At 41.0% G+C, this 144,179-nt stretch overlaps 1 protein-coding gene across 1 annotated transcript; it reads right to left on the bottom strand.

The window, feature by feature from the left end:
* Positions 1–16,692: 16,692 nt before the first annotated feature.
* LOC136882946 (enhancer of split mbeta protein) lies at positions 16,693–19,093 on the bottom strand. Its single transcript, XM_067155161.2, has 2 exons — positions 18,862–19,093; positions 16,693–18,064 (listed from the first exon to the last, which is right to left on the bottom strand). The coding sequence occupies exons 1-2, from the start codon at positions 18,937–18,939 to the stop codon at positions 17,474–17,476; spliced, it is 669 nt and encodes a 222-aa protein (XP_067011262.1). The 5' UTR covers positions 18,940–19,093; the 3' UTR covers positions 16,693–17,473.
* Positions 19,094–144,179: the final 125,086 nt, after the last annotated feature.

The raw sequence follows: 144,179 nt of genomic DNA, 5'->3' as shown, positions 1-144,179 counted from the left end.
GATAGAGGAAGAGACTAAGGCCAAAGAAGTAATAAAATTTACGTATGATAACAATGACATTTACAATAAGATACAAAAGTTGAAAACTAGAAAAGCGGCTGGAATTGATCAGATTTCTGGGGATATACTAAAGACAATGGGTTGGGATATAGTACCATATCTGAAGTACTTATTTGATTATTGTTTGGCCGAAGGAGCTATACCAGATGAATGGCGAGTTGCTATAGTAGCCCCTGTGTATAAAGGAAAGGGTGATAGACATAAAGCTGAAAATTACAGGCCAGTAAGTTTGACATGCATTGTATGTAAGCTTTGGGAGGGCATTCTTTCTGATTATATTAGACATGTTTGTGAAATTAATAACTGGTTCGATAGAAGGCAATTCGGTTTTAGGAAAGGTTATTCCACTGAAGCTCAACTTGTAGGATTCCAGCAAGATATAGCAGATATCTTGGATTCTGGAGGTCAAATGGACTGTATCGCGACTGACATGTCTAAAGCATTTGATAGGGTGGATCATGGGAGACTACTGGCAAAAATGAGTGCAATTGGACTAGACAAAAGAGTGACTGAATGGGTTGCTATATTTCTAAAAAATAGATCTCAGAGAGTTAGAGTAGGTGAAGCTTTGTCTGACCCTGTAATAGTTGAGAGGGGAGTTCCTCAGGGCAGTGTTATCGGACCTTTATGTTTTCTTATATATATAAATGATATGAGTAAAGAAGTGGAATCGGAGGTAAGACTTTTTGCAGATGATGTTATTCTCTATAGAGTGATAAATAAGTTACAAGATTGTGAGCAACTGCAACGTGACCTCGAAAATATTGTGAGATGGACAGCGGGCAATGGTATGTTGATAAACGGGGCTAAAAGTCGGGTTGTGAGTTTCACAAATAGGAAAAGTCCTCTCAGTTTTAATTACTGCGTTGATGGGGTGAAAGTTCCTTTTGGGGATCATTGTAAGTATCTAGGTGTTAATATAAGGAAAGATCTTCACTGGGGTAATCACATAAATGGGATTGTAAATAAAGGGTACCGATCTCTGCACATGGTTATGAGGGTGTTTAAGGGTTGTAGTAAGGATGTAAAGGAGAGTGCATATAAGTCTCTGGTAAGACCCCAACTAGAGTATGGTTCCAGTGTATGGGACCCTCACCAGGATTACCTGATTCAAGAACTGGAAAAAAATCCAAAGAAAAGCAGCTCGATTTGTTCTGGGTGATTTCCGACAAAAGAGTAGCGTTACAAAAATGTTGCAATGTTTGGGTTGGGAAGAATTGAGAGAAAGAAGAAGAGCTGCTCGACTAAGTGGTATGTTCCGAGCTGTCAGCGGAGAGATGGCGTGGAATGACATTAGTAGACGAATAGGTTTGAATGGCGTCTATAAAAGTAGGAAAGATCACAATATGAAGATAAAGTTGGAATTCAAGAGGACAAACTGAGGCAAATATTCATTTATAGGAAGGGGATTTAGGGATTGGAATAACTTACCAAGGGAGATGTTCAATAAATTTCCAATTTCTTTGAAATCATTTCGGAAAAGGCTAGGAAAGCAACAGATAGGGAATCTGCCACCTGGGCGACTGCCCTAAATGCAGATCAGTATTGATTGATTGATTGATTGATTGAATCAGTTTATAGAGGGAGAGAAGACTCAACGCACAACTATACCTACAGTTATGGATATGTAAAGTAACCAGCAGCAGCAGCAACGTTCAAAGTTCACAGGGGAGAAAGTACCCCGGGTTAGAGTTACAGAACTTAGTAAATCTAAAGCAGAAGACTATTATGGTTTCTGCAGCTCCCTTATTGCTACAATCCAAAACTAAGTATTCTAGGAAGGGTCTCGGTTCTTTTTTTTGCTAGGGGCTTTACGTCGCACCGACACAGATAGATTTTATGGCAACGATGGGATAGGAAAGGGCTAGGAATTGGAAGGAAGCGGCCGTGGCCTTAATTAAGGTACAGCCCTAGCATTTGCCTGGTGTGAAAATGGGAAACCACGGAAAACCATTTTCAGGGCTGCCGATAGTGGGATTCGAACCTACTATCTCCCGGATGCAAGCTCACAGCCGCGCGCCTCTACGCGCACGACCAACTCGCCCGGTGGTCTCGGTCTGAAGATTACAATCATAGTTCCAGTTTATAAGAAAGGTGTTGAAATAAGAGCTACGGACCGGAAGTACTTGTTCCAATCCTATCACAAATAATAGAATATATCTTATCCGCGGGATGCGTAGTAAAGCCAAATACAGGACAGCTCTAGCGCAACAGCATTGAGCGGAGTGCGAACAGCGACGGTGGTGACATCTAGTGTGTTGGTGTAAACTGCACACTTGTCTATGCTACAGTTGAGAGGAATGCACTACACTAATTGGAAATATTTTTGTTAAAATATTTTAATAATCATAATAAGTATGAATGAAATTATGTTAGCCGTGCCTTTCCCTATGTCTTAAAAATTATAAAACAGAATTTTTTTGAAGATCCACCCAGCCTGTGGGAGGAATATTTAACAACTACTCTCTCAACTTCCTTCTAGCCTCTTCTGAATTACCTAGCGCAGCTTTTTGTGTGGACTTTGCCTAGTTTTCCGGCCGGATGCCTTTCCTAACAGCAATCATATGTGGAGGGATAAATACCGTACTCACTATTGCGTGTTTCTGCGCTTGTTTTTCGTATGATATGTTGTATATACAGGAAGATGCGTATGAATACGAGCACAAACCCGTAGCCCCCGATCTACATGAATTAACAGACGCGATTAAAACCTCCGACTCAGCCGGGAATCGTACCAGGGCCCTGACCATTCCGTGGTGGTGATTAGGTGATTATTGTTTTAAGAGGAAGTTCAGCTGGCCAACCATCCTCTATTAACACTAATCAGAAGGAAAGTGGAAGAGGTCCAACACTCCGCAGAATGAAAAGGGGGGATGGGGGCAGATAACTTAACAACACCCATGATTTATTTTGTAAATAAGCAAAAGGAGTTTTCGTCCAGTATTTTGACTTCTTCTTTTTCGGTACGACCGATCTCTCCGAACTCTACAGGGAACTCACCTCATGCTGCTATGTCGCTTTTGCTGTACGTTGAATTTTCTGTTTTCAAATCAATCAATCACTACTGATCTGCATTTAGGGCAGTCTCCCAGGTGGCAGATTCCCTATCTGTTGTTTTCCTAGACATTACTTAAATGATTTCAAAGAAATTGGAAATTTATTGAACATCTCCCTTGGTAAGATATTCCAGTCCCTAACTCCTCTTCCTATAAACGAACATTTGCCCCAATTTGTCCTCTTGAATTCCAAATTTATCTTCATATTGTGATCTTTCCTACTTTTAAAGACCCCACTCAAACGTATTCGTCTACTGATGTCCTCCTACGCCATCTCTCCACTGACAGCTCGGAACATACCACTTAATCGAGCAGCTCGTCTCCTTTCTCTCAATTCTTCCCAGCCCAAACTTTGTAACACTATTCTTTTGTCGGAACTCACCCAGAACAAATCGAGCTGCTTTTCATTGGATTGTTTCCAGTTCTTGAATCAAATAATCCTGGTGAGGGTCTCATACACTGGAACCATACTCTAGTTGGGGTCTTACCAGAGACTTATATGCCCTCTCCTTTACATCCTTACTACAACCCCTAAATACCCTTATAACCATGTGCAGAGATATGTACCCTTTATTAACAATCATATTTATGTGATTGCCCCAATGAAGGTCTTTTCTTATATTAACACCTAGATAGTTACAATGATCCCCAAAAAGAAACTTTCACCCCATCAACGAAGTAATTAAAACTGACAGGACTTTTCCTATTTGTGAAACTCACAGCCTGACTTTTAACCCCATTTATCATCATACCATTGCCCACCGTCCATCTCACAACACTATCGAGGTCACCCTGCAGCAGCTCACAATCTTGTCACATATTTATTACTCTGTACAAAATAACATCACCTGCAAACAGCCTTATCTCTGATTTCACTTCTTTACACATATCATTGATATATATAAGAAAACATAAAGGTCCAATAATACTGCCTTGAGGAATTCCCCTCTTAATTATTATAGGGTCAGATAAAGCTTCGCCTACTCGAATTCTCTGAGTTCTATTTTCTAGAAATATAGCCACCCATTCAGTCACTCTTTCTTCTAGTCCAATAGCATTCATTTTTGCAAGTAGTCTTCCATGATCTACCCTATCAAATGCCTTAGACAGGTCAATCGCGATACAGTCCATTTGGCCTCCTGAATCCAGTATATCTGCTATATCTTGCCGAAATCCTACAAGTTGAGCTTCAGTGGAATAACCTTTCCTAAACCCAAACTGCCTTCTGTCAAACCAGTTATTAATTTCGCAAACATGTCGAATACAATCAGAAAGAATGCTTTCCCAAAGCTTACATGCAATCCATGTCAAACTGACTGGCCTGTAATTTTCACCTTTATGTCTGAAGACAGAAATAAATAGTATATATAACACATATTGGGGTTACGTGATTGAACTACGATGTTCCTGACAAGGAAGAAGTGTTCAGAAATTCCTTAGGTCTCTTTCGCAAATTGAATCAGTCATATAAGAAAGGGCACATATCCACAAACGCAACTACTCAGTTGACCTCCCAAGGCTGAGAGGACTCCGTTCCAGCCCTCGCGCCACTTTTCATATGTCATGGCAGAGTCAGGAATCGAACGGGAGCCTCGCGCGTGGCAGCTAATCACACTAACCACTACACCACAGAGGCGGGCCTTCAGTTTTGTTGCTTATTCCTGTTTATTCCTGTTTAACCATGCCAATATGATTCCTGAAACCTACCCCTGTTTTGATCAACTACGTTTTCTAATTCTTTATCTGCAGTTATGACCGGCACCGCGGTATAGGTGTAGCGTGCCTGACTTTCATCCGAGGGCCCCGTGTTCGATTCCCGATCAGGTCAGAGATTTTTACGTGGACCTGAAGGCTGGTTCGAGGTCTACGTGATTACAATTGAAGAGCTATTTGGCGGTGAGATAGCGACCCTAGTCTAGAAAGCCAAGAATGAGGGGCTTGAGGATTCGTCGCGCTGACTACGCGTCACCTCATAATATGCAGCCTGAGCAGCAGTCGCTTGGGCTTTAGAACCGTGGTTTTTATCTGCTGTTATGAGAGTAATATCATCTGCATAGAGTACAGCTTTGCCTGAAAATGTCCAAGGAAAATCATTAGTATATACAATAGAAAGGAATGGTCCGACTACTGATCCTTGGACTGTTTCTGTTGTTACTTGGAGTAATTCCGAGTGTTGAATGTGTACAGTTATCGTTTGGCTTTTATTTGTGAGGAAATATGTAATTAACGATTGTTAAAGGCCCTTACCACAGTGCTTAAATTTAGAAAATAGAATTTCATGTGATTCTGTATCAAACGGGGGGGGGGGGGGGGGTGCGGGGGTTCGATTCCCACCTAAGCCATGCTAGAAGTGGTCCACTTCTCCTTCAGGCAAATGCCGGGATGGTACATAAATTAAGGCGATGGCCGCTTCTTTCCCTCGTCCTTCCAAACTTCCCATCCCCGACAAGGTCCCTGTTCAGCATAGCAGGTGAGGCCACCTGAGCAAAGTACTGGTCCTTTTCCCAATTGTATACCCCGACCCATATTTCTCACGCTCCAGGACACAGTCCTTGAGGCAAATGAGGTGGTATCCGTGGCTGAGCTCGAGAAGGTAAGCAATACAACTAGCGATGACAGCAAAAGTCAGTGAAAAAGGTAGGATTCCATTTAGACTGAGAAGTGAACTGGAAAGTTCGTACACAACAACAACTATGGAAGAGTGTGTCCCGAGTTATAATTCTATTGCAAAAATTGAAGAAGTGTGTTTGAAAACCTCACACAATATCTGCTTACTATGCTCACAAGTGCAGTATAGAACAATAATGTGGGAGAATTCCACGGTGGCTCAGGGTGTTTTCATATAGCAAAAGAAAGCTAGTCCGCCTCTGTGGTGTAGTGGTTAGTGTGATTAGCTGCCACCCCCGGAGGTCCGCGTTCGATTTCCGTCTTTGCCACGAAATTTGAAAAGTGGTACGAGGGCTGAAACGGGGTCCACTCAGCCTCGGGAGGTCAACTGAATACAGGTGCGTTCGATTCCCACCTCCGCCATCGTCGAAGTGGTTTTCAGTGGTTTCCCACTTCTCCTCCAGGCACGGCCGCTTCCTTCCCTCTTCCCTGCCAGTCCTTTCCAACCTTCACATCCCTCTACAAACAAGGCTCCTGTTCAGCATAGCAGGTGAGGCTTCCTGGGCCAGGTGCTGGTCATCCTCCCCAGTTGTATCCCCCGACCCAAAGTCTCGCGCCCCAGGACACTGCCCTTGAGTTCAATCAATCACTACTGATCTGTATTTAGGGCAGTCGCCCAGGTGGCAGATTCTCTATCTGTTGCTTTCCTAGCCTTTTCATAAATCATCGCAAAGAAATTGGAAAATTATTGAACATTTCCCTTGGTAAGTTATTCCAATCCCTAACTCCCCTTCCTATAAACGAATATTTGCCACAATTTGTCCTCTTGAATTAAAACTTTATCTTCACATTGTGATCTTTCCTACTTTTAAAGATACCACTCATACCTATTCGTCTACTGATGTCCTCCCACGCCATCTCTCCACTGACAGCTCGGAACATACCACTTAATCGAGCAGCTCGTCTCCTTTTTCCCAAGTCTTCCCAGCCCAAACTTTGCAACATTTTTGTAACGCTATTCTTTTGTCGGAAATCACCCAGAACAAATCGAGCTGCTTTTCTTTGGATTTTTTCCAGTTCTTGAATCAAGTAATCATGGTGAGGGTCCCATACATTGGAACCATACTCTAGTTGGGTTCTTACCAGATATTTATATGCCCTCTCCTTTGCATCCTTACTACAACCCCTAAATACTCTCATAACCATGTGCAGAGATCTGTACCCTTTATTTACAATCCCATTTATGTGATTAATACAATGCAGGTCTTTTCTTATATTAACACCTAGGTACTTACAATGATCCCCAAAAGGAACTTTCACCCCATCAACGCAGTAATTATAACTGAGAGGACTTTTCCTATTTGTAAAACTCACAACCTGACTTTTAAGGCCGTTTATCATCATACCATTGTCCACCGTCCAATCTTGTAAGTTATTTATTACTCTGTACAGAATAACATCATCTGGAAACAGCCTTATCTCTGATTCCACTTCTTAACACATATCATTGATATATATAAGAAAACATAAAGGTCATTTTTGCTAGTAGTCTTCCATGATCTACCCTATCAAATGCCTTAGACAGGTCAATCGAGATACAGTCCAGTTGGCCTCCTGAAACCAGGATATCTGCTATATCTTGCTGAAATCCTACAAGCTGAGCTTCGGTGGATTAACCTTTCCTAAACCCAAACTGCCTTCTGTCAAAGCAGTTATTAATTTCGCAAACATGTCTAATATAATCAGAAAGAATGCTTTCCCAAAACTTACATGCAATGCATGTCAAACTGACTGGCCTGTAATTTTCAGCTTTATGTCTATCATCCTTTCCTTTATACACAGGCGCTACTATAGCAACTCTCCATTCATTTGGTATAGCTCCTTCAATCAAACAATAATCAAATAAGTATTTCAGATATGGTACTATATCCCAACCCATTATCTTTAGTATATCCCCAGAAATACCAATTCCAACTGCTTTTCTACTTTTCAATTTTTGTATCTTACTGTAAATGTCATTGTTATCATAGGCAAATTTTAATACTTCTTTAGTATTACTCACCTCCCCTATCTGGACATTATCCTTGTAACCAACATTCTTTACATACTGCTGACTGAATACCTCTGCCTTTTGAAGATCCTCACATACACACTCCCCTTGTTCACTCATGATTCCTGGAGTGTCTTTGTTTGAACCCGTTTCTGCCTTAAAATACCTATCCATACCCTTCCATTTTTCACTAAAATTTGTATGACTGCCAATTATGCTTGCCGTCATGTTATCCTTAGCTGACTTCTTTGCTAGATTCTATTTCCTAGTAAGTTCCTTCAATTCTCCTTACTTTCATAACCATTTCTAACTCTATTTCGTTCCAATATGCACCTCCTTCTTAGTCTCTTTACTTCTCTGTTATAATATAGTGGATCTTTACCATTCCTTACCACCTTTAAAGATACAAACCTATTTTCACATTCCTCAACAATTGCTTTAAACCAATCTCAGAGTCTGTTTACATTTTTATTTACCATTTTCCAGCGATCACAGTTACTTTTTAAAAACTCCCTCATGCCTGTTTTATCAGCCATATGGTACTGCCTAATAGTCCTAATTTTAATACTTCGCTTTCTTTCACATTTGTTTTTAACTACGTCAAAAACAGCTCCGTGATCACTAATACCATCTATTACTTCGGTTTCTCTATAGAGTTCATCTGGTTTTATCAGCACCACATCAAATATATATTCTTCCCTCTAGTTGGTTACATCACTTTCTGAATCAGTTGCCCTTCTCATATTAAATTATTTGCCATTTGTTGTTCATGTTCCTGTCGTTCGCATTACCTTCCCAATTGCCATTTGGTAAATTGAGATCACCTGTTACTATGACATTCCTTTCCATATCATTCCCAACATAGCTGATTATCTTATCAAATAATTCTGAATCGCGCGCGGCTATGAGCTTGCATCCGGGAGATAGTAGGTTCGAATCCCATTATCGGCAGCCCTGAAGATGGTTTTCCGTGGTTTCCCATTTTCACACCAGGCAAATCCTGGGGCTGTACCTTAATTAACGCCACGGCCGCTTCTTTCCAACTCCTAGGCCTTTCCTATCCCATCGTCGCCATAAGACCTATCTGTGTCTGGGCGACGTAAAGCCCCCAACAAAAATAAATTCTGAATCAGCTTCAGCGCTGCCCTTTCTCGGTCTGTACACTCCGAAGGCATCAAGTTGCCTATTATCTTACACCCAGAATTTCATGTTTTTCATCCAACTTTTTCGTAGCTTACAAATTCTTCTTTCACCAGAATAAATACTCTCCCTCCTACCATTCCTATCCTATCTCTACGATACACACTCCAGTTCCGTGAGAATATTTCTTCATCCATTATATCATTTCTCAGTCATGATTCATCTCCTATTATATATCTATTAAATTACTTAATTCGATTCCTTTGTTTACAATGCTTCTACAGTTGAGCACCCTACTTTATTTCCAGTTCCCTGTTCGCTCCCTAGGCCATTAAGGAAGGAGGTACTCAAGAAGAATGATACAGACACTCCTAATGATTGTTCTTCTTCTTCCTCTTCGTTCTTAACCCGTTTACTCACCGGGGTTGGTTTTTTTCCCCGGACTCAGCGAGGGATCCCACTTCTACCGTCTCAAGGGGACTGTGCTGGAGCGTACGACTTTAGGTTGGGGAAGACAACAGGGGATGAGGACCAGTACCTCGCTCTCACCTGCTATACTGAACAGGGGCCCTGTTGTTGGGGAGGGGAGAAGATTGGAAGGGATAGACAAGGAAGAGGGAAGGAAGCAGCCGTGACCCTAAGTTAGGTATCATCCCGGCATTTGCCAGGAAGAGAAGTGGGAAATCAGGGAAAACCATTTCGAGGAAGGTTGAGGTGGGAATCGAACCCTGACCTCCGGGGGTGGCAGCTATCACACTAACCACTAGACCACAGACGCGGATGTTTCATGTTGTTTTAACCCTGTTTGTATGTTACTGTTAAGTAGTTTAAAGAATACGTGTGTTAATTGTTTTGCCGGGCTGAGTCAGACGGTTGAGGCACTGGCCTTCGGACAGGATCGATCCTGGCTCAGTCCGGTGGTATTTGAAGGAGCTCAAATACATCAGCCTCGTGCCGGTAGATTTACTGGCACGGAAAAGAACTCCTGTCGGACGAAATTCCGGTACCTCGGAGTCTCTAGAAACCGTACGAAGTAGGCGTTTTAATGTGGATTTTATGTAGACAGTTCATTTTTATGCGAATGTTCGTATTGGCGTTATTATGTGTTGTAGATTTATACTCTCCTCAGGAATTTTGAGATTGTATTAGTCGCTGAAGAAGAGAATACATTAATTCCCGAAACATGCACGAAGTTAGGACGTTGTAAATAAGTGAATCTATACGATTGTATATTAATCCTTAGTCCTAGTTCACAAGTTCCATGATCAGTAGCTTTAATGAAATATAGTTTCCTGATTCTCCTTATATACCACGTAACCAGATTGGGTTTACGTCCCACTAAGAACATTATTATTATTATTATTATTATTATTATTATTATTATTATTATTATTATTATTATTATTATTATTATTATTGCTGGTGTTGTTATGCCTCTCATCGCTGGGTTCTGTGGTTCAAATCCCAGTCACTCTATGTGAGATTTGTTCAGAACAAAGCGGAGGCAGGACAGGTTTTTCTCGGAGTTCTCCGCTTTTTTCTGACACCTTTCATTGCAGCAACACACTCCAACATCATTTCATTTCATCTGTCAGTCATTAATAATTGCCCCAGAGGAGTGCGACAGGATTCGGCATCCAGCACAGTTCCTATTTTCGTCCCTAGATGGGGGCTTCATTCCTTCCATCCCTGACCCCGTCGAATGACTGGAAACAGCCTTTAGATTTTCATTTTCATTATTATTATTATTATTATTATTACTGTACTGTTAAAATGTCCTGAATGCGTAGGGCGGGCCTCCTACACAAGGACGCCAGGAAATGTGTCGCGGCGCAGGAAGAAGGGACCAGCCCACCGCCACCGACATGAGGCTGAGGGCCTTCAAATACCACTAGACTGAGCCAGGGTCCAGCCCATCCCCCAACTTGAGCGCAGAAGGCCTGAGCTACTCATCCCGACGGTATAGATAAATTATGCCCATAAATCTTCGGGGTCTTTCGGACTACTGGGATTTTTTAAATCACTGTATTAGTACTACTTTCCACTTCCGGAAGTGCACATGGCCCTGAGGTTCACTCAGCCTACACCAAAAATGAGTACCAGGTCAATTCCTGGGGGCAAAGGCGACCGGGTGTAGAGCTAACCACTCTACCCCATCAAGTGCCGAGGTTAGGGATAGTGGAAGCCTTTACCTTCCACCCCTCCAAGGGCCTTCATGGCCTGTACGGTGATGACTTTTGACTACTGCTAAAATGTTTTCATTCCTCCCATGAAGGGGGGGGGGGTGATCCTCTTAGACGGTGGCGCTAGTGACGGGATACACAATAACAGCTTAGTCGATTATATTTCCCAGTCGATTATTTTTCGATTATTCATTCGAATGTTTGAGGCAATCGAATAGTGAATATTTTTCCATTCGATTATTTTTTCGATGAATCATTGGGAACTGCATTCGAATGAATGAGGCACTTGAACAGTGAATGTTTTCGAAATAATCTAATGAAAAATGATGTTATTTTTAACAGAGTTAATTCACTCATTTACTTTCAACATTCGGAGATACGTTCGGAAAAAGGCGTATTTCTATTTTTTCATAAAAGTTCATCTACTCGCTTATTTTAATCGATTATCCATCCGACACACTTCACCCGAAAACTGATTCGTGATGCATCCGAATATTCTATCCGATACAACTGAATGATATTTTAAACCCATTCCATTATGTAAATAATCGGATGGACGTCATTCCATTCGATTATCCCATCACTAGGTGACACCGTCTCTCAGGTCGAGAGATTTGTTATGGTGAAGGAGATGTTCAGAGAAGGTGAGGGGGGTTGGCGGCCGTCGCCTATACTAGGAACTGTTCCGGCATTCGCCTTAGTACAGGAGGATGGAAAACCACGGAAAACTATTCTCAGGACAGCCGGCAGGTGGGGCCAGCCGTGAGCTCCACCCCTGTCCCGTCTCCCGAATGCAGAGGCATAGAGCCACGGTAGAGCCGTGGGCACCCTTCCTCTGCTCGGTTCGCCGGTCAGAATGTAGAGCTGTTGGACCACCGGCCAGTCGTGCCCGCTTATGGGTCGAGACGCTCTCTGCATCTACCGACGTCACTGCATTAAAAGTGCAATGAATTCACATACATATTTAAGTATGAACTTTTTTCTTCTCGTGTTTCTATGGGATTGGCTCTGGAAAACGGTTCACTACCCCATAGTCTTCTTAACATGAAGCAACAGCGACAACTTTCCTCAAAAGCTACATTGAAATGAATAATTAACTGCCTCTCATTTGGCAATAGGCTATCCGTCGTTCGACTGCAGATGCCATCTAGTGACAACGTAGCGAAATACTCAAGCCAAGGTCCGTCTAGGGAGGTCAAGTCACGAATGCTACTTATGGAGCCGCCATATTGGGTCTTTAAGCGAGCGTAACCAAAGGCAAGTGTATTCGAATTTAGAGTATTTCGGTACCGTACATTGAAATAAAAACAAAATACCAACCAATTTTGATAAAGAATTTAATTGGGCATCTCCTGGCCATGTATATATAATTGTATAACACGTAAATGATATGAATACATTCACAGCTGTTTGAATAGGAAGATAATTAACAGAGCCTGAAATTTTCTTTTTTGAGAAACAAGAATCAACAGAAAAGCTCATGTTCTTCTCTTTTACTTCCTTATTAATATGATCTGTCAAATACGCAATCTTATTGACAGAAACATAGAAATCTGTGCAGCACCTGTGTCATATTATGATTACCGGTACATGAAATACTGAACTTGAAGTACTGTATTTAAAGTACTAAACGACGGTTGTAATAAATTACCTTCAGCGTTTTCTTTATTAAGAAAGTAATTTCCGATACTGCGTTTCTAAAAGGTTACCCCAGTATGTTGACAAACTATGAATGCCTCTTGAGTTGAGTGCATTAAATTATGTACGGTAACTGTTTGTATCCATTCGTGTGGTATTTCTGTCGGTTCTAAGGCAAAAATATTCTGCACGTAAACAGCAAGAGTGATGTTCTTAGCTACTCTTAACTAGTTTATTGATAACCCATGCAGCTATATAGTACAAAGTGGTGGTGGTGATTATTGTTTTAAGAGGAAGTACAACTGGACAACCATCCTCTATAAACACTAATCAGAAGAAAACAAATGGAAGGGGACCACAACTTCGAAAAATGAAGGTATCGGCAAAAGAAAGATGAAGGTCACAAAGTGCGTGGAAATGAAAAACTTCCTAGGCCTCGAATGCGCTAATGCCGTCGAGGTCGGAAAAGAACAACTGTTGACCAGGGGAGGTCAGATGGGCTAGAATAGTGAAAGCAATGTAAAGACTCAGCTAAGAGCCTCGTAGTCACAACCCAAAATGTATTTCCCCCCGTGGGCAATAGAACAACAACCACGGTATCCCCTGCCTGTCATAAGAGGCGACTGAAAGGGGCGTCAGGCTCTCCTAACCAGTGAGCGTGAGTTGGCGACCATGGGGCTCTTAGCTGAGTCCTAATATTCATGCATATAATAATAATAATAATAATAATAATAATAATAATAATAATAATAATAATAATAATAGTTAAGAAAATTAAAGCCATTGGTAGACACGATTTCATACGAAATAGAAATTCAGTCACTATTAAGTTGAGTTAACCTAGGTTAGACTATTTTAAGGATTACATTAGGATATTATGTTAGGCTACGGTACATTAAATTACATTAGTTGCTTAGTGCGAGTGAAGCGAGTGTAGTGATCTTTAAGTATTTGTCGAGCCAAATAATGTACTCAAGAGCATTTAAGATGAATGAAATTTAGCTGTAAATAATAACTACACTAGACTACAGTATAAGACTGTTGTTATCAATACAATTGTTGTAATGATCGCCAGCTGGACTTGAATTGTTGATTTGAAGTGATAGGCCTATTGTTTGTTGTGATTATAATTGGTAACTGAACAGGAACAAGCATTTCAAATATCTGTGAAACATTTCTACGTTGCATGTAGGGTTAGAATGATAGTCTGTAGTTTAGACTACATGAAAAGGAATGGAATGAAATGGCGTTTGGCTTTTAGTGCCAGAAGCGTCTGAGGACAAGTTCGGCTCGCCAGGTGCAGGTCTTTTGATCTGACTCCCGTAGGCGACCTTCGCGTCGTGATGAGGATGAAGACGACAAATACACCCAGCTCCCGAGCCAGCGAAATTGACCAATTATGGTTAAAATTCCTGAACCTGCCGAGAATCGAACCTGGGACCCCTGTGACCAAAGGCCAGCACACTAACCATTTAGCCATGAAGCCGGACACATGAAAAGGAAATTTTCATAAACATCAATACTAGTATTACACATTTCCTGTTACTTGTCTTGCTTGTTTTGAAAGACAATTCTCTTTTTTTGGGAAGCTTCCTATTATTTGTCAAAGACTTAGGTGGATTAGGGACTTTGAAAATTGTTGGGATGGAATTCCACTCGAGTAGTTTCCGTCCATCTGCCCTCTTTAATTCAAATTGCTATTCTTCAAAATGATGCTAGAAGAAAATACACCGGACGAGTTGGCCATGCGGTTAGAGGCGCGCGGCTGTGAGCTTGCATCCGGGAGATAGTGGGTTCGAACCCCACTGCCGGCAGCCCTGAAGATGGTTTTCCGTGGTTTCCCATTTTCACACCAGGCAAATGCTGGGGCTGTACTTTAATTAAGGCCACGGCCGCTACCTTCCAACTCCTAGGCCTTTTCTCTCCCATCGTCGCCATAAGACCTATCTGTGTCGGTGCGACGTAAAGCCACTAGCAAAAAAAAACCAACATAATAAGACCTATAAATATAAAACATCTTCATATAAACATACTGTTATTCAGGAATAATACGAATGTATTTCACTAACCTCGCACAAGAAGCAATTATCTGTAGGTTGCCATTTGTCACGCCTACAGTTTTGTACCCACTGAGCTCTCCTTTGCGTATCTCTCGGGAAGCGAAACACACTAATTCCGTCAGTTATCTTATTTTGACAATTTGGTGCGGCGCAGTATCCCGTTTTCCTTCAAAATACAAGTAATAACTCACATCATTACATCGGGCGCGCCAACGTAACAACGATATTTGAGACCCAATATGGCCGCCACCGCAAAGGATTGTGGTAGCGTGACCAGACCTCCCTAGACAGACCTTGACTCAAGCTAAGACGCACGGCGGCATCTAGCGACCGAGTTTTACAAGTGTTAAGGTGGAGAATGTTAGCATACTGCTGCCTCCAGTGGCAGATTTATGTACTACGAATTTCCATAAACGGGAGTACTATCTTCTTGATTTAGACTGTAAAGCTAGATAAACTACACGGGGATTTAATAAACGTTACACGAGGATCGTGTTCTTCTCCACAGATAACCCACGGGTGTTATAATCACGCCGAAAAATTAGAATTCGACTTCATCTTCGCCGTGTTAATGAAATGGTTTTCTTGTTCGTCACTAGATGGCTCGCACAATGCGATAGTAACTACAACAGAAGGCTATAGAGAACACATTCGTCATCTTTCAACCTTCGATCGTATTCACGCGATTTAAATGGTGTGAAGGTATTTTACTGCTCCTGCAAAATTGATTGTGGGTTATTAACTGTAAAATAAAGGTCAGAAATAGTTTTTTTTTTTAAATATTAACTTATATGCATGGTCGGAACTGATTAATACCGCTCGCATTGTTTATTAACATGAATGATTTCGCTTGCTTTCAGTTATGAATGAACTTGCGTCATGACGTGACCCCTATACTATGTACACTTGTACAGTAATTTGGCACCTGTCGTACCATTACTGGAGTAAAAGGGATTGCGTGTTTAAAACAGAAGTTTAAAGAGCTCTTCCATATACTGTAATTTTCCCGGGGGGGGGGGGGAATACATGTTCCTTTATTTTTAAAGGAAATTCCAAATACCAATATTTACGTCTGTAACATCTTCAGTTTTTGGGATATAAGTATCTCATAAAAAAATAAAACTCTTTTTTCACTTCTTGTCATCCCCCATTAGGTGCCTTTTCCGAAAACAAAAAAAAATACATGTTCCTTTATTTTTAAAGGTGATTCCAAATACCAATATTTACGTCTGTAACATCTTCAGTTTTTGAGATATAAGTATCTCATAAAAAAATAAAACTCTTTTTTCACTTCTTGTCATCCCCCATTAGATGCCTTTTCCGAAAACAAACAAAAAAAATACATGTTCCAGTATTTTTAAAGATCTTTCCAAATACCAAGTTTCACGTCTGTAACATGTTAAGTTTTTGACATAAACTGTAGGTATACAATGGGTACCTAATTGTCCGTTTTTTAAAACCTTTCTACTCTCGGCTTCTGTCCATCCAAATAAGCTATACGTTTCCCTTCTGTCATTTGCCATGGAAGCGCTTGTCAATTCCGATTTTGTTCTTATTTAAGTCATGTTCCTTTTTTTAATTTCTCTCATGAATGTTCGTTACATTTCTTTTTGCTTTACTCAATTTTTATTATGAAGTTCCTAATTTGCAATTCTTTAGAGCATTAGGCATTTCTCATACTTACCAGCGGTTTTATTTTTTTATACTTACCTGTTCCTCTTCCTTACTTACCTTCCAGCAAATTAATTCCTCTTCGAGTTGTAGGAGATGGTCTTCAGTTTTAATATTTTCGCAAAGATTTTTCAGCATTTAAGTGAAGTCAGAATCGCATTAAGATTTTTTGGATCATGCATGAGGTGGAAAAGGGAACCAACTACTCTCTCAATAAAAGTTCGAGATAATTTTTGAAATTAAATTATTATTTTCATTATTTGCTTGTATCACAGTTTAGTTTGTAATACAACTCTTTTCATAAAAAGTGCAAATTCATTGCCACTCATTTCTCATTATAATATATTATTAGAATATTCATATAGATTATCACAGGTACATTATTATCACAGACAGCGTTACTTGAAGCTGTACTCAAGAAAAATTGTCATTCAAACGGACATCCAAGTCCTCCTTAAAGCTCATATTCTATTAGTACCATACATTTCTAGCAGACCTATTTCTTCCTACTTGAGATCAAACATCTTATTACAAAGACATGTCCGTTAACGATATGCTCTTGACATAATTGAGCAATAGAACATTATTAGCACACAGATTACCATTATACAAAAGTATAAATCGTTCTTTTCTATACGTAAACAGTCATAACTTGATAAATCGTATAGTAATAGTTCCTTTTACAAAGTTTCAGTATAGATTCCGTTGAAAATAATTTATACAAAAAATATAGATACAAGTTATTGCTTTTGTTGTGTTTGAGAATTATTAGAAAGTCTCTCTTATTATTCTGGAGTTGAGAATATTACTTCATCGCGTTTTACATAGAAAAATGTTGTAGTCTTATTACCAGTTAATTAGAAAATACGTTTCTCAGTCTCTCTTTACACAAGTTCTACAAATTAATCCCTGTCACAAGAGTCCATCACGTACAACTAAAATGTTGCACCAATCCAAACAGAAAGACAGCAGTGAGATATACAAAACTTACAGTGGCACTTTGATGAATTACCACGGCCTCCACACGGGCTCGGCAGTTTTCGTTGCTACAGATACTTCAGCCACCTTAAGAAGTCCACCTCCACATTCTGTTGCAGCAGGAGATGCAGACTTTGTGGACGATGCAGGTGTAAGAGGCATGACATAGTAGGAAACAGATCCAGGGGTAGCGCTGCCGTCGCTGCTGTGAACAGGTGATCCAGGGGGCGTGGCAAGAGGAGACGTCGTCACCCCGACTTGAATTGACAGCGGCATCGTCTTGTCCATGTCATTGAGCCGGTGACCGAGATGGGTCATCAGCTTCGTGCCCAGTTGAACATCCACTCCAGGGGTGGCAGCAAGACAGCGTGACACCTCCGTGGCACAGTGGGTGAAGCCAGCTCGGAAGCGGTCGGCGTCCGTCACAGGGTTGGCAGACAGACGTTGTTGGCGTCTCAGTTTGTGGAGATGACGTACGGTCAGCTCGAGGATGTCAGCCTTCTCGAGTTTGCTCACGTTTTCTCCCTCGGCCTGAAGGGCGGACACCATCAGCTCCTTCAGCTCGTCCAGACAGCGGTTAATACGGGCCCGTCGCTTGCGCTCCAGCATGGGCTTCATCACCTGCAACAACAAGAGGAACAACACTGTTAGATCACTGTGCAAATATCGTGGTACACAATCGCTGAAAATATTATTATTATTATTATTATTATTATTATTATTATTATTATTATTATTATTATTGGAAACAACCCGATGATCAGGATAACCTTGGTAACTAACACGAGAGAACTACGACAACTGTCATTTTCGCAAACGTACACAGAAAGATCATTTACGTTTGAAACTGTGCATCTCTGCGTGCAATGACAGTTATCAAAATGTGAATGTACGCCGTTTATATTCATAACAAATAAATGATTAATTGATTTGTTAAAAATTACGAAAAAGCCGAGGTGATAGCAAAACAAAATTCATGATCAAGGGCATCATGCAATAATTTAGAGAAATTAACAGTTGGAAACTATTCAGCCGATGTGACGAATACCCTGATACGTTAAACTTTGTTACTATTACTATATTTAAAAAGTAGTGGAACCTCAAATGCATTGCATTGTCATGCGTTGTCAGTGTAAAATAGAAATCATATATTAAAGATGAAGTATGCACTGTACACATAATCTGTAACAATATTTACACTTGCAGTTAGCTGCAGTTCTGAAGCAAGTCGAAATGTATGCAAAAATTAGTAGGAACACACGACTTTAATGGAATGCATTTGAGTTTAACCCTGATGACACTAAAGTCCAGTTGGTGGCAGTAATTTATTCGAATATCGGCTAAGTGTCGATTTACTATTAAAAATAAAATTAAAAAAAGTCATCGTTCTGAAACATTTTAATAGTAATGGTATTTACCTTTCTGTATTGATAAGTCCTGGAGATAGGTTGAAGTTGCTCCATCTCTACAGACGTCATCATGGTATCATGAAGCATGATCACAACAATCAAAACACTTGACACAGCACACAGTGAAACACTCTTACACACGCCGATCCGCTCTGTTCGCTTGCTCGTGGTAAAGTGTGAGCTTTGGTGGGGGGCGCTGGCTTCTTAAATACGGCGGCCAGGTGTGCTGGCTGGCAGGCTGCGAGGCAAGAGCGTGGGAAACTGTGGCTGTCCTGCGTTCCCACACAGCGCACCACCTGTGTGCTGGGCGAGGAGAAGGGGGGGAGGGCGCATACAGTGAGCAGCTGCCGAGCGCTCGCCACGCGCCCGCCCGCCCGCCTGCTTGCTGCCACCACGCAATTGATTATACTGGGACCTTCCGTCTCCACTGGACACCACCACTAATTAGTGTCAACTGCCTCTGCACAACAAATATTATTAGTTCTCCTTTTGGTCCTCCAAGTGCTGAATTTGTCTTTAACAGATTTATAACAGTAACTATTTCCGCTGAAGGGTCATTAATATCCATATAAAGTAATGTATGTCGTGTCCAATAAATCAGTCACCCTAAAGAGAATACTTCAAGGGCATATGACAAATTTGTGGAGTAAATTTTAATTGGCATGTACTGTATTACGAAAATAATGAGACATTCAAGTTTACAGTTCAATATTTTGACCACAAAAATTTGCTTTAACACTCTGTAACTTTCTTGAAGATAGTATCGTATCGGGAATAGATCTAGGAACTCTGGGCTCAGAAATCGAGAACCGCACCTAACCAACTACGTCGTACTTAAATAAATACTGTAAATGTAAAATTATAAGACAGTCGTAGATTATACTTAGTCTATGTACTGGCCTACACAGTAGCGGCGCTTAGTGCGGGGGCAGGAAAAATACAGAGAACAAACAGTACGGGGGGGGGGGGTATATACATCAAAACTACAAAAAATCCACAAAATTGTAAGTTTTTTAATGCTCTCTGAGCGAATTTCGACAGAGAGGTAAAGACTGACAGTTTACCAACTTAAGTGCGGTAATCGTAGTTTCTTGAGATTTTGATTCAATACCATACAACACAACTTTGGCCAAAGGAACAATATTACACATTTACTACAATTAGAAAAGAAATACGGCGTGATCATCCACTAAAAACTAACAGACACTAAAGAGACCGCCAGACTGACGAACGCCGCGGCAAGGTGGTGAATCATACCTCAGTGTCTATGACCTTAGCAATAAAATATAGCCATGGTACCGTTCCTCACAGCACAGGCAAAGTCTCCACTATTTGCTGTGCCACTATATAAATCGGTTAGCCGAGACGAAGGACATTTTGTGCGTATTTCCGCTAATAATTTTGGTAATTATTAAAAAAGAAAAGAATTATCTGATAAGATAACGGGGCTTGAACAAATTGCTTTTTTAAATAATTCCTAGTCTCAGCCGGCTAAAATGGTAAAATTGTAATATTTTCTCCAAAAAGTTGATGATGATGATGCTTGTTGTTTAAAGGGGCCTTACATCTAAGGTCATCTGCCCTCTCCAAAGAGTGGTGGGGGGCGAAGTCGCCGCTTCCCCCGCAATCGCCGCTACTAGGCCTACACCCAAGAATGTTTCGCAACAAGGCAAAAGTCACTTAAGCAATGTATTGGTGCAAATGAGCGTTGCCTTTATTAACGAATGAGTTTCACAATAACAGTAGGCCCTACTGGATAATAATAAGAAGAATAGCTGACCTCCCTATGGGAAGAAACCAAATATTCCTTAGAGTATTAAGGCCTACTTAAGAATGTTAATACTAATGTTATTAGCTTTACGTCCCACTAACTACTTGTGGAGACGCCGAGGTGTCGGGATTTAGTCCTACATGAGTTCTTTTACGTGCCAGTAAATCTACCGACTCGCGGCTGACGTATTTCAGCACCTCCAAATACCACATGACTGAGCCAGGATCGATCCTGCCAACTTGAGCTCGGAAAAGCCAGCGCCTTAACCGTTTGAGCCACTGAGCACGCCAGTAATTAATGTATTAGTATAGTAATTATACACTGCATGCGATATAAATGTTACCAAGAACCTTATATGGTGTCAAACCTGCTCTACACCAGCATATGAAAGCTGAAATTACGATTGATAAATAATTATTACATACCTTACGAATGACTTAACAACTGCTGTTCTGCTAATTAGAGAAGGATCGTTAATGATATAGATCGAAATCAGAGTAACAAGAAAGTTCTGCAACAAAGTGCAACAGGTTTCTGACACGAGTGAGTTTATGCTATCTAAAAATTATAGAGCTTGGCGTGGATTTATAGGCTTACGATCAAAAATGTATGTGTTTCAGACAGCCTGTGGAGAACTGCTCAGGACCCCATGGTGAGGTAACAGCTGCTGCGTGTGTACACTTCTCAACATTTTATGGATGAAAGAATATCTAACATGGCAATTATCACGTTCAATTCCTTCGGTGCTCAATTAGCCTACGTCAAACTCCTTAGGAACAACATTCCGACAACTAGGCTTCTCTGAAAACCATAAAAGTAATATTTTTATGGATTTTGATTTTTGCTGCCTTGTGTATTTCTGTATTTTAAGTGCTTCTTTGGTTATCCGTCAAACGTATGTATTTTGTTTTAAGAAACAGGGGTACTATTGTTCCAGCTTTCTAGATAAAGGCTTTCAAATAATAGAAACACCAGTATGTATGTTGTACGTTCAGTCCGTCAGTGATTCCGCTGGTGGGATCCTCAACAGCTCTGCCATCAGCTGTCATAGATAGCCTAGGCATCACTGAAGAGGCGTACTAGGGAAATGAGGAGTGAGGTAGTTTCCCGTTGTTTTCCTCACAGAAACACCAGTGAACAACCTAAATTCTGACTGCTTTTGAAAGTTGCTATTACCATGACAGCTATTCCTCTCATTCAACTTACCAAGGGCTATTCTGAGTGATATTGTCACGAGTTTCACCACAAAGTGGCCATGGTTCGAATTCCAGTTAATGCAAGTGAAGTAAGTAATAAGCCATGGCCTTCTAGAGTGTGCAAAACAAAGAGAATGACAAAAAATGGCGTAAAAATAAAAGACGTGCTAAGCTTCACAGACCGAATATCGTCCAGTTATCGCCAACTCGTGCGACTCCCCGTGCGTCATCCCTTTAATCTTTTCTTTTGACGGACAGGGGCAAAACTTAACATCCAAAGATATGATCTCGGATCAGAAAATTGGTAAACTGATAGGTTCCACTACTTAGGAAGAATAAAATCACCGATATTCTTCTACTATAGCAATAAGGGTATATTCTGAAGGTCCTCGTAAATAATTTTAATTCAGTTTATACTTATATCAGAGAATGTTCGTCGAAAGAAGCGTTTGATTAAATTCTTACTTACTAATATTATCTTGCATCCGTCAGATTTCGTCAAATGTTGGTAACTTATACTCATGTCGGCGTTCACGGCAGGTGTCAGCTGAAAAATGATGGACTTGTTTCGAAGTATTAGGCCACATGTCTTCCGCCACATTTTCAACTTTGTACCGTTATGTTTAGTAATTTAAACGATAAAGGGAGGCACATTTTACTTGTTTTTTTACAATTTGCTTTACGTCGCACCGACACAGATAGGTCTAATGGCGACGACGGGCTAGGAGTGGGAAGGAAGTGGCCGTGGCCTTAATTAGGGTACAGCCCCAGCATTTGCCTAGAATGAAAGGGTTTGAACCTATTATCTCCCGAATGCTGGACACTGGCCGCAGTTAACCGACGATTACAATAATAATAATAATAATAATAATAATAATAATAATAATAATAATAATAATAATAATAATAATAATAATTTCTGTGGAAAAAGCAAATTTATGACAAATATGAAAAATGCTGCAGAATTTCTAGTAACAGATATTTGTCGAATAAAGAAGGTAAAGTAATTCAAATATTTTGGGGGAAACAATTCACGAAAATGGTTTGGAAAAATTCGCTGTAGAAGAAAGATGGAAAGAGCATACGCTATAACTAGGAATATGTACAACAACAAAAAAGTGTTTATCTGAAAACCGTTTAAGCCACTCAGCACGCCAGTAATTAATGTGTTGATATAGTAATTATACACTGCATGGGATATAAATGTTACCAAGAACCTTATATGGTTTCAACATTATCTGACTTACCTGTTCTACACCAGCATATGAAAGCTGAAATTACCATCGATAAATTATTACGTACCTTACGAATGACTTAAGAACTGCTGTTCAACTAATTAGAGAACGATCGGTAATGATAAAGATTTGGAAAGAAACAATATAAGGGAAGAAGCAGCAACAGAAACAGAGAATTTTAGAAATAACTTATAGTGTTAAAAATGAAAGAATGGAACGGATGTCGGAGGACGAAGTCACTAAGTCACTAAGAATATGTTTAAGCATTTCAACCTCAAAATACAACACAACACAGTAATCAAACCGGAATGCTTATACGCGAGTGAATGTCTAGTACTGAACTACGAGTAAATTAGAACTTGTGAAGCGTAGTGAAAAAAATATATATATACAGAAAATACTCGGCGCGCTAAGAATTACAGAACTCTGGAAATCAAGAAATAGTGATGAAATATCCCGGAACATAGAAAACATAACAGAGACAATGCGGAAGAGGCGATTGATATTTTTTGGACATTCATACAGAATGGATGACAACAGGTTAACCAAACAGATCTTCAAATATCTTTGGAACAAGAAGTCAACAACCTGGATTCATGAAGTCAAGAAAGATTTGGAAAGAATGGAAGGTTTGCAAGGTCGAGAGGGAAAGAAAACAGGCTCAAAACGGTTCGAGAAGAGGAAAAGGAGACATAGTGAGGAGATGGAGGAGTATTGGAGGAGGAAGAAGGAACAACAAGGGATGCCACGTGGTCCCTAGAAGACCCTAACGGAGAAATAATAATATTAATAGTAATAATAATATTATTATAATGTTGCGTGGTACAGCTCACGCCCCATAGGCGACATGCATGGGGTCTACGTATGATGAATTCACATGCGGCCAGGCCCCGAACCATCGGTGTTTACTAATTAAGGTTAAGATCCTCAATATTGCTGGGAATCGAACCCGAGAGCCCTTGGACCTCAGGCCTGACCATGGAGCCGGATGGAAAAATAGTTTAAAATTTAAGAACCCAAGCCCTAGTCGTGTTCGCTTGTACGGTAAATAAATAAACAAACAGTTTTTAAGAAAATCAAGCTGGTAGAATAAAACACGCATTGTGCAGCTGTTCGACACAAATGGTACCAGTTGTTAAATCAGCTCCTAATTAGCTTTACAGCAGTCATTAAGAGAAGTATGCTAATCCATCTGTATGTCCTTCAGTAATTATCAAGAGTAATTTTACCTCCAGCTGATCTGAGGAAGTTGGATAACGTTAACGTCATAAAAGCTTGTTTATAACTTCGGTAATGTTATAATTATCGCACTGATACATAATCACTGCAATAATCTATCATTAAGGCGTCAATCAATCACTCTTAATCAAACCCATGGTGGAACAAATTGGCGAGTAATTGCAAATTACTAATCGTTATTACTAATGTGAAAAATTGAACAGTAACTTTTTCTGTTCAAAGTTTTGTTCTGCTTTCACTTTCAGAGTCACAAGTGTGTGTAGAAATCGTGAGACTCCGAATGAGCCTAGCACTGCTTCAGCTTACTTCTGGCAAGATCGTCTCCTCTATCTTTACTATCCAGTCTCTCTCTCTCTTCAACGTAAGCAAATAGATATGTCGCCGTCCTTATTCATCTCATTCTTTTAGGAGAAGGAACTCTTTCCGTATCGAGAAATTAAATGTACACAAATCCTCCTTGCCATAATACCAAAAATAGAAATACACAAATTTTACTACGTGAAGTCAAAAGTTTACCGATTGCAGTGAGTTACAGCTCAATTGATTTCTATTTTTTTCGTTTGCTGTAGGCCAAAGCACGTTTTCAAACTGTGTATTTTCTCAAGTTCGTGTTGAAACATAGCATTACATGCGTACACATTACGACTGAAATACTAATAGCGCTGTCTCCAAATCTTAACCACACATTAAATACATAAATCACTCTATGAAAGTCTAGATAAGTAAAGTTGTTAAATTCTAGTACCTTGGTGAGATACTTTGGCCTAACGGGCTCGATAAAGAAAGAAACTGTGATGACAGAGGCAGAAGAGTGGAGCTTGCATTCCACTTTACGGAAAACACATAGACTACAGGAAGAAAGCGATTTCTGTTAGGACTAAACTAGGACACTATCAGACAGCAATCCACAGTTGAGGGGTTGCTAGAGCCAGAAACAGCGACCAAGAAGAAACAACATTGGACGGGTGAGAACAAGCAAGAGAATCAAGGAATACAAGTAGCTTCACGTCGCACAGATACCTCTCACGGCGACGATGGAATAGGAGTGGGAAGGAAGCGGCCGTGACCTTAATTAAGGTAGAGCCCCAGCATTTGCCTGGTGTGAAAATGGGAAACGACGGAAAACCATCTTCAGGGCTGCCGACAGTGGGGTCCGAACCCACTATCTCCCGAATACTGGATACTGACCGCACTTAAGCGGCTGCAGCTATCGAGCTCAGTCCGAAGAAAACTGAAGTCAAGAAGAGTTATTTACGTAGCCCATAGTTCTCCAAAATCGATTAGGAATGGAACTCTGCAATTAATATTTACTACATCACTGATGACTACAATTCAACACGATGCAGTAATGTTTTAGAAATAGCAAAATTGAAACGCTACATGAAAAACTGTAGAGGTTTAGGGTAACAGTGCAGTCACGAATGAGAACCTAAATATAATCTTTGGCATGCTATAAAATGTGCCTGACTTTGTGGGACATCTCTGTTATGTTGGCGTTACGCTCACTTCATATGTCTCTCAATTTATTTCTGAATTGGCATAGAAATGCATAGGCCTATAAATTATTTATATAAAAGGGTATCCGATATGAAACAGACCTTCCTTGATTTCTGTTATGGTTTATTATTTGCAGTAAGTGAATAAGAATGATGAATGGGTGATATATCTGCCCTTGTTGGCTCAAGAAGTGTCCCAGCGGTCCATTTGATGACAAACCCCGAGCGAACAACGCCCGTGGTTGGTCGGGGGACCAATCTTCAGCGGCATCTTGGACTCAGTACTCCTTGCGAACCAGCATCCTTTGATTGTTGTTGTTATTTTTCACTGTGCCTGACCTGGTTTTGGCATGTTCTTACTCGTCCATGATAAAATTCGCAACGCCATCTGAAGCGTGACACGCACACCATAAACTGAACAACCAAGGCGTGCCACTTTGCTGTACGGTACATTAAAACTTTCCGCCGATACCAGACATACAGTATGTAGCCATCCACCGATGCACGCACAATGTTCTCTTTTTACCAGGGGGCGGATGACCTAGGCCTACATGTTAGGTCCCAAGCAAGCATCAGTAACGAAGCTCGTATCCAGGTCTCAGTTTCATTTGGCCAACCCTTATGAACATTCTTCAGTGGGGCGCGCTTTTCAAGATAAGAGTAAACAAATTCAAAATGTTGGTTCTGTTCATGATCAACTTGACTCCCGTAGGCGACCTGCGCGTCGTGATGAGGATGAAATGATGATGAAGACGACACATACACCCAGCTCCGTATCAGCGAAATTAACCAATGATAGTTAAAATTCCCGACCCTGCCGGGAATCGAACCCGGGACCCCTGTGACCAAAGGCCAGCATTTGAGAAAGTATAATCTCAAATCGAACTGTATTATTTCCTATAAACATGGTAAGTTTAGCCATGGAGCCGGACTGTAGATTACGAGGTGACGCGCGCTCAACGCGACAAATACTCTCGGCCGTTATTCTACACCACGGCCTTCAGATAGCTGCTCAGTTGTTCTCACGTAGGCTGAATGGACCTCGAGCCAGCCCTCAGATTCAGTTACAAATCGCTGAACTGTCCTGCAATCCAACTCGGGTCTTCATCGTCTAACAGATGTAAGTTAAGTAGTGTATTTGTATTTAATCTGTAAGGGCTCTAAACTCGAAAAGTTTTTCGTTAATTAATGTGTTCATCTTTAACAGGTGGTAGGCTATTTAGTGTGTGCAGGTTTTCGTAATGTAATCAGTATTGTGAGTTGCATGTTTTGTATGAGCAATATAATCACAACACACCATTTTTGCATTTTAAATCGGTGCCTTTATTTGGATAGAAATAAAGTCATTTCCGAATGCGCAAGTAATTACAAATCTGCGTTTGAATTATGAAGTAGTGACGGTTGTGGCTGAAGTTTGAAATAAGTAAGGTGTCCGTTGAAGAATCGTGGGGAATGCCGACCAAAAGAACCATAACGGCTCGGAGCACGGTAGCCTTGTTGCGGAAGACAAATAAGTAGTTACACTTGTCGTTCCTCGAGTCACCGACTTTGAACATTACGAATAACTCGCAGCAACGCTCCCGTGAACTCAATCCCCGTGTTCAGGTAATGTTCGCTCTTTAAACAAACTCAATCTCCGTGACGCTGCACGTTAGACTGGCCTTGAAAGGTTAAAAATAATTATGTTAGTGATTTACCTTCATAAAGCTGTACAAGGAAAGACTATGAGGACATCTAAGCGATAAGTTCGTGGAAATGGCACGCCTACTAAATGACTAAGAAGTACGAAGATAGAAGAAAATATGAACTCGAAAGATTGAAATAGTTTATTATAAAAGGGTAGATTAGGAATTCACGAGTGGGAAGTGTATAAAGTCAACTTATATTCGTGAGATGTAGTACAATATGTTTTCCATTATGTTATATAACTTACTTATTTTGATGAAATACATTATGTGCTTGTCATTGCATGAAGAGTTAGAGAACTGCGTTCCAAATAAATAAATAAATAAATAAATAAATAAATAAATAAATCAATAAATAAATAAATAAATAAATAAATAAATAAATAAATAAATAAATAAATAAATAGTTAATTGAAATGTAAAAATATAAGTTAACAATTTGTTTGTTCAAACATATCTGATGTGTTTGTGGACGTGGAGATGGAAGTTGTAAAAGAGAATTATAGTTGATACTCCGAGGTTTAAATGCTAAACCAGAGGAAAAGACAAGGTGGATTGCTTTGAAGGCAAAGAACCAGTCATAGCCAGGTAAATCCAGCTAAGGTATATTTTCTGCCTCAGCGATGAATTGTTGTTCCCTTCTCAATCCCTTTCTTGCATGCAGATGCTGTCTTTCATGAACCAACTTGACTCATTTCTGGTTTCGGACGAGGGTTTGAGACCAGATGGCCCTACCTCGGGAATAATACATTCATTCCTCCCTTCCGCACATTGCAGATTTTTTTCATTGATCTAACTACCCGACTGTACACTGTTGATGTGTCTGGAGTAGACTTGAAATTTATATATGTAGGTATGGTATTTTATTTACTTTTCTGGAGAGGGCACAAAAAATAAGCGAAATTGCGCTGGTGGACAGTATTTGCAGCTGAATAAAAATTTACGTTTGTTTTCGGTATTTAGACATTTTATTCATGAAATTAGAAATTATAGATCTCTGAAAGTCGTACAAGTCGTAGTTAATGGACATAAAAACTATAACTATTATTATCTTTAATTTTCACACAAGGAAAATACTGGGGATGTACCTTCATTAAGACCACGGTCACTACCTTCCTTCACTTACCTTCAGCTTAGCTTCTTAGCAAAAGGTCCTAATATGGTGGTGGTGGTGATGATTATTCTTTTAATGGCAAATGCAACAAGGTAATCAATAATTAGGGTCTAGAAGGTGTAACCTGCTAAACCAGATCTGAGGTTGTATTTTGAACGTCTAGAGGCCTGTCGTGATCTTTAAAAGTAATCGGGAGACAATATGTGCTGTTTACTCTTTCAAATACGACAACAACTTTTCTGTGGTGACTGATCTTGTGGTCATTTCCTAATTACTTACTGCTTGATATGTTAGCCTAAGTGTTGTTTGAACTGGTGATTGCCTCACCTGAAGCAAGAGTGGCGAAATGTAACGTGCTAGAAATAATAATAATAATAATAATAATAATAATAATAATAATAATAATAATAATAATAATAATAATAATAATAATAATAATGTTATTTGTTGTACGTACCACTAAGTACTTTTACTGTTTTAGGAGACGCGAAGTGCCGGAATTTAGTCCCGAATGAGTTACTTTATGTGCCAGTAAATCTACCGAGGCCAGACTGACGTATTTGAGCATCTTCAAATAAAACCGGACGGAGCCACGATCGAACCTGCCAAGTTGTGGTAGCGGGTTAGAAACCAAAGCGCAAATGCTACCCTGGATCAATCTCGCTATCGTGAGTGCAGAACGGAAACGACAAATCGATTATGCCGCAGAGATCGAAGACAATAGTTGATATGATACCATTGCTTAAATAATGTCCGGCTCTGTGGCTAAATGGTTAGCGTGCTGGCCTTTGGTCACAGTGGTTCCGGGTTCAATTCCGGGCAGCGTTGGGAATTTTAACCATAATTAGTTAATTCCCCTGACACGGGGACTGGGTATCGTCTTCATCATCATTTCATCCTCATCATGACGCGCAGGTCGTCTACGGGAGTCAAATCAAAAGACCTGCACCTGGCGAGCCGAAGTCCTCTGACACACCCCGGCACTAAAAGCCATTCGCCATTTCATTTCATTTATGTCCTGTTTGGAATCGTAATAATTGTGCTTTGGTTCATCTAAGGGTTATTGTATACTGAAGGTCCTGCATGTAAATAAACTTAAATAAATAAATAAATAAAGTAATTCTCTTAAAGGAATTAAGAAATATTTCAAGCATTTATGAACCCATTTTTTTCAATTTTACAATTTGCTGTACGTAGCACAGACGCAGACAGGTCTTATGGGATAGGAAAGGGCTAGGAGTGGAGAGGAAGTGGCCGTAGCTTTAATTACGGTACAGGCCCCAGCATCTGCCTGCTGTGAAAATATGAAACCAAGGAAAACCTTCCTCAGGGCTGCTGACAGTGTCGTTCGAACCCACTATCTCCTGAATGCAAATTGTCAGCTACCTGCTCCACTCGCTCAGTGATCCCGATAAATGAATTCCATTTTTTTAAGTATCAGATAACATCTAGAATACGGGGGAATGATCTATAACTGAGGAAGGGACTGGGATAACCATTATGTCACGTGAACGAGTTCTGAGTAGAGCGAACAGGCAGTGTCCCGAGGTATCACGTAAGACTACCTGGAATACTCAGAATACCGCTTTGGATTTGATGCCCAAATAACTGCAGTATGGATTCGATCCACTCAGTATTGATAGCGTAGTTCATTATATAAAACAAACTATCGTGACCAGTGTTCGTTAGTGCGGATAATCTTTGAAAACTTCTTGTTCTGAACTGAGGTCGAGCCCGCGACCTCTAACACGGGACCCTGTCCGTCAGTGCTAGGAAATGAACCCATGACCTGTGAACAGGAAATTAGCCTGGCCATATGCCATGGGTGAAGGGTTGAAGTGTGTTCCAGTTCGATTCCCCAGCAGTCACATGGGGTTAACAAGTACGAATTGCTGGACATGTCAAATCAATCTGTTGAATGTAATGTAACGTCGGCACGCGGGGAGCGGCTGGAGTGGGAGGACTGACCATGCCCTGCTGACTCAACCTTCGCTATCAATGGGATCACATTGCCTCTCCCCTCTCTCCTACACATTCGCTCACTTACTTCCTCTACAGTGTGGGAAAATGCGGCAGGTGGCCACAACGTTGAGCTGGCTGAACACAACTCGCTTGGCCTCTAACTAAACTAACAAGAACTAATATTCGCGATCTTACGCTCCCTTACAGATAACGCTATCACTACGCAAATAACTTAATAATCCAACACTACACATTAGATTTAATCTACTATTAATGTATGTAAGTTGTAAGTAACGGTTCAAAATGATATTGTAAAGGAGCGAATTTAAAGCGCTGGCAATTGCGCGCTGAGGCCTTCATGTCTCATTGTGTTTTTTTTTGTCCCCTCGCCTGGCTGCTGGCGGCGGGTAGCGGCGCACGTGCGATGCGGGAGCTCGCCTGCCTCGCGCTAGGCTGGCTAAGTTCCCACGGTCTTGCTAAGGCATGCGGCCTGCCTGCCTGCATAGGCTTGTGCTGGCCGACCCGACCCTGCTGATCAACTAACGTTCCCACGCACGGGGTGGGGTAAACACTCACACACACGACAGACGCACATGGCACAGCGCTCTGGGGATAGGTCGTGTTTCAAGCACTCGCCATTATCAGGGGTCCATAAATAATAATAATAATCTCTAAGGCTGGCTTTATTCACAAATCGAACTTCAGGCTCGCTCGCAATTTGTAAACAACACCCTACTGGCGAGAACAAAGTGAGACGCAGGCATTTAAACTCCGCTCCTAAAAATAGGCATGGACTGCATGTGGCCGATGAAGACGACATCCGTAGCCTACGGCCGAACAAATCGCAAGCGAAACCTAACCATTGGTCTTCAGTGCAGTATTCCGGATTCAAATCACGATGACTTCATGTAAAATTTGAGGGAGGTCAGATTTTCCTCGCGATCTCGTTACCCTTTCAATATAATAATATAATATTTCAGTATAAATCCATAGCCATCCTTCATTAATCGGCAAGAGTGTAATAACATTTTTATATACCTTTGCCGTAAATTGCACTTCAACGCTTGACATAGCACTGGACGGGACCAAATTACGCAGATAGTTCCGATCGTTAGAGGAACTATGCAGTCAACCCTCAATAATAATAATAATAATAATAATAATAATAATAATAATAATAATAATAATAATAATAATAATAATAATAATAATAATAATGCGATTTGGGTAGCGTAGCTTTGACCTTGCATTCGAGAGATAGTAGATTCGTATCACCTTGTCGGCAGCCCTGAAGATGGTTTTCCGTAGTTTTCCATTTTCACATGAGGCAAATGTACCTTAAGGCCACGGTCGCTTCCTTCCCGTTCCTAATTCTTTCTTATCCTACCGTCCTCATAAGACTTGTCTGTATCTGAGCGACGTAATAATAATCTGGTGCAATTCCCAAATTCTGGTGGGGTTGTGGACTTAGCCCAGTTTTAAGTAGCTGACACCCTGAAGGCTGATAACAAAAATCACGACATTATTATTATTATTATTATTATTATTATTATTATTATTATTATTATTATTATTATTGCCGGGCTGAGTGGCTCAGACGGTTGAGCCGCTGGCCTTCTGACCCTAACTTGGCAGGTTCGATCCTGGCTCAGTCCGGTGGTATTTGAAGGTGCTCAAATACTTCAGCCTCGTGTCGGTAGATTTACTGGCACGTAAAAGAACTCCTGTGGGACTAAATTCCGTCACCTCGGCGTCTCCGAAAACCATAATAGTATTCCTAGTTAGCGGGACGTAAAGCAAATATTATTATTATTATTATTATTATTATTATTATTATTATTATTATTATTATTATTATTATTATTATTATTATTATTATTATTATTATCTTCTTCTTAATCTGGTTACCCTCCAGGTTCGGTTTTTCCCTCGGACTCAGCGAGGGATACCACCTCTACCGCCGCAAGGGCAGTGTCCTGGAGCTTCAGACTTTGGGTCGGGGATACAACTGGGGAGAATGACCAGTACCTCGCCCAGGCGGCCTCACCTGCTATGCTGAACAGGGGCCTTGTGGAGGGATGGGAAGATTGGATGGGACAGGCAAGGAAGGGGGAAGGAAGCGGCCGTGGCCTTAAGTTAGGTACCATCCCGACATTTGCCTGGAGGAGAAGTGGGAAACCACGGAAAACCACTTCCAGGATGGCTGAGGTGGGAATCGAACCCACCTCTACTCAGTTGACCTCCCGAGGCTGAGTGGACCCCGTTCCAGCCCTCGTACCACTTTTCAAATTTCGCGGCAGAGCCGGGAATCGAACCCGGACCTCCGGGGGTGGCAGCTAATCACGCTAACCACTACACCACAGAGGTGGACATTATTATTATTATTATTATTATTATTATTATTATTATTATCATCACCTTGTACACATCTCTCCTATGTTTGTTAGAAATCTTTGGGGTGACGGGATGTTTTCTACCACCGAGATTTGAATTGAAGTTCTACTGGGCAGGTTAACATAATATCTGCTGGGGCCAGAATGTAGTATAAGAGAAGAACAAAGATTTCGTCCTGATCTATCATGCCGTTTATTTCGGGTTAGTGAAGAGAACAGTATCTAAGAGGAATGAGTTCAAGGAAAATGCTGAAGTCGATCCTGAGCAAAGTATCCAAACTCAACGGGACATGATCCAGCTATTTTTTAATTTGAGTAAAACTAAACACTGGAGACTTTGTAACGTGCACAACGTTCTGTTTTTTACGTAAGACATTGTCCAGCTTATTACTCCTCTAGAAACTAATCGGAAACCAAACTGAGTAATGTTAGAAGTCCTGGTTTGTAGTTGCATGTTGTAATGCCGTAAGACCGGGTGAAGTCACGGACCACTCGGTAGATGGCGCGCGGCCATGACGTGATGGATACTTGCGCTACTTCTTTTCTTTTGTTTTTGTTTTCTCTCTGGCTGAACCAAGTAGCAGAAGAACACGTCACTAGCCAGTTCTTTCTCTTTTTCTTTTAAAGTCATGCTGCGATGCAGTGCCTCGCGCCACGAACAAAACAGTGGGCAACTGATTCTATACAGTTAAATGGTGGCAGGAGCCGCAGGCGGAACGCGCTTTGAGGAACGAACAAGATTCATCTGAGTGACTGCACGTGTCGAAGGCGTTCAATGGAATCGGGAAACATGCGGTGGAAAAAAAAAGTTAATTCACAAAATTCAATTTACCTGTTTGAGAACAAGAAAGTAGACTTTTGTAACACTTTGAGAAAATTAACTGAAGCACAATTGGAGTCGATAGCGTGCTGATCTTCTGAGACTAATTTGGCGGGTTCGATCTCAGCTCAGTCCGCTGATGCTCAAATACAGCAGCCTTAAGTCAGCAGGGTCTTAACCGGGTGAGTTGGCCGTGCGGTTAGAAGCGCACAGCCTTGCTTGCGGGAGATAATGGGTTCGAATCCCACTGTCGGCAGCCCTGAAGATGGTTCTCCGTAGTTTCACATTTTCACACCAGGCAAATGCTGGGCCTGTACCTTATTTAAGGCCACGGCCGCTCCCTTCTCATTCGTAGGCCTTTCCTATCCCATCGTCGCCATAAGGCCTATCTGTCTAGGTGCGACGTAAGGCAAATATCAAGAAAAAAAGTAGGTTCTTCGGCGCGTAAAAGAACTCCTGCTGGACAATATTTTGGCACCTCAGTGACTCCTAAAAGCGTAAACGTCGTTAGTGGGACGTAGGCCTAAACCCATTATTATTATTATTATTATTATTATTATTATTATTATTATTATTATTATTATTATTATTATTATTATTATTATTATTATTATTATTATTATTGAATAAAAATCCACAGTCTGTTTCCAGTCATTTGACCGGGTGAGGAATGGAATGAATGAAGCCCCCATCTAGCGGCGAGAATAGGAATTGTGCCGACTGCCGAAGCCTGTTGCACTCTTCCGGGGCAATGATTAATGATTGGTAGATGAAATGAAATTATATTGGAGAGTGTTGCTGGAATGAAATACGACAGGGGAAAACGGAGTACCCGGAGATAAACCTGTCCCGCCTCCGTTTTGTCCAGCACAAATCTCAAGTGATCAGGATTTGAACCACGGAATCCAGCGGTGAGAGGCCCATATTATTATTACTTCTTAGTCCGTTTACCCTCCAGGATTGGCTTTTTCCTCGAACTCAGCCAGGGATCTCACTCTACCACCTTAAGGACGGTGTCCTGGGGCGTGAGATATTGGATCGGGGATAAAACTGGGAAGGGGGACCAGTACCTCACAGGGGGGGGGCGCCCAACTGCTATGATGAACAGGGGTCTTTTGGGGGGGGGGATTGGAAGGGATAGACAAGGAAGAGGGAGGTAAGCAATTGGACATGGCCTTAAGTTAGGTACGATCCTTGCATTTGCCTGGAGGAGAAGTGAGAAACCACGGAAAACCATTTCGAGGATGGCTGAGGCGGGAATCGAACACCCTTTCTACTCAGTTGATCTTCTGAGGCTGAGTGGACCCCGTTCCAGCCACCGTATCGCTTTTTTTCAAATTTCGTAGCAGAGCCGAGGATGGAACCCGGGTCTACGGGAGTGGCACCTAATCACACTAACCACAACACTACAGAGGCGGACTTTATTATTATTATTATTATTATTATTATTATTATTATTATTATTATTATTATTATTATTATTATTATTATTATTACTACCGGGCGAGTTGGCCGTGCGCGTAGAGGCGTGCGGCTGTGAGCTTGCATCCGGGAGATAGTAGGTTCGAATCCCACTATCGGCAGCCCTGAAGATGGTTTTCCGTGGTTTCCCATTTTCACACCAGGAAAATGCTGGGGCTGTACCTTAATTAAGGCCACGGCCGATTCCTTCCAACTCCTAGGCCTTTCCTATCCCATCGTCGCCATAAGACCTATCTGTGTCGGTGCGACGTAAAGCCCCTAGCAAAAAAAGAAAATATTATTATTTTGAGCTCCGTAATGTAGCGGTGGTTAAAATGGTACATGCAGCTCACCGCCTAAAAAGAGCTGTACCACCTCGGGACGAGGACACAAATTTACTTATAATAATGATGATGATTATTATTATTATCATTATTACTGTATTATAATTTATTATCTGTTTACCCTCCAGGTCGGTTTTTCCCTCGGACTCAGCGAGGGATCGCACCTCTACCACCTCAAGGGCAGTGTCCTGGAGCTTCAGACTCTGGGCCGGGAGATACAACTGGGGAGAATGACCAGTACCTAGCCCAGGCTGCCTCACCTGCTATGCTGAACAGGGGCCTTGTTGGGGGATAGGAAGATTGGAAGGGATAGACAAGGAAGAGGGAAGGAAGCGGCCGTGGCCTTAAGTTAGGTACCATCCCGGCATTTGCCTGGAGTAGTGAGAAACCACGGAAAACCACTTCGAGGATGGCTGAGGTGGGAATCGAACCCACTTCTACTCAGTTGACCTCCCGACGCTGAGTGGACCCCGTTCCAGCCCTCGTATCACTTTTCATATTTCGCGGCAGAGCTGGGAATCGAACCCGGGCCCTCGGGGGTGGCAGCTAATCACACTAACCACTACACCACAGAGGCGGACGTATTGGCAAACAATACTATTTAATATTATGTCCGACTTCTTGGCCGAATGGTCAATTGTTATCTATTCATTTAACACTTCGGTTAAAAGTTCCCTGTTTCACGAACACGTTTCCAACATTTGGTTCCAAACAACTGTTAAAAGACAAGTTAACGCGTTTCTGTGAGATTTCTGAACACGCTTGGTTATAAGCGTTTTTTGTTTATTTCGTAAAGCGCTCAGAGCGGTATATAGGACTCATGGTTGACATTATTAGGCTATAGGTTATGATTAGCAGATACTTAGAAGATGTACAAACAAGTGCATCAAGTGGCAAAAGAAGTGTTATTATGATGGATACGAGGCAAACCTTGTTATAGATTCAATTTCAAAGTATGAGAGTGTGCTGGAAAAATAAAAGAACCGACTGTTATATCATAATATTATCATTCCGTATGGGCCTATTCTTATATGAGTGCAATATAAGGATCCTACAACACCGGCAAAACGTGACAATTGATTGATTGATATTGAATAATTTTCGGGCATTCTTTTACTGCGGGGAAAGTAATGTAATGCCTTGCCAAAACAACGGAAACTCTTTGCACAATTCTAAACACTCTTGTCTTGAACATAGTCTCCTCCAGTTGCATGAAAAGAGTCTGAAACATATCTAAGAACTATGAGCAACTGCTGTGGGAAACTCTAACCTATTTGAGTACCTTGTTCATTATTGGTTAGCTGGCAACTGTAAAAAGTCGCTTTCTTAGTTTGGGTCGTCCTGTGCCTTCTTAAGTTTATAGCTATACGTAGTACTTCATACAGCAGTAAAGCTTCAAACTTTCGTCTTCTAGATACCACCATTTTGAAATTTTAGCAGCTCAGAGGTTTAACACAGGGCTGCTGTCATGTTATTTTAACACAAGTATTAACAATGTGTTAGTGTTAATAATTCTTGATGAGACGGTCATTTTGTTAAATTGTGTGTTAAGTCTAGTAAACCGGGCCATAGAATATTGCAAACACTATTCGGTCTTAAAATGTGAATTCCGTGTAGAGGAATTGGCGGAACCCTTCAGTCTAGATTTATTAAAAGGAACGGAATATTGTGTTGGAGCCAACGTATATAAATAAACTACTATTGCAAATGCTTTGTTTTAACCTGTTGATAATTCAAAACCAGAACCAAAATTAGCTCAAATGACGCAAGATGCAATGATGAAAGATTTTAACCCACTTCTCTTTGTAGCTGTGTTACAAGGAAACAGTTTCCAGTCACCCTAACCACATTTAAAATTTGTGACAAACTCAGGGATCGAACCCAGACCAATGAGTGAAGTGGAGAGTTGTACCTTCCTGATCAGGTTCTGTTAACACCAAGGAATCTCATGTGATATTAAACACTTGTGCTTTACAGGAGGACGTGAGGTTAAGTAGTAAAGACTGCTTGGGGGTCAGTTGCTCCTAAATATGATGGGATTTTAATTGTTCTTATAAAAGATTATATTGTCTTTAGCTTAAATATAGAGAAGTGGTGGCCAATGGAGCCATGCGAGAAACATGACGAAAATCGCTGTTTATTCTGTAGAGAAGCAACGGAAGGGGCACATCTATTGAGAATGTAGGAAGACTGGCGTTCTTAGGATTAGATCTGGATAGTGAATGCAAACAAAATTAGAAACAAAGAGAAAGAATTGTTGAATTATTAAACAAGGAGTGGATTACGCCGGGAAGAATAGCAAGTAGCCTATCTTCTGTATTTAAAAAAAAGCATGGAAAATAAAATAAGGGAAGCTGAAGTACTAGCTTACGAAAATAATGAAGGGTTGGATACATGCTTTCCTAGAAATGTAATATTGCATACCATCTAGGACAAAAGGAAAAGGAGAAGTGTGATAATGTGAACACTATCAGGTTATAGATGGAATATTTTCAACCTCAATGTAACGTGATATGATTTTGTTCATTCGAACAATGCATTAAAGACCACCTCCGTGGTTAGTTTGATTAGCTACCCCCTCCCCACCGGAGGCCCGGGTTCGATTCCCGACTCTGTAGCGAAATTTGAAAAGTGGTACGGGAATCGGAACAGAGTTCACTCAGTCTCGGGCGTTCAACTGAGCAGAGAGGTGTTCAATTCACAAGTCAACCATCCACGAAGTGGTTTTCCATGGTTTCCCACTTCTTCTCCATGAAAATGCCGGGATGGTATCTAACTTAAGGCCACGGCCTATTCCTTTTCCCTTCCTTGCCTGTTCCAATCCCCCCACGACGCCCCTGTTCAGCATAGCAGGTGAGGGCGCCTGGGAGAGGTACTGGTTCTCCACCCCGGTCGTATCCCCCGACCCAAAGTCTTACGCTCCAAAACACTGCCTTTGAGGCGGTAGAGGTGGGATCCCTCTCTGAGTCCGAGAAAAAAACCAATCCTGGAGGGTAAGCGGATTAAGAAAGAAAGAAAGAAATAATGTATTCATTCGTCAAAATATTAACGAATTCAATAAAGGGAACACATGTTTATACGTTAATTTTTTTGCTTTTTATCACCTTCCTCCCAAAGCAAAGTTCTGAATACCAGCATTTATTCACCACTGTTCTTTAAGCGGCCGATTGAGGTATTTCTTCCGATGTGAGTGGATGAAATGGTACACCGTTGGCATTCTGAGCCCAGCTTAACGGGTTCGATCACACGTCCGTCTGGTGGTATTTAAGGCCCTTAAATACGCCAGCCGAGTCTTGCGCCGGTAGATTTGGTGGCATGTAAAAGAACTGTGGGACAAAATTACCGGTATATCGGCGTTACCGAAAACCGAAAATTAGTTAGTGGAGGTAAAACCAATGACATACTGAGCTGGACAGCTGGCGTCACGCATCTCTAATTAAACCATGAGGGAGAGTTGCACCGAGCCAAGATAAAATGCGCGAGATCCGTTTGGACATGTACTAAGGACAGGAGCCAATACTATCGCGAAAACGGGTTACACGTTACAAGTCGTCGGTAGAAGACCAGAACAGCGATGGGCCGGTACTCTTCACACACTGACATGATGTGGCCCAGGACAGAACGAAATGGAGACAACGAATCCATGTAGCGGACCTCACCAGTAGGAGGAACGAACGCTGAAGAAAAAAGATTATTATTATTATTATTATTATTATTATTATTATTATTATTATTATTATTGTCCGTTTCACCCTCTTTGGGGTACGATAGATCTATCACTGGTTAGTGAGTCGTGTTTTCCTGTCCTCCCAGTACTTTCTCATCCTTCAGATCTTGCCTTCCTCTCTTCTTCAGAAATTCTGTATAGTCGTTTGGGCTTTACCCTGTCCTGAAATCTCTTCATTTTATCTTTGGTTATTTTCTTCGCGGATCCACCTACAAGCATCTCTTCTGTATCCTGGAACTCTCGTAGGTCCTTCTCAGTTTCCATAAATCAGTTCGGTTTGGTTTTTTTCTTCTTGCGGAAATAGTCGAAGATTCTTTTAGTTATTATTATTATTTATTTGTTTATTTATTATTCGCTAATCGGCCAACCAGGGACCACTACATTCTGGCGTTTATTCAATGTTCCGTTGTTGTGTCGAGCACCGTGTTCACCCGATTATTATTATTTTTTCTTACATAGTTACGCCCCCATTGGAACACTTTAATTAGTCATATACATTAAAGTCTAATAGTATTAAATAGTCAGCTTTTCAGTTTCTTCTTCCGCTCCCAAAACTTCTTCATCCTGTCGGACCTGGCTGCCCTTTGGTTATCAGTAATGGTGTACTTCTTTCGCTCAAATGTTACGAGTTTGATTCGTAAGTGTTTTTTCCTCAGAATCCTCTTCTCTTCTCTACCTTCAATTTGGAGCATTGATAAGTTTAATTCTTCTAAATCATTCATGATGTCTGTGAACCAAGTGTTCTTTGTTTTATTTTTCCACAAGTAACTAAATAACTGCTTCACAAGTCGGGTTTCTGTAAGTCCGAATACATTACAAAACAGGCAATTCTCCTTTTCCGCATTGTATTTATGATTGATTCGCTTTCACGGTGTACCACTCTATTAGGTAATAATCTCCATTGGCCATCAACTTTGTGTTTTGTATTATTATTATTATCATTATTATTCTCCATGGCTGGCTCCTTGCCTAAATGGTCAGCGTAGCAGCCTTCAGTTCGATTCCCGACCGGGTCGGGGATTTTAACTTTCACTACCCCCGGGCTGAGTACTTCGGTTCATCTTAATAAACATCTTCACTTGCCGCTACAGAAACACGGAATAGTGAATACATCCCTCTACATAGCGTTGGAGTCATGAAAGGCATCAGATCGTAAAACTGAGCTAAATTCCTATAAGTGTCGACCTGAGGTAATTGGCAAAAGGCGTGGAAGAGGAAGAAGAAGGTACTTGTTTACCCCAAACCAAGCAAGTGGACGCGTGGTTCGAACCCGACTATCGGTAGCCGTGAAGATAGTTTTTCACACTAGGCAAATGCTGGGGCTGTACCTTAGTTAAGGCCACGGTCGCTTCCTGTCCACTCCTAGGCCTTTCCTATCCGATCGTCACCATAAGACCTACCTGTGTAGGTGCGTCGTAAAACAAATTGAAAAAAAATCTTTATCAACCGGTGTCCGGACATTTCGTACCACCTAGGTCGTTATCTACCTGCAAACGGTTTTCCCGTAATCCCCAAATATTTACGCCAGGACACTCCGTACCACTTGATGTCAAATTGGAGTTCCATTCCCACGCCAGCGGGCGTAATGAGGCTGATAAGCAGACTTTAGAAGTCAGAAACAAAAATAATTTACAACATTCGCTGAAGAAAACTTCTACGTTATTTTAATAATTGCCTTTTAAGCTATATTCATCACTTATGTTCACATAATTGCTATCATAAGAAAGTCGATTTTTAAAGTATAAATTCTGAAACAAATCAATAGAAATATACATCGTGTTTGGACGCAATGCACCTGACGAGCACAAGGATGGATAATATTACTATTATTGTGAATATTTATAAACTACTGCTTTATTTCACTTTCAAGTAAATCAAATAAAAGATTCTGATGAACTGGCCGATATGGGCTTGAAGGTCACGCGGAAACAGGAAACTATTGAATGGTGGAAATAGCTAGGTTCCCCACGAATGACGAATACGAGGTAAGAATTAACACGTGTGCCAATCAGATCAGTTGCGCCCGACGGAAGATTAACATCAGTAGTGGTCACAACGTGCGGAGGCTTCTGCGCCACTAGTGGACAATGGATACGTTCATTAGGATATCGCTTTTAATTCGCAATACTTCCCACTCTTTCAAGTGGAACGGAAAGTCCTCTACAAAATATTCTAAAGACATTTGGTGACACTTCGGAGGTAATTAGCCAGTCAAGTGGTACGAAATGTCCTAGATCCATGCCAACCGCTGACTAGCTCATATTGGAAGCAGGAAACTCCGCTGTGACATGGAGAAACAGGAAGTATGTAAAAGGCATATTCAGAACTTATCTGATGAGGTTGGGGAGTCACGCACTGAGGAAGTATCCAGTCCTATCAGATGGTGAGGGTTATGTCACGGTAGATATGCTAATTAGGAACAAAGTGGGGAGAATCCTGGGAAAAGATTAACAAACCATTACGCCGACTGCAGCTGGTTCTAGGCTCGACATAGCTCCCATCTTTGAAGTGGCGATACGGAGGACCCTACTTCACATGGAGCCTCAGCGATGAACTTGTTCCAGTCGGTGATTTACCCTCATCTGGTATGTCACTTAATTGGTGTACTCGTGTAAATACTGATGTAAAGGAGACAATGACTTCGGATATATTATTATTATTATTATTATTATTATTATTATTATTATTATTATTATTATTATTATTATTATTTTAATTTTCGTTTAGACCGTTTATGAATCACGTTTGACAATATTTGTAGTAGCCTATTTTTTAACATTGTAAAATGTAGACCTCGGTTTTTATGACATGTCGTATTTTTATCCTGATCAATTTTTACAAGCGCAAGTTCAATTAAACACGCTTATAACTTTTTTGAATACGATGAGGCGATTTTTATAGGTCATATAAATACTATTTAAGTCGTATTTGACGACAGAAATATAAAAACACGATTTGGTCTTTTTATATTGTTTTGGCCGTTCTCCTGACATTCGCTTGTTTTGTGCCAATAATGCTTAGTGATTTTGTTTGCAATTCTTCCCTCAGAAATATTTTATGGTTAATTTAAGTTCGAAGATAGTCCTACTCCTTGGTTGAATGGTGAGCGTTGAAACCTTCAGTTCAGAGGATCCCGGATTCGATTCCCGGCCGGGTCAATGATTTTAATCGCGTCTGATTAGTTCTTCTAGCTCGGCGATTTTGTCCCAACGCCCTTCATATTCAGACAACACACTACACTACCAACCAACACAGAAACAAGCAAAAGTGATTCTATTCCTCCGTGTAGGATTGGTATCAGGAAGAGCATCCCACCGTAAAACAGGGCCAAATTATCCTGTGTTACACAGTTCGAAGCCGCGACTCAATAGCTGTGGACAAAGCGTTACAAGAAGAAATGAAATTCGAAGATAACTTGTTTCTTGAGCATTAAGTTGAAAAAATAGAAATACGTAGAAATGTCACGAATGTGGCCAATTTGCTTTTGGATTGCTGTCTGAGTAAAATAGTTTTCTAATCAATAATAATAATAATAATTTAAAATGTACATCGTATTTGGGAGATACACTGTAGGCCTGTTTTCACTGGTATAGCAGTAAAATTCATTAAGCCATACGTTATATAACAGCAACACTGTACTGCACATAATTACTTGAAAACAAAATATTACTAATAAGTAGGCCTAATAATTATATCCAAATACATTTACTTATAACGAAAGGCCCGCCTAGTGGCCGCGATCGTTAAGGCGTTGAAGTCTAAACGGTCTGACGCCGTGGTTAGTCGGTTCGAGTCCCGTTGGTTGAAAACATTTTCACCGTCAGAATGTTGGCCGGCAAGGTAGGGGAGGTGGTGGTATCACTGCATTGTGAGCCGAAGTTCCAAACCTCTCCACAGTGCTCAGTGGTGATTCGTCCGTCGGATGGAGACGTTAAGCCTTGAGCAAACCCTTTGGTGCTGATCGACAGGAGTAGGCTATGTGCCGGCACCGGGTTTCACCCTCTCCCTACTATCATATAGCACGTCATTAATTGAATCTCATTAACTCCTCTGATAACGTTGACGTCAAGAACGGCATCCGGCCATAAAAACCCGCCACGACAGATTCATCTCACCTGACACTCGACCCGTTGGGAAACGGAACAAGGGTTGGATAAACAAAGAAACGAACATTTAATTACAACGAAAGGGGAGGAATATCAAGGCAATACAACAAAACAACGTTCTGTATACATTTCAATAAAAAGAGCGAGTTGGCCGTGCAGTTAGCGGCGCCCAGTTGTGAGCTTTCATTCGGGAGATAGCGGGTTCGAACCCCTCCGTCGGGAGCCCTGAAGATGATTTTCTGTGGATTCCCCACTTCTCCTCCAGGCAAATGCCGAGATGGTACCTAAGTTCAGGCCACGGCCGCTTCCTTCCCTCTTCCTTGTCTATCCCTTCCAATCCTCACATCCCCCACAAGACCGCTGTTCAGCCGCCTGGTGGTGGTGGTGGTGATTATTGTTTTAAGAGGAAGTACAGCTCTATATTACACTAATCAGAGAGAAAAAAATGGAAGGGGTCCGACACTTCGAAAAATGAAGGAAAGGAAACCAAACGAAGACAAGGGCCACGAAGGGTGTGAAAATGAAAGACTCCTTAGGCCTCCATACGTAATACCGTCGGGGTCGGAAAGAACAAGAGTTGACCAAGAGAGGTCGGATAGAATAGATAAAGTGAGGAGCCTGGCACAAGTAGGTGGAAGCAATGCCAGGACTCAGCTAAGGGCCCCGTCCTCGCCAACCCACGCTCCAAAGTTCAGAGCCCCTGGGGCCCCTTTTAGTCGCATTTTACGACAGGCAGAGGATACCGTGGGTATTATTCAACCGCCCCACCCACGGGAGGTACTGGTCATCCTCCCCACTTGTATCCCACTGCCCTAGAGGTGGTAGGGGTGGGGTCCGTCGCTGAGTCCGAGGGCAAAAACCAACTTTGGAGCGTAAATGGACTGAGAAAGAAAAAAAGAAAGAATGATTGACTTAAAACCGGGAGAAACAACTGACTGTGAAGTCGGGAAGTTATGTAAAAGAATTCGTGAGAGTTGGCAGGTATGTGTAATAATTTTTAAAAAATCATATAGTAGTTCATACGAAATTTACAAAAACCAGGCCCAGCAGAAACTAATCTTGCTAGTATCATAGACTAACAATATGGCGTCTGCTCGTCTGTCATTTGGTATGGATTGAATAAACAGGAAAAGCAGGCTACTCAACTATTTTCAATTACACTTGCCAGTATTAACTCAGAGACATTCAGAATTTTCCTGCACTTGATTTTATCTCAACCGAGCTGTTGACTGTGCTGTTTGAGTCACGTAGCTGCCAGCTTGCATCCGAGAGATTGTCGGTTCGAACCCCGCTGTCGGCAGCCCTGAAGATGGTTTTCAGTCGTTTCCCCATTTTCAAACCTTGCTGTACCTTTATTAAGGTCACGGTCGCTTCCATCCCATTCCTATGCCACCGTCGCCATAAGACTTATTTGTGTCAGTGCGACGTAAGCAAATTGAAAACAGACTAACAAACAAACAAACAGGAAGTCGAATTCGATTGGATTTCAAAGACGACATGAATGTTGTCTTGTCCCGGACAATTTCACAGTTTCATCTTCTTATTCACATCAAACAACAATAACATTGAAATGAACTTTAAACCTGGATTTGATTTCTTGAATTTGTACTCGATGATTGTAGTTCGTTATTGCACGAAGTTGTATTAATTTTTGCATGAAAAGAAAATGTAACCCTGGACCTGAATCCCGAGCTTCCTGCTGCCGCCAGAAACAGAGACAAAAATGTGAACTGAACTTATTTTCGAATCATGTACGCCTAATCCTTGGTAAAAACGAAGAATGAGGCAAAAATCTAAAGCGTACAGCGCCAATCATAAACCCAGTGACTACCCGTCTTCTAATCTCAGACTTCTTTTCGAGATCTTCCTACATGGTTCATCTACGGCCTTCTCATCGCATACTAATCTAAGTTATAGTGGGACCAAACACTACACCCGTATATTTTACACGATCGATGACAACGAGTTAACTTGCTTCGCACAGATTTCTCTAAAGGAATCTTATACATCCGTCTGTATGATGTATTAGCGGCCGCTTCCTTCCCTCTTCGTTGCCCATCCCTTCCATTCTTCCCATTCCTTACAAGGCCCCTGTTCAGCATAGCAGGTGAGGCCGCCTACGGGAGGTACTGGTCCTCCACACCAGCTGTATCAATCTGACCCAAAGTGTCCTGCTTCAGGACACTGCCCTTGAGGCGGTGGAGGTGGGATCCCTCGCTGAGTCCGCGGGAGAAACCAACCCTGGAGTGTAAGCAGATTAAGAAAGAAAGAAACTGAATGCAGTTCAGACAAATTGGCACTGTTAACCTGATTACAGTGAAACAGCTTGCCAAGGCTGTGGGCAGTTATATGGCGACGATTGGTACTAATGTTGCGTAAACAGGACTGGAATTATGCCGAAAGTACAGACAATATCCATGTACAAAATTGATAGTAAGTTATTGATAAGTAGGAAATTGACTGCAGTTCCGGAATGAAAGTAGAATTAAGTGATTAATGTTAACATTCATATGTGAAGTAGCCCAACACGTTGTATACCTCTCGGGTCGCTCCTTCAGGGTGTCCGGTGCCTTGGGATCTGCCTGAGACTTGCTCCGTACGAAACTGTCGCTTCGGTGACATCACCACGGTACCGAATGACAGTACAGCAAACCAGCGCATCAATGCGCTCTCATTAGGAGTAAAAACTGAGCCCACCCTGGAGGCGACTTCGACTTTCTTTTCTTGCAAGTTCTTCTTTTCGAGCTTGGTCTACCGAGAACCACAACGACAATCCATATATAAAATAAAGAGTTTTGTCTGTTCATTGCTCAGAATTTAAAAATAATGGTATTTCTGTATCGGTCATGTCCACAGTAACAAGGAAATGCACTTTTTACTTTACAGTAATTTCTGTCTGCCTGTCTGTCTGTCTGTCTGTACACGCATCACGAGAAAACGGCTGAAGAGAATTTATTGAAAATCGGTATGTAAAGTCGGGGGATGAGCCACTACAATCTAGGCTATAAATCCTTTTATTCACGCTGAGTGAAATGGTAGTTTAGGGGAAGGCCTAAAATGTATTTCTCAAATATTCACTTTTATTAAATTCTACATTCATTTCATTCCAAATAAGCAGCCAAGAGGGCATTTCTCGTCTGGCTTGGAGGAAAAATTTGCCTCCATGTCAGATAGATTTGCCCCCGCCAGTATAGTGAATAGAGATTTTCCAACCCAGCTAGTACTCCTGGGAAAAAGAGATAAAAGGGCATAGGGTTTGCCCTGAGGCTCTCCACTCTTCGCCCCCCCCCCCCCCCCGAAAATAAAGGGGTGTTCACGGCTCACGGCTGTCTGAGGTCTGGTCACTCCAGCTCTGGAACGTTGGACTGTTACATCGGCATTGTACTACTGTTCATTAAAAGTGAATGTTGATTTCAGTTGGGAAAACCACTAAGACAGTCTTTCTGAGGATGTAAAACGGTAGACGGAGAGAGAGAGTCTGTCATTATAATGAAAATTCCCCAAATTCATTGTGACTGATGGTAGGCAAGAGCGCCTACCACTACAATGAAAATTCCCTAACATAGTCTTCACATAAAAGAAAAGACGTTTGGTGACTTCCACGCCGCGTTTCTAGGGTGACTTTAAGAGCCATGCAATTTATACAACCTTACTCACAACGTGTACACTACCTAACCTAGAATTCTGTATACAATGTAGAATTCCGTAGCGAAACACGGGTACATCTGCTAGTTAATCAATAAATCAGTCACTACTAATCTGCCTTTAGGGCAGTCGCCCAGGTGGCAGAATCCCTATCTATTGTTTTCCTAGCCTTTTCTTGAATGATTTAAAAGAAATTTGAAGTTTATTGAACATATGCCTGGGTAAGTTATTCCAATCCCTAACTCCCCTGACTATAAACGAATATTTGCCCCAATTTGTCCTCTTGAATTTCAACTTTATCTTCATATTGTGGTCTTTCCTACTTTTAAAGACACCACTCAAACGTATTCGTCTACTAATCTCATCCCATGCCATCTCTCCGTTGACAGCTCGGAACATACCACTTAGTCGAGCAGCTCGTCTCGTTTCTCCCAAGTCTTCCCAGCCCAAACTTTACAACATTTTTGTAACGCTACTCTTTTGTGGGTAATCACCCAGAACGAATCGAGCTGCTTTTCTTAGGATTTTTTTCCTGTCCTTGAATCAAGTAATCCTGGTGAGAGTCCCATTCACTGGAACCATACTCTAGTTGGGGTCTTACCACAGACTTGTATGCCCTCTCCTTTGCATCCTTACTACAACCCCTAAATACCCTCATAACCATGTGCAGAGATCTGTGCTGTTTATTTACAATACCCTTAATAATATTATCCCAATGAAGATCTTTCCTTATATTAACACCTAGGTACTTACAGTGATCCCCATAAGGAATTTTCACCATATCAATGCAGTAATTAAAACTGAGAGGACTTTCCCTATTTGCAAAACGCACAAACTGACAAACTGGTTTGCTAAATCCTAAAGCAACACAATATTAAAAAGATAGAAAAGTGGAATATAAATATAATACGATGACGACTGTGATAAACTATAGCCCACTGCAGTCTCAAATATGGACGAGCAGGGTTAGCACTCGCGACGCTGGAACTGTGGAGTTCAAAAGTTTGCCATGGAAAGGCGCTGGCCTGTTACCAAAGGAACGACTTCCGCGCGAAATGAGTAGCTTGTTCATTAGTGAAAGCGATCTCGGCCGAAAACACAAGAAAGAAACCGTTAGTTACGAAGAAAATACACATGATGTTTCTTGTACAAAGCTTAACTTCAAGGCCACATGATGCACTTCGTGTTCGATAAGGCCAGCCGTTTACCCTTTGTTTGAGCTGAGGTAGGACAAAAATTGTCCACATTTAGAAAATACCCCTGTAAAATCCCGCACTAGTTCGAAACGGTGAAATATATGAAAATAAAAAGTATCCTATTCCAGACTCGGGATTTCCAGCTGTAACCTTACCACATTTCAGCTCAATCAGCCTTCCAGCCAATCCCGAACAAACAAACACGAGCCCGCCTCTCTGGAGTAGTGGTCAGTGTAATTACCTGTCCGGCTCTGGCACAAAATTTGAAAAGTGGTGGGAGGGCTGGAATGGGGTCCACTCTGCCTCGGGAGGTCAGTTGAGTAGAGAGGGTTCGAATCCCACCTCAGCTATCCTCGAAGTGGTTTGCTTGGTTTCTCACTCCTCCTCCATGCAAATGCCGGGATGGTACCCAACTTAAGGCCACGGCTGCTTCCTTTCCTTTTCCTTGCCTATCCCTTCCAATCTTGCCATCCCCCCACAAGGCCCCTGTTCACCACAGCAGGTGAGGCCGCCTTGCAGACGTACTGATCCTCGTCCCCAATTGTATCCCCGACCCGAATTTATTATTATTATTATTATTATTATTATTATTATTATTATTATTATTATTATTAAGAAATGCATTGCAAATGGGAAATATCCCGGTGGCAATGGTCACTTACAGTAATGTAATAATAGAGTAAAATTAACATAATTACCCAATAAACAAACAAACAAACAAACAAACAAACAAACTTACAAACAAACAAACAAACAAACAGGCAAACAACAAGTGTACAACAAGCATATATATGGAAAGAAAATATTACAAGAATTTCTACTAGTTTAACATTCTAAATCCAGCATCATCATATACAAATTCGCACACAACTTAAGTATTTTCAGTGCTTAACACTACAGCTTAGAGTACTATAGGGTGAACTTACTACTAGCTTAACATTACAAGTGATAATAAAGTAAAGTTAAAAACATTGGTAATTATCCAATAACAACAAGTACAACAACATGAGTACAACAAGAAATTCCCTGGAAAGAGAATATCACAAGACAAACTCCTACTTTCACAATCTAAACCAAGCAGAAAATCACAAATTCAGTGTCCGAAATTTACAACTTTTACTTTTCACTTTACACAAGCACTAACGGTCTTCTTAAATATCTTGATACCAGAAGGGTATCTATCAAAGACCGCTGTAGGTAATTTATTCCAATCCCGTAAGGTCCTGTTAACGAAATAAAACTTGCCCACGTCCATACGGTGGTTTCTGGCCCTAATTTTATGCTTATGATTATTTCTCGATAAATATGAGGGATGTTTCAACCTATTCGTAATACTACTCCAGGCAGCCCTTCCCGTATAGCTCTCATGACGACCACACAGGCGAGTTCTAGTTCTTCTAGATTCAAGACTTTCCCAATTAATGGTATTCTTCCTATACCCGGTTACGAAACGCATCGGTCTTCTTTGAACTTTCTATAGGGAATTTATTAAACCCACCCTGGACGGATCCTAGCACGCAGATCCATATTCTAGAATCGGTCTTACCAAGCATTTATGAGCTATACTTTTGGCACCAGAATTAGCTTTCTTGAGATACCGCGTAATAAAATGTAACGATCTCCAGGATTTCTTAACTATATTTTCCACTTGCTCTGACCAGTTTAAGTCTTTTCTAATAGTAACACATAAGCACTTACAACTATCAACTTCAACAACATTTTCTCCTCCAATTTCGTAATCCCCCTTTTCTGTCATTTTCTTTTTACTGAAACACATTTTCTTGCTTTTTCCGCTGTGCATTTTCATTCGATTTTCACGCGCCCATTTTTCAATCGTATCTGAATCCTGCTGAAGCAATAGTCCATTCTCCTCTGTCTATATCTCCCGATATATGACGCAATCATCGGCAAAGAGGCGCACTTCCGACACCGCCCTTGAGCCGGTGGAGGTGGGATCCCTCGCTGAGTCCGAGAGAAAAACCAACCCTGGAGGCTAAACGGATTAAGAAAGAAAGAAAGAAGGAGGCAAAGAAAGGTATAGATAGAATATAGATTGGGTCTGATTATGCCAGTCCATTTCTTACGGCATTACGGAAAAATATCCGAATACAATTTCTCAAAATTCGGTTTTATGTCGTCCGCTAGCCTATGATTTATTATTAAACGGTGGCGCAGCAATATTAAAGGGACCAAAAGAGGAAATGTCAATTTTTCCGTTGATATTAGTCCAGAACTGTACATTCAAAATACTGTATTATGCAAAATATAATTTCTGGTGGCCACAGCACTAGTTACAAATACAGTAGACGATTGTGGCGACGTTTAGTAAATTCACAGAGGCTTGCAGACTCAACGCTGAAAGGTATAACGGTCTATAATGATAATGTATGTAATGTATATAATTTTTGATCCCTTGTGCCTCATGCAATTTTATCGTGCGAGTTCGGGTTCGATTTCCCGTCGAGTAACTTTCATTAGTTACGGTAATTCGAACGGCTCCTGGACTGGGTATTTGTGACGTCTTCAGCAAGCGCAGGTCGCGCGCTTGGGCTCACTGGAGGCCACACGCCATTATTATTAGAGTATATTTTTAAGTATAAGTTCCAAATATTCCCAGAAATATTAATTTTATCTAAAATGTGTATTTAATAATAAATAATTGTAGATAATCAATGTTCTAATCCTTTATATCGCCACTTCAAATCTCCTTGGACTTAGAGATGGCGTACGGGTAACTCTCTAGGAGGGTCGCCGTACTTGTTCAGGGTATGGAATGGAAACATTTCAGTAGTACCGAGATTGTTGGCCGTGCGGTTAGGGGCGCGCAGCTGTCAGCTTGTATTCGGGAGATGGTGGGTTCGAACCCCACTGTCGGCAGCCCTGAAGATGGTTTGCCTGGTTTCCCATTCTCACACCAGGCAAATAGAAATAAATTTATTTAAAGTTAATTACAAGTAGGACCCGAGGTACCTTTGGCTGTAACTAACTGCCACCGTAACTTAAATGTAGCATACAAAATCAAATAAAAAGAATACATAAAGGAGCTTAAGATGCATTTTCCTACTGAGGATAAATGCTGGGGTTGTACCCTAATTAAGCCTCTTCGTTCCCACTTCTAGTCCTTTCCTGTCCCATCATCGCCATAAGACCGATCTGTGTCTTTGCTACATAGAGCAACTTGTATCTAGTAGTAGTAGAATAAGCAGTACATTGTCGTACTGCTAGAAAAATTGTAAATATTTACAACACCATCACATATTGGTCAATAGCGGCGAAGGGCCATGGCCTACCAAGCGGCCGCTGCTCAGCCCGAAAGTCTGCAGATTACGAGGTGTCGTGTGGTCAGCACGAATCCTTTCTAGACCGGGGACACTATCTCACAGTCACATAGCTCCTCAATTGTAATCAAGTATGCCAAGAGCACCTCCAACTAGCCCTCAGATCGAGGTAAAAATCGCTGACCTGGCCGGGAATGGAAACCAGGGCTTCTACCATCTACTGCGGAACCGGCTAACTTATTAATAAGCTATTACAATATTTATCTAATACAATGAAATAAATGTACGTACGTCATCAATTAATCCGACATGTTCTGTTTTGTTATCAAGTTGTGAGCAGTAGTTCGCTTCTGCAGTATCTGCTGACCACTCCAGTGTGAGGATTTAATTCGTAACTGGTATGGTGCGGTTCAAAATGCCACTGTGGCAGAATCTGTCGTGACGTTCACGTATCTTCTAGTTGTTACACATCCAAGAATTATACGAGTTCTTCGCATCCAAACCGAATTAATGGGTTTGGATCACGCACCTGTGAGTTTGCAGTCGGGAAATGTTGAGTTTTCACCGTCAGCAGCCCTGAAGATGGTTTTCCGTGGTTTCCCATTTTCACACCAGCCAATGCTGGGACTGTACCTTAATTAAGATACGGCTTCTTCCTTCCCAGTCCTAGCCTTTTCCCATCCTTGAGTCACAGAAAAACTTCGATGAGTTACTGTGACGTTAAACGAGTAGCGAAATAAATAAATAAATAAATAAATAAATAAATAAATAAATAAATAAATAAATAAATAAATAAATAAATAAATAAATATTTAAAAATATTTTTAAACTATAAAAATTTGCCCACAAAACCAACACAACTAAAAGAATTTATCATAAATGGTAATAAAATCAAAATAGTAACTCAATTTAAATATCTTGGAGAAATAATAACACATAACCTAAATGAAAAAAAAATCTCAATCCAAACAAGAACAAATAGATTAGCTTAAGCACAAAAATTAACATGACCGGGCGAGATAGTGGGTTCGAACCCCACTGTCGACAGCCCTGAAGATGGTTTTCCGTGGTTCCCCATTTTCACATCAGGCGAATGCTGGAGCTGTACATTAATTAAGGCCACGGCCGCTTCCTTCCAACTCTTAGGCCATTCCTATCCCATCGTCGCCATAAGACGTATCTGTGTCTGTGCGACGTAAAGCAACTAGCAAAAAGGGGAAAAAAAAACATGGGGCATCTACAAAAAGAAATCTCTATCAATAAATGCAAAAATAAAGCTCTACAACACAGTTATACAACCGGAAGCTACATATGCAGCAGAAACACTTTTTCACTTGAATAAACAATCAGACTGACAGTCTTCAGAAAAATGAAAGGACGATTGGATAATACCTAACAAAGTCGTGTACAAAGAGCTATATAGAACCCATTACAGATGCTATGCGTAAAAGGAGACTGGGATTCTCTGGACATATCATGAGGATGCAGGATTCGAGACTTCTGAAACAACTAGCACAACACAATCACGTCTCAAAAAATACCACAACAGGATGTAAATGGATCAGAGAAGTAAGAGAGGATCTGAAGGAAATACGCCTTACAACAGAAGACACCACAAATAAGATAGAATTGAATACAAAATTCAAGAATACAAACTTCCGCTTTACCCTTACACAAAACAAACCCACAACACGCACATTTTCAACTGAGGAAAGGGCACGAAGATCAGAGCGTCTGAAGAAGTACTGGGAGGACCGCAAAGCCCGAACAATCCCTTCAAAGAGACCTGAACGACGGACTGACTAAAGTGATCCTATGCGGTCATAAAACAAGAAGAATAAATAAATAAATAAATAAATAAATAAATAAATAAATAAATAAATAAATAAATAAATAAATAAATAAATAAATTAATTAATTAATTTAAAAAATGCTAAAAGCCTCCTTATCCGAAATTCCTGCTTAAATTCTCCAGTCACAGGTTTTGTGGTGATTCCTTACAATAGTCTTGGTCTCAAATTGCTCTGAGATCTTCCTAATAAATTTAATTTTCAAACTGGTGTTGTTGATCGTCTGGTCATATAAGCAAGCAACTAAAGTTGCATTTTTTTCGTCTCTGTTGATATCACTGGAGACCTCCAATTCACCGTTGATTCTGGACCACAGGGATGTGATATTTAAGAATTCAGACGACCAATGGCCGGGATCTAGACTACGACCGCCTGAGTGAGAAGTCAAGCAATAGGCTGTAGTTGATTGTGCCCCTTCAACATTTCTGGGAGGGGTACAGAGGACCTCTTAGAGGGTGACGCCCTCTCTTTTGCCAGGGGTTGTGTTACGGTGAAAGGGTAGAGCGGCCATTCCCTAACAACGAACTGTCCCGGCATTTGCCTTAGTTGAAGAGAATGGAATACCGCGGGAAACAGTTCTCAGTACAGCCTATTGGAAGGAGACCACCCCTTCCGCCTCCGGAGTGCAAAGCTGTCGAGCTGTGGCCGAAGTGTCCTCCGCTCGGTGCAAGTAGCTGGCAGTTTGAAGTAGTAGATATCGGGTAGCTGGACATGAAGGAGAATACTGACTGCCAAAATAATGGAAATATCGAGGAACGGGACAAACTCCCTTTAGAAATCACCCTTACATTCTCTATCGCCAAAAATGCTGCTAAAACAAAGGTCATTAGGAAAGCAGGTAGGAACAAAATAGCAGCATTTGAAATCTGTGTGCATCGCAGGGTCCAAAAGATGTCGTACTTGAAACAACAACCTAATGCTTATGTTGTAGAAAATCTAAATACGAAAGACAGGCTCGTGAGGATACGCTCAAAGATAACGGCTTGCGTCACATCTCGCAAGACTTTAATCCGTTTATACCCCAGGGTTGGTTTTACCCCGGACGTAGCGAGCAATTCCGCCTCCACCCCCTCAAGGGCAGTGTCTTCGAGCCTGAGACATTCGGTCGGGGATACAACTGATGAGGAGGAGCAGTACCTCACCCAGGCGCCCTCACCTGCAATGCTGAACAGGGGCATTGTGGGGGGATGGGAAGATTGGAAGGGATAGACAAGGAAGAGGGAAGGAAGCGGCCGTGGCCTTAATTTAGGTAGCATCTCGGCATTTGCCTGGAGGAGAAGTGGGAAACCACGGACAACCACTTCGAGAAGGGCTGACGAGGGAATCGAACCGATCCCCTCTACTCACTTGACCTCCCGAGGGTGAGTGGACCCCGTTCCAGCCCTCGTACTACTTTTCAAATTACGTGGCATAGCTGGGAATCGAACACAGGCATCTGGGGGTGGCTGCTAATCACACTAACCACTACACCACAGAGGCTGACAGTTTAAACATACGTGTAGCTAAATTATTATTATTATTATTATTATTATTATTATTATTATTATTATTATTATTATTATTATACTTGTTTAACGTCGCACTGAAGGTTTTCGGCGACGGAAGGATGCGACAGGGCTAGGACTGGGAAGGTAGCGGCCGTGGTGTTTTAAAATTATTTTCACTGCTATTAATTTACCTGAAAATTGCTAACTCTATGAGGAAGAACCTTCACTCACAATTGTTTTTGCCATTTATCATCTCACATCATCTTAAGCCTGTTGTATACTATCAAATTTTTCGTTCAGTTCAATACTTTACAAGAAAAAGTTGTTAAATTGTTCAACTTCGCTGGAGGTTTGACAAGATTTTGAAAGATCTGAGAAGGCTCGATAGCATTTTGTTTTAACATGGTGGAAAGGCAAATATTAGTTGTGGTTCCTGGACTACCAGCGCGATACATTCTTAAAAAAGAAGGGAAACGCGCAATAGAACATATGCATTTACTATGGGGTGAAGGTAACGTGGTTACCTTAAACATAATTTTTGCAACGTATCTACTGCTAGAGTCCGCCTCTGTGGTGTAGTGGTTAGCGTGATTAGCTGCCACCCCCGAAGGTCCGGGTTCGATTCCCGGCTCTGCCACGAAATTTGAAAAGTGGTACGAGGGCTGGAACGGGGTCCACTCAGCCTCGGGAGGTCAACTGAGTAGAGGTGGGTTCGATTCCCTCCTCAGCCATCCTGGAGGTGGTTTTCCGTGGTTTCCCACTTCTCCTCCAGGCAAATGCCGGGATGGTTCCTAACTTAGGGCCACGGCCGCTTCCTTCCCTCTTCCTTGCCTATCCCATCCAATCTTCCCATCCTTGCACAAGGCCCCTGTTCAGCATAGCAGGTGAGGCCGCCTGGGCGTGGTAATGGTCATTCTCCCCAGTTGTATCTCCCGACCCAAAAGTCTGAAGCTCCAGGACACTGCCCTTGCGGCGGTAGAGGTGGGATCCCTCGCTGAGTCCGACGGAAAAACCGAACCTGGAGGGTAAACAGATTAATAAGAAGAAGACGATCTACTGCTAGAACATCATTTGCAGAGGTTATGTTAGAATGCATTTACTCACATGAACTGAATAAAACATATAGCAATACAACGGAAATTCCTATCTTATTACATGAACACATTTAGAATTCTATGTGAAGATCGTGAAAATCGAACATTACTGACTGTTCACTTACGGTAATAAACATAAAAGCTGCCACTTCTCCTCATACGCTGCCGTTTTGTTCATTTTATTGTGGTATTCTACGGAACCCACTGAATATAGACAGGGATGTGCCTCGCAACATCCCACGGTCATGAAGAAGCCATGTTCGTTGTTTTGATTCCCAGCATGCCTAGCGCCACAGCGCGCATCGCTAATACTGTACTCGAATACGATTAGTCAATTGCCAAAGGCTTAGCAATTCTTTCATCGATTAGAACATGTTCCAATTCGCTTCCAAGACTTTTGAAGACTTGTCAAGACTTGTCGAGTATTGCAAGCGATTTGACAAGTAAATTTGAGAAGTGCTAAAAATTCTTGTGAAGTCTTGAAGTTGGCAAACATTTGATCGTGTACAAAAGGTTTTAGCAAGTTGTCTATACCCATCTTGTAAATCTTTTTCCACCTTCCAGAGTTGCATACCCTGTTCTCTTCGTTTGGGAACCACTACTTTATTTTATTTATGTACCTGACCCAAGGAATTTGGGTTTGCTGAATGATAAAGAATAAGACACATCAATTTTTCTGTAATAAAACGCGAATAGTTAAAGAGAACAATTACGCTGAATCATTCTACACATGCAGATTGCAGTAGCAAAAGACTACAAATTACGTACTATGCACCCGCCCCTACCTAACTGGCACCGGCATGAGATCTACAGGGTCGCTAACAGGTCAAGAAGTAAGAAATAAATAGGCGCTGAACTAAAGTAAGCTTAGAGGCGTACAAGGGAGGAGAAGCGGGGCATATAACTAAAAATGAGAACACCTTCGAATTAAAATATTTGACTCACAAACCGGTTTATTGAACCTTAATGATAATGGGAAATGATGCATTAAATTACCCTAATGAATTACATTAACATTTACAAATGCTTGTTGTAGGTTGTTTGTGGACCTCAGTCCGTTATACGTGATAGAAACGAGTACGTTATCGCGAAGCGATGTATCGTGACATATAGCGAATGGAAATTTTATCATAACACTGAGGCTATATTATCACTAACACATAAAACTAACATGCGTCCGACCACACGTCTGAGCAATCCCTATTATAATAAAGACCTAGATTTCCCAATGAAATGGCAAAAAAAATGAAAATACACACATATGATACAACACCTGGGATCGAACCGACCCTCGCTATTCTAGGCATCGTCGAGCTGATGGACAGAACCACCACTGACCTTATGTACAACAACACATGACACAAAAAAAACACATACATGGTACATGATATGCAAGTAAAACACGTAAAAGGCACTGGATCTTCCTTCTGACACTGTAGGCCTCCAATGCCTACGTTGAGCATCGAACTGACAACCTCTTGTGATGAAGGCAGGGTCCTGTAATCCCTATCTAATTATACTCGTACAATTAACAACGATTCATTGGCAAACATTACCATCATCTGCCGGTTCGCGTGTTAATTATTTCACAGCTCTGCCGTGTTAGGTAGATCACATTATTTCGCCGTTCAAAGAAAACAACTTCCCTTTTAACAGCCCCGTCCTATCCTCCTCCGCTTACGGGACATTCAGACAAAAAATACACGCTGGGCCAAGGCCAGACGGTAGTTCTCCCTCCCCTAGGGGTCAACACTCACATTAACAGGCGTAACATTCCCTTTCAAAAGGAAACTGTAACACATCACTCGGACGCACTTCCACAATAAACTGCGGTCTTAAAATGACTCGCGCAAATCACCTTAAAATAAACACACATCTACCCAGCAGTATCATATCATTCTTGCAACGCGACTCCCGCCCCATAATGGTAATCTTTGCCCGATTGTTATTATCATTATTATTATTATTATTATTATTATTATTATTATTATTATTATTATTATTATTATTATTATTATTATTATCGTCGTTCTACATAGCTTACCCGCTACCTTACTTATACGTGGCCATTGCGCGGAATCTATACAGCAATTACAACACAATTAAGCACTCGCGCGGCAATTAACATCTGATTACTGACTGCTAATTAATCGATGGCCGGCACACGGCTACACTATCATCACACGGCAATACATGCATTAATTAATTACTTTTCACACGAATCGATGTTTAATACACTTATTATGATCACTTCCTGGCATATTTAATCACAGAATCAATTTAAACCTATCACTCCTTATCTAAGTATTTCAAAGGGTGGAAATTTTGAGGTTGTCACGTTGGCCGCTGGGTCTCGTAGTGACGTGCCTTTGCATACCGCAGTACTTACCGTTTTATATACCATGCACTTATCAAATTAATGAATGCTCTAATAACTACTCTCATTGCACTCCCATAAACTAATTATTACTGGTCTTCTGACGCAAATAAACAACAGAATCTCCCAAGAAAGAAAATAATTGAATGAATCACTATCCTAAGCAAAGCTAAAGTATTATATTCCCTTAATTATTTACACTCGATTACTCAGACCTGTAGTCGGTTTCCTAAGCTAAGAATTAATTACTACGCGCCCATTCCGGCGCTCTATTTCCACAGGACTACATCTTTAAATCCCTTATAGCGTCAGTTTACAATAAATATTCCCATCCCTTCTATGCATGCCAGATATTAGAACTTTGTACTCATCTCTATCACATGGTGGTGATGCCTTTGTCAACTCGGGAAGTCCATCCTGAGTTTACTCCTCCTCCATGGGCACCACGGTGATGATTTCCATTAATATTCCATCTTGAAGTTGCTGAGCCATTGTTTGATGATGTTGGAGCCGCTAACACTTAATCCTGCACAGACACAACGACACTGTTTAAATCACACTCCGGTTAACAGCGTTCAATGTGAACGTCCGGTCACGATCTCCTATGCGACTATGTAAGATTCTTATATTATAGTAATCATAATAAGATGATTTTCCACGTCACGGTTTTCCAAAAAGTTAACACTGGCGTCACTGAGATCAAACTAAACACTGTTTATGCAAATTGGATTATTTCACCTTAAATAGGAATTAATTTCTATTGAACAAAGACTTAACGAAGGCTTAAAAGAGCGTAGCTGCGCCGTCAATGAACCGCAAACCCGGACTGACGCTTGTCCCGTTCTGCAGTAGTTTTTACTAGGGAGCGGTACCCCTTCCCCTAATTTGCGTAGCGCCTATTCCCGGCGTACTCGAGGTAAAATAGTGCGGGCGACCGGTGACCAATATCTAGTTGGTGCGATTTAGACATAACCACTCAATTATCCTTCGGTGAATCTCTTTAAATTAATTAAAATCTGTTCTGCTTCCCCCGCCACACGGGGTGAAGTCCCGATCTCGAGGAGCTGTCGCGAGACTAAACAGATGGCCCCAGTACTTTTCCACGCAGAAACAACACAGTATTCTTTCTTCGGCTGAAAGTTATCACGGAAGAGGACATTAAACACTCTAAATAAATGTCCCAATGACATTTATCCCTTTTAAATCGGGAGATGAGCCCCTAATTAGAGTTTTGTTAATTTTCTATCTCGTAGGTAATTAAGTTGGCCAGTCCGATTCCAAGATGGCTCCTATATTCCGTTTCGAAAAAGTTAGTTTCCCCTCATTCTGTGAGTCTTGAGGAGGGATGTCTTCTCTCGAGTGATGTCACAGGGAATCCCCATTCATAACCCCTCCCGGGTCTAAGTTGGCTTGGCTTCATCTACGGGGCCCCCGCTACACAAAGGATAATACTGCGCAATAAGTCGCAGACAAAGAAATCTCGTAGAATAATTTTAAAATACACAATTTATCTATCTCAATGGTATGAATATTAATTAGTTTCGGTATGACCTCTATTAATGATATGTATATTAATCATTCTCAGCGTTCTTTCATTTTAATAGCATTGCGTGTGTAATTATGGAGATCGATATCAACCAAAGGTCCTTGGATCATGCCCCTATCGGGTTCATATTCCCCTCTCCCCGAGAAGAAATGGGTACAGGCACTGGACACATTTCGTCGCTAAATATTCAATTGTCAATATCGATTCACAACCGTTTCCAAACCTTTGCTTTCTGGCGAAGTTCCTGGTTCTCTCTTTCTAAATAATATGCTATCTGACGCAATGCTTCTCTGTAGTTCTCCAGGTACTGACATTCTGGACATTCTTCATCCCCAAGATCTCTCTGTGAAAACAAACTCTCCAAATAATTGACTTCTTCGGCTTCCTCATTTGGTCCCGACTCTTCATCTGACACGTCATGTCGATCTTCTTCTCCGTCTTCCTCATCGTCTTCTTCTTCCGTTGCTCCAAGTTCTTCAGCGTTGTCTACGTCTTCTAAGTTGCCTCCGGACGTATGGTACAACTTCAGATTTGACGCGTTGTAGATGGTTTCGGTCGCGCCGTCCATGCTTTGCACTTTGTACGCGTTGTTGTCGAGGTTCTGGATGACTCGGTAAGGACCGATGTACAGTTCAGCGAACTTGTGGTAGAACTTGTTAGGTGGATCGGAAACTGTTGGTCGTTTAACGAGAACAAGTTCCCCTACGCGCAGTGGTCGATGGTACCTCTTGTTACGGAGACGACGTAATCTTCGCTCTGCTTGGGCCTTCAAATGTTTTGCTGTCTCCTGTATGCATAGCTCAACCGATAGCCTAGGATCCTGCGGACATTTTAAGACCTCGTGCCATGGTCTCTTCGGAAAACTGTCGAAATGAATCACTGACGGAATTTGGCCAGTAGATTCATGGATAGTGCCGTTGATACTTTCTGTGATAACAGGAATCACGTCCACCCAACGCCAATGTTGTCTAGGACAGTAGATACGGCAAAATTTTGCGATTTCTCGCATTATCCGTTCTGCGGGATTCGACTCCGGATGCCTAATTGAACTTAAGTGATGTTTGATGTTTAAGTTGTCGATGTCTCGCTTGAAGTTTCCCGATGTGAACTGCGACCCATGATCAGTGAGAACACATTCGGGCTTGCCCATACGTGGTATGATTTTAGTTTTCAACTGATTTATGACGGCTCTAGTGTTTGCCTTCTGGATTGGACAGAGAGTGACGAATTTTGAAAACACATCCACGCATACCAAAATGTATTGAAGCCCTCTCTTTCCCTTGGGAAGTGGTCCGTAAAAGTCTAAAGCGAACAGTTCCCGAGGTTTACTTGGCAACAACGGCTTCGGTTTTTGCTTAAGTAGGTATGGATTGGGTTTTACCCGTTGGCAAATGTCGCAAGTAAGGAGTACCTGCTGAACAGTTTTCCTCAAATTTTTCCAGATAAAAGTTTCCCGAAGTGTAGCAATCACTTTATCTCTCCCTGCGTGACCTGTAACGTGATGAGCGAGCCAAACTAAATCAACCTGCAGCGTCGTTGGAACCACGATCCTGAATTGCGTGTGGTCCTCGTCCACGAATTTATGCAGCATACCATTAAAAAACTGGTACTTCTCGGATCTTTTCTGAAGTTCACGGTATTCCTCCGTCCCTGGCTGTACTCTACGTTGAAGGAAATCAATCAATTTCTTCATTTCCGGACATTTCTGCTGTTCTTCACCCATAGTCCGCAGCCTTTCTATGATTTCGCGGTCCCCTTGTTCTATCAACTGTATTTGGTTAACCACGATAGGTTCCGGATCTGGATTTCTACTGAGGGCGTCTGCAATTACATTTGCCTTTCCGGCGCAGTGCTCAACTGTAATGTCGAATTGCTGCACAAACAAGCACCACCGGCTGACTCTCTCGCTTGTTAATGCAGATTTCATCATGAACGTCAGAGCTTTGTGATCCGTCCTTAACACAATTGGATACCCATAAATGTATTTCTTCCAATGGTTAAGAGCGGTCACGATCGCGAGCATCTCCAGTTCGGTCACGGTGTATTTCAACTCGTGCGATCTTAATTTGCGACTCATGAAGGCCAAATAGGTGATCCTCTGTTCGGGTTCAGGCGTCTCTTGATATAGGACTGCCCCAACTCCTATAATCGACGCATCAGTTTGCACAATAAACTTTTGTGTATAGTCCGGATATCCTAATTTTACACTATGGGCCAACAGATCCTTTGCTTTAGCAAATGCTTCATCGCAGGCGAGGTCCCACTTCCACCTATTGTTTTTCTTAAGGAGATCTTGTAATGGTGCAACTATACTGGTGTAGTTCGGACAATGATCCGCGAAAAAGTTACAAATTCCTAAAAATTGCCTGACATGTTTCACCTTCGTCGGCTTTGGAAAATTTTGAATTGCCTTTAATTTAACAGGATTGGGCATAATTCCTTCTGAGTCGATCACATGACCTAAGAATAGGATACTCCTTTGGCAGAAATTAGACTTGGGTAGGTTCACCTTGAAGTTGTTCCTTTCTAAATCAGCTAATAGTTTATCAAGTTTCTCCAGGTGCTCTGGCAAAGTTTCTGATGCAATAAGGATGTCATCCACGTACCTCACCGTAAACTGTTTAACTTCGTCACTGAGGTTACGATCTAGTGCCCTAATGAGCGCTGACCCTGCTGTTTTCAACCCAAAGGGTAACCGGTTAAAAACGTAGGTTTGCCCATCAAACAGAAACCCGGTCAAAATTTTGGTAGCTGGGTCAAGTTCAACGTGATGAAATGATGATGTCAGATCAACTCCACTAAATAGTTTCATGCCCCGGAACTTCTTAAGGACCTCTTTTATACACGGGGCCTGGTCATACTCTGGGATTAACTGCTGGTTTATTGCTCGCGCGTCGAGGCAAACCCGCAACGAACCGTTGCCCTTCTCTACCACGACCAACGGATTCAAAAATGGTGTAGGTGATTTTGATATAATCCCGTTATCTTCCATCTCCTGTATAATTTTCTTCACTCCAGCGTGAAACTTTTCAGGTATCGGATATGGTCGTTGCCGGAATGGTTCCCAATTGTTGACGACTAAGGAATATTTGAAATTTGGAATTTTTCCTGGACGTGAACCAAATACATTTTCGTGTCCCTCTATGACTTTCTGTAATGTGCCTTTGTCTTCCTCCCCTATCTTCGCTTCGTCGATCTTTTCTTGGACTACCTCCGCCAATGATGGTCCTTCATTCTCCGCTTCTAACTTGAAAATCATCCCTTCAAACTCCTTGATCATCTCGTCCCGATAGGCATCCCAGTTTGGGAAGCAATCTCCTCCTTCATGTTTCAATTGTTCTACCTCCATAGTCCAAATCTTCTCCTCCCCGTGCTGTCCCTCGAAGTCGTTTAACCTTACATCTCCCTGAATTGAATCGTTCCTGAATCTAATTTCATTCTTGTCCATGTCAATGACCGCTTTGAATTCCCGAAGAAAATCAGCTCCAATGATGATATTATATTCCATTCTAGTCAGAATTATAAATGGATGTGATATGATGTTGTTCCCGATTTCCAAATCTAGATAGGCCTGGCTATCGCATGTAGTTGTGCGGTCCGGAATTATTCCTCTCACCTTAATATTCGAAATCGGAATGATTGGAATATGTTGTTTCGATTCCAGTTCTTTAACTAGTACTTTAGATACCACGCTGACGCTCGCGCCTGTGTCTACAAGGCAACGAACCAGCAACTGGTTGACACGGACAAAAATGACGGGTAACGCTCTGATTGGTTTTGGACATGCCTGAACGGGATCTTCAACGAGGTCATCGGGCTGAACTATCCAAGATGCGATGGTCACGGACGTCCACGGTTCCCCCTTCGCGTCGGTAGTCCTCGAAAATCCGACTATCTCCTCACTAGGTTTTCCTAATTTTTTTTTTTAGCTGACCTCCGCCTCCACTTGTATATGGTGGTGCGCGGGGATCAAGATTACTGGCACGGTTCGCAGCATTATGGGCCTGTAGTTCAAGGCTCTCTGCCCCTCGACATTCATCCGACTTAGCAAACTGCTGCATCGGATCTTTCCATCTATCGTTTCCGGCCTGGGTATCTCGCAGATCTCTGACGTAACGGCGTGACTCATTTCTCCTGTCATTTAGGTCACCCCGATAGTATTCTCGCGGTTTGTTATTTTGTCGACCACGGTTACCCCAGTATGAATTGGGTGTTCTCTCGTAAGGTCGTCGCCCTCGTGCGCCGATCTGTCCGTGGTTGTACCTCCCTGACTGATACCATTGACTCCTACCCTGGTCATTTCGATACTTCCATTGGTGGTTTTCCCACTTCGGAGATCGCCAATCCCTACTATTTCTGTTCTGGTTGCCTATCTGAGCATCAGTCTGAGTACTTGTCACCTGAGTACTCCGGTTTACCGACTGATCTCCCTCTCGAACGTTTAACGTGTTGACGGCTTCTACGTTTCTAGCTCGACCGTGCCCGATATGAGATGTCTGATCCAACTGTCTTAACACGTGCTCGGCTTCCACTGCCGTACGAATATTTGCCGCAATCAACATGCGCTGGACGTCAGCTGGGAATTGCTTTGTGATGGCGGTTATTAATTCACTTTCAGTCGGCGGGCTGTCCAGTTCGCGCATCTTCACCAGCTGGGAAGTGAAATAATCGCAGAACCTTGTGGGTCCTCCCGAAGCGTACCTCCTCGAGTAAAGCTCTAACCTAAGCCCTTGCTGCGTGTCCAAACCCCAGTATTTTTCCAGAAATAGCTTCTTAAAGCCTTCGTAGCTATCAAAACAGTAGCGGAAAGCTTTAAACCATTCAAGGGCCTGGTCTTCCAAGAATTTTTCCACTACTCGTAATTTCCTATCCGCTGGTACCCGATGATCCGCCATGTAATCATCTACCTCGCGGAGGAAACTTTTTGGCGTAGTCCTAGTGCCTGGTTTGAATTTTTTTGGCTTATCGTCCGCCGAACGTAAGAGGCTATACATAGGTAACGAATTTTGGCCAAGCAAGGTCGACGTCCTCTCGTCCATCGCCGGTAACTTATATTCTTCATTGCCAGGTAATTGTTCGTTGAACAGACTGTATCCTAACTGGTGCGATCCGCTACCTAATTCCATTTTCTTCATTCCAGCTGTTTCCATTTTGAAATGTGGTTCCTCCTGAATGTCTAATTTCTTCATTCCCTCTATTTCTTCGCGAAGTGCGTTAATTTGTTCTTCGTGGATCTCCAATTTCACCATCATTTTCGAGCCTTTCTCTTCGCTCCATTCGTGGATCTGTTTAGCCGTCTCTCCTACTATTTGTCCTGACACTTCCTTCCGTAACCTGGCAAAAGTTAGTTTCGTATCGGACTGCGCTGCTTGCGATACCGACGTAATCTTCTCGTCCAGGGCCTCGATTACCGCCAATGCTTTTTCGGTCCTTTCTTCAACGATCCGGATACTTGTCTGATTGTCCTCGACCTGCTCCCTTATCTCTTCGATCTTCGTGTCGCGGTCATTCGCTTTGGACCTGACCTGTTCCATTTCACCATTCAACTGATCGATTTTCCCTTTGACATCCACGATTTCGCCATTCACGCGAGTTATGTCTCTCTCGATACTGGTCTCAACCTGATCAAGCCGCTCAACTATTCCCTCGACCTTTATTTCAACAACGGCATTGAGCTGAGAAACCGCGTCTATTTTGTCGCTTAGTTCCTTAGCCCCCTTTTCGCATTGTTGTTGAACCTCCTGAATTTTGTTCATTAAACTACTGCATTTCTCCTCAATCATCTTACTAGTCTCGGTTCGGTTTTCTTCCAATTTAACCTCAAAATGTGTTAATTTACCGTCAAAATTCTCTAATTGGTCTCTGACCTCCGCACGCCCCTGCTTGCATTCATTTTCAAGCGTCTTAATATCGTCCTTCACGCTGTCCCTGATCTGCGCACTATTCTCCTCCATCTTATTTTCAAGCGTCTTAATATCGTCCTTCACGCTGTCCCTAATCTGCGCAATGTTCTCTTCCATCCTATTTTCAAGTGTCTTAATATCGTCCTTCATTTCCTCCCGATTCGCCTTTAAATCGTCCTTCATTTCCTCCCGATTTGCCTTTAAATCGTCCTTCACGCTACTCTTCATCTCCCTAATCTCCTCCATCAAAGCCCGCATGGCTTCACTATCCATGTCGCTATCCTTTGAGATGATAGGACCCCCCTCGCTAACGTCGGCATCAACAATCCACAACAATATATAGTTATTATTTATTTTAAAAGAAAAGATTCCTCTATCCAAACTTTACGTTCTTCCAGCTTCAAATAATTTTTACTTTAATCGTCATTGCAAATTAAGCCTCAAAACGGCTATCATTGAAGCTGCCTAACTGCCTAACATCATTAAGGTTCATGAAATTTATATGAAAAGCAACGGGAAATTTCCGAAAATGATTGGAATATTAGCCCTCAAATTCAGTTAATACAGTTGCCGGTTGACCTGTAATTCTAAAACTGGGCTCGATTTTAAATACCAACACCTGTGGTATAGTGCCAGTAAATCAACCCATGCCTTCAGCATTGAGGTCCTTCAAACACACAAAGTCATCAGAATCTCAAACTGAACCCATGAAATCAACCTACTGCCACCTGAAAAAGAAAAGTAGGCGTGAGGTTACCTCTTCTCATCCACGGTTATACTAACGTAAAATATATTTCCTAATAGCAGGTTGCTTGGTGACGGAACACGCACCACTGGCTAATATCCGTGAATAGATATGCACTAAGAAAGAGCCACTATTCACTTCGAACCTCACTTATGGGAAATTCATTTTATTGTTTCCCGGGATTCGAACTAATCCCCTTGACTTTTGGATACGCCCCTGCTTACGCGAATGTCATGGCTCTGCCCATATCATTGGACCATGACTGTGTTCTCATTCATAAAACGATATAAGATGGACATCAAGGTGTCACTTATTCAACTATAATGAACTGGGCCTCGCGTGGAAAGGTCAGAAGCAGATATGGGTTACCAAATAATCGTGCCCACTCCTGGAAGCCGCACAAGTATGCCTTGCCTAATACACGACACGCCCCTGTCTTCGCATTAATATTATGCGATATGTGGGATAATTATGCGCCTATTGAACATGAAAATTCGTCCATTAAACCGTAAAACATGTCCCACCTGGAGCGTCATTTTATATAGCCACACATTAGATGTCATTTTATATGGCGCTAAATTTCCTAAATCTGGGTAGCCCTTATTTACGGACATATCGAGCCCCCACAGTTCACTTACGCCCTTTTATCTGGCATCACGTTGGACGTGCCATTTTGTATATGTGCGCGTCACGTGGAAATGTCAGATAATATAAATATACTCGCCTATTTAACAGTAAAACACGTCCCACATTGGGCCGCGATTTTGTATATGGCGCAACGTGTACAATTCATGTAGAATAAATATACGCGCCTATTTATATACGCACCACGATGGAAGCGCCATTTTGTATATGGCGCAACGTGTACAAGTCATGTAGAATAAATATACGCGCCTATTTAACAGTAAAACACGTCCCACATTGGGCCGCCATTTTGTATATGCACCCGCCCCTACCTAACTGGCACCGGCATGAGATCTACAGGGTCGCTAACAGGTCAAGAAGTAAGAAATAAATAGGCGCTGAACTAAAGTAAGCTTAGAGGCGTACAAGGGAGGAGAAGCGGGGCATATAACTAAAAATGAGAACACCTTCGAATTAAAATATTTGACTCACAAACCGGTTTATTGAACCTTAATGATAATGGGAAATGATGCATTAAATTACCCTAATGAATTATATTAACATTTACAAATGCTTGTTGTAGGTTGTTTGTGGACCTCAGTCCGTTATACGTGATAGAAACGAGTACGTTATCGCGAAGCGATGTATCGTGACATATAGCGAATGGAAATTTTATCATAACACTGAGGCTATATTATCACTAACACATAAAACTAACATGCGTCCGACCACACGTCTGAGCAATCCCTATTATAATAAAGACCTAGATTTCCCAATGAAATGGCAAAAAAAATGAAAATACACACATATGATACAACACCTGGGATCGAACCGACCCTCGCTATTCTAGGCATCGTCGAGCTGATGGACAGAACCACCACTGACCTTATGTACAACAACACATGACACAAAAAAAACACATACATGGTACATGATATGCAAGTAAAACACGTAAAAGGCACTGGATCTTCCTTCTGACACTGTAGGCCTCCAATGCCTACGTTGAGCATCGAACTGACAACCTCTTGTGATGAAGGCAGGGTCCTGTAATCCCTATCTAATTATACTCGTACAATTAACAACGATTCATTGGCAAACATTACCATCATCTGCCGGGTCGCGTGTTAATTATTTCACAGCTCTGCCGTGTTAGGTAGATCACATTATTTCGCCGTTCAAATAAAACAACTTCCCTTTTAACAGCCCCGTCCTATCCTCCTCCGCTTACGGGACATTCAGACAAAAAATACACGCTGGGCCAAGGCCAGACGGTAGTTCTCCCTCCCCTAGGGGTCAACACTCACATTAACAGGCGTAACATTCCCTTTCAAAAGGAAACTGTAACACATCACTCGGACGCACTTCCACAATAAACTGCGGTCTTAAAATGACTCGCGCAAATCACCTTAAAATAAACACACATCTACCCAGCAGTATCATATCATTCTTGCAACGCGACTCCCGCCCCATAATGGTAATCTTTGCCCGATTGTTATTATCATTATTATTATTATTATTATTATTATTATTATTATTATCGTCGTTCTACATAGCTTACCCGCTACCTTACTTATACGTGGCCATTGCGCGGAATCTATACAGCAATTACAACACAATTAAGCACTCGCGCGGCAATTAACATCTGATTACTGACTGCTAATTAATCGATGGCCGGCACACGGCTACACTATCGTCACACGGCAATACATGCATTAATTAATTACTTTTCACACGAATCGATGTTTAATACACTTATTATGATCACTTCCTGGCATATTTAATCACAGAATCAATTTAAACCTATCACTCCTTATCTAAGTATTTCAAAGGGTGGAAATTTTGAGGTTGTCACGTTGGCCGCTGGGTCTCGTAGTGACGTGCCTTTGCATACCGCAGTACTTACCGTTTTATATACCATGCACTTATCAAATTAATGAATGCTCTAATAACTACTCTCATTGCACTCCCATAAACTAATTATTACTGGTCTTCTGACGCAAATAAACAACAGAATCTCCCAAGAAAGAAAATAATTGAATGAATCACTATCCTAAGCAAAGCTAAAGTATTATATTCCCTTAATTATTTACACTCGATTACTCAGACCTGTAGTCGGTTTCCTAAGCTAAGAATTAATTACTACGCGCCCATTCCGGCGCTCTATTTCCACAGGACTACATCTTTAAATCCCTTATAGCGTCAGTTTACAATAAATATTCCCATCCCTTCTATGCATGCCAGATATTAGAACTTTGTACTCATCTCTATCACATGGTGGTGATGCCTTTGTCAACTCGGGAAGTCCATCCTGAGTTTACTCCTCCTCCATGGGCACCACGGTGATGATTTCCATTAATATTCCATCTTGAAGTTGCTGAGCCATTGTTTGATGATGTTGGAGCCGCTAACACTTAATCCTGCACAGACACAACGACACTGTTTAAATCACACTCCGGTTAACAGCGTTCAATGTGAACGTCCGGTCACGATCTCCTATGCGACTATGTAAGATTCTTATATTATAGTAATCATAATAAGATGATTTTCCACGTCACGGTTTTCCAAAAAGTTAACACTGGCGTCACTGAGATCAAACTAAACACTGTTTATGCAAATTGGATTATTTCACCTTAAATAGGAATTAATTTCTATTGAACAAAGACTTAACGAAGGCTTAAAAGAGCGTAGCTGCGCCGTCAATGAACCGCAAACCCGGACTGACGCTTGTCCCGTTCTGCAGTAGTTTTTACTAGGGAGCGGTACCCCTTCCCCTAATTTGCGTAGCGCCTATTCCCGGCGTACTCGAGGTAAAATAGTGCGGGCGACCGGTGACCAATATCTAGTTGGTGCGATTTAGACATAACCACTCAATTATCCTTCGGTGAATCTCTTTAAATTAATTAAAATCTGTTCTGCTTCCCCCGCCACACGGGGTGAAGTCCCGATCTCGAGGAGCTGTCGCGAGACTAAACAGATGGCCCCAGTACTTTTCCACGCAGAAACAACACAGTATTCTTTCTTCGGCTGAAAGTTATCACGGAAGAGGACATTAAACACTCTAAATAAATGTCCCAATGACATTTATCCCTTTTAAATCGGGAGATGAGCCCCTAATTAGAGTTTTGTTAATTTTCTATCTCGTAGGTAATTAAGTTGGCCAGTCCGATTCCAAGATGGCTCCTATATTCCGTTTCGAAAAAGTTAGTTTCCCCTCATTCTGTGAGTCTTGAGGAGGGATGTCTTCTCTCGAGTGATGTCACAGGGAATCCCCATTCATAACCCCTCCCGGGTCTAAGTTGGCTTGGCTTCATCTACGGGGCCCCCGCTACACAAAGGATAATACTGCGCAATAAGTCGCAGACAAAGAAATCTCGTAGAATAATTTTAAAATACACAATTTATCTATCTCAATGGTATGAATATTAATTAGTTTCGGTATGACCTCTATTAATGATATGTATATTAATCATTCTCAGCGTTCTTTCATTTTAATAGCATTGCGTGTGTAATTATGGAGATCGATATCAACCAAAGGTCCTTGGATCATGCCCCTATCGGGTTCAGTACTATCAATCAATCAATCAATCAATCAATCAATCAATCAATCAATCAATCAATCAATCAATCAATCAATCAATCAATCAATCAATCAATCAATCAATCAATCAATCAATCAATCAGTCAATCAATCAATCAATCAATCAATCAATCAATCAATCAATGATCTGAATTTAGCGCTGTTTCCCAGGTCAATTGTTTACCTAGCTTTTCTTAAATATTTTCAACGAACTTGGAAATTTATCGAACATTTCCCTTGATAATTTATTCCAATCCCTCACTCCTCGTCCCTAATTTGTTCTCTTGAATTCCAGCTTTATCTTCATCTTGTAATCTTTTAAAAGCTTCACTCAAGCTTATTCTCCTACTTATGTCATTCCACGCCAACTCTCCGCTGACAGCTCGGAACATACCACTTAGTCGAGCAGCTCTTCTTCTTTCTCTCAATTCTTCCCAACCCAAACTTTGCAACATTTTTGTAACGCTACTCTTTTGTCGGAAATCACCCAGAACAAATCGAGCTGCTTTTCTTTGTATTTTTTTTCCAGTTCTACAATCAAGTAATCCTGGTGAGGGTCCCGTATACTGGAACCATACTCTAGTTGGGGTCTTACTAGAGACTTATATGCCCTCTCCTTTACATCCTTACTACAACCCCTAAATACTCCATTAACCATGTACAGTGATCTGTAACCTTTATTTACAATCATATTTATGTGATCACCCCAATGAAGACCTTTCCTCATATTAATACCCATATACTTACAATGATTCCCAAAATGAATTTTCACCCCAACAACATAATAATTAAAACTGAGAGGACTTTTCCTATTTGTGAAACTCACAACCTGACTTTTAACCCCGTTTATCATCATACCATTGTCTACTGTCCATCTCAAAACATTATCGAGGTCATATTGCAGTTGTTCACAATCTTGTAACTTAATTATTACTCTATACAGAATAATATCATGTGCAGAAAGCCTTATCTCTGATTCCACTTCTTTACACATATCATGGATATATATATATAAGAAAACATAAAGGTCCAATAATACTGCCTTGAGGAATTCCCCTCTTAATTAATACAGGGTCAGATAAAGCTTCACCTACTCGAATTCTCTGAGTTCTATTTTCTAGAAATACAGCAACTCATTCAGTCACTCTTTTTTTTCTAGTCCAATTGCACTCTTTTTTGCCAGTAGTCTCCCATGATCCACCCTATCAAATGCTTTAGACAGGTCAATCGCAATACAGATCATTTGACCTCCTGAATCCAGGATATCTGCTGTATCTTGCTGGAATCCTACAAGTTGAGCTTCAATGGAATTACCTTTCCTACACCCAAACTGTCTCCTGTCAAACCAGTTATACATTTCGCAAACATGTCTAATATAATCAGAAAGAATGCTTTCCCAAAGCTTACATGCAACGCATGTCAAACTGACTGGCGTGTTAATGTTCAGCTTTATGTTTGTCACCCTTGCCTTTATACACAGCAACTCTCCATTGATATTAGGAACTTGTTGCAATTTAACCGTGGTCCTTGAGTAGCCTCTGATGTAGGGTGTTGTTGTTGCAGTCGTCAGTCCATAGACTGGTTTGATAGAGCCCTCCTTGCCACCCTATCCTGTGCTAACCTTTTCATTTCTACATAACTCACACACCCTATATCTTCTCTAATCTTCTTGTCATATTCGTATTTTGGTCTACGCCTACCGTTCTTACCACCTACACTTCCCTCAAAAGACCTGGGTGTCTTACGAGGTGTCCTATCATTCTATCTCTCCTTCTGGTCAAATTTAGCCAAATCGATCTCCTTTCACCAATTCGAATCAGTATCTCTTCATTCGTGATTCGATCTATCCATCTCGCCTTCAGCATTCTTCTGTAACACCACATTTCTATTCTCTTTCTTTCTTTCTGAGCTGGTTATCGTCCATGTTTCACTTCCATACTCCAGATAAAAGTCTTCAAAAACATCTTTCTAATTCCTATATCAATGTTCGAGGTGAACAAATTTAGTTTCTTAAGAAAGCTCTTCCTTGCTTGTGCTAGTCCTTACTTCTGACATCGTTAGTTATTTTACTACCCAAGTAACAATAGTTATCTACTTCCCTTAAGACTTAATTTCCTAATGTAATATTTCCTGCATCACCTGACTTTGTTAGACCACACTTTTATTTTGGGTTTATTCATGTTCATCTTGTATTCCTTCTCTAAGACTCTGTCCATACCATTCAGCAATTTCTCCACAGATTTTGCAGAGTCAGATATAATAACAATATCATCTTCAATCTCAGGGTTTTGATTTCCTCTCCTTGAACTTTGATATCCTTTCCAAATTACTCTTTGATTTCCTTTCTTGCCTGTTCTATGTAAACATTGAAAAGGAGAGGGGACATACTGCAGCCTTGCCTCACTCCTTTCTGGACTGCTGCTTCTTTTTGAAAGCCCTCAATTCTTATCACTGCGGACTGATTTTTGTTTAGATTGTAGGTAATTCTCCTTTCTCGGTATCTGATCCCGATCACCTCCAGAATCTCAAACAGCTTTGTCCGATCAGCATTATCGAATGCCTTTTCTAGTTTTACGAAAGCCATGCACGTTGGCTTGTCTTTCTTAATTCGGTCCTCTAAGATCAGACGTAAAGTCAGGATTGCTTCACGTGTTCCCACATTTCTTCTGAATTTAAATTGATCTTCTCCCAACTAGTTTCAACTTGTCTTTCCATTCTTCTGTAAATAATACGCGTTAAAATTTTACAGGCGTGAGTTACTAAACTAATGGTGCGGTAGTTTTCACCCTTGTCAGCAGCGGCTTTCTTGGGAATAGGTGTAACAACATTTTGCCGAAAATCAGATGGCACTTCTCGTGTATCATACATCTTACAGACTTGTTTGATTGTTGTTCAAAGGGGCCTAACATCTAGGTCAGCGGCCCCATCTTGCAGACTATACGGAATAATCTCCCCATGCTGGTTTCTCCTAAGGCAGTCAGTAATTCTGAGGGTATGTTATCAATTCCCGGTGCCTTGTTCCCACTTAGGTCTCTCAAGGCTCTGTGGAATTCTGATCTCAAAACTGGGTCTCCCATGTCATCAGCATTAACTGCCTCTTCGTGTTCCAGAACACTATCATCTACTTCTTTACCTTGATACAACAGTTGGATATGTTCTTGCCATCTTTCTGACTTGTCTTCTTTCCCTAGAAGTGGTTTTCCATCTGAGCTTTTAATATTCATACACCTACTTCCTTTCTTTAAGGGATTCATTGAGTTTCATGCAGCATCTACCTTTCTCAGGACCATACAACCTTCAGCATCCTTGCACTTGTCTTTCAGCCATTCTTCCTTAGCTGTCCTGCACTTTTTGTCTACTTCATTCTTTATTCGCCTGTATTCCTTTCTGCCCACCTCATTTTTTGCATTCTTGTACTTTCGTCGTTCATCAATCAGGTCTAGTATCTCTCGAGTTATCCATTGTTTCTTAGGTGATATTTTCTTTCTTCCTAACTTTTCTTCAGCAGCCTTACTGATCTCAGTCTTCACGGCTGACCATACTTCCTCTACTGTGTTTCCTTCAGCCTTTTCATTTAGCCCCTGCGTTACATATTCCTTGAAACAATCCCTCACACTATTTCTTTCAACTTGTCTAGAGCCCATCTACTTGCAATCCTTCCTGTCTTCAACTTCTTCAACTTCAGATGGTATTTCATGACCAACTGGTTGTGGTCAGAGTCCACGTTTGCTCCTGGGAAAGCCTTGCAATCCAACACCTGGTTTCTAACTCTCTGCCTAATCATAATGAAATCCAGTGGCGTGCGGTGAACACATTCATTACGCCAACTGCAAAAAAAGTTTTTTAAATATAAACAATCGCAGCCCCACTACACTCTCTAAAGTCAACATTACCATTTTATAAGGCTGCATTTTTCGTGGAAAGGTCTACCTTAGAAAAATCTTTCCAGAATATTTTCAACCACACGCTCGCACATACTTCCAAATTGATATTCACGGCACTGACGACACCATCATAACTTAATCTACAGCAGAGTTTAAACAATGTACTTTCAGTTTCATCCGGTGCTTCGTGATAGTACAGTCATGGTTTTCCCAAGAATACTCTGGGACTATCTATTTGTTTTTTACTTAAAAAGCGTAATCTAAACTAATCAGCAAAAGTTAACTGCTATTTTACCGTCGTTGAAGTTTTATAGTTTCACTCGCATACTGAGTGTGCGTGCATCAACGACGAACGAGGGAAATTATTTGTCAGGATGTGTAACACACGTTATATTCATGAAGAATGCCACAGAACTCCCGAAATCTTCACCTATAATCCAACAGGAACACTACAAAATTCAATATATACCACCATGACAGACAACCATTCGCGTTTAACTCTGTGTTCATGCTGGGCAACCTGCGCCTATCGGAGCACATACTCTACACGTACTATAAATGAATTGCTCGAAGAAAAAAAACTGTATACATGCCGAAACCCAAGACTAAAATAAATTCTTCTGCATTACAATTGATTTAATATATGTACTGGCTATATTGTTACTACCAAGACGATGTGAAAGTGGCTATGCTGTTAAGATGTTGATATTTTTCTTGCAGTCTCTAGTGTGTGGCGCGGAAGACTTCAAGTGTAAAGTATTAAAACTAACACCCGTTACCTAAGCTAGCTGGCCTGTCGCCGTAAATTGCTGTCGGGGGAGGGGCCACAGCTTCGCCTCGAGGAAGCTGCCAGTGCATACGTCACCCAAGCGACCTTAAATTTTGTTGGAGGTAGCTCTCTATCGCGCCGGCAAGGAAACCCAGGTCGCTAGAGAAGTTGAACTGCGGTAGTGCGAGCGGGTTGTCGAGACAGCTGTACTTGGCTTGGCTTAGTTGTTCGCAATTTTTTAAACATTATAAAAAGCGTTCTAAGGAATAATTAGGTAACGTTAATTCAATGTTCTTTACCCCAGCAGCGCTGGGGTAGATGGGGTTCAGTGCACGCCACTGATGACATCTATTTGATACCTTCCAGTGTCTCCAGGTCTCGTCCATGTATACAGCCGTCGTTCGTAGTGTTTGAACCAAGTATTGGCAAGGACTAAATTGTGATCCGTGCAGAATTTAACCAGCCGGCTTCCTCTTTCATTCCTTTCTCCCAATCCGAATTCTCCTACTGTGTTATCTTCTCTTCCTTGGCCTAACATTGCGTTCCGGTCACCCCTCACAATTTGATCCTCATCACCTTTTACATACCGGTACTGTATTAAATCTTCATGCATTCTTTCGATTTCTTCATCATTCGCTTAACTAGTAGGAATATAGACCTGCACTATATTGGTGGGCATTGGCTTGGTGTCTGTCGTGACCACAATAATCCTTTCACTATGCTGGTCATAGTAGCTTACCCTCTGCCCTATTTTCTTATTCATTAATAAACCTACTGTACTCCTGCATTTCCCCTGTTTGATTTTATGTTGATAATTCTGTGGTCTCCTGACCAATATTCCTGCCAATGTTCCTCACTTATACCAACTACATCTAACTTTAGTCTATCCATCTCTCTTTTTAGATTCTCTAACCTACCACAGCGATTCAAATTCTAACATTCCACGCTCCGACTCGCAGAATGTCAGTCTCCATCTTCCTGATGATTGTCCCCTCTCATGTAATCCCCCCCGGAGATCCGAATGGGGGACTATTTTATCTACGGAATATTTTACCCGGGAGGAAGCCATCATCAGTACATCATTCATACAGAGTGAGTTGCATGTCCTCGAAAGTTAGTTACGGTTGTAGTCACCGAGCTCGATAGCTGCAGTCTCTTAAGTGCGGCCAGTATCCAGTATTCGGGAGATAGTAGGTTTGAATCCCACTGTCGGCAGCCCTGAAAATGGTTTTCCGTGGTTTCCCATTTTCACATCAGGCAAATGCTGGGGCTGTACCTTAATTAAGGCCACGGCCGCTTCCTTCCAATTCCTAGCCCTTTCTTGTCCCATCGTCGCCATAAGACCTATCTGTGTCGGTGCGACGTAAAACAACTAGCAAAAAAAAAAAAAAAAAACGGCTAAGCCATGTTAAGTATTATTACAAGACCATGTCAGTCAATCATCTAGACTGCCGCCCTTGCAACTTCCGAAAGGCTGCTACCGCCCTTTCGATGAACCATTCATTAGTCTGGTCTCTCGACAGATACCCATCCGATATGGTTGCACCTACGGCTCGGCTGTCTGCTTCACTAGGACACGCAAGCCTCCCCACCGCGGTAAGGTCACATGGTTCACAGGGGGGCTGATGTAGGGTATAAATGCATTATCTAATTACAATTTCTAGAAAACGTAATACATAAGTAGAGCCAGTCCGTGAGGGATAGGTGTGTCGTAAGACGGACACCCTGCACTCCCTTTCCAAGAGAAATGACTCAGCACGTGGGGGAAAAACGCCGCACACAATGGCGTTCAACGCTCCGGGATTCCTCGCCGGTCGTCAGTGACACATGGCCTTCTCATTATCCGATAACGCAGTGGAAGTCAATCCATTAAAAAAAATATATTAATCATGCCAATATTGCAAGAACTTTTTCACCTATCTCAGTAAAATCACGTAGTCAGACCGGCTGCTCATTCTGATTCGTTAGAAAATGGGATCTTGCCCATCGTGCAACATTATAGCTATATCTTTTTAACTTCAAATTGACAAGAAATATATTCAAACTGAAGTAAAACACACCAACTTTGGAACTAAACACACCGAGTGGAGTGCGAGCGGTGTCAGCTTGCATTCGGGAGATAGTGGGTTTGTGATTTCCCATTTTCACACCAGGAAAATCCTGGGACTGTACTTTAATTAAGGCTTCCTTCCCACTCCTAACCCTCCCCTATCCCATCCTTGCCATAAGACCTATCTGTGTCGGTGCGAGAGAAAGCAACTTGTAAAAATGTGATAAGAGATCTTTTACGTGGCGACATCACATGGGCTTGCAGGGAACCACATGATATGTGTATATTTTTACTCCGTGACTTTTGACACAACATCAATTGACTATTCCTTGACATGAGACACTCATCTGTGGTCTTGAACTAGGAACACAAGAGTTCGTCATTTATGTGTGTAAAATTATATTTTAGTACAGTGTAAGTTCGGAGCTGTGGTTGTGTTATTAAGCTGTATCGGTGACCCCGCCGCGATTGAGAAGCTGACGTGTTCGTGCCATCGTGTGCTCACCGCATCGGTGCCTTAAAATAGACAAGATGCCTACACCGGATGAAACATTCCAGGACAAAGATGCAGCTGTGGACAATGAAACGCACACGGCAAGCATTAAACTACCTCCTTTCTGGGTGGAGAAGCCCGAAATATGGTTTAGCCAAGTGGAAGCTCAATTCAGGATATGTAAGGTTAATTATTTGATTGCTAACCTCGAACAGAGATATCTCGAAAACGTATGGGACATTATTCCCAGCGAGACCGCGGCTAACAAATATACGGCTGCTAAAACTCGACTTCTTGCTATTTTAAAGAAAGTGACGATCGACAACTTAAGAAAGTTTTGACTGGTATTGAATTGGGAGACAGGAAACCTAGTCAATTGTGGTGAAAAATGTAGTCCCTAGCTGGTGTAGACATTTAAGATAGTTCTAAAAACTCTTTGGCTCGATAGCTGCAGTCACTTAAGTGCGGCCAGTATCCAGTAATCGGGAGATAGTAGGTTCGAGCCCCACTGTCGGCAGCCCTGAAGATGGTTTTCCGTGGTTTCCCATTTTCACACCAGGCAAATGCCGGGGCTGTACCTTGATTAAGGCCACGGCCGCTTCCTTCCAATTCCTGGGCCTTTCCTGTCCCATCGTTGCCATAAGACATGTCTGTGTCGGTGGGACGTAAAGCAAAAAAAAAAAAACCTCTTTGGCTCGATAAGTTGCACATCAAAAATCCAACTCCATCTGCCGGTCTTGAACCCCTTGTCTTGGGATTCGGAGACTGACCGTGTACCACCAATGCACGGAGGGAACTAACCCACAGGTGGAATATCAAAAGAAATCTTGACAATCTGATATAAAAGTGTATAGGAAATCGGAGCTAACGGCGGTATTACTCAACCGATACCTTGTCAAGTACGTCACAAGTACTTGCCGCAGTCTAAGGCCACTTTTCTCATGACCCCAGAACAATGGCCTTCTCAGACTTAGTCTTGACACCATTTAAATAATAATCTATGCTGTTATTAAATACCCCGACGTGACGTCAAAACAGGTCGTGTATAGCGGCCTGCCTCGTCCGCATTGTCATCACGGCATGACCCGTCCGCGTGGGCAAGCACCGGCCTGAGCTGGAGTGCTCAGTAGCCTCGTGTCGCTACATTACTGGCACGTAAAAGAACTCATGCGGAACAAAATCTCCTCGTCTCTATAAACAGCGCTTCCTCTGTCATTGCTTCCAGACTCCATCTGTGATATCCGATCTCCCTTGGTCAATTGTTGTTCTTTTCAACCCCCAAGGGTTTTCGAAGTTTATCAGGTCTTTCACCTCGACGCCCTTTTTCTTGCCGGTATCTTCATTTTCCGAAGTGTTATATAGGCTACAGAATGATTGCCTAGCTGTACTTCCTCTTACCACTATAACCATTATAACTATTATTATTATTATTATTATTATTATTATTATTATTATTATTATTATTATTATTATTATTAATGAGAGTGGATCAACGATGCACGCTACGTAAGTGGTCATCAAGAATGTACATATTAACAACAATAAAAATAATAATAGCTGCCTCTGTGGATCAGTGGCAGAGTGTCGGCCTCCGGATCCCAAGATAGCGGGTTCAAACCCAGCAGAGGTAGTCGGATCTTTGAAGGGCGGAAAAAGTCAAGTCGACACTTCATGCCGTACGAAGTCAGCCTGTAAAAGATCTCTGGAGACACATTTGGTGTTTATCCGAGAAAATTAATCAAATCTCAGCCACCACAGACGCCCAAGAGAGTTTCCCCTTCCTCGGTCTGCCATCTAGTAGGCCTAGAGTAAAACGGAACGTCGAAATTGACGAGCAGACAGCAAAATGGCATCAAATTGAAATGTCTGCACACGGTAGCTGAGGCCATACGGTAATAATAATAATAATAATAATAATAATAATAATAATAATAATAATAATAATAATAATAATACACAATTTAAACACAGGAATGGCTATCACAGCACCAGTGATGGAGTTTATATTCTTTGATTCACTTGTACTGATGGGCCTACAATTTGATGTGTTCATTGATTTGCAAAGCGCTATGTGAATGAGAAATGAGACGTTTGGAAACGTTTTGAGCATATCATCACATAGGATATACGCAAAACTATACGAAAAGGTATATAATTCAGTTTTGATCACTGGAAGACATTATACATTTTGATTAGTTGCACCTCGTTTATTCTGAATTGTCAGCTTTTGTTTACATTTATTTTGACAACAAGTTTTCAAGTTATCTGTCCCCACCACTGGGTGAGCGGCTCAAATGGTAAAGCCTTACGTTCAATTACGTCAGCCTCACATGTTACAAATCTCATGTATTGAAATGTACTTATACTAGATTATACATTCCACCTGTTCAATACATAAGAGTTTTTATTTAAATTCAAGAAATAGTTCTTAACATATTAGATACAGGGACATGTTTCACCCATAATGAGGGCATCATCAGCCAAAAAAATCTCACACCTGAAAGAAAGATAGATCAGGGTCCCGATCACTCTTAGAAACATGAACAAGAGGATACTGTTTTAGGTACAAATGTGTATAAAATGACTAGCAAGTTACAAGCACTCCTATGATAAAGTCCCACAATCAATCCTTATTGTAGATCTCAACGAATGTCTTGCTTTTAAAAATGTGGTAACAAGAAGATAGTTGAAAGTTCGAAAAGAACACGTAAATTGCTGCGCTGAAATGAAATCTGGTAAATATGGCACCTTATTCTGGAGACGGCGTAACGAGCTTGTAATAGCTTAATATTTAGGATAAAAGTCACCCTTGGTGGTAGTTAAATTTAAATCCAAAGTTGAAGTTGAAAAGATAAGACGACAAACTTCTTGAAGCACTTAAGAGCGAGGACAAGTGTTCGTCAGAAACGTAGCTGTATTTATAATTAGCTGGTAGACGTGGTTGTAGCTTTTAAAAGTCGAAAGAAAAAAAATATTTTTTAGGCTGATGATGCCCTCATTATGGATGAAACATGTCCTTATATCTAATATATTAAGAACTATTTATTAAATGTAAATAAGAAACTCTTATGCATTGAACAGGTGGAATTTATAATCTAGTATTATTATTTGGCTATACGTCAGCCTTTTCAATGAATGTATCGGCACTTTACAGCACCTCGCCGACTCCGAAAACTGTAAACGTAGCTAATTGGAGGTAAAATCAATAATGTTGTTACTATTCATTTCTCGCTGTTAAGTACTGTACAGGTGCAGGTCGCAGACTCTACTTAACCTGCCCTAGCTCTTAGCTTTCCCTCTGTCGCCGAAAGCCTTACTGCGTTAAAATTCCTCGTATCCGTTGCATCTCTTTAAAGGTTATTCACCGTCTTCAAGAGGATTAAAAGTTACTTAAGGAGAGTTCTGTGTAAGTGACCTCAGAATGTTAGGTCTTAACAATGCCGAGACCTCGACTTCAGACTGCTACTGTAAGCACTAATAGACTAAGGGCCGATTGCAGGGACGATTTGATACTAGTTTTAAGCCTTAAACAATATCTACCGTACCTGAACAACGTCTAAGTCACGCACGTTGTTCCATTACAGTATTATTGGACCTTTACTTTTTCTTATATGTATAAATGATATGAATGGAAATTCTAAGTTCCCATGGAGGGAATTAGATATTTGAGATATTTGATATTGAACCCTTGAACTTACCATTCCATCGTTGGTCGGCCACGGCTGCTACAGTAGAACAATTTAGAACTCTTAAATCTTGGGTCGTTGCGGGAATAAATTCGGTCACGATCTTAACCAAACGATGGGGTTCAGAAGAAAGCCTAACTACTTGAAATGAGGAGCAAAAATGTGCTTACTAACTTTTATTAAACTGAAATAGCACGATAACATAATTAATTTAATATGCATTCTTGCCACAAAAATAAAACAAAATTAAATTATTGACTTTGAATGTTCCAAACACAGTCACATTACATAACGTCACTTCGTTTCTTCAAATGTCGAAGAGTTGCTTCGGAGAAGCTAATATTTTAGTGGACAGCGAAACTGAAAAACTGAAAAAGGGAAGACCTGAAAACCGGGCGCCTATTTTTCCAAACAAGAACTGAGAGTTAATCCACACGATCCGTGGAAAATCTGACTTTCAACCATTAGAACGCCTGATTTTCTCTTAATTAAGGTTATCCACCAGTCAAATACCCTTCACGGATACGGAAACATCCGCCGAATGGACCCTTAATCGAACCAAACTGACTATCAGTTGCTTTGGATAGGTTGCGAAATATTATGGGAAAGCATGGTGTTCACTACAAGTTAATGGCATCATTCACAATTGACATAAAATTCCACCATGTATTTGTCATTCATGACACCCTTAAGTGATAAGTTAATCCCGATGCTAACTGTGCATCACCCCAAACAACTGTTCGGAAGGAACCAACAACCACATGATCCGGGAGGATCTTACGTTAAGTCGTTCTAAAGGAACAAAACTGCGAAATGCAGGAAACACTTACTAGTCATGCATTTAGAAGAAATGCCAAACACTGAAGTTAATCAAAAAGTGAAAAGTCACTTGAAAATATTATTATTGAACCGATTTTCAGGTTAGAAATGGGTTTGTTATACTTAATAAAATTTACCAGTCCACGCTAAAATTTACTACAGTTTTAAGGAATTCTTTCCCTTGACAACAATGCTACCAGTACAGATCTCTCTATTTACTGTCTGTCCCAACACACTACTGGTAAAGTGAATACTTACTTACTATGAATAAGAATGAAAATATGACAAGGTGAAAATAAAATAAAATACTGGCTGACGAATCGAAACCGCATTCGCAACTCAAGTCTCATTCTAAAACACTGAGTGTCAATATGCACACTATCAAACGAAAAACAATGAAGTTCGTACAAATAAATTAACATCTCAAAGTCATACAGCTTAACACGCACGAAGAAACACAGTAAAAATATTTAATCTAGATCGGGTCGATGTCCCGCACTTGGACAGCCCTCATTTATCAGCAACAGTCCCGTTGTCTCAATGAGAGCTTCGCATAGACCCTCTACAATAAATCATATCGTACTGTAACTGCTACCTTCCCCCAGGCCACTTCCACAAAAGAACAAACAAAAGAGAACATCTAAACCGAGACTTGAGCATGTACAGCTACCATCCCAGACCTATCGTCGGGCTCACTTGAAATCTGTACACCCTAAACCTAATCAGTATATACATGATGCCTTCCAAGTCCTATCGTCGGGCGTGACCTAGGACGTCTCATCACCAATGACTCCAAGAATAAACACGTGACGTCCTAAATCTATCGTTGGGCGTCAAAGTGGATCGCACCACGTCTCCCTTAACATATCAGGCGAACCGCAATTTCCAACAAACTCCAACAGTAACACTGAATCTGGTCAGACAAAAAAAATACGCACGACGGAACTACGTCTCTTATCAAAAAGAATACAAGTCGAAACACGGTAAGTGCCTACCTCTCGAAAAAAATACAAGTGTCTACCTCATCATAATATGTGAACTCAAAAATAAATAGACGTGACGAACGATTCTCCACCTCGAACACAATCTCAGCCTGTGCACTGAAGTGTCAGGGCTGCCAATGAAAATTCCCAACACACGTTTCCCTTTTAGTGGATGCCTTCAAAATAATAATCATCACCATCACATTCGAAATTCTCAGATCGCCTATCATCAATTCCAACCATCTTATCCATGACCTCTCCAGTGAACAAATTAAATATAACCCAACCGTGTGTCCAAAGTGCTCTTTAATCCTGGAGGCCGTACCTTATCTTAACAAAAATCACTGGATGTTTACTACCCAGACCTTTACATTTTACTAGAGTCGTTTTCACTTGGAATCGTTCTATAAATTTACAATGCTTCACATCATAGTCGTCTCAAGTTCGGATTGATTGCGGAAAACAATACAGCCTGTTTCTAAATACTTCCTCTACAAAAATGTCTCAACACTCTTTCTCATCGCTTGATTCCAGCGGTAACGCTTCTCTCTCATCTCCACATACATATCAATTCATCGCTCTCAATCCCTTTTCCTTCAAGACCCTTTTTCATACTTCGATCCCCTGGTGAAAACGACAACATTATTAAGCACATCTCTGACTTTACTATTATTACGACTTTCGAACCTCAAAAATCCAAGAGCACACATCGACCTTTCGCAATTCAAGTATACACGATGTCTCAAAATTTCCTTCCCATTAGCGACTGTGACTCTAACAAAATTTTCTTGACATTATCTAAATATGCCTACGATCCTTGTAAAAATAACTGGTTAAATGAAATTTGACATAGAAGAATTTCCTTATCCCGCGGTAGACATTATTATTATTATTATTATTATTATTATTATTATTATTGACCAGCATTTCTGAATGCAACCGACACCTGAAATTACAATATTCGCCGCGACAAATTTACACTTATAACGTTCACAAATCCGCACTCTGAATGATATCTCATCTCAACACAAAATTTTAAGCGTCGCATTTTACCGTTCTTGACATGAAATTTACACACTGAAAATTTTCACACGCTGACCAAAATTTACAACGCCTTTCGCCTGATAATTACGAATATCACCCGACAATCATCTGGAAATTTTGTTTAGGACAGACAGTAACTAAATAACTAACTACAACATAATATAAAATAGACAGACCTGCACAATGGTGACATTCTCAGCATTCTGATTGCATCATCCCAGCAACCTCGTACTTAGCCACTCATTTTCACAAATAACATTTTCATATTTAAAAACTCACTCATCCAAACACTACCCTTCACACACACACGAGATTAAAATTACCATAAATAATGCACTTTCTTTGTAACTTGCACCACGAACTTCCCTCGTTCTGCAGTCGGCTATAACTGTCTGATGCGTCTCCCAGAGTGGTTTCTCTCCCCGTTGTTTCAACAAGAACAGGTGTTCGGCCGATAAGGGAATCGAACTATTTTGAATCGCTTCCCCCAGACCTTCTTCACTTACAAGAGTACAGGAAATGATAAAAATAAAATCTGCTGTGTATTTTTCAACCAGCCTACACCTTCCCAGTTCGTCTGCGAACGTTCACAGCTTCTCCAATTCACTTTTCTTCTTACTAAATATATGGAATTTAGCCACGAACATGTATTGAAATATTGTCGGTCAATCTGGCGCGAAATTCTAATGACGACGGGCACGAGCTCCCGCGGCTTCAAGTTCCAGATTGACACTGCAAAATCTACGGTGGGGGGTTTCTTTTATAATTTCCGGAAGGACGCTATCCCCTCTATGAGTCTCGGTGGTGTAATCTGCCAAATTTGCTTCTAATAAACCGATTTTGATAAGACTTGTCCCAGAACTCCGGACAGACTTGCACTTATGTTAGGTGTTAATTTTATAATTTTCCTTCACTCACAACAGGAGAAATAAATTGTTTCTGCCCGTGCGTTTCGCGCGTTTTCCTTCTGCCCATGACCTTGGCACGTGTAACTAGCTCGCTGTTCTCACGCTAACACACACTTAGACTTAACTGCATCTAAAATTGTCCCTGGTGTCACTACCTTTACAGAGGGTGTATGAATAATTTTGCTTATTTATTTCTTCCTTTACTATATTGTCAAAATCCCTCGTTGTGCAGAATTCATTAATTTAGAAAATTGTCGGGCACTCGAGTTCCACCGAGGTGTCCCGGCAATCCACGAGCTCGCCTTGCGGGAACCTTCCCACGCAACATCGGGCTCTTGGGAGCGCAAAATGGCTGCCCTCAAACATACAGTAGTTTCTGAATACCAAATAAATATTTGAGAAAAATAAAAATTTTTCTCACCGTAGAATTATGGGTTCATAATCCACCTACAACAACGAAATGTTTACCCAGAAAGGGGAAATATTTAAACAGATATATTCCTTCAAAATTCTAAAGTATACATGGGAATTTTGATACAGATGAACCATGATTCTACGTAAAATTTCCCAGCCGATCTCACTCTTGACGTAGGGCTCTGTTACTTTCACGTATTTCCCTGTTTTCTTCTTCCAACAATAGGATTGCGTTACAGATATCATCAACAAAGTCTTCTCTTAAGAATGAACATTGTAAACATTCAGCGTCTTCCTCTTCTTTACTCCCACTGCTTGCCTGTCCTTGGAGTTGTGCCTCGACCTGTCTTCCTCTCGACGTGACGATCATGTTTACGGGTTGTACTTCTTCTTCTTCTTCTTCTTCGGTGACCATTTCCCCAGCTGGTAAGGCTGCGTCATCCTGTAGTGGAATTCTTTCTTCGGCTCTATGATAAACCTTTAAGTTGGCTGCATTGAATATAGCTTCGCTGCTGCCATCCAGACTCTGAATTCTGTAGGAATTGTTCCTGAAACTTTTGACCACCTTGAAAGGCCCAACATATAAGGGAGCAAATTTAGCATAGATGTTTTCCTGCGGTTTTGACATCATGGGTCTCCTAACAAGCACCAATTCGCCTTCCTCTAAGGGACGGTGGAATCTCCGGTTCCTCACCCTGCGCAACCTGCGGTCTGCCTGCCGACGTAGATGTTCTGCCGTACTTTGAATGCATAATTCCTGTGACGGACGGGGATCGATGGGACATTGGATGACACTATGCCAGGATCTCACAGGATACCTATTGAAGTGCACGATAGAGGGAATCCTCCCAATAGATTCGTGTACGGTGTTGTTTACACAAGTTACTATCAGGGGTAACACATCCACCCACTTGAAATGTTCTTGGGCGCAATAAATTCTACAGAATTTTGCAATTACTTGCATTACTCTTTCGCTAGGATTTCCCTCAGGATGTCTCACGCTGCTCAGGATGTGATGAATTTCCATATTCTGAAGGGCAGTTTTGAACTGTGCAGAGGTGAACTGGGGACCATGATCTGTTAGAAGGAATTTCGGCGTGCCCATTTCCGGAATGATATTGCGGGAAATACATCTCAAGACTAGCTTGGTGTTAGCTTTTTGCATGGGAAATAGAGTCGTATACTTGGAGAAAACATCAATGGTTACCAGCACGAACTTGTTCCCACGCTTTCCTTTCACGAGCGGCCCATAGATATCCATCGCGAACAACTCTTTAGGTTGCGAAGGTAAGAGAGGAATAGGCGCCTGCCTGATCAGATAAGGGTTTGCCTTGACCCGTTGGCATGTATCGCAGGTGATGATGATGTCTCTGACATTTTCCCTCAGATTTACCCAGGTAAACGTTTCTTGAATGGTTGACACAACCTTATCAATCCCTCCATGACCAATAACCCTGTGTACGTGCCAGATTAATCCCTTTCGAAGCTGCGGTGGTACCAAAATTCGGGATTTCACGTGATCGCTGTCCACGAATTTTACCAACATGTTATTCACGTACAAGTAGTTATTCGACAATTTCTGGATGGCAAAGTACCGTGGATCGTCCGCCGGAAGTGTCCCTCGGAGGAAAGAAATCATTTTTCCGCAGAACGGATCTCCCAATTGCAAGTCTCCCAGTTGTCTCAACTCTGATAGGAAATCGTGGTCTTCCTGAACTAAATCTAAGTGATTCACGACGTGTTCTTCCTCATTAGGGTTTCTGCTTAACAGGTCTGCCAAGATGTTCGATTTTCCGGAACAGTGCTCAATTTCGAAGTCAAATTGTTGTATGAACAGGGCCCACCTAGCCACTCGTTCACTAGCGACTGCTGTTTTCATTATAAAGGTCAGCGCCTTGTGGTCGGTCTTAATGATTATGTGAAAACCATAAATCATTTTCCTCCAATGTTGCAATGCCTGAACAATAGCTAACATTTCCAATTCGGTCACGCTGTATTTGACTTCGTGGGATCTCAACTTTCGGCTATAGAAGGATAAGTAATTCCTATTATGAGGCTGGTCCAAACATTCCTGATATAGGAGTGCCCCGATTCCTACGGTCGATGCATCAGTCTGTACGATAAAGGGTTTCTCGAAATCCGGATACCCTAGCTTAACGCTGTTTAGCAAGAGCTCTTTGGTCTTCCTGAAGGCCTCTTCGTGCTCGTGGCTCCATTTCCACCTGTTATTCTTATGAAGCAAGCTCTGCAGTGGGGCTACAACCTCCGTGTAATTCATGCAGTGGTCCGAAAAAAAATTGCACATTCCAAGGAATTGCCTGACATTCTTAATTTTGAGCGGTCTTGGGAACTTGTCTATGGCTTGGAGCTTCACCGGGTTCGGGCGAACTCCCTCACCATCAATGACATGGCCGAGAAATAGGACTTCCTTTTGACAAAAATGTGACTTCTTCAAGTTGATTTTGAAACCTGATGCCCTCAAATTCTCCAGTAGTTTCCTCAAATCCCTGATATTTTCCTCAAAACTGGATGAAGCTAGCAAGATGTCATCGACATACCGAGTTGTAGCGGCTTTAACTTCATCAGTTAGACATCGATCTAGGGCGCGTATGAGAGCTGCACCGGCGGTTTTCAACCCGAATGGGAGACGATTGAAGACATACGTCTGTTGGTCAAAAAGGAAGCCAGTAAACAATTTAGACTTGAGTTCCAAACCGATATGATGATATGAGGAAGTCAAATCTACGCTAATAAAACGTGATTTTCCTCTGAAACGTTTAATAACCTCTTTAATAGGAGGGGCATGGTCATGCTCGGGGACTAGGCGTTCGTTGAGGGCACGAGCGTCCAAACACACGCGCAGAGACCCGTCCGGTTTTTGAACCCCGACCAACGGATTCAAATATGGAGTGGGCTGCTTCGAGATTAGCCCGTTCTCCTCCATTTCCTTAATAATTTTTGCAGCTTGAGCATAATACTTGTCCGGTATAGGGTACGGTCTCCTCTTAAACGGTGTCCAATCCGTAACAGCTAGGGCATATGTGAAATTAGGGATTAGACCCGGTTTGGAATCGAACACAGATATAAATTCCATTAAGAGAGCTCTAAGTTTTTCCTTCTCTTCTACAGTACCAGGGCATTCCGCGACCTTTAACCCAATTAAGGCCTCGTAATCAGTGTCGACCTCAGCTTCCAAGACGTCATGTAACTCTTCATGATGAATCCCTTCGTCATCTACACTGTCAATTTCACCAGCGACTCCCTCTAATGAATTTACAAAGTCTACACATTGGGCCTCCTCTTCGCCATATTCTAATGTTCTATCTTCTCCCAATTCCTCGTTTAGTGTAATGACTTCTGCTCCCTCTTCTTTCCTGAACTTTATCTGGTTCCTGCTCAAATCAATTACTGCGTTGGTCTCACGGATAAAATCAGCCCCTAAAATTACATTGTAGTGCATTTTGGACATGACTACGAATGCATGAGCGAAAGTTGAATTTCCAATTTGTACGTCCAAATAAGTTTGTACCTTGCAAACAGCAATTTTGTCAGGAATGACCCCTCGAATTTTTACATTTGACACCGGAATAATTGGCAATTTATTTCGTTGTCTCAAATCGTCGAAAAGAGCTTGGGAGATGATGCTGATACTGGCCCCGGTATCTACCAAACTTTTGACATGAAAATTACAGATGCGGACATTTATTAAAGGCAGTTTCTTTACTTGATTGCTCTCCTGTTTCAAGTGGTCTTCCACCAAGTCATCAGAGGTAATGATCCACGAATCTATCTGTGCGACCACCCACTCATCTGACGTTTCTTCTTCAGAATCTGGGATGCAAGACTCTGAAAAACTTCCTACTGGGAATTTGAAGTTTTTTTTTTCTATCAAGAGTCGACATTGACTCTTGCTCGAAATTCGGCGCAAACGGGTTCAGACCGGAGTTTCGCTGGTCTTGCCTATGTGCCTTCTGGAATTCCAGACTTTCAGCCCCGAAACAGTCGGTGTTGACGTCCTGGCGCTGTATAGCCCCCTGCCATTTTTTCCTTTCGTGGTCCTTCCTTAACCCGTCGGTGTACTGAACACGTTCACGGTACCGTTCATCCTCATCACGGCGGAAGTTCTGGGTTCGATTATTTCCCCAGTCCCTGCGGTTATTAAGTCCATTCCTGAAATTCCTCTGGTTTTCTCTGTCCCCATCGTATCGCCTCCAGTAAGGGTTCCTCCTTTGTGGATAATTCCAATTGCCCCTACGCCTTTTCCAATCCTCATTTCGTGGATGCGAGGGTTCCCAGTTATTCCGAAACTCACGCCTCCGCTCAATCGGCTGTGGTTTCCCCTGCTCAGGTGCCTCTGGACTTCCCTCTGGGACCTGGCTAACAGTGTTTACATGTTGCTCGTGCGATCGTCCCCCTCTGGGTGCTATTTGATTATGGGTATGATCCAATTGCCTAAGGATCATTTCTGCCTGCATGGGGGTCTCTACCTTTGATGCAATGAGCATCCTTTGTACTTCGGGAGGTAACTGCTTCTGGATGGCCTGTACCAACTCTTGCTCCGAGGGCGGCGCCTCAAGTTCTCTGAACTTTACCATTTGTGCAATAAAGTATTCACTGAACTTTGTAGGGCCTATTGCATTATACCGACGTGAGTATAGCTCTAATCTAAGACTCTGCTGAATTTCCGTACTCCAAAATTTATTAAGAAACGCCCTCTGGAATTCCTCAAAGGTATCAAAGTGGTATCGGAAGCCTTTAAACCATAAAAGTGGTGCCCCCTCTAAATATCTTTCAGCTACCCTCAACTGACGTTCCTCAGGAATCTTGGCGTCCCGGATGTACTCCCTGAGATCCTTAAGGAACCCCTTCGGCGTGGTATGTGGACCTCCATTAAATTTCTTAGGCTGGTCCTCATGTAACTTGATCATGTTAATAACGTTGGTGACCCCTGAGCCTTGAGATCGACTGGTATCTACATTTGAGCTCTGACCGTTACTATTCACATGACTGATATTTGGCAATTGACCACTGAGGTCAGAGTTAACAGCTGTCGAGGTTTGACTTAATACTTTGTCCACCTTGGACTGCATATCTACCACGCTGCTAATCCAACTGCTCACTTCGCTCTTAATGAACCCAACTTTCTTGTCTGTCTCTTCCTGGGCTGACGTGATTTCCCTTATGTCCTGTTCTAAACTAATTTGCCTGTCGTTGAATTCCCTGGTATGTTCATTTTTCATTTCAACTAACTCCTCTTGAATTTCTTTAATTAAAATTTCGGAGTCCTCATTAGCCGCTTGGAGTTTACTAATTGCTTCCTCATTAACTTGCAACAGTTTCTTCTCCATGGTTTCGGTTTTTGACAATACCTGACTCTCCAATTCCACACTAATTTTATCTACCTTGTTGTTCAGTGACTGAATGTCCGCAGATAATATTTGACGTTGTTCCTCTATTATGGTTAGCGTTTTCCCCTTTTCCTTATCACTGGAGATCCGCATCTCTACGACCTGTTGTGTAATGTCGTCCTTAAATTCAACCTGGCTGTCGATCAGCTGCTTATGCGCCGCCTGGCTTTCCAGTAAATGCTTGTCAAGTTCCTTCCTCATCTCATCCTGACTATCACATAACCTACTGTACATGTCGTGGCTTTCGTCGAAACGCTTGTCCATATCGGTTTTTAAACTGTCATGGATTTTGGAAAACTGTTTGTCGAAATCGTTCTTTAAACTGACCTGCACTTCCGCAAATTGTTTGTCAATTTCATCCCTAATTTCCACTCGGCTATCATCAAAACGCTGGTTGAGTTTACCTATCTCACCCCTAACTTCCTCTTTAAGTTCGGTGCACATAGTGTATGTCTCACGAACTACGTTCTTCAATCCAGCCTTCAACTCATCACTAGACTCTTTACACCTAGCCTGGGTATCCTCAATACTACTCTTTAACTCGTCACTAGTGTCTTTCAAACTAGACTGTAACTCCTCCCGAGTGTCTTTCAAACTCGACTGCAACTCCTCAATCTTACCATCCAAACTTTCATTATGAGCCTTCATGTCCTCTCTCAAATTCTCGCTCTGGACTTTCGCGTCCTCCATCTTACTATCCAAACTGTCTATCTTACTATTCAAGTTCTCATTTATCTTACTATTTAAATTCTCATTATGAACTTTCATATCCTCCCTTAAATTCTCATTCTGGACTTTCGTGTCCTCCCTAAAATTCTCATTCTGGACTTTCATGTCCTCTATCATCTGCATTAACTTCTCCAAGGTCGCCTGACCTTCCATCTCACAATACCACAAAGAATACAATAATGAGTACGCTGGCTGTCGATGCAACCAGAATACTCCAAACTACTAAGGAAAGAATTCACTATCTACTGCGTTTTCACATACAAACGCTGTTATAATTTAATACCGAAACTGACAACATTCCAACAGTTGTCTCATAAAATTTTGTTTAGGTGGCTGGTATCACAAACTTGTTTAATGAAAAGAAAATTCTAAAGTTAATAAGTTACTCTGGATAAATATCCCAAATGGTTTCGCTTCCGTAAATTAATTAAACAAAGAACATGTTAACGCATAAACTTTGAATGTAATTCAGCGTTACCACTTCCAAAATTTATATTGGCAACATGACATAAGCTTCAATACAGCTTTAAATACTGGTTTCCTAAAATGCATTGTGACTGTTATTATTATTATTATCTACCAAGTAGTTACGCTCCTCATTAAACGTGTTAATATCTAGCACTCTCATTGGGCATAATTCGTTTAACTGTGGCTCAGCCATAATTTTCACCCGCTTGTATTATTTATAATGTGGCTTAAGCCTCAACATTATTTCATATTTTTCTAACATTTATTTTCAATGGATAATTTCATTATCGTTATCGTGGCATTGTATCGTTATCGTGACTTTGGGCTCCTCATCGTTATCGTGACATTAAGGCCCCACAGTTGATGGCGCCACTTCTACTGAACCCTTGAACTTACCATTCCATCGTTGGTCGGCCACGGCTGCTACAGTAGAACAATTTAGAACTCTTAAATCTTGGGTCGTTGCGGGAATAAATTCGGTCACGATCTTAACCAAACGATGGGGTTCAGAAGAAAGCCTAACTACTTGAAATGAGGAGCAAAAATGTGCTTACTAACTTTTATTAAACTGAAATAGCACGATAACATAATTAATTTAATATGCATTCTTGCCACAAAAATAAAACAAAATTAAATTATTGACTTTGAATGTTCCAAACACAGTCACATTACATAACGTCACTTCGTTTCTTCAAATGTCGAAGAGTTGCTTCGGAGAAGCTAATATTTTAGTGGACAGCGAAACTGAAAAACTGAAAAAGGGAAGACCTGAAAACCGGGCGCCTATTTTTCCAAACAAGAACTGAGAGTTAATCCACACGATCCGTGGAAAATCTGACTTTCAACCATTAGAACGCCTGATTTTCTCTTAATTAAGGTTATCCACCAGTCAAATACCCTTCACGGATACGGAAACATCCGCCGAATGGACCCTTAATCGAACCAAACTGACTATCAGTTGCTTTGGATAGGTTGCGAAATATTATGGGAAAGCATGGTGTTCACTACAAGTTAATGGCATCATTCACAATTGACATAAAATTCCACCATGTATTTGTCATTCATGACACCCTTAAGTGATAAGTTAATCCCGATGCTAACTGTGCATCACCCCAAACAACTGTTCGGAAGGAACCAACAACCACATGATCCGGGAGGATCTTACGTTAAGTCGTTCTAAAGGAACAAAACTGCGAAATGCAGGAAACACTTACTAGTCATGCATTTAGAAGAAATGCCAAACACTGAAGTTAATCAAAAAGTGAAAAGTCACTTGAAAATATTATTATTGAACCGATTTTCAGGTTAGAAATGGGTTTGTTATACTTAATAAAATTTACCAGTCCACGCTAAAATTTACTACAGTTTTAAGGAATTCTTTCCCTTGACAACAATGCTACCAGTACAGATCTCTCTATTTACTGTCTGTCCCAACACACTACTGGTAAAGTGAATACTTACTTACTATGAATAAGAATGAAAATATGACAAGGTGAAAATAAAATAAAATACTGGCTGACGAATCGAAACCGCATTCGCAACTCAAGTCTCATTCTAAAACACTGAGTGTCAATATGCACACTATCAAACGAAAAACAATGAAGTTCGTACAAATAAATTAACATCTCAAAGTCATACAGCTTAACACGCACGAAGAAACACAGTAAAAATATTTAATCTAGATCGGGTCGATGTCCCGCACTTGGACAGCCCTCATTTATCAGCAACAGTCCCGTTGTCTCAATGAGAGCTTCGCATAGACCCTCTACAATAAATCATATCGTACTGTAACTGCTACCTTCCCCCAGGCCACTTCCACAAAAGAACAAACAAAAGAGAACATCTAAACCGAGACTTGAGCATGTACAGCTACCATCCCAGACCTATCGTCGGGCTCACTTGAAATCTGTACACCCTAAACCTAATCAGTATATACATGATGCCTTCCAAGTCCTATCGTCGGGCGTGACCTAGGACGTCTCATCACCAATGACTCCAAGAATAAACACGTGACGTCCTAAATCTATCGTTGGGCGTCAAAGTGGATCGCACCACGTCTCCCTTAACATATCAGGCGAACCGCAATTTCCAACAAACTCCAACAGTAACACTGAATCTGGTCAGACAAAAAAAATACGCACGACGGAACTACGTCTCTTATCAAAAAGAATACAAGTCGAAACACGGTAAGTGCCTACCTCTCGAAAAAAATACAAGTGTCTACCTCATCATAATATGTGAACTCAAAAATAAATAGACGTGACGAACGATTCTCCACCTCGAACACAATCTCAGCCTGTGCACTGAAGTGTCAGGGCTGCCAATGAAAATTCCCAACACACGTTTCCCTTTTAGTGGATGCCTTCAAAATAATAATCATCACCATCACATTCGAAATTCTCAGATCGCCTATCATCAATTCCAACCATCTTATCCATGACCTCTCCAGTGAACAAATTAAATATAACCCAACCGTGTGTCCAAAGTGCTCTTTAATCCTGGAGGCCGTACCTTATCTTAACAAAAATCACTGGATGTTTACTACCCAGACCTTTACATTTTACTAGAGTCGTTTTCACTTGGAATCGTTCTATAAATTTACAATGCTTCACATCATAGTCGTCTCAAGTTCGGATTGATTGCGGAAAACAATACAGCCTGTTTCTAAATACTTCCTCTACAAAAATGTCTCAACACTCTTTCTCATCGCTTGATTCCAGCGGTAACGCTTCTCTCTCATCTCCACATACATATCAATTCATCGCTCTCAATCCCTTTTCCTTCAAGACCCTTTTTCATACTTCGATCCCCTGGTGAAAACGACAACATTATTAAGCACATCTCTGACTTTACTATTATTACGACTTTCGAACCTCAAAAATCCAAGAGCACACATCGACCTTTCGCAATTCAAGTATACACGATGTCTCAAAATTTCCTTCCCATTAGCGACTGTGACTCTAACAAAATTTTCTTGACATTATCTAAATATGCCTACGATCCTTGTAAAAATAACTGGTTAAATGAAATTTGACATAGAAGAATTTCCTTATCCCGCGGTAGACATTATTATTATTATTATTATTATTATTATTATTATTATTATTATTGACCAGCATTTCTGAATGCAACCGACACCTGAAATTACAATATTCGCCGCGACAAATTTACACTTATAACGTTCACAAATCCGCACTCTGAATGATATCTCATCTCAACACAAAATTTTAAGCGTCGCATTTTACCGTTCTTGACATGAAATTTACACACTGAAAATTTTCACACGCTGACCAAAATTTACAACGCCTTTCGCCTGATAATTACGAATATCACCCGACAATCATCTGGAAATTTTGTTTAGGACAGACAGTAACTAAATAACTAACTACAACATAATATAAAATAGACAGACCTGCACAATGGTGACATTCTCAGCATTCTGATTGCATCATCCCAGCAACCTCGTACTTAGCCACTCATTTTCACAAATAACATTTTCATATTTAAAAACTCACTCATCCAAACACTACCCTTCACACACACACGAGATTAAAATTACCATAAATAATGCACTTTCTTTGTAACTTGCACCACGAACTTCCCTCGTTCTGCAGTCGGCTATAACTGTCTGATGCGTCTCCCAGAGTGGTTTCTCTCCCCGTTGTTTCAACAAGAACAGGTGTTCGGCCGATAAGGGAATCGAACTATTTTGAATCGCTTCCCCCAGACCTTCTTCACTTACAAGAGTACAGGAAATGATAAAAATAAAATCTGCTGTGTATTTTTCAACCAGCCTACACCTTCCCAGTTCGTCTGCGAACGTTCACAGCTTCTCCAATTCACTTTTCTTCTTACTAAATATATGGAATTTAGCCACGAACATGTATTGAAATATTGTCGGTCAATCTGGCGCGAAATTCTAATGACGACGGGCACGAGCTCCCGCGGCTTCAAGTTCCAGATTGACACTGCAAAATCTACGGTGGGGGGTTTCTTTTATAATTTCCGGAAGGACGCTATCCCCTCTATGAGTCTCGGTGGTGTAATCTGCCAAATTTGCTTCTAATAAACCGATTTTGATAAGACTTGTCCCAGAACTCCGGACAGACTTGCACTTATGTTAGGTGTTAATTTTATAATTTTCCTTCACTCACAACAGGAGAAATAAATTGTTTCTGCCCGTGCGTTTCGCGCGTTTTCCTTCTGCCCATGACCTTGGCACGTGTAACTAGCTCGCTGTTCTCACGCTAACACACACTTAGACTTAACTGCATCTAAAATTGTCCCTGGTGTCACTACCTTTACAGAGGGTGTATGAATAATTTTGCTTATTTATTTCTTCCTTTACTATATTGTCAAAATCCCTCGTTGTGCAGAATTCATTAATTTAGAAAATTGTCGGGCACTCGAGTTCCACCGAGGTGTCCCGGCAATCCACGAGCTCGCCTTGCGGGAACCTTCCCACGCAACATCGGGCTCTTGGGAGCGCAAAATGGCTGCCCTCAAACATACAGTAGTTTCTGAATACCAAATAAATATTTGAGAAAAATAAAAATTTTTCTCACCGTAGAATTATGGGTTCAATATGAGTAAAGAAGTCGAATCAAAGATAGGCCTAAGGCTTTTTGCAGATGATGTTATTCTGTATAGAGTAATTCTGAGCAACTGCAAAATGACCTGGATAATGATGATGTTAAACGGGGTTAAAAGGCAGGTTGTTGACTCTCACAAATAGGAAAAGTCCTTTCACGTTTAATTACTGCGTTCATGGGGTGAAACATCCTTATGGGGATCACTGTAAGTACCTACGTGATAATTTATGGAAAGATCTTCATTGGTGTAATCACAAAAATGGGATTGTAAATAAATTTAGGGGTTGCACTAAGGTTGGGGTTCCAGTATATGGACCCTCACCACGATTACTTGATTCGAGAACTGGAGAAAGTGCAAAGAAAGCAGCTCGATTTGTTCTGGGTGATTTCCGACAAAAGAGAAGCGTTACAAAACTGTTGCAAGGTTTGGGCTGGGAAGAGTTGGGAGAAAGGAGACGAGCTGCTCGACTATGTGGTATGTTCCAAGCTGTCAGTGGAGAGATGGTGTGGAATGACATTGTATGTTGTATGTTCAGTCTTCAGCCCTAAGGCTGGTTGGATCCTCAACAGCTCTGCCATCAGCTGGCATAGATGGCCTAGACATCACTAAAGAGGCATACTAGGGAAATGAGGAGTGAGGTAGTTTCCCATTGCTTTCTTCACTGACCCAGAAGTTGCTGTTACATATCAGTCTGCCAAGCCCACTGAATGCATGCATCAACGGACCCTATGAGCAACATTTTCACACCATTCATAGCAGGGACTGGCCGCATAAGGAATGGCATTACTAGCATCGCTCATACCTCAGTCACTTTCATATTGTCAAAGCCAAGGATGAGACTGAGATAGGTCAATGAAAGTTACAAGATTGCTCTAGCCCATGCCAGAAGACATAGTGCACTGTAAACACTAGGTCCTGCCAGCAAAGGAATGACATTAGTAGACGAATAAGTGTGAGTGCTGTTTTTTAAAGTAGGAAGGATCACAATATGAAGATGAAGTTGTAACTCAGCAGGACAAATTGGGGCAAATATTCGTTTATACGAAGGAGATTTATAGATTGGAGTAACTTACCAAGAGAGATGTTCAATTAATTTCGAAATTCTTTGCAGTTATTTAAGAAAAAGCTAGGAAAACGACAGGGAATCTGCCACCTGGGCGACTGCGCTAAATGCAGACCAGCAGTGACTTGATGAACAGTGTTCAGCTTCTGTTTAGCAAGACACCCTTCAACTTTCAATATTGGTTCCAAAATGTAAATTGACATATTTCGTGCTACTCTTTACCTGTCGCAACCCGAACGTTAGTCAGATGTCGCCTTTCTTACAATGTATTTCTAGAAAGAAAAGAAAATGCACAGCCTGTTTCCATTCATTCGACCGGGTCAGGAACGGAACGAATGAAGCTCCTTCTAGCGGCGAGGATAGGAACTGTGCCGGCTGCAGAAGCCTGTCTCACTCCTCTGGGGCAATGATTAATGAATGACAGATGAAATGAAATTATATTGGAGAGTGTTGCTGGAATGAAAGATGATAGGGAAAATCGCAATACCCGGAGATAAACCTGTCCCACCTCCGCTTTGTGCAGTACAAATATCACATGGAGTGATCGGGATTTGAACCCGGCGCGCTGCCACCCAGCCACGGAAGCTTTTTGTGATTCGCTCCTAACAGAGTCCTCGGCAGTGTGTAAACACCGGCTTTAATAAGGTCTTCGCTATGCGGCAGACATATTTATGCATTGTTTAACCGTAAAAGTAGTCTAACAGCTTTTTCGAAATCGGCCCTGGGAATATTGTAGCTTGCTAATGCGACTGCCAGCTCCCTCTTCGGTAGGTTTTTTTTGGTGGGGGGGTTGGGATTGGAGAGGCTTAGGAATGGGAAGAAATCGGCGTTGGCCTTAATTGAGTTACACCCCCAGCATTTGCCTGGTGTGAAAATAAGAAACCACGGAAATCCATCTTCAGGGCTGCTGACAGTGGGGTTCGAACCCACTATCTCCCGGATACAAGCTCACAGCTGCGCGCCCCTAACCGCACGGCCAACTCGTCCGGTCTCTTCGGCAGCTCGTGGAAGGAATGAGTGAGTCAGACTGGAGGGATACCGTCCTGCAGGCATGTGGCAGCCTTGTTTGTCTAGTGTCCCCATGGATTTTCTAGAAGGTGAAATTAGAACACTCGTCTTCCGACCGCACCCCGAAGATACCAGAACTTCATCACCAGGTATATAAAAGCAGATTCGCCTCGAAGAGTGTTGTGTTGAGTGTTGGGTAGTCAGTCAGGAGTCTGAGCGGAGAGTTTGGTGTGTAGAGTGGTCACGTGAGTCGATTGTGCGACTTATCCGAGACGAGCCTAGTATTCAGCATTCGTGCGTTGTAATAGGCAACGGACGTGCGTTCGAGGCTGACTGCATGGAGTTACTGTGTGAAGTAACTGTGGTATGTGCTCGGCGAAGTGATAGGTGAGACCTGTTAGTCATTACTACGGAGTATCACCCGTTCCAGGTAAAGACTGCCATTCACAACTTGCTCTGAATACATTTTTATAAATAGCCAGTAATGAGTTAAATGTTTTCATTCATTGTGTGTGTATGTCTGTATCTTTGTACTAATTGGGCCATTCTCGATTAAACTAGTTCTAAAAACAGTTAGTACATTATTCCTAACAGTATCAGTGAGGAAGGATTAATTTGGAAGAGTTTTGGGCATTCACTTTATTTAATTAATTTTAGATAATCTGGTGCGATCTCCGGCTCCTCAGCTGAACGCTAGCGTTTCGGTATGTGCCATGTCCTCGCAGAAGTTTGATCTCTTGTTAGTTCACAGCTGTCCTGAACAGAGTAAGCTCCGAGCCACGATGTCCTACTTCGTCCCGGAAAACATTTACCATTAATTTTTCCTTTCGTATTACTTGTAGAAGGGCGTATTTACTGCTCCTGAGTATTCTAGCTTCTTTCTCTTGATGGTTCTTTGTTCATACGGTGCAAAACCTGTATACTGGTCATTTTAGCTGTCCACGGCATGTTCAGCATCATTCGGTACCGCTTGCACTTCGTCTCCGTTAGTGCCTGTGTCCGTAGTGTAATGGAAAGGTCACGGCTTGTCAAAAGTTATCTGAGTTTCTGAAAAGAAGTTCTTACCTGCTCAGTTCTCCATCGGATCTCCTGAGCAAGGTCCCAGTGACATTGCAGATATTTAAAGTTCGCCACTCTCGCGGTCTGATCATTTCCTTCTTTGAGACTACCCTGAATGTCTGCTTTCCTACTTACGGCCTTCCTTACATTCAGCTTCAAGCCCACGGCAGTGGCAACATTAAGTAGTTCCAGAGCGTCGCGTTCAAATCCTGGCCAGGTCGGGGATTTTGGCTGTGGTATCTTAATTTTCCAGCCATTAGTGAATGCGTCACCCCAGCCGAGCTGCGTTACTCAGATCAAGTTCACCGGATCGACCCTGCCTCACGGCACGTAAAATAACTCCTGCGGGACAAAATTCTGGCACCTGCAGGTCTCCTAACACCGTAAAAGTAATTCGTTAGACGTACATTTTTTTAACGTCCTCCCAAACAGGGATAGCATCACTAAGGTCATCGCCCCCGTCAGGATAGAACATCCAGCCGTAAAACCGGACTTATCCACATTAGCGCCGACCCCAGATAATTCAGAAAAGTCGAAGAAGTAGAAGAAGAACGTTCACTGATATTTCTGAAAAACTTGCATTAACTTATGTCACGAGACCGATCGTAGAGATCGACAGTTGATTCACGCGTGGGTGGTGTTGGCTCGAATTCCTCGCAAGGCATTTTCTTGTTTTGAAATAGAAAGTATGTTTCCTGTTCGTCTGGTGATAACGTGGTATAATCTAGCCCGATCTTCTTGTGAGTGCAGACTATCGCGGTTATGAGTTTTGGAAATAATGTTTACGGTATTAAAGAGCGATCGTCGTTTTAGAAAATCTCACAGGCAGGCGTGGAGTCGTGCAAGTAGCAGCTGTGATTATAATATCTAAACTGTTTTAACATATTATTGATATTTTTTAAAACTTGCACAGGCGTACGTCATGCAACCAATCCTTCTATCCAATGTAGAAACAGAGGTTACTGTGTGACACAGTCAGGGGCTTCTCACCGGGGTGGTCGTGACTCGAAACCTAGCCAATGGATTTCGGTGTTTCGAAATAGAAAATATGTACCCCGTAGATTTAGTTCCATACAAAACGGTAACGGCAAGATAGCTTGCTCTGTTTTGTTTCTGGTCAGTATAGCACCAAATAGATGGTACTTGGTGGTGTTATGGTGTATTGTTTCAAAAGGAAGCACGCTGTAAATAGAGTTACTAGTGGCATTAGTTATCCTGTTGTATGACTGACTTCACTTTCAAACAGAACCTCCACGCTATCCCTGCAGTACAAGCAGATAACAGTTTATGCCCGTTTTTTGATAAGGCTATGTCCGTTATTTTGACGGCCCGGCGTCGCCAGTGTGGGTAGTCAGCACGTAGGCGGGGCAAGTCTCTCTTACCACTGTTGCTGAGCAGAAGGGTGATCAATTTCACTGATCATAAAAGCAGCTATCTTTGCAACAACCGGGAAGCGCCATGATCATTTAAAAAATGAACAGTAAAAACATAATTATCACACAGAAACGGGAGTAAAACGTTCCATGGGCACGAGACGAATGAAATATGTTTGATAATTTAGAACTTGTTACTTGCTACTCTGGCTGGAAGTTCTCCATCTGTTAAATATCATACAATGTAGTAGAGGATTTTCACCTTGAATACATAAGCTATAAATAAGAGGAAGGTTTTGAACAGTTTCACGAAACTCAAAGAATTTCGGACCAAAATGATTCATACCATTAGACATCTTTCTTTTGAGTGTAATAATACCCAGTAAATTTCGGCACAATAAATTAGAAGTAGAATGAATCTTAAATTGACACAAGGACCTTACACTAGTCTGGAAAGTAGGCCTATCAGTGACAGTGGAGCAAGAATCAATCAGAAATCATGCCGTATCCACGTTTAATGACAAACCGAAGTTAACACAGAACCAGAAGAAATGATGCAGGCAACGGAAAACACGCACAATGACGAACACTACTTCACTACACTGGCAGAGCAGCAGTCTACCGGTGCCCAATTCGAAACTCAGTTCTAGAACCAAACCAAACCCCATGGGCCATAGCGACTGCTGTTCGGCCGGAATCGTATTCTACGCTAGTAATTTTCATGTTCTATTTGCGTGTTCGAACCTAAATGTTGGCGGAAACACGAAAAGTTAATGAAAAGATTTTGTTTCTAAACATGGCCGAAAATTCTACGAACACGCTATTTTGTTTATTAACAGTAAAAAATGTTCATGAACTTTGTTGGTTAACGAAAACGATTTGATGTGGACGTACCTTTAAAGGAGCTACAAACGCGTGGAAGAGTTCCCTTTTAATTTCTCCAAGAGAATCAGTGGTATTATGTCGTCTTCGGTATCCCTTGCTTGCAGGGAGAAATACCCCACCCCGTGTGTACTCGCGGAGGTTATCGGACCGTACGGAGTGCGTGGTCCTGGCCGATCTGCGCCGTAGTATAAAATCTACCTCATTCTGAGATACAACGAGCAGTCCGTAGCGCTGTTTTATTATTTTCAAAAGTGAATTATTTTATTTGTTTGAACTTTGCTTTTATTACAAACTCAGTGTGTATTCTTTTAACTACCGGCGAGTTGGCCGTGCGGTTAGGAGCGCCCAGCTGTGAGCTCGCATCCGGGTGATAGTGGGTTCGAACTCCACTGTCGGCAGCCCAAAAATGGTTTTCCGTGGTTTCCCATTTTCACACCAGCCAAATGCTGGAACTGTACCTTAATTAAGGCCACGGCCGCTTCCTCCTCATTCCTAGGCCTTTCCTGTCCCATTGTCGCCATAAGACCTATCTGTGTCGGTGTGACGTAAAGCAAATAGAAAAAAAAATGACTAAGCTTGTAGCTATCGTTTTGTATATTTAATATAGTTTGAGCGTTTTAGCAGAATTCTATAAACTATAGGACCCGCGCTGCGTTAAAATGGGTCAGATAACGCGTAGTCGTATTGTTTTGCCTCCCTTTTCAATGGTTTTATGAGCAATACGCTGCAGTTCGCAGTCAGAATCCATCCATTCTGACGTCATCATGCAGTGTGTTTCGTAAACATCTATCCATATATTCGTTTGTTGACGTAAAGCTCGGTATTGTGTGGTAGAATGCAATGGTATTTTTAATCTCAGTTCTTTATAGAGACCGGTTGTCTTGTGAACTCATAGGTTCGCCTCGAAGGAGCGTTTCTTTACCAGGCAGAGAACTTTTTTAAGATACGCGGCCTTCACTCTTTCTGGTGTAGTTAGGTTATCCTTCGATAGGTGTTCGCAGATAATGTCTAAGGTACGTGTCATGATGGGGTCTGTTTGTATGTAAACCATATTCTCTTAGCAACATGTAAGTTACTGTCTTAGGAACGCTCTGCCATCTGTTGAGTATATTTGGAAGATGATAAAGGTAAGGTAATCAAAGAGTACCTAGCACGGAATAGTATTCTTTCGTGACCATACGAAGTGTATACTCTGTGGCTTGGCAGGCAGTAATCAAACATTTAATGACATTACTAAGGATGAAAATCGCATATATCAGAATATTTGAAAGTGTTAGTCGCTTAGCAATCTCTGTACAGAATGTATTGCGGGTTAGGGTAAGCCTTCGCCTGTAATTATTACAGTGATCATTTAATGAATTTGATTTTATGATTACTCAAAGTTGGCTGAACTTAGAGACCTATCAATGTCTCGTATCTCACCGGAAGGTAATTCCGGAGAGATGACGACAAAAAAATGAAACAAATCGGTCCAGCAGAACGGACGGATGGATTTGCCAAACCTGTTTTTAGTAAACTCTTTCAATATACAAATAATTTCACTTTAGGCCAATACTTTGTTCGATTTTACTACATTTTCCCGGCCAGGAATCAAACTCGGGACCCTTCAACGCTTAGTTAAAAGTGGTGTATATTGTAATATTTAGAAGTCAGATGTCAATGCAGACTTGCTCTGCTTGCAGTCAGCGAGATCTTCGCTGGAGACAATGGGAGTGTACAGGGATGAAATCTGAAACAGGAAATGTTCCCTCATCAGATTCCTAAGGTTTTGTCACACGAGGAATTTGTTGGTCCAGCCGTATGAGCCTTAGAGAAGCAAAATGAAGCAACTGGTATGTGACAGGTAAGCGGAAATTGACTCAATCAGTTAGCTCATTGCTATTTACAGCGCAGGCAGCCAGTTAGCTCATTGTCTCGTGTTATCTGACATCATACTGCCGAAACATAGCCGCAAGCCCACCTGCCGCTTGTCTCTTCAGCACCAGGATGTTGTTATGATTCTCGTTAGGTACTGATTGTTCTTCTAAGTGGGAGAAGAACTCGATTGTCAGACATTTTCTGTCAGTTGACTATCTTGACAACATAAACACAATTACGGCGATTAACACGCCCATTTAGTTCGAAAATGTCCTCAATTGTCCATGGAACTGATCGCTAAAAATTCGGATCTTTTCCGTTCCAGATTACAAAAACCTCGTAGAATTCAGAACATTTCTAGAAAAGAGATTTCAGAGAATTAGAATAGGCGGAGCTTTATCTGACCCTGTAATAATTAAGAGGGGAATTTCTCAAGGCCTTTACGTTTTCTTATATATATAAAAGATATGAGTAAAGAAGTGGAATCAGACATAAGGCATTTTGCAGATGTTCTTATTCTGTACAGAGTAATAAATAAGTTACAAGATTGTGGGCAACTGCAAAATGACCTCGATAATCTTGTCAGGGCAGTAGGCAACAGTATATGATAAACGGGGTTAAAAGTAAGGTTGCGAGTTCAAATAGGAAAAGTTCTATCAGTTTTAATTACTGCGTTGATGAGGTGAAATTTCCTTTTGGAGATCATTGTAAGTACCTCTATATTCATATAAGGAAAGATCTCCATTGGGGTAATCACATAAATAGGATTGTAAATAAAGGCTACAGGTCTCTACACATGGTTATGATGGTATTTAGGGGTTGTAGTGAGGATGTAAAGGAGAGGTCATATAAGTCTCTGGTAAGATCCCAACTAGAGTATGGTTCCAGTGAATGGGATCCTCACCAAGATTACTTGATTCAAGAAGTGGAAAAAATACAGCGTAAAGCAGCTTGATTTGTTGTGTGTGATTTCCGAAATAAAAAAATGTAGCGTTACAAAAATGTTGCAACGTTTAGGCTGGGAAGACTTGGGGAAAAGGAGACGATCTTCTCGACTAAGTGGTATGTTCGGAGCTGTCAGTGGAGAGATGGCGTTAAACGACATTAGTAGACGAATCAGTTTAGTCGTGTTTATAAAAGTAGGAAAGATCACAGTATGAAAATAAAGTTGGAATTCAAGAGGACAAATTGGAGCAAATATTCGTTTATAAGAAGGGGACCGAGGGATTGGAATAACTTGCCAAGGGAGATGTTCAATAAATTTCCAGTTTCTATGCAACCATTTAAGAAAAGGCTAGGGAAAGAACAGATAGGGAATCTGCCACCTGGGCGACTGCCGTAAATTCAGATCACTAGAGATTGATTCAAATCGTTTATCATTTTCATGCAACGCATGAATAAATTTAAGCAGAAAATTTTAATTTAATGTCATTTAGGATTCCCTACTGGCTATCGAGCAGATGGCTTCCTCGTTAAGTTATGACAAAACCTTGAGCAACCAATTGAGCACTTTCCTCATTACGGACATTACGTGGCCCACCGGATCTTTATGCATCTCTAATGTTTCCCGTTGTTTTCAAATTTGAGGATGAGTTTCCGCAAATTCTTCCGACTTGGTAACGAAACATCAGGAAAATTTCATACTAAAGATTTTATGAATTGCAGAAGTCTCCTTGTCATACTTTCACTATAACTGAAGCATGCAAATTCCAGTTTGTTCATTAGCAAATTTATGTGACGTTGCAGAGAACGTTGTAGTGCAGAATAAGAGTGTAACGTTAGTGCTTGAGGGCCCGGGCCTTTAAGGGGCCCGGCACACTCCAACAACTGGCTTACAGAAATAAAGATCTTCAGGAAATTGGTATAAATGAAGTAATCTAGCAAGACGGAAGAAAATTCAGAAATATAAACAAACGCAAATTTGCTGATGAACCTAAAAGGCAAGCTATAAGATGGACGGAAGAACGCAAGAAGAATCACGGGGAAAGGATGAAGAGATTTCGGGAAGACAAGAAGAAACTTTGTGTTCACACGCGCTCCGTAGTTGGGCACAACGAATCATATATAGCCTATATACTGTATATATAATTCTCGTGGATTTTAATTTATGATTTGTTAAATTAGGCGAGTCAAGTTAACACCGGCATTGCTCTTCGCGTAATCGAGTGGGCGCTGTTGTATTGTCAGAGAATGGAGACCGGTAATTTTAATTTAATTTCCCTACGATGTTATTGATGAGTTGATAACATTTCGATGTTCCGACCAGGACGGCATCAACTCTAAACTCGCATAATTATAAGACCTATCAAATATTTTCCTTTCAAATCTTACAACAATGAATAATATGTTTGTTTAAATAAATTGACAATATAGTGGATTACTTCTTCCTGCTGTGATTGAATATGTATTAGTTATTCATAGGTTGGTAGGCTATGGCCTTGTTGGGCCACAGAGTTTGGTTTCATTCATAGGCTTCACAGTTTATTTGAGGGGAGCCCGAATAACATTCATTACGTTCCTGAGCAGAAGAGAACATAATAGAGCACAGATTCTACTCAATAATAACAACAACTGATTTTAGAGTTGTAGTTTCTCTTAAAGCGATAGTCACTTCCACCACCACGACTCACGACTGACGCCGGTATATGTATTAATGTAGTGCTGCTAAGAATAATTGAAAACGGGCCCCTCGTTTCCTCAAAAGGAAAATTACAAGTTTATTCCCTAGTACAGGTATATTATTACAATGAACAACAACGAAGCAAAGATAAATAATAATAATAATAATAATAATAATAATAATAATAATAATAATAATAATAATAAATAATAATAATAATAAGGATAAGAATAAGAATAAGAATAAGAATAAATTTTAGTTTTCAAATGCGGAGGAATTAAAATAATACACTTATATGGTACGAATACACACACAATAAATGGATATTCCAATTATAGTAACTAAAACAGCTCACCGTCACGATATTAAGAAATAATCTCGTTCCTACCGCGCGAGTTGGCCGTGCGCGTAGAGGCGCGCGGCTGTGAGCTTGCATCCGGGAGATAGTAGGTTCGAATCCCACTATCGGCAGCCCTGAAAATGGTTTTCCGTGGTTTCCCATTTTCACACCAGGCAAATGCAGGGACTGTACCTTAATTAAGGCCACGGCCGCTTCCTTCCAACTCCTAGGCCTTTCCTATCCCATCGTCGCCATAAGACCTATCTGTGTCGGTGGGACGTAAAGCCTCTAGCAAAACAAAAAAAGAAATCTCGATCCTAGGACCAAGTAATTGACAACCGTCACCTAGAGTTATAAAGAGGCTCGGAACTTCAGTATTTAGAGTCTAAGTAAGGAGGACTGCTGGGCTCTCAGAACTGGCTAATTACTTCAAAAGCCTTCTTGATTGTTGTGAGTGGCAGCAAGGGATGGTTATTATTGGAACAGGTTGGGAAACCCACATCCCTTCAGAAATAACTACCGTACTCATATTGACGAAAGAAGCTTTGCACCACGACGGCCTAAGTTTGGAATAACCCTCTGAAATACAAATAATACTGTGTTGTGTGCTGTAGCTTTATCAACATGCACTGAAGTAAGAAACAGTGATGGGTTCCTCACAAGCCAAGGGGTCCTTATCGCCGCATTGCTACTGAACTTGTCTGCGAAAGGGGAAACTGACTGTTGTGCCAGCCCGTAAATACAAACAGCAGAATAGAATATTATAGAACGAAATGGAAAAAAACATGTACGTAAAGTGTCTGAACTGATATTTTTATTTTTTTCCCATTGACTCTGTTAAAAAGGGCTGATGATCCTGATTTATACCCTTTAGAACAGGGTCTCTCAAACGGCCAAAATCTCACGTGTGCAAAGGTCATGTTGCACCGTGCATCGGTCAGACTAGGCTCGCTTCGGACCAGCGTTTTGAGTCGGGCCAACTCGGCTAAGCTCGGCTCAAATCTGTTCGGGTGTTGGAGCGGTGCAGAGCGGGACAGGCGTAGGGAAAGAGACAGCGAGCTATTGTTCAAAATCGAGGAGTGGGGGTCTGCATTCTGGTCAATCTAGCGAAGTCGTCTTCTGCGCCTTGCGCCGCGCACTGCCCTCTTGTACAACAATAATCACAATCACTGTGTAAAGTGTCTGAAGCCTAGAGAATAATTTATGCAGGACCTTATCTTCTTCCTCCACTGATAAATGTTCAAAGATGCTGATGGCTCATTTATCTCGCCTCTTAAAACAACGATCAAAATCATCACTACTCCCTGGCAGAATCAATATTCGAACCAAAGACAACCAGACGGGAAACATGATGCTAAAAATCTTTGCGAAGTGGAAAGAAAATCTGGATGGAAAAGCTTTGGTCCACCAAATGATAAAAATCGACGTAACTTATTTATGGGAATCTGAAATTTATCATCCCGTCAATGTAAATCTACCAAGTTTATGACCCTGCTCTCTGAAATTTCTGCACCTAGAATTTCAAATATCTGGTTTTAGGATTTTTGTAAAAGTAGGATTGACAACTGTCCGGCTTTGAAGCGGAGATTCGAGATTTTAGGACAATTGTCCGGTCTCTGGTTAGAAGTTTCACCAAATGCCTAATCACTCGACATGATGAGAGTTTTTCAGATGTGAGATGTTTATACATGTTAAGACACGGCTCATGTGAAGTCAAACATAAGTGCTGTCGCTGTCAGGTTCTTAGGCTGATTCCTAAACAGAGCAATGCACTTATTTGAGGCAATCATTTCAAACAGAATGGAACTTGAATTAATTTAAGCTGAACTTCTGGTAGTCATTAATTTCCACATATCAGGAAGTGATTTTGTCAAATATACAAGATTGTGAGGGCAGAGCAAGGCAACAGTGGGGAACGCGGGCCAGACGATGGCACTAGGGGCAGAACAACTAGAGAAAGAAGAGGGAAAAAATCTGAGAAAGATACTGGGATCAAGAAAGATGAGGTGAATGAGGGGAAAGAGGATCAGGGGGCGAACATGAGAAAGATCTCCTAACAAATAAGACTCAAAAGAGCAAAGATGATCACAAGCATAGAATTAGGGCCAGAAATCAGCATACGGATGTGGGCGAGGACCATAAGGGATTGGAACAGCAGTCTTTCATATATTCCCTTCTGGTATCAAATCAATAGTGTAAAGTGAAAAGTAAAACTTGTAAATGATGGACACTGAATCTGTGATTTTCTGCTGTATTGAGAATGAATCATCCCCTACCGACCTGCATTTAGGGCAGTCGCCCAGGTGGCAGATTCCCTATCTGTTGTTTTCCTAGCCTTTTCTTGATTGCAAAGAAATTGGAAATGTATTGAACATCTCCCTTGGTAAGTTATTACAATCCCTAATTCCCCTTCCTATAAACGAATATTTGCCCCAATTTGTCCTCTCGAATTCGAACTTTATCTTCATGTTGTGATTTTTCCTACTTTTAAAGACACCACTCAAACTTATTCGTCTACTAATGTCATTCTACGACATGTCTCCACTGACAGCTCGGAACATTCTCGTAATATTTTCTTTCCGAGGAATTGCTTGTTGTACTCTTGTTGTTGTTGTTGGGTAATTGTGTTTTAACTTTATTGTTACACTACTGTAAGTGATGATTGGCAGCGGGATATTTCCCAAATAATAGTGGAGATGTAATCAGGACTGAGATGGAGGGGACACAGAACTGGAGGAGAAATATTCACCAACAAAATATGCCAGAGCTCAATGACAGAGGAAGGTACAGAAATAGGAGAGACAAGCACCAGTGGGGAAGACAAGAGAAGAGGACGAGCTGAACAACGAGGGGGAGAAGGAGAGAGAAGATGCGGAGCTTCTGGGAGGAGGAGAAGAAAACTCAAACCATGACAAAGCTGCCCTGGAGACGTAACATAATAATAATAATAATAATAATAATAATAATAATAATAATAATAATAATAATAATAATAATAATAATAATAATAATAATAATAAATTAATATCAGATAGATAGGATCAGGATGTGTATTTCCTTATATCTTCGTACTAATGTAACATTTACTTCAAATTCAAATCTCAGATATTCTTAATCCTGGATGAGTAAGGTGTAGACGTTAGAGCACTATGATTAACGTGGGGTGTATGTGAACCCCACACGTTAAAGTTTAAAAATAATAAGCTGGAACATTTTGAACTTTCCTTTAATGAACTGAAGTTACTAACCTAACATTACGTTATCAATTTAATGCAAAGAGCCAGTACATAAAACACACAAAAAATGGTCACAAAAAGAAGGTTCTAAAATGCACTTTTCAGCAATGACGTTTTCTTCACACATTTCAACCAATGCTGGTGATCACTTTGTGTTCCTGACATACCGGCCTCTTACAAACACCATAGGCATAGCATCTTCCTTCCAATAGGCCTCCTCCGCAAGTGCAAGGGATACTTTCTCCATCCACTGCTCTCATAATATCGTCATCAAGTTCTTCCGTCAATAACTCGTTTATCTCACTGTCAGAGAGCTTCTTTTTACAAATGTTTGTCATCTCTGTGTTATATCACGAGAACATGTACATCTGGAACGATTAGTCCGGAAATAACAATGAACAGTTCAGTGGAATTCCGGAAGAAAAAGTATCACTTGAGTAAGGTGGGGTGAGAAGTTGCCCCAAGGTCAGTGTTCGGACAACTGATAAACACACACATCGAAGATCACCGTGGCACTGCTAGCGTGATAAACAAAGTCAGGGAAGATGAAATATTTAAATGCTACCAACTTCAATCCAGCCCAGAATAAAAATACTTTGGGGTATGGCTGCACCCCACCTTACTCATCCAGGGTTAAAATTTGAAGTTGGCAACCCTGTCAGAATTAAGTGATTCTCGTGGTTCGAACCTTTTCTCGAAGTCATTTTTGAAAGGAATAAATATGATTTTTAATACAGAACATTAGATCTTTCTACTATTATAGTTCAATGGTTTTTCCTAATTCTCTTAAGTTGATGAAAAATGTGAATATTATCCAGTCAGTTGTCTGTAAGATAGAGGTATATATTATGTTGTAAATGTGGAAAACATGAAGCTATAACGATAAAATTCGGCATGAGTAGTCAACAGTTGCACTCTAGGCAGTCATGTACTGTACAGTATTATGACAATACGACCAACGTAAGGAACGAAGCTTTCTCCACAAATACGTAGATCAATTGGTTTGAGAAATGAAGAGGTTCAAGTAAACCCACGTGAAATGGTATAATGTTAAATTAATTGCATATAAGTAAATCTCCGAAATTTGTTTCACGAACAAGTTTCTAAAAAAAAAAATTAAAAAAAAACAATTTCATTCAGATATGTTCATTTGTTTCGTTGCACGAAAATCTCAAAAAGCCTGTATGTACAGTATGTATGTTGGGTATTCAGCCCGAAGGCTGGTTTGATCCTCTGCAGCTCCGCCAACAGCTGTCATAAATAGCCTAGGCGTCACTGAAGAGGCGTACTAGGAAAATGAGTGAGGTAGTTTCCCGTTGCTTTCCCCACCGAGCCAGCCTTTGCTATTACATATCAGTCTGCCAAACCCACTGAAATGCATGCACCAACCGACCCTATGAGCGATATTTTCACACCATTCATAACAGGGACTGGCTGCATAAGCAATGGTATTACTAGCATCACTCATGCCTCAGCCACTTTCATATTGTCAAAGCCAAGGCTGAGACTGAGACAGGTCAATGAAAGTAACAAATTTGACATAGCCCATACCAAAAGACATAGTGCACTGTAAACACTCTCGCCAGCAAAGGCATAAGATTTCTATTTTTGGAATTCTTACTTTCCCTAACATAAACTACTAACAAATTTCAAGACATTCTGGGGTATTTTCTTTGTCGTGCTAGAACTAAACGAATAGGAGTTGTCCCATTTAAGACCGGCCTCAGCTGAAATTGAACCTGTACCACTGTGGTCAGCCCCATCAGGTAACTCCACAAATACCCTCTGAGGATTGTCTTCCTTTCGCAAGAAACTGCATTTCACTGAGGTGTTCGAGCCGGCAATGGAACTTGTCATTTTAGCGGAGCCGTGTGTACCAGGCAAGCATCGTCTTTGGGATTTGTTCCGACCTTTCCTACGAGATCAATTGACTGTCACTTCCTTCCTTTTCCCTTGTCTGAACTCTTAAGGCGTAAGTTTTGAAGTCGTACGTGACAGCAAATGTGTGCAGAGGATTATCAGTTCTTTTGCTGGCTGTCGAACCTTGCGAGAAATGTGCAGTTGAAATATAGCGTCGCCGACTGAATTGAGCGGTGGCCCTGGTAGCCCAGAACTCTGGGGCCGTGATTATCTTATCGCAGATTTAAGTTATGATTCATATCCTGTTTACTATCCTCGGGTACCTCCTTGTACTCCGAGTTCAAATGATTGGTATTAGCCCTCGGCGCGGTAGTTGACTTATCTCTAAGTGGTCGCTGTGTAGTGTACGACGACAAGTCCTGTTTTTGAAAAGTTGTTTGTTTATTAAAAACATTGCCATTTTATAATTATACTCTTTGGATGTGCTTGAATGCTCCCAAAATAAATAAATAATTAAATAAATAAATACAGAGTCGAACGTTCATTACTCGAAATTCGGTTACACAAATTTCTCGATTTCTCGAAGCAAACGTTTCATCCCTTCAAGCAAAGGATACTCTATAACTCGAGTCTTGTGCAACATTAACTGTGGAATACGGCATTTGTGGTTTGTGAGGAACACTTAACAAGTAAAGAAAGTGTTACAGTGATGACGGGAACCGAAAACCTAAAACTTCTAATGATCGGAATAGCGGCGAAGCCTCTCTGTTTCTCGGCTGTGAATTAATTACCGGTTACGTACGGAAGCAACCCCCGAAGTCGCGGATGACAAGCTCCACTTACGAATCTCGGCTGCGTGGTAAAGTTTCAGCGTGAATGGAGGAAAGGTTAACAGTAACAAACAGAAGAGACATTTGATTCAGTTATGTGCTGTACATGTTCGATAACTCGAAATAAAATTTAGCTCCCGAGCTGATTCGAGATATCGAGGTTGTACTGCAAATAAATAAATAAATAAATAAATAAATAAATAAATAAATAAATAAATAAATAAATAAATAAATAAATAAATAAATAAATAAATAAATAAATAAATAAAAAACACGATGATCAATGATCTTTCTAGGAGGGAATTTAGAAAACAGAGTCAAATTCAGGCATCGGTATTTAAATGTATATTTTAATAATAATAATAATAATAATAATAATAATAATAATAATAATGTTGTTTCAGAAAGAAAGTGTAAGAAATGGAAGGAATCCAAGGTCGGTGGGAAAGAGGAGAGGAAAAGCAGACATAGTGAGCAGATGAAGTAGTATTGGAGGAAGAACAATGGTGTTGCAGTCATCAGTCCATAGACTAGTTTGATGCAGCTCTCCATGCCACCCTATCCGGCGCTAACCTTTTCATCTCTACATAACTATTACATCCTACATCTGCTCTAATCTGCTTGTCATATTCGTACCTTGGCCTACCCCTACTGTTCTTACCCCCCTACACTTCCCTCAAAAACCAACTGTACAAGACCTGCGTGTTTTGATATGTGCCCTATCACTCTATCTCTTCTTCCGGTTAAATTTAGCCAAATCGATCTCCTCTCACCAATTCGATTCAGTATTTCTTCATTCGTGATTCTATCTACTCATCTCACGTTTCAGCATTCTCTGTAACATCACATTTCAAAAGCTTCTCTTATATTTCTTTCTGAGCTACATACAATGCCACGCTCCAGACGAAAGTCTTCAGAAAGCTCTTCCTTGCTTATGCTAGTCTGCATTTTGTGTGCCATCGTTATTTATTTTAATACCCAAGTAACTTCATTTCCTAATCTAATATTTCCTGCATCACCTCCACTCCATTACTTTTCTTTTCATCTTGTACTCCTTTTCCAAGACTCTGTCCATACCATTCAGCAACTTCTCCAGATCTTCTGCAGTCTCAGATAAAATAACAATAGCATCAACAAATCTCAGGCTTTTGATTTTCTCTCCCTGGATTGTGTTTCCTTTTCCAAATTCCTTTTTGATTTCCTTTATCCCCTGTTCTTCGTAAACACTGAAAAGAAGAAGGGACAAACTGCAGCTTTGCCTCACTCCTTTCTTTATTGCCTTCGATTCTTATAATTATTTTTTGCTTTGTTTCCGAATTTGGCCAACAACGGCCTTTCTTCTCTTCTCTTCCCGAAACCTCTTCATTCTATCGCTTCTCATCTTTCTCTCCTCTTCCGAAATGATCAGTTAGAGCCTCCGTGTTAGTGGTTTCTCTTCAAAGGGTTTTAGACTGTCGACTCTTCTTCTGAGCCCTCTTCTAATGCGGATCATCTGTAGTCTAATCCCAACATCTTCCGCATCCCTCTTGACTTCTTCTACCCATTTTGAGGTGCCCTTTAACCCTATAATGTATTTGAAGATCCTTTTGGTCAGCCGTTTTTAATGCGTAGAATGTCAGTCTTCGTTTCCGCATTGCGTCCGCGATCTTTCCGGTGTACTTGTACAGTTTCTCATTTCTCCTTTTCTTCCAAATCCCGTCAGCAGTTTTCTGCAGTCCATGAATTTTCCTCAGAATCTTCTTTGCCTTCTTCTCTAGTTCTTGCATCTCCTGTTTTTTAAATTTAAAATCAGGCATTCTGAAGCGTACAATCATTCCGGCTTTATCACTGAGTTCTACTGTCAGATTTTGGCCTTGTAGGATATCACCCGTTTGTCATACCTGCTCTGTGTTAGTTTGTAGGCCGGATCTAACTTTATGGCTCTTGCCTTCTTTGCCTCTTTATCCAGTCCTTTGAGTTGGATCCATTCACCCAAGTATTTGAAATTTTACCTCCATTGGTGCTTGTATAGGCTATAGATTCAGTCTTTTCATAAGAGACTTTTCCGCAATTTTATGCAGGCTCTCCTGCATCTTTTGAGCGTCTTCTCTGTTTTTGCTAAGATGACAATCTGCAAAAGCTCAATACTTGACTTCTTCTTCTTATAATAATGATAATAATAATACTAATAACAAAAATAATAATAGGACTCGATAACGCCAGAAATGTTGAAATAGGCAGAATCGGAAGAGGAATAGCAAGCAGGGTTTAGGAAAGGCTGTTCCTGTATCGAACAAATATTGAACCTGAAGTCAATACTCCGCCACAGAATGTTGAGTGTTAAGAACATTGTGGTGTCGTTTATAGACTGCAAAAATACCTTCGATTCGGTGGACAGAGAGACCTTGGATAAGATCATTAGAGAATTTGGATTCAAAACCAAACTGGCAAATATAATCAAAGAGACCACAACAGTCACATCCTCTAAGGTAAAATTCTTCGGGCATCTCTCGCAATCATTTGAAATCAAGACAGGCGTGAGGCAGGGCGCAGAACTATCCGCGCTCCTTTCAACTGTGTCCTAGAAAAGAGAATATGGAACTCAGAACTTGAGCATCAAGGGATAATTCTGATCTGTCTATGGAGAAAATTAGGAGGGATTAAAGTCAACTGCCTGGCTCTTGCTGATAACTTTGCTATACTAGGTCGCAAACATCCAGATTAGCCTCTTGAAAAGAATCGCCAGTCAAACAGGACTGAGGATCTCAGCAGAAAATACCAAATTCCTGGAAACAGAGATAGGACGGATTGAAAGGGACAAGAAGTTCAAGTACCTTGGTGAGACCATACAGTAGAATCGACTAGAAAAAGCTACAGTGGAAGATCGTATCTCAAAAATGGAGAGAGCATACAGCTTGACAAAAAACATCTACAATAAGAAGTACTTATCCTGGAATTCCAAATTAAAACATTTTAACACCGGGGTCAAAACAGTATGCCTGTATGCCAGTGAATGCCTGTCCATGAACTACAAGCTGGAGAAGCTAGAGGTCCTGGAAAGAAGAATCCTCAGAAAAATTATGGGAGCTGTCCAAAGTGAAAGCGGATGGAAACTTCGGAGCAACAAAGAGCTTACCAGAAGGTGGAAAGAATCTCAGAGACCATGAAGAGAAGGAGAGTGGCGTTTCTTGGACACTTGTACAGAATGAACGCAAGCAGACTCACCAAACATATATTTGATTACTTCTGGAGAAGAAAGACCACTACAGCAAGGATTAAGGAAACGAAGAAGGATATGGAGAGGTTAAACATCTCGCAAGACCAGCTGTTAGAAAGGAATACGTTTAGGAACACACTAAAGAATTTGGAAGGTGTTCAAGCCTCAGGAAGAAGTAAGAAGACCGGAAGAGGCTGGACAGATGAACAACGGAAGCATGGAGTATTGGACACAGGAAACTCCGCACGAAGAGAAAGAAATGAAGTTGTAGCGTGATCCTTAGTGGTCCACTTGCTTATAATAATAATAATAATAATAATAATAATAATAATAATAATAATAATAATAATAATAATAATAATAATAATAATAATAATAATAAAGCAATCTAAACCAACAGAGCATAGACAAGAATGCGTCATGCATGTGGTTACAAAATGGGCACTTATTTGGGGAGACAGAGAGGTTTTCAGTTGATATACAAGACCAAGTAATAGCTACAAACAATTACAAAAAGCACACCATGAAAGACATCAGCGTACTCTGCAACAAATGCAGACGATGCTCCGTTCATCTCGAGACCATCGACCATATCACTGCGGGCTGCCCAGTACTTGTGTCGGTAGAATACACGAGACGGGACAATCATGTCTCTGGAATTATACACTAGGCACTTGCTCAGGAAAACCAATTAACTCAGGAGCGTATCCCTTATTACAAGTACCATCCAACACCACTCCTGGAGAACGAGTCGATTAAGCTTAATTGGGACACTGGTACAGTGACTGGCAAAACAGTTCTGCAGAACTTGCAGAATAGATCAAGATGAAACTGGTACGGATTGTCCCTGTGATTCTGTCAGTCAATGGCCTCATTCCATACACACTTCACAAGAGTCTGCGAGAACTGGGTCTTCCACCGAACATCTACAAAAATTATGCAACATTCTGTCCTCCTGTCAACATGCAACATTGTGGGATGGTTCCTCTCGCAAGAATGAAGATCCCGTGATCTAGAGTTCTGTGTATACCTGTACATCAATGTTTGTGTTATAATGTGTAAATACTTTAATTATTGTAAGGTTCTTGGTGCATCCCGTGTCCCGTTACTGCCCATATTTCCTGTGGAGAACTGTATGAATAATAATAATAATAATAATAATAATAATAATAATAATAATAATAATAATAATAATAATAATAATAATATGTTTGCAAGGTCTAAAATGTGTTTCATTTTCTCGAATTCATGAGCTTTATGATCATTTTCTGAATAATCTCGTTTTCAATTTCGAGTTATCGGAACTCTTTTTTTTCCCAGGGGCGGAGTCAAAGGATGCATTATTAGTGCTCGCTGTATCGTCTTCTAAGATCAAAACGGAGAAAATGCACGAGAGCGAATGTTATATTATCAGAGTTTAAGTTCGTGAAGTGAATGCAGCTTTGTGTTGTACAGTCTCAAGCGTCGATACATTCCCCAACTCATATCGGTGCAGAGGATGAAATCACTTTGGAGAGGCAAAGAAAACAAATTGAAGTAAAAAATATAAAATTTCTATCTTTCCTACGTGACATTGAGTAAGATTAGAGGTTTACATCACCTCAATTTAGTCGTAATTACTCTTCCAAACAGTGAACTAGTCACCCTCCTAACGACCAAAGACGAGACAAAACAATAAAGAGTATACCACCATGAATAATGCTTTCGTTAAGTGAAACGACCGAGCTTGAAGCTTGTTCTACGATCCATGGAGACTGTGCATCATCTTGCTTTAAAAAATCTCTACAAAAAGAAGTGCAGGATGTAGAAGAGTAAAAAGAAGAGGAGCGATGATAGTGATAAAAGTGTTCACGGTTCAGTAGTTACGGCGTAGAGTTTTAATTACTATTCCTTCAACAGACACGGTTCGATGGTACGTTGGAGCCTTTCTATTCTACTGTCCCAACGCACGGAGTTACTCCATTCATCACTACTCCTGAATTCAAAGTTAGGAGATTTATATGATCCCAGTGACACATCTCTTTCCATAATTAGACTTCCTGAATTACCAAAATGAAAGTACAAGTTTTTACATTGAGTCTTAAAGAAAATAGGTGAATATTGTTATTTGGGAAGTACAATAACTAACGATGACTGGAGTAAGGAGGGCCACAAGCAAACAAGGCCTTTCTTAAGAAAACACATTTGCTCACTTCGAACATTGATATAGGAATTAGAAAGATTTGAAGACTTTTGTCTGGAGCGTGGCACTGTATGGAAGTGAAACATGGACGATAACTAACTCAGAAAGAAAGAAAATAGAAGCTTTGGAAATGTGGTGTTACAGAAGAATGCTGAAGGTGAGATGGATAGATCGAATCACGAATGAAGAAATACTGAATCGAATTGGTGAGAGGAGATCGATTTGGCTAAATTAGACGAGAAGAAGAGAGATAGGACACATCTTAAGACACCCAGGACTTGTTCAGTTGGTTTTTTAAGGAAGTGTAGGTGGTAAGAACGGTAGGGGTAGACCAAGGTATGAATGTGACAAGCAGATTAGAGCAGATGAAGGTTGCAGTAGTTAAGTAGAAATGAATAGGTTAGCACATGATAGGGTGGCATGGAGAGCTGCATCAAACCAGTCTATGGACTGATGACTCAAGACAGTTTATTGTTACTGATCCTATACAGACCATAGCTACAAGAGATGGCAGAATCTGGCTCTAGTCCTCCGTGTAGGGCCGGGCTGAGTGGCTCAGACGCTGTCCTTCTGACCCCCAGCTTCAGTTCGATGCTCAAGTACGTCAGCATCGTATCGGTAGATTTACCGATACGTAAAAGAACTCCTGCGGGACAATATTCCGGCACCTCGAAGTCTCAGAGAACCGTCAAAGAGGTTAGTGGGACTTAAAAACAATCATAATATTAAGTGCCTTGAACACTGCATTACGAACTGAATATATTGATTTGTACCAGAACTGATTCAGAAGTCAATAATTTAACGTTAATGTCATGGCATCCTCTCGAAAAATCGAAAAATCTTCAACACAGGGAATGTTCTAAAGTGTACGACAAGCACTTAAGGGGTATCACTGCTAAGGTAGAAGGACACATTTGGCATTATGAAATCATTGTTATTTTTATTTTATTCTCATACAAGCTGCTTAACACCCTTCAAACTAGTTGTCATGTCGGGAGATTCGTCAATGTGCGCTGCCTCACGGCTTCTTCACTTTGGGAATAAGACAGAAGTCGCACAGACCACCGTTGCTTGACTTTGGTTACTTTCATTACTCACCGCTATCATCAGACAAGGGAGCGTAATTACGGCACACATGCTCCATCTGCTGGTAACGTTACGAAGTTCGTCTAACGTAATTTCAAATGTATATATTATAATGTTTGGCGTTGGTTATTTTTTGGAAATAAAAACCAGTTGCCATGACTTCTGAAACAGCCCTCGTATGACGACCTATAAATGGTGTTTGAAAATTGAAATGCTAAAATCTCGAAAATTAAAGCCCATTGGACAGAATTTCCGAACAGCTATTGGTTTTGTATCCATGTAGATTAACTTCGAGAAAGCTGGACATAATCTGGTATACGCTGCATTTTACTTCACAACAGAGGGCACTTACAGTATGCTAACATTTAACACACCGTGCGTTCATTTTAATCAATCAATCAATCAATCAACACTGATCAGCAATTAGGGTGGTCACCCAGGTTGCAGATTCCCTATCACCGGGCGAGTTGACCGCGCGGTTACGGGCGCGCAGCTGTGAGATTGTATCCGGGAGATTAGTGAGTTTCCCTTCCTATTCCATCGTCGCCATAAGACCTGTGTGCGTCGGTGCGACGTAAAGCAAAATTTAAAAAAAAAGCTATTTGTTGTATGCCTAGCCTTTTCTTAAATAATTCCAAAGAATTTGGAAATTTATTGAACATCTCCTTCGGTAAATTATTCCAATCTCTAACTCCACTTCATATAAACGAATATTTGCCCCAATTTGTTCTCTTGAATTCCAACTTTATCTTCATGTTGTGATCTTTTCTACTTTTGAAAACACCAGTCAAATCTATTCACCTACTAACGTCATTTCACGCCATCTCTCTACTGACAGCTCGGAACATACCGCTTAGTCGAGAAGCTTGTCTCCTTTCTTCCAAGTCTTCCAAGCCCAAACTTCGCAACATTTTTGTAACGCTACTCTATTGTCGGAAATCACCCAGAAGAAAAATCGAGGTACTTTTCTTTGGATTTTCTCCGGATCTCAAATGAAGTAATCCTGGTGAAAGTCCCATACACTGGAACCATACTCTAGTTGGGGTCTTACCAGAGACTTATATGCCCTCTCCTTTACATCCTTACTACAACCCCTAAACACCCTCATAACCATGTGCAGAGATCTGTACCCTTTATTTATAATCCCATTTATATGATTACCCCATTGAAGATCTTTCCTTATATTAACACCTAGACACTTACAATGATCCCCATGAAGAATTTTTACTTCATCAACGCAGTAATTAAACCTGAGAGGACTTATAGTGATACTCGCAAATTTAATGGTTATTATTTTGGTTACTATTTGAGAAAATAACACGTCAGTTTAGGGGAGGCTCATAAAATTCAATCAGCATTCCCATTGCCCATGATGAGCTGCATTTGCCTTGAGAAGCGTGAACAGTCGATGTTACAACCCGACTCCCACCAGGAGACACACACCATCAGTACCCATCAGTGGAGAATGCACTTTCCACGTATATTGTATTCCAACACAACCAACGACTTAATTGTATGATTTCAATAGTGTTTCTAAATTTCAACCGGAACGTTTCCACTACTCGCAATCTCGCCACTAACAAGGGGATTCCAAAAGGGCGTATTTTGCGAAGAGAATTATCCCTGGGAGGTTGTAATACTCACCCAACACATTTCTTTTCCAATTCTACTTGTGTTTATAACAACGGTCACCACCACCACAAGATGCCTTTGTTTTGTTTGGAAGACTCCACCCAGCAGCCGAGTTGGGCCTCAACTTGCGGCTCAGGCTGTGCGGACCCACACGAGACGACCTTCACACATTCATTGAGTACTGAACAGTCAAGCACAGTCATGTTGTCCCACCAGGAAGCGTGAAGGCTGCGGGTTCGAGTCTAGCCAAGGTCCAGTGTTGAGGCACGCGAGTGGCGACCTGCCATCGTAAGGCAAACCAGTTGTAGCAAATAGATTTTTAAATAGTTTTTTTTTTACCACTTTGCACAGTGTTCTAGATCACGTAAGTGTTTGTAGTGTCTATCGTTTTCCTCCAGTTTACTTGAGTGAATATTGCTTTAAGAGGGAAGGCCGTGATTTATCAAGCTCTTAGCATTAAACAAAGAGCAGAGCGAAGAGTTCCACGAAATAAGCATTCCATTAAAACTGAGAGTAGTTGTAGTCAGAAAACCCTTTATGTTGTGGCCCACATTATTTCACACTAAATATCATCATCATCATCATCATCTGTTTACCCTCCAGGTTCGGTTTTTCCCTCGGACTCAGCGAGGGATCCCACCTCTACCACCTCAAGGGCAGTGTCCTGGAGCTTCAGACTCTTGGTCGGGGGATACAACTGGGGAGAATGACCAGTACCTCGCCCAGGCGGCCTCACCTGCTATGCTGAACAGGGGCCTTGCGGGGGATGGGGAAGAGTGGAAGGGATAGGCAAGGAAGAGGGAAGGAAGCGGCCGTGGCCTTAAGTTAGGTACCGTCCCGGCATTTGCCTGGAGGAGAAGTGGGAAACCACGGAAAACCACTTCCAGGATGGCTGAGGTGGGAATCGAACCCACCTCTACTCAGTTGACCTCCCGAGGTTGAGTGGACCCCGTTCCAGCCCTCGTACCACTTTTCAAATTTCGTGGCAGAGCCGGGAATCGAACCCGGACCTCCGGGGGTGGCAGCTAATCACGCTAACCACTACACCACAGAGGCGGACTCACACTAAATATACTTGGTATAAAAAGCTCGCCAAGTATATTCAGTGTAATTAATAATAATAATGATAATAATAATAATAATAATAATAATAATAATATGTTGTAATTATTTCTGTTGTAAATATTTGTACATATATGTACCTGTAGTTTCATAATCAAGAGGGTGACTCCTTGCTTAGGCCGAGTCACCCCATTATGTTACCGGCACAAGCCGAGCCTTCCTAAAATGATGATGATGATGATAATAATAATAATAATAATAATAATAATAATAATAATAATAATAATAATAATAATAATAATAATAATAATAATAATAATAATAATAATAATAATAATCTTAACAATGTGACGGGGGGATTTGGCTGAGTGGTAGGCCTAGGGGTCACGTAACTGCAAGCTTGCATTCGGGAGATGGTGGGTTCGAGTCCCATCGTCGCAGCCCTAAAGATTGTTTTTCGTGATTTCCAGGAAAGACTGGGGCTGTGCTTTAATTAATGTCAACGTCACGTTCTTCCCAATCGTAGCCTTTTCCTACCCCATCGTCGACGGAAACCTGTCTGAGTTAAAGTGACACTAAACTGCTTGTTAAATAATAATAATAATAATAATAATAATAATAATAATAATAATAATAATAATAATAATAATAATAATAATAATTTATTCAATCTAGTTCAATGGTTCGAGAATGGAAAAGTGAAACTGAAGGATCAGTACTGATAGAATTCTCAAAAACAAAATTCATGTTGATATAACAATCATCCTCTTATGACTAGACATGGGAAAATCTTCCAAGCAGATAAATTCAAATACCTAGGCTAAATTATACAACCAAACGTCATAAATCAGCAAGCAATTACAAAATGACAAAAAGCATACAAAATTGTCTGGAACAGATACAACAAAAAATCTATATTCCAAAACGCAAAATTACGACACTACAAGACAGTTGTCAAACCAGAAGCTCTTTATGAACAGAAATTTTGATAATTGGTGGTAGATGACAAATAAAAAACATCGAAAAACAACAGAGATCCGCCTGTGTGGTGTAGTGGTTAGTGTGATTAGATGCCAACCCCGGTGGCCCGGGTTCAGTTCCCGGCTCTGCCACGAAATTTGAAAAGTGGTACGAGGGCTGAAACGGGGTCCTCTCAGCCTAGGGGGGTGAAATGAGTAGAGGTGGGTTCAGTTCCCACCTCAGCCATTCTGGAAGTGGTTTTCCGTGGTTTCCCACTTCTCCTCCAGGCAAATGCCTGGATGGTACCTAACTTAAGGTCACGGCCGCTTCCTTCCCTCTTCTTTGTCTATCCCTTCCCATCTTCCCATCCCCGTCCGACTCGTTGGCTGAACGGTCAGCGTACTGGCCTTCGGTTCAGAGGGTCCCGGGTTCGATTCCCGGCCGCGTCGGGGATTTTAACCTTAATTGGTTAATTCCAATGGCACGGGGGATGGGTGTATGTATTGTCTTCATCATCATTTCATCCTCATCACGACGCGCAGGTTGCCTACGGAAGTCAAATAGAAAGACCTGCACCTGGCGAGCCGAACCCGTTCTGGGATATCCCGGCACTAAAAGCCATACGACATTTCATTTTTTCCCATCCCCACAAGGCCCCTGTTCAGCATAGCAAGTGAGGCCACCTGGGTGAGGTACTGGTCATCCTCCACAGTTGTATCTCCGACCCAGAGTCTAAAGCTCCAGGACACTTCCCTTGAGGCGATAGAGGTGGGATCCCTCGCTGAGTCGAGGGAAAAACCGACCCTTGAGGGTAAACAGATAAAGAAGAAGAAGAAAAAGGGAGCAAAATTCTCAGGAAATTTTTAGGACGTAAATGCGAAAACTGTATTTGGATGAAAAGGAAATCACAAGAAATTTATGAAGTAACAGAAAAATCATAGACACCATTAGAAAAAGAAGATTGAAATTCTGATCAGGATTAATAACAATAGGCTAACAAAGAAAATACTAAATCTTGCAGTATCTCTAAAAAAATCACAATTGCCTTACAGAAATAAACAAAGATCTTCAGGAAATTGATATAAATGAAGAAATATTGCAAGACAGAAAAAATTCAGAAATCTCATAAACCTGAAAGACAAGCTACAGGACGGACGGAAGAATGCAAAAAGAAGCACAGTGAAAGGATGAATACAAGAAGAAACGTTGTGTTCACACGCGCTCCGTAGTTGGGCACAACGAATAAGAAATAAATAATAATAATAATAATACATTTCGGACCATGATTCAAAATTTGGAAGGCTTTCAAGTCGAAAGAGCTGCAAAAACGGAGAGAGCCTGGACGGATAAGAGCGCCCATATGAAAGAGGAAACTTCAGACAAAGGAAAAATGAAACTATAGCGTGGTCAATTCGCAAATAAATAATAATATACTTGTTATGGCTTAACGTCGCACTACCATATCGAAGTTTTTGGCGACGTAAGGATTGATTAGGGTACCATCTGTGGTCTTAATTAACGTACAATCCCAATATTTGCCTGGTATGAAAATGGGAAGCCTCGGAAAACTACCTTTAGGACCCCCGACAGTGGGACTCAAACGAACCCAAGCTCACAAGTATGCGACCAAACCACGTAGCCAATACACTCACTACTGTATGTAATCTGAATGTGGAGAAATTGCATCACGTCCTAAACTTGTTAGTTCTACTTTACTTCACATTAGTGTTGCATTTACTTAAAATAAAGTCGGGTGACATCACACCAAGGCGGCCGTAGTTAGAGTTCCGCCCAATTCAGGTGGAATTTTTCAAATGAAATGTGAAACCATTTTTGTTTGGACTCCACGTAATTCCAGAACCTTCATTGCTGGCACTATGGGAGAGATGATGCAGGATTTGGTGAAGCTCCACACTCTCGGACGTGAAGACATGAATGTTTCTCGATATACATACGAACAAGTAGATGATTTCGTCAGTTAACTCACAGACATACTATTATTTCGCCTGGAAATGTAGTAAAGTTATTATTTCTTCACAACTTAGGTTATGAATGACAGACAGATAGATACATAGATAGACAGATTTATTTATCATCGACACGTTATTTGCCCAATTATAGACGATTCAATAAAACATTGCATACACCAAATACACCTTAAATAAATAACACAAATTTCCTAAAACATTTTTTTTTTACTATATGCTTTACGTCGCACCGACACAGATAGGTCTTATGGCGACGTTGGGAGAGGAAAGAGCTAGGAGTGGGAAGGAAGCGGCCGTCGCCGTAATAAAGGTACCGCCGCAGCGTTTGCCGGGTGTGAAAATGGGAAACTATCTTCAGGGGTGTCGTCAGTGGGGTTCGAACCCACTACCTCCTGGATGCAAGCTCGCAGCTGTGCGAACCTAACCGCACGACCAATTCCCCCGGTCCTAAAAGAATAACCAAGTTTAAATTAAACTTAGAGACACTTATATATACATATTTCCAACATGTTAAATTTTAAAAATATGAATCTCCTTAAATAATTGTCATAATTAAACAACATCTAGAGAGATTTACACACACACATATATTACAGACAGCACCGGCATCTTACAATCATGAGGTCGTCAGGGCACGTCTAATTTTAGACGGGGGTGAGTGAAAAAGGTCTACTGATTCACCCACCTCATTGCCCTCAGGAGCTATGAGTTTGCACGATCCCCTTTAAATGGCGTTTTATAACGAACAATTTTTTAATTACATCCTGCATTCCTACGTTTATCAGAGGTGTTTTAGTGTTATGACAAATAGATATTTCACTTAAATTTCTAGAACTGTTTATTTTTTTAACCATCTCACTCCAATACAAGTAGAATCACCACCGCTTCTCTGCTTTTTAACAACATATTCATTACTCTAACCTTTTCCACTGTCGAGCAGCAGTTGGTAAATCCCTCCGATTGATAGCGTATTTCATTTACTAGCATTTTCTATGGGAGTAAAGAAAACAAGTTAATGGTGGTCGATAGGGATATACACCCCATTTACAACGCCTGTCACCACAAAATGAAGTCGTTAATTAATTCATTTACCTCGGGTCATTCCAGAAACCACGGAGCAGAAGTGAAGGACGTAGGTTTAGAAAAGTGATTTCCATTTCCAGAGAAGCACACTGACGTTGACTCAGGAGTAGCCTACCAGGTGGCTTACTGCGAAGGTTAAGGGCAGTGGAAAGCTTTACTTCTTCTTGATGGCCTGTACCATAATACTGTAAGTTGATGTGTGTTCTACGCTAAAAAATTAAAACCCAAGTGCAAGTTCCCAAGTTTTCAGGGAGTAAAATTTCATGAGGAGAGCTTAAACAGTCATTCCGCAGTTCTCTCATTACAACTCCTGGAGTTAATTACTAATAGTTAATTGAGGCTAAAAATGAAACACGTTCGTCTTGGAATATTAACTGCTTAAGGCACTGTAATACAATTCCTTAAGGGCAAAGAATTCCTCAACTGACAACGGGTCAAATATTTTTTTAATTAAAGAAACCAGGTCATTGCGAACATGAAAGTTATTTGTTTTTTATAGCAAATGGCTAAGAGATCTTAAAGAGCGAGTCGTTATGGGACGGTGAACTGAAATAAATAAGCAATAAAAAGCATGGAGACATATTTCTAATAATAAAGAAAGGGAAGTGTGTTTTTAATAAAAAGAACGTGATCGGTTTCCTTTATGGCCACGTTTAACGACCCCTTATATCGCAATTTTATTCCTCGACATTCCTCAGCTATTGTTCTAGCTTGACATTCACGTGCTCAGCTGTCGCAAACATTCCTGTCTTAGCTTAGCTTTGTTCTGGGAAATGGAAGGGCAGAGTACAAATTGTACAAAACTAACGGCTTCATGGCTAACGGGTCCCGGGTTCGATTACCGTCCAGGACGGGAAATTTAACCTCCATTCCTCTGGATCGACGTCTGGCTGTTCATGCCATCTCTAACATTAAGATTTACCTCAGGCACGGCACCATGCTCACAGACGTACAGGACCTGCCACCACCGAGCGAGTTGGCCGTGCGGTTAGGGGCGCGCGGGAGATAGTGGGTTCGAACCCCACTGTCGGTAGCCCTGAAGATGGTATTCCGTAGTTTCCCGATTTTCACACTAGACAAATGCTGGGGTTGCACCATAATTAAGGCCACGGCCGCTTCCTTCCCACTCCTAGGCCTTTCCAATCCCATCGTAGCCGTAAGATATATCTGTGTCGGTGCGGCGTAAAGCAAATTCTAAAACAAAAAGGCCTGCCACCAGGCCCATCTGGGGGTCACACGCCATCATTATTATTATTATTATTATTATTATTATTATTATTATTATTATTATTATTATCATTATCATCTGGAGGTGCACATCACCCTGTGGTTCACCCAGCCTGCTCCAAAGATGAGTGCCATTTTAATTCCTGGGGGGGCAAAGGCGGCCGGGTGTAACCAAGTGCCGAGGTTAAGGATAGTGGAAGCAATTACCTTCCACACCTCCCGGGCCTTCATGGCCTGTACAGAGATGCCTTTGCTTTGCTGCTATTATTATTATTATTATTATTATTATTATTATTATTATTATTATTATTATTAACAACATAGACTTAAGTTCCTCGACAACGGGAAAGAAACATTTTAAGACGCTTCCAGTGTTGCCAAGAGTAACTTAGATTATGTTTAACGTCTCAATTGACCGATATAGTGCTTCGAAGTAAGGCATATGTCACGTCACACGTATACTCTGTTATAAAATGGCGCTGTGTCGACTCACGCGCTCAGTTGGAGGTTAGCTGTCGTTGCGAATACTTCGCGGTCGAGTTCTTCTTTATATTTTTTGCAACTTGCTTTACATCGCACCGACGCAGATAGGTCTTACGGTGACGATGGGATAGGAAAGGGCTAGGAATAGGAAGGAAGCAGGCGTGGCCTAAATTTAGATACAGCCCCAGCATTTGCCTGGCGTGAAAATGGGGAAAGCACGGAAAACCATCTTCAGGGCTGCCGACAGTGGAGTTCGAACCCACCATTTCCCGAATAATGGGTACTGGCCGCAGCTATCGAGCTCAGTGGTCAGTCTTAGTTTTACTCTTTATATTACTTCCGAACTCCTATTCCTCATATCACAGACCCACACCACACCACATTTTAAGTGCACCACGTTGTACTGAATAAAATGTATTATCCACTTAATATTTGTTTTTCATTTGTAATAAGTAAGTCTACGAGACCCTCAAAGCCGTGAGGCCCTTCCAATAATGACAGCCTGCCGCCAATTATTATTATTATTATTATTATTATTATTATTATTATTATTATTATTATTATTATTATTATTATTATTATTACATCGTTATGCCCTATTTAGGACCTCGATGGAACCAGCTTAGCTGATGTGTTGGCCTTCTTCTCCTCCCAAAATCTCTTCATCCTCTCGCTGAGCTTCTTCCTCCGCTCTTCTTCCAAGTTACAGTGGCTCTAGTGTTGGGTTTGTCTTTAAACTGGCGATTGTTGATTTTCATCTGTCCTCTACCATGTCTTCCGGCATGTTTATTTCCGGGGATCTGTTTCAGTTTCACAAAGCCAGATGTTCTTTGTTTTAGATGAAAGGGCCAGGTTGAGAACTCTTTGTTAGTCTGTTACTGTTCATTCTGATTATGTGTCCATAAAATTTCAGTCGTCTTTTCCGAAAAGTGTGAGATATTTTTTCACTATGGCAATATATTTTCTGCGATGATATTTTTTCCTCTCCATATTCCCTCTATACAACTGGGCCGAAAATTTTTCTTAAAATTACTGTATTATAGTGTACTAGCTGATGTACCCGTGCTTCGCTACGGAATTCTACCTTGTATATAGAATTCTAGGTTAGGTAGTGTACACGTTGTGAGCGAGATTGTATTAAATTGCATAGCTCTTAACGTTACCCTAGAAACGCGACGGGGAAGTCACCAAACGTCTTCTCTCATATGAAGACGGAGTTAGGGAATTTTCACTGTAATGGTAGACCCGCTTGCATACCATCAGTCACAATCAGGTTGGGGAGCTTTCATTATAATGGTAAACATTCACTCTCCACCTGCCTTTTTACATCCTCAGAAATACTGTCTTAGTGGTTTTCCCAACAGGAATGAACATACATTACAATGACGTCAGTAGGAATGGCGCTATAAAAAGCAATGCTTCCATATGAAATACTCGATCAAATGGAAAACCACACATTTTTTCTCTTTTAACGAACAGGACTGCGCTGCCAATCTAACAGTCCAAAGTTCCAGAGCTGGAATGACCAAGGCGCAGACAGCCGTGATCCGTGAACACTCTTCGTCCCTTTTCGGTGGGGAGAGGGTCGAATAGTGGCGACTCCCAGGAAAAAAACTATGCCGTTTAATAATCTCCTTCCTAGGAGTACCGATGAGTCGGAAAGTATCAATTCAGTACACTGGCGGCGGAAAAATCTGACTTGGACTCTGAAATTGCACTCTTATCATAGTCGGTGCGTTAAAACTGAATAAAACATAAATGACCGGAAATTGTGTTCTCTGTAACTTTTGTTATATAACTTAGTACTTTTCGACAGCACCAATGACATATGTGTTTAAAAATTACATTTTAGGCTCCTTCCTCTAAAATACAATCTCATCCAGGGCGAATACAATTGTTATAGTTTAGATTGCAGTTTCTTATTCCCCGACTCAATATACCGATTTTCATTAAATTTTGTTTATCTATTTTCTCGTGGCTCAGCGTTGATATGGACTTAGCACCAAAAATACAAATTCATTAATGTCTGTGTTATCATAGCCAGTGCGGTAAAAATGTATAAGACATAAATGGTCGGAAATTTAATTTTATATAACTTTGGTTATGTAATATTTGTCGATACGACCGCTAATAATATAAATATTTGAGAATTAAATTTTAAGCCTCCCACTAAAATACCATTTCACTCAGCGTTAATTAAATAATAATAATTTCGTGTGGCTATTTCTAGCCGAGAGCAGCCCTTGTAAGGCAGACCCTCCGATGAGGGTGGGCGGCATCTGCCATTTGTAGGTAACTGCGTGTTATTGTGGTGGAGGATAGTGTTATGTGTGGTGTGTGAGTTGCAGGGAGTTAATTAAATGATTTATAGCCTTATATTTTAGCGGCTTATTCGCCGACTTTGCATACCGATTTTCATTAAATTCTCTTAAATTCTAGTGATGCGTGTACAGACAGACAGACAGACAGACAGACAGACAGACAGACAGACAGATAGAAATTACGGAAACGTAAAAAGTGCATTTCCTTGTTACTGTGGACAGGACCGGTACAGCAATACAATTCTTTTCAAATTCTGAGCAATGTACAGACAAAACTCTTATTTTATTTATGTATATTGAACCCATGACCTTTGTGCCTTAAGAACATTATGCATAATGTAACAATTAAACTAAAAGTTGGATTCTTGATAGCATGGATTTGACACGTGACGAGGGGGTGATTACCTTCGGTCCCACGCTCCGGGGTACGTGACGTCAACCACACGTGTCGACGGCGGAAGAATCTCAAGTCATTTTTATGAACTATTTCAAAGCGCGTGTACATGGCGTGACCACGCCAAGTCAAAAAAATATAGTGCCTATCAAAGGAGGTCAATCATCTCACAAATCGAACCCGTAAAAATTTTAAATGTCCGTGAACACTACCGCCAGAAATGTAGCAAGCATGTAGTCACTTTCAAAACTCTTGAAATTACAGTTTAGGTAAGTCAGAAAATTTATAGAAATTTTCTTGGCGGCAAAGGGAGAGATCCGAAGAGAGGGGGTAACTGCTATAAATATGAAGGGACGCCATGACGAAGCTTCCTTCTCCGGCATTTGTGATACAAAGCGGACGAAAAATTGTTGAGCTGCTCTGCGAAATCAAACCAACGAAAGTAGACTGAGTTCAACTGCAGATTTTAGCCATTGCGGCTAAGTCGTGACTCCATGAGGAGATAGTTTTCTTGAGTGAAATAATTGTACCAGATAGGACGGTCAAAGTACTGAATAAATTCTAATGTGATTAAGTAATTCGTGTGCGTATATAACTATAGTCCATCGTGTGCACTCAACAAACAAGTGAAGGGTATTTCCTTTTTTTTATGCTTTATTCCAGGAAACCTGAAGAAAATGAATAATGAACTGTGAAGCCATTAATGTAAAAATGGCTAAATAAAATGCCAGGGTCGCAGGTGAGCCCTAAGACGAATACTGGCGTGACATGAGGTAGGTGACTTTCCATCTTACTACCTCTTATATCTTGTCTCGTGATTTCTTGTATTTGAATGGGGATATACGACGCAGTGGTCACCCCCACTAAGTTTTGTAAATGTGAGAGTACGACTAAACGAGTCATTTGTTTTATTTTCCACTTGGATAAATTTTTGAAGTCTTGCGAGGGCCGTATATGTTGTAAAAGTTATTGAATAGGGTTCCGAAGTGATATCACGTCCAATGTAGATCGTCATCCGTGTGAGTGTACTGCCTGTATTTGTGATGTCAAAGTAAGATGTTCATTCGACGTAAAATTCTTCTGTCTGCAATTTGACGTTAATAATAATAATCCATGGTTACTCATTTTCAATCGAGTGGAAGCGCGCTGTCGGGTGAGAGCCTAGGGTGATGAATTTGGTCACGGAGAGAAACGTTTTTCTATGCCCATTTTAAACTGTGTCTGAGTGACAATAAAAGATCTAATAGAATGTTTCAGTCATTTCTCGTAAAAATCAAGTTATTAAATACTATATCATTTATGCGAAGTTATTCATGATTAATGCATTGTGCGATATTAGACGTCGGGATTTCTAGTAAGGATTTATTCCAGTTCTTTGTCGATGATAATTGTGGAGCTGGGAAACAGAGGTTAGTTTGTTGATATGAGATTTGTGAATCAGGTTGGACCTGTCATTGAAGCCGGGACACGGAAGCCCGAGGAATGTTTTATATGAGTTGAGATGAGATGTGCGAATCAGGTTAGAGTCCTGTCATTTGAAGCCGGGACATGATTGCCCGAGGAATATTTCATAATGTTGAGAATGGAAAGAAATTCATAGAAATCCATAGCGGTATAAATTGGCGACGCGTATAATTAGTGTGGGCATCTTGAAGCATAATCTGTGCATTTTGTTGGTTAGAATATCGTATTTGTTTAATTATGTCGGCAGAGTTTAAAGGTGAGCATTTTGAGAAGCCAGTCAACTGGAACAAACAGGTGTTTCATGTAACTGCCAAGCGAGCTGGGGGTGAGAGGCCTCGGCTGAGCGGGGATGTAACGGGAAGGAGTGGAGTTGAGATTGTACTGTAATTCTCGGCCAGGGGAAACGTTAAAATGCTGGATTTAGTTGAAATTCATAGCCGGTAATGATCTAAGTATTGTGAAATACTGTAATTGGGGACGTAATGAACTTTTGAAATCACGAACTTTGAGTATAAGGAACAGAGTAACCCAATTTCAGGGTTGTCCAAAATATAGAGCGATGGTCGTGATGATCGGTTTGTCTGTGAGGGGTGTGCAAAATTCATAATGGTAATGACGAGATATGACATCGTAATTTTATGGCGAGTTGTTTGGTTTGTGCGTAGATTATTAGGATATCCAAGTGTTAATAACGGTTAGGACTAGATTAGATTTTTAAGCATGACTAGCAAATGTACCCGTGCTTCGCTACGGTATTCTGCATTGTATACGAATATTGAAGTAAATACTGTACATGCAGTAAATAAGATTGTTTTAAAATAGCATGTCTCTTAGCGTTATCCGAGAAACAATATGCAGAGGTCCCCATACGTTGTTTCCAGTGTAAAGTGCTTGTTACGGATTTGTGATGATAACGACAGGCTCACTTGTCTACTGCCATTCACAATCGAGTTGGGAAGTTTACATTATAATTGCAGGCCCCATTGCCTACTGCGCGGTCACAATCTATTTGGGGAGTTTCCGTTACAATTGCAGGCCCCCTTTCCTACCTCCAGACATATTACAAATTGAAGAGTTTTTATTATAATGGCAGGAAACTTCCCTACAACCAGTCAAAATTGAGTTGTGCAGTTATCATTATAATGATAGGCCCCTTTTCCAACTGCCAGCCAGCTTCCTGCCAGTCACACCAAGTTGATGAGTTTCCATCAAAATAGCAGGCCAGTATGCCTAATGCCAGTCACATTTTAGATGGGTACATCTGTTTATAACTGCGGGAACGCTTGCCTACAGCCAAAGACTGTATGCTGCATGCTCCCTTGCCTTCTGAAAGTCAAATCGAGAAGTGAATTATTCATTACAATGGTAGGCCTGCCTCATTAATGCCAGTTACACAGGAATTGGAGAAGGACTCCATTCCTACTGCCAGTCATAGTCGGTGTGCGGAGTACTGATTACAATAGCAGACACACCCTTTCTCGATCGCTACAAAATCGACATCAGTGAATATATATAGTTCGACATACGAAAGTATGTGCTTGTTTACAATATTGCAGACCTTCATTTACAGATTAACTGCTTCTAAACGGTACATCATATCGAGAAAAGATTGTACCATAAGACGCCGGATTTAGCGGCCTAAATTGCTGGTCATATGATATCTCATCTATTCATGGGTCAGATTGAGTTAGAAACTTGGGTAAAATTTGTGTAAGATTATCTCACATTGCATTGCTTTTCGGATAATTAACTGACAGCTACATACATAGCATTTGGCTCACATATGGCTACTGGGTGGACCAATTTTCGTGTAGAGTATGATGATTCTATCTTTCCTCTAAGTGATGGAAGGTATGAATTATGTATGTGAAAAGTACTACTTTACTTAAGATCGAGAAATAGAGAAAAGTCAAACGTAAAATGGATATAAATACGACAAAAAGTCGTACGACCAAGGTTGTAGATCACTCCAAATTGAACGGGGATTGTGCCATCCGTTATGTGATGTTACTTCCCGAAGGTCTGCACCATCATTAAAATTGCCTCCATATTTCGATATTCTTCGGGATAGAAAGGGAAAAATTTAAAGCTCTTGGAAGTTTTCCGCCCGTTACAGGCTAAGTCGTAAAATTTTGCCAAATTTCAGTTTTCTTTCTCGACTGGCAGATTATGCCGCAATCTGGGTTTTCAGTGAGAAGTGTAAAAAGTAGAACTTTCAAGATACTAAACCAAAAAATATGCAGATGATCATTATTACCCCTTAAGCGTGTAGCTGTACGAAAATTTCGACAAAATAGTCTATGTACAGGCACACAGTAGTTACGATTTTATTTACATAGATAAATAAGGAACCTGCTCCACGTACAACACCTTTTGGGCTATATCCGCTGGACTTAACCGGAAAAACGGACCGTTTATGATATCTCCCTTATTAATCCTCCTGTCGAAAAAATGCACATGAAAAAAAGTTTTAGAGATGGAATTCCATCATGTTTGGTCGATTTCCAGTCAGGTTGGTCTTGTACTGTATATATATTCTGGAAGAGTAAAATCACCATTTCGGTTCCCTATAAACCGCCAGTCCATTCCGGGAACATGAAATGTTATTGACGATTAACACCTACCGTTGGACAGGTGGATGTTAATATAAAGTTTGACTCAAATATCTTCAGTAGTTTTCAAGTTGTAAAACATACGCTTTACACGCACCCGCTCTTGAGTTAAGTCCGGTGGGACTTGTACCGGAAAACGGTCCGTTAATGATATCTCCCTTATTAATCCTCGTATTGAAATGATGCACATGAGGAAAAAGGCCTAGAAATGAATTTCCATTACGGCAGCTAAATTTACATTAAGTTTGGTTGCAAAATGACGGTTTCGGTTTCGTATAATCCCCCAGTCAATTCAGGGATTCAGAAACAATACTTGCCCTAAAACCTACCAAAGGACAGATGGATTCTAAATATCAAGTTTGGTGGAAATATATCCAGTAGTTTCCAAGTTTTAGACAAACAGACAAACAAACAAACAGACAGACACCAAAACAGAATATATGCAGATGGTCATTATTACACCTGAAACGGATAACTGTACGGAAATTTCGCCAAAATTGTCAATGTACAGACATACTCTAGAAGTGTAGACCTTTATTTCGATAGTTACTGCTTTGCAACTGTACGACGTATCTACAAACGGACTTCACCATCAGACGCCCCTTTCAGTGCTCTACATGGTTGGTCCTATGACATCTTCTCGTATCTCCTTTATTTATGGGTTAGATTGAGTTAGAGTCATTGAATGGGGTGAAATCTTGTACAGTTTTTGAATGCTACTTTATATTTTTGATTCTCATGTGACAGCTAGAATCATAAAATTTGGCTATAACATTGCCAATGGTCATGTCAATGTGCGTGCCGAATGTCATGATTCTACCTTTCCTATAAGTGTGCCAAATGATAACATATACGTGTAAAAGTACAAAATCAACTTGTGTATAATGTATTAGGGATAGAAATACGACGAAAAGTCACAGGACAAAAGTTGTAGATCTCTCCAAAATGAAACGCAATTTGCTTTGTGACTTTTGATACGACTTACTGATTAGCCACCAATTACCCCGAAACGAAGGTCTGCACCGCCGTTAAAATTGCATCCATATTTCGGAATTTTCCTGGGCCAGAAGTTATACATTTGCATAGCTTAGAATATTTCCTCAAAGGAAAGAGTGTACAGCATTCGGGATTAGCACTCGCATACATACGTGGTAATTAAGGAAGAAAGTAATACAGTTTAGTAAGTTGAAATTAATAGAAAATAGATTATAACAGAGGACATCCGGATGACGACAAATATATAAATACCAAGTGAATGTATTGGAAAATCAAATGCTCCTCAATAAATTATGCCGGAGTGAGTTATGGATATAAGAAAGCGGTAATCGGAGAGAAATTTAGGCGCAGGGATTCTTAGGTAATCAGATAAGAAGATGAATATTTGTGTTATTACTTATGCTATTCGAGGACGGTTATAACCTCCAATGATATTCCGCCAATATCCCGCAGAATGGCCGATTGACGACTCTCTTGCTTTCTACCCAAGGAACAACCACGAATTTAAAGGAATGATTGAGGAAAATGACAATACGTTACTTCCCTGCTGGCAAGCAGTCAGAGACGTTGCCATGGTAACCCATATATTCGTTATCGCTCTGTCGGTCCCTCAATGCCGAGCATGGTATCGGCAGAAAATAGTAAATTTCTCCGTCATTTGAAGAGTAAGGTAAATTATGAACACAACGAAAGTTGTTTGTGATGAAGAGACCTTTCACATACGGTCCACAGAGTTTGCAGAAAATCAATAGTATAAGAGAAAATGGAGGAAGACCGTTGTGGTTTTCCTATAGACCCCCGTCTTTTCAAAGATTTTAAAATGATATGCATATCGAAACCTTCCCCGGGGTGAGTATACTCTAAATATGAAGTTTGGTTGAGATTTATCCAGCCCTTTCGACGTGATGGTGGAACAAACAAACATTTTTATTCTTTTTATTTTGCTAGTTGCTTTACGTCGCACCGACACAGATAGGTCTTATGGCGACGATGGGACAGGGAAGGGATAGGAGTTGGAAGGAATCGGCCGTGGCCTTAATTAAGGTACAGCCCCAGCATTTGCCTGGTGTGAAAATGGGAAACCACGGAAAACCATTTTCAGAGCTGCCGACAGTGGGGTTCGAACCTACTATCTCCCGAATACTGGATATTGGCCGCACTTAAGCCAAACAAACAAACAAACAAACAAACAAACAAACAAACAAACAAACAAACAAACAAACAAACAGACAAACAGAAACGAACAACTTTATTTATAAGATTATTTTTATACCACTCCCCTCGCCCCCTGCCAAAAGGGTGCTAGGGGTGTCTTACCCTCACGCGGTTTGTCTCCTGATACTAATTGATAAGTGTACCACGTTTGGTGAAATTGCTCCAGTGGTTTAGGAGGAGATGTGTCATATACACACCCACACCCACACACCCACGCACACACATACATCAATTTTTATATATAGTAAGAAGAAGAAGATAATATTTTTATATGTAGTTTTTCGATTAATTTTATATCTCACCCCCTTCGCTCCCCACTTGGATTTGCAAAAAATCCGGAGTAATACTATTCATCTCAGAGACCCTGAAATCTATGGATTCGAAACTGTTTTTAATTATTTCTATATCTCACCCCACCCCCCCCCCACCCTTTGCTCCCAACCTAAAAGGGGGCTGGATTTTTAAAAAATTCTAGAGTATCACTTTTCAACTCAGCGACCCCGAAAACTATGAATTCGACACTATTCTCGATTATTATTGTAACTACCACCCCCCTGACCCTCTCCCTTAAGGGCGCTAGGGATGGCTTACCCCCCACAGTGATCGTCTCCCGATAGTAAGTGATTCGTGTACCAAGTTTGGTTGAAATTGCTCCAGTGGTTTAGTTGGAGATGTGTCATTTACACACACACTTCCATTTCTATATATAGTAAGATTTTTACACTCGTTCTTCACCCCCTTTCCATCCCCGCCCAAAGGAGTCCTATGAGTGCCTTACACAACAGTATATTTTTTTCCCAGATATTAAGTCTTATTTGTACCTATTTTGGTTGACAGCTATGCCCAAACGTACATGCATAATCTCACTGCTCTAGAATCCTGGAGCTGACGTTGCCATGGTTACGGCAGTTCATTTCTTTATCCGATTCCTAGAGCAGGGGTAGTGTGGTGCCAATATCTCCGTAACGGTTGGTTTTAGGGCCTTAAAACATGGTTTTCGGGCCCGTAGGGCTTACCGAGTTTTGTTCTTTGCGTCAAGAGGATTAAATTGAGCTTTGTCTCGTCCTTATACGACAAATTCGATATTTTGCCTATAATAGTATAAGAGAAAATGGAGGAAAACCGTTTTTCCTATAAAACCCCCGTCTTTTCAAAGATTTTAAAATGATATGCATATCGAAACCTTCCCCGGGGTCAGTATACTCTAAATATGAAGTTTGGTTGAGATCTATCCAGCCGTTTCGACGTGATGGTGGAACAGACAAACAGACAGACAAACAGACAAACAGAAACAATTTTATTTATATAGATATCACGAGATAGGATATATATAGCTGGACATGAATTATGTAAAATTATTTTCCAGCCAGATAAACATCGCAATATTGAACTCACATCACAGCTGCGTAGAAATTTGTGAAGAAACCAGAGTCCGCGGAGATAAAATTTGTTGTTCGTTAATATTTCGTTAAATCATTTAAATTTATTTAATTATTAAATTCAGTGAAACCGCATTTGAAATAACTTTAATCAAGCGAATAACTTGGAGATGCATTCTGGAAATTTTAGTTTGTTTTCTGGGGAATATTAACATGTAAAGTAACGATTAAGGGGACATATCCGAAGGAAATGGATTTTTTACTGCCACAAAGTTTGTGAGCATTGCTATTGTTGTAATTATTGAACTTTGATTGATTGAGCAGTGAATGTGCTGGGGATAGTAAAGTGGAACTTTGGTCATCAACCGATGTAACTTAATTGTGTTTAGCCTTCAGCCTAGAAACTTGGATGGTCAGGGGGTCATCAACCTCAGTGACTTAGATTAGGGCCATATGCCATCGTAGCATCATTTCCTTGCGGTCATCATCCACAATGACTTTAAAGTTACTTAGAAGATTAGATGTCGGTCCATGACATAGACGCAGGTCACATCGATTCAATTAAGGGTCCATGCCGTAGAACCACTGTGTGGCACACACCGATTGGACGGCCTTAATTATACTCAGAGTCCAGAGTTCGTGTGACGAGAGCTGGACCATAACGAATCACTATGATGGTACATGTGGTCTCACATGGAAGCCGAATTTAAGGATTTCCAGACTTTCCTTTCTTAAATGATTAATAATTGAGACAATGGTTTCTAGTATGAATGCCCGTCAGGCAGTTACGTTAAAGTCTCACACCAGTGTTCTGACGTTTATGTAAAAGTGATTGTGGTGTCCAGTGGACACAATTGACTTCTCTGATACTGTTGACACACCATGATGGCTTCAGAATTTTCCTGAATAAATAGGAATCTTTTAAATAGACCTTTCATTCCAGTAGATAGATTAGAATTAATGAACCCTACCTTTACCTCAGCAAGTGACGAAGAACCCGAAACGACCCAAGAGACAGATCTCATGAACTTTGCTGATAGGTAAGGAAGGTAGGTATCCCTCAATATGGACCTAAAGGGTTCAATATATAGATTATAGTGTCTAAGTTTTGGTTTTATTGTTATGATTTTTTCTAGTATTATTATTATTATTATTATTATTATTATTATTACTATTATTATTGTAAACAGAACAGCATTAAAAGAGTTAGCTACGTAATAGGATATTTTGCGGTTTTCGGAAGTGTCGGGTTCGAAACTCACCGTGGGCAATTCTGAAGATGGTTTTCCATACTTTTCCCTCTTCACATCAGGTAAATGTACGCTATGTTTCCCACTGTTATCCGCGCCTACCCGTGTTTGTGTGACGTTAAAGGCAAAAGGAAACAGTAAGTGAATGAAGCCCGTGTGATGCAGAATGGAGGAGTAATGGGGTGGAAAGGCTCTAGCCCACTTGTCTCTCTCAATAGACCGTATCTGATGAACGGATTGTAATTAAAACTAGCCGACCAACTTCATCGAGCCGTGAAACATTTATAGCTCACATCATTCTGAGGAAAGAACCTCTTCTCTTCTTTCTATTGCTTCCAGCTCTGTGCCTCGCCTACAACATTTTTTCTTTCCCTTTTTGTTTTGCTGTGACCCTAAGTGGTCGTAGAGCAAACTTCGAGGTGAAGTATACAGTGTGTTTCAGGAGAACGGTACATGTTTCAAGAGGTCCATTTAAACAATCATTGTGGTTACCAGACATTTGACATAACTTACTGCAATAGCTATAGGTTCTTACAGTGGCGTGCGGTGAACACATTCGTCACCCCAGCTACATTCTTTTAAAAGCAATGGCAGCACCACCTCTAAAGCTAATATTACAGTTTTATAAACTAATTCCATGACTAAGTGGAAATATAACAAGTAAACAGATCAGATAGTAAATAAACAAAGAAGATAAAAGAAGTAACTCACTTGAACAAGAATATTTTCAACTACATACTCGCACATATTTCCAATTGTTGTCGGGACGTAACAACAATAACATTAATAACATTATTAATTATATAATACATTTCTGGAGTCACGATGTGGCACAAGGAAAATTCACTTTCACACTCACTCAAAGAAGTACCTACCGTATTCAAAATGCTCCAAATCTTACATAAGTTACTTCTTTCTCCATTTCTTTTCTTAGTTTTAGATCATCTCTGAAAGATCGACTGGAATCGCTTTCATTGAGCTGAAATGTTCTTGCCAAAGCGCGCAGTTCTTCTTCCCGCAAGGCACACAGACCGCTGCAGACAACAGGCGGAGGAATGTTATGTTTCAAGAGTCCACATAACAAAGTCTATATGCAATATCTCGCACGCTTAAACACTTCCTATCATTTTAGTTTCTTCCCCTTCTCTTATTATTATTATTATTATTATTATTATTATTATTATTATTATTATTATTATTATTTGTTCGATTTTGGCCTACTTTGACGCGAAGATTCGTCCTTCTTTTGTCCCAGAACTTCATCATTGCACTGTGGTTCATCTTCCTCTCATTTGACCACATGATTTTGGACTTTTCATTTTGCTTTTTTTTTCTGGAATCCATTGAGTTTGTCTATTTTAGCTCGAAACTTATCTCTATTAAAGTTTTCTTTTGGATTGATGCCATCTTCCTCCATGTCCCGTCTTGTTTCTTCTCCCCATTTAGTAGTTGATTTTAATTTGTTGATGTAGTTGAAAATTGTCTTTGTTAGACGAGTCTCGTTCATTTTTGTGAGGTGCTCATAACACTTCAGTCTCTGGTGTCTGTGATCATTCCTGCCTGTTTGTCGGATCCTAAGATCTTTCTCAAGATTTTTCTTTCTTCCTTCCCTAGCTCATAAATTTCGCCTTTTCTTATTCAGTATCAGAGATTCTGAACTGTAAAGTCTCTCTGGTTTGATGACCGTGGTATAGCGTCTGATTATCCATCTGTAAGATATCGCTCTTTTATTGCATCTATTCTGTACTAATCTATAGGATAACCCCATCTTACTCGCTCTTCCCTTACTTGCTTCTTTTTCAAGCCCATTCAGCTGGATCCATTCACAAAGATATTTAAATTTATCTGACCTTTTGACTTTCCCATACTTTGTTTCGAGATGCTTTCCTTTGTTATGTTTTACTCCGTGTACTCTGCCTTTACGTATGAGATCCTGAGTCTGGCTTTCTCTGCGATTTCATGTATTCAAGCGTTATTTGGGCTTCTCCTTTATCTCCTGCTAACAATGCCAAGCAATCCACCTTCACATTATAATTATTGTTGTTGTCCGTCATAGTGCTAATAGGGTTGATAACTGTGCCCTCTCAGGATCCGGGAATAGGACTGCGGCTGTAGATCCGGTTAACGATGCGGATGTTAACAGGTGTTCAAGAAATTGTTTGGGAGACGGAGATTCCTCCCAATTCGTGTTTCTCGAGTGACGCCCATCATGTGGGTGCTCAGCTCTGCCGCCCTTCACTTAAGATTTATATCCGGATTCTGCAATTCATAGTATTGGCATGTTCTTATTTACAGACAGCTTGTTTTGTGCGAGAGACTAAAGGCAGCTCATAATTAAATGGTCTTCCTTAAATCTTTCTATCTCTCTGAAAGTACAACAATGGAAATGGGCGCCACGAGGACAACTTTTCGCCGCTTTTTCCACATTCCGGTGTGCTTCATTCATATGGTCTTGGCCCAGTTTTCCTGGCGCAGCTAAAATACCCGGCGCAGCCAGGAATCGAACCAGGACCAAGTGAACCGAAGCGAACTGAAGATCGTTCTATCAGTCAATCAGTCACTACTCATCAGCGTTTAGGGTAGTCACCCAGGTGGCAGATTCCCTATCTGTTGTTTTCCTAGCCTTTTCCTAAATGATTTCAAAGAAATTGGAAATTTATTAAACATCTCCCTTGGTAAGTTATTCCATTCCTTAACTCCCCTTCCTATAAACGAATATTTGCCCCAATTCGTCCTCTTGAATTCCAACTTTATCTTCATATTATGATCTTTCCTACTTTTAAAGACACTACTCAAACTTAATCGTCTACTAATGCCATTCCACGTCATCTCCCCGCTGACAGCTCGGAACATACCACTTAGTCGAGCAGCTCGTCTCCTTTCTCCCAAGTCTTCCCAGCCCAAACTTAGCAACATTTTTGTAACGCTACTCTTTTGTCGGAAATCACCCAGAACAAATCGAGCTGCTTTTCTTTGGATTTGTTCCAGTTCTTGAATCAAGTAATCTTGGCGATGGTCCCATACACTGGAACCATACTCTAGTTGAGGTCTTACCAGAGACTTATATCCCCTCTCCTTTACATCCTTACTACAACCCCTAACTACTCTCATAATCATGTGCAGAGATCTGTACCCTTTATTTACAAACATATTTATGTGATTACCCCAATGAAGATCTTTCCTTATATTAACTTTCCTTATATTAACTTTCACCCCATCAACGCAGTAACTAAAACTGAGAGGACTTTTTCTATTTGTGAAACTCACAACCTGACTTTTAACCCCATTTATCACCATACCATTGGCTACTGTCCATCTCACAACGTTATCGAGGTCATTTTCAATTTGCTCACAGTCTTGTAACTTATATTACTCTATACAGAATAACATCATCCGCAAAAAGCCTTATCTCTCTGATTCTACTTCTTTCATCATATATGTTGGTCGCCGGACAGATTTCGTTTTTGATAATGGTTTAAGGTCGTGATTTTGGTGGCGCAAGGTTTGGAATGGATTAGAATTGGGAAGATAGTCGCCTTGGTCTTAGTTAAGATGTGAAAATTGGAAACCATCATCAGGGCCACCATGTCTCGAATACAACCTCACAGCTACGTGGCTCAAACTGTGCAGCCAACTCCTTCGCTACAGAAACTTTTAATAGAAAGAATTAAATCAATCAAATACGTCACATTCAAACTTCTCAGGTCGTGTTCTGTTTCGGGAATCCAGTTATGACAGTACACCATACCGCATTCATATCTGAAAAAAAAATTGAATGTAGGATAAATGGTTACTGTTCAGAAATATACAACGGAAATAAATAAATAAATAAATAAATAAATAAATAAATAAATAAATAAATGAATACTATTCGAAATGCAAAAAATCGACATTATCAAACTACAAAGGTTCAATATGCAGTAGAATGTTTAACAAGTGCGAACAGATAGCCTGCTAGAAAAACTGGAAATTAAGGAAAGGAGGATTATCCCAGTCTCAAAGATACTGTTTCCAGACTCGGGGCAACTTAAAATTATACACCCACAATGAAAAGATATCAAGCGTAATCCGGAAAAGAAGGATAACTTTTTACGCTCACCTCTTCAGATTGCCAGCTAAAGGAATCTGTAAACGTGTGTTACCCTACTTCAGAAGTCTCAAAACGATTCCTCCTTTGTTGCTAGAGATCGATATATATATTAAGTATGGAATCTCAGAAACAGACATTCATCTCCGAGCACCGCTCAACACAAACTTAAACAGGTTCATGAAGAAGAAGTCCCAACTCGACTGAAGCATGTCCAATCTGGTGCATGGAAGAAAGCAAAGTCCGATAGAACGAAAACGTGGTGGGCCGAGAAGAAGACAAACATTTGAGATCTCGCGGTCGTTCGTGGCCCTAAAGATGAATAATAATAATAATAATAATAATAATAATAATAATAATAATAATAATAATAATAATAATAATAATAATAATAATAATAAATGCAGTATTAATGAATACGTGAATGAGAGGGCATTGTTCTGCCTAGTTGATAAATAAG

This window comes from Anabrus simplex, chromosome 1, assembly GCF_040414725.1.
Source record: "Anabrus simplex isolate iqAnaSimp1 chromosome 1, ASM4041472v1, whole genome shotgun sequence".
Taxonomy (NCBI): domain Eukaryota; kingdom Metazoa; phylum Arthropoda; class Insecta; order Orthoptera; family Tettigoniidae; genus Anabrus; species Anabrus simplex.
The sequence above is the reverse complement of the archived record's forward strand: the minus strand, read 5'-3'. Positions and strand labels throughout refer to the sequence as shown.

Excerpts from the sequence above, each read along its gene's own strand:
- LOC136882946 (XM_067155161.2), bottom strand. The coding sequence starts at position 18,939 with ATGCTTCATGATACCATGATGACGTCTGTAGAGATGGAGCAACTTCAA. Across the intron at positions 18,065-18,861 it reads GGACTTATCAATACAGAAAG|GTGATGAAGCCCATGCTGGA; the intron begins GTAAATACCATT and ends TTGTTGTTGCAG.